This window comes from Tachypleus tridentatus, chromosome 4, assembly GCF_004210375.1.
Source record: "Tachypleus tridentatus isolate NWPU-2018 chromosome 4, ASM421037v1, whole genome shotgun sequence".
NCBI lineage: Eukaryota > Metazoa > Arthropoda > Merostomata > Xiphosura > Limulidae > Tachypleus > Tachypleus tridentatus.
The window spans coordinates 115,360,058-115,504,236 of NC_134828.1; the positions used below are offsets into that span (position 1 = coordinate 115,360,058).

Here is a 144,179-nt window from a genome sequence, read left to right on the forward strand (position 1 = left end):
CCTGAATCATGTATTATTCCTATACATAAGTTTCTAAAGTGTGGGAACTTATAAGACACTTAGTCTTACTTCTGCAGTAATAAATGTTCTAGAAAATGTGTGCTTAGGTTTTTAAAAATCTTTTGATGAGATTTCACGTAAAATCACATCAGTAGGGGATACGTAAAAACTAGTTCATTGGATTATAGGATGGATGTGAAAGAGAGAACATGAAAGTAAAGGACCATTAAACCATTGTTGACAGTATTGTGTTACAGAGGCCTTTGTTTTTTCATAATTAAAATATTTATAGGAGATTAATATAGTTTGTTATAGACATTGAACTTTTAAGTTCCAGTTTGGGAACCAACTTGTGGCCATGATTAAAGACATGTTCTAGCCCAGTGGTAGATAAGTCATTCAAGTCATCAGCTTATGATATATTAAGAGTTAATGTCCTCTCCATTACAAATTACTAGTTAGGCTTTCATTTGGTTTAATGTGTACAATTTTAGTCTCTATCTAAAGCCAGGTCTAGCTAAGTTGTTAACATTACCCACTGCAGATCAAAAGTTTGTCTTGTTTAAAAAAAAACTAAGCAGCAGTTTGGAGCATTGGATGCACAAGAGTAGTGGTCAAACCCAACTATTCAATCAGATGTACCCAAAATTTAACTGTATGTTAATCTCTGCCCACAATCCTCCTAGTTTATCATTTAAAAGTTAGAGATGGCTAACATGGATGATGCTTGAATAGTTTTGATTTGATAACTGAAAGCATTCCTTATAGATAAAAGGAACTGACTTATTAATTTCAGAGATCTAATTGGATAAGCCTTAAGTAGGTGAAACTGCAGCCCACAGCATCTTTTCAATTGAACCTTTGGTAAAAAGAAAAGACAGCTATAACATAATCATTTCTATACTCATTTTTTTCTCTCCCATCTTCTTGGGATATCAAAATTGCAGGTATTTCCTTGTATTCACTCTCGGTATTTGGTCTTCAGTTTATTTCTTTGATTTGTCTACCATGTGATCTTTTTAACTTTGATCCATCAGATTTCTGCTTTGTACACAATGTTTTGTCTTGCCTTGTGGGATTACTTTTCTGCACTAGTACTAGTTATTCTCCTGATTAAGAAGGATCACATCTTTTAATATCCTTTGACACTTCATCTATCATGCTGTGTTGCAAGATTCTAATCTTTTTATCATCTGACCTCAATACATACACATTTAACAAAAAATGCTTTGTTACCTGTCTTTGTAGGGAAAGTTTGCCAATGACAATTGATGGTTTTAGTATCTTGTTTTGCTTCTGGTAATTATTTCTGGGTGAAAATGTTTTGGTTTTTATTTATATTTTCTTAAAAGTTTAAGGTGGCCCAATGTTGATGGAAGCAAGGTGTATTTTAACTGACTGTTCTTGATGACTCTCATTCTAAACTTTTGTGAATCATCTATGGACATATGTTCCTTGGATTCATCATTCTTTGCATTGGTATATTGTTCATATTCAACTCTTCCAGTTCATGTTTAAATTTGGTTCTCATAGTTTCAAAACGTTTTCTACAACAAAAAGATACCAGTATTGTACAGTATTTCCAAATTTTTTAAGCTTTCATTTCTTTGTAGTGGCAAAGATAAAAGGAGATGGGAGCGTAATCTCAATCTTTCCAGTTTCATTTTTTATCCAGGTATTCCCCCTCTCCTAACAGGATCTTGAATATTAAATAGAATTAAGAAACTGGCCCTTTACATTTTTGGCCTGGTTTAGGCACTGTATGTTTTCACACAATAACAGTTCTTGTCATTACACGGATTATTAGATTTTCACTCACTCAGTAGTTTCCTCATAATGAATTGACCCACCCAGTTAGCCTTCTCTCCAAGATGGATTGTTCATAAGTCTAAATCTCAGATTTTGTAATCTCAATATCTTGTTCCCATGAAACTTTGCATGAACATTCTCCACCTTTGGTTTTGCAATTCTTGAAGTTTTGAGAGTGTATGGTTCTCTGTCTTCCAAACATACTTGCTGATTTGAGAATGACGGCTTCTCTTTACAAGATAATTTGAATGGATTGTGTTTACTCCCACTGACAGTGCTTTGTGAAGACTATCCTCAAGTTGATGGCTACTACTCTTCAGTGTGTTCAGGTGCAACTCATTCTTGAGTTACCCCCTTGTATCTTGCTTGTATATTCTCCAGATTTGGATCTTTTCATCAATGCTTCATTCACTCCAAGACTAGAATGACGTGTTGGAGAATTATCATCTTCAAGGATCTTAGGAGACATGGATGTTTCCCATGAATGTCAGGAGTTCTTGCCCTCACACACCATCAGTGCAGGACAGATGTCACAGAGATTTTCATATAAACATAAGATGAATAACATCAGTTTATCAAAATCAACATTTTAATACACTCCTGTCAAAGCAATATAAATTAGGATATAAAAACCTTGTAATGTGTCATTTTGAGTTTTACATATGAACATATAATTGTACTGTCTGCTCCTTAATTTATTTGACTCTTACCACGTTTTGCTACTAACAATAAGTGTCTTGTTTATTAGTGCTTACAAGAATTGGCATAGTTTGGTATAAAGCTATGATACAAACCTAAACAAAGCATTATACAGATTAGTCTTCTTGAATCTCCAGAAACTAATAGGTTTATTGAAATCAATAAAATAAGTGTTCAGTTTTACATTTGAGTGCACATATTGTATGACTAAAGGCTTTTAATTTCCTAATATGAAAACACAGATCACTTTATAAAAAAAACTAGGAAGAACTTTCTACTGTGTGGCTTTAGCATGGTAAAGTGAACAGTTATCTCTAAAACAACAATATATACTACATACCATAGTTTTTAACACTAAATAAAAACAAGTTTAAGGAATAAAAATTTTAATATGTCCTGTGACAAATATTAAAACAGAAAATTTAAAATCAACCTAAGACTAAACTCTCTAAATTACTTCAAGTTTCAAAATCAATAAATTTTTACTCTACACGTGTCTGTATCCAATATTAATCAATCAAACAGTACAACACAAATTGTGTAAGGTTTAATTCTCAGAAATGTGTATAAAAATGCAGTCATCAAGTTCATATATAAAAATATACTATAAATAGTTAGAACATTATTAATACAAAAGTTAAACTATTTGTTCTAGATCTGCAGTTACTAGCAAGATGTTATTCCCTTGCAGAACAACTCTTATAACACTGAGAAGTAACAAGATTCACAACCTGTCCTAAACATTAGAACTTGTGTGTGTTTTTTTCTTCCCATCAAAAACCTATGAAAATGCTACTGATACAAAAACTAAAATAATTTTATAATTTTTTTAAATTTTAAATACAGCAACTTAAAGTCTGAATGTAAAAATTTTACACAACTAATGCAAAGATTTTAAGGACATTTAATTTGTGTCTGTCAGTACTCAAAATTAAGGCAATCTACAAAAACTTACATGACCACAATGCCTTAGGTCACCTGTTGGGTACTCTATTACAATGTTCTTAACCCTTGTCTTCATTACTATTTAATTTATGCAAACTTTTTCAAGCTGTTCACTATATGCATCATAATCAAGAAGACTAAATCCAGGCATGTTTCAATTAATCAGAAAATAAAAAATATGAAAACTAAAGAATAAAAACAATATAAGCTAAAAATGTTCCTGTTTAACAGCATGCAGTTGATACATTACATGCAACCAAGTTACTATATTAATTTGAAAAACAAAATCAATATCAGTAGTAACAAATCATGCTGGAGTGTTTAATAACACTTGACAACAATGCAAGTTAGACAGAAGGAAGATCAGCTAATTTTCATCTGGAAAGAATACTTCATCCACAATGACATCATGCACATCCATCGGCACACTGTGTAGAAGTTGTTCAGCAAAAGCCAAGCCAATTGTGTAGGGTCTACCATGAGGGTCATGTAGACAACGATTTAGGTAACTATCATAATAACCACCACCACGTCCAATGCGACCGCCTCGTTTATCAAAAGCCAAGCCAGGAACCACAATCAGGTCAAGCCCACCTGAAGCAATCAAGGATCCATATTAACTCATATTATTAAACTGGCACAAGACTAATCCTACAAGTAATATAAACAATCCTGAAACAAAGGAATTTTGTCAGAATATACCTGACAAGGTTAATCAAACAAAACAATTAGAGTGCATGAGACAAAGCAAGTTAAAGTAGTTCCCATCTTTCTGCTTTTATCTCCCTATTTATCTGGAAAAACAACATCGTCAGCTATGATATCGTGTTCATCCATCGGGACACTGTGTAATATCTGCTCCTGAAAAGCTAACCCAACAAGATATGGGCGACCACTAGGATCATGTAAGCAGCGGTCAATATAGATATCGTAATAGCCCTGGCCACTTCCAATCCGTCCTCCTCGTCTGTCGAATGCCAAACCTGGGATGACCATAAAGTCTAGTCCACCTAAAAGTAATAAAAGACATGAAAACATCTCAGTAGTATTACCAACTGTGTGTCAGGGAGTGTACAATTACTTTCACTTCAATACACTAACCTGTTGTTCTTTAAACTTACTACAAGTCTCTCACATTATTGGTGATCACAGTTCAACATCCATTATGGCAGTAAACAACTGTGTACTTTGTGCTTGCTACAAATATCAGTTATGTATGTACTTCAAACTAATGATATCCATGTACAAACACAAGAGGCCTGCTACCAAACATATGGTAGACATATCAACAATACCTTTCTGAAAATGGAACTGTTGATTCATCCTTTAAAAAGTTCATCTTTTTAACACATTCCACTCTTCAATTAATTTCACTTTGAAACAGAAAAGTTTACTTGTCTTAGTTGTTTCCTCAACAATCAGTGAACAATAAACTAATACATGTACACAAAAACTGAAAACACCTTTCACTCCCACATCTCTGACATACTAATTAACACATTCATATCAGATCATATCCAAACCTGACTATGAAATAAAATACTTATTGAGTAAAATTTTCTAGCAGGTGAACTTGTACTTGATACACAAACATATCCATCCATTTCATCTTTGTAATAAACAAGACTAAAACTGTTTACTCAATCAGTTTAAGTTTGGTTTTACTGATTAGTATTAAAGTGTGGCCCTGTAGCTTAGTAATTCCTGATGTCATCCTGAAAATGGTCATCAGAGTGACCAATTACTCTGAGATTTTTAAAACTGCTATACCTGTACATCATCCAATTAATATTGAACAAAGTATTATAAAACATAAGTTGTAGAGATATAAACTGTTCTAGAAAAAACTCCATCCCTGAAGCTATAACTAACCTTAAAACAATTTTTAGAAAATACATACCTTGAACAATACACAAACAACCTTTATAAAATGTATGCAAACAAAACAAGCATTAAGAGGGGAAAAACCAAATGTGACCACATCTACTAGAACCACTGATGACAAAATTTACAAAGTAGTTGAGAAAAGTCCAAGACATCAATTAAAATGACAAAATCCAAAAGAAATTTTACTAAATGCCTTTCACAACACACTATATAATAATAATACAAAAATACACACTATATAATAATAATACCAATACAAAACAAAAAGTTCACCAATTTAAATGAATCAATATGTTTAGAAATATATATGTTGGGAACACAGACTTTTGTATAGCATACATGTAACTGAGAACACATTAGCTCACTAAACCAATTAATTTCAAATGTCTCTCGGTAGAACATATGAAAAAAAAAACAGCAGAAGTTTAACATGACTTTATTGTGATTATCTTTTCTAAAAGCAAAATTAAAAACACACACGCAAAAGAATCACTCAACAAAATCCTAAAACTGAGATAAAAGATACATTATTGTTATCAAAGAACATGAACTTACACTATGAAAGTATCTTGTACAAAATTTCAAATAAAAACAAAATTCTAGCTTCTTTCTAACTCAACATAATTTATGACACATCATCTCCCTCCACTACACTTTTAAGATGTAAATTTATCATCATTTACCTTTGGTTACCATATTGTTCTCACTTTACTGATCTTCTGACAGTTTCTGCAGAATCTATACAAGCTACAAAATGTTGTTGTTTTTTTAAATTAAAAGTTGTTAAACAATATATCATTAATAAAACACAGTCTGATACCATTCTTTACAAATGTGCCACTTATTCTGTTGTGGAATCTTGTGAAAGACAGAGACAAACATTCAAGCTAAAAAAGTACTTCATTTTGAACTTGCATTTGATTAGTGTTAAAATAAACAATTATGTTTCATGTGTTAAATGTTTCCAGCATTAATGCATTAAAAGACATTATAGTACTGAATGTAATACACAAGGTGAATGCTATACTGGAGAAAGCTTGTGATGTCAATTCCACTCTAAGGAACACCTTAAGACTAGTATAACAGAAAAGAGAATATAATGTTGTAGTTATACTGAATCCCTCCCTTGAATAATCAGTAGTATGTCTGAAGACATAAAATCCATGTATCAAATAGCCATGATTGGTACAGCACAGGTAGCTATTATATAGCTTTGTGCTTAGCATCGAAACAAACAGAAAAAACAAATGGCCCAGCATGGCCAGGTGGTTAAGGTACTCGATTTATAATCCAAGGGTCGCAGGTTCAAATCCCTATCACACCAAACATGATTGCCCTTTCAGCTGTGGGGATGTTATAATGTATTAGCCAATCCCACTTTTTGTTGGTAAAAGAGTAGCCCAAGAGTTGGCAGTGGGTGGTGATGACTAGCTGCCTTCCCTCTAGTCTTATAATGCTAAATTAGGGGCAGCTAGTGCAGGTAGCCCTCATGTAGCTTTGCAAAATTCAAAACAAACCAAACAGAAAAACAGTTTTTATTGAGAAATGTGAGTTAATCCTTTTGCAACAGGTGGGTCTAACTACAAGTCATGGTCCTTGGGGAATTTATTTTTAAAAGTTTAATATGTAAATTTACTATATATCAATAAAATTGGTATCAAAACAGTTTATATTTCAATTTTTAATATTGTGTATTTTCATTTTTTAATATTAAAGGATATGTATATGTAAAAAAGCTAAATATCACTATGTATGTGTCACATAGAACTTCATATCTTTTTCTTTGTTTTAAGCCTACTACTTATGTCTACAGTTGATCACTGGCAAGCTACTACTTATGTCTACAGTTGATCACTGGCAAGCTACTACTTATGTCTACAGTTGATCACTGGGAAGCTACTACTTATGTCTACAGTTGATCACTGGCAAGCTACTACTTATGTCTACAGTTGCTCACTGGCAAGCTACTACTTGTGTCTACAGTTGATCACTGACAAGCTACTATTTATGTCTACAGTTGATCACTGACAAGCTACTACTTATGTCTACAGTTGATCACTGGCAAGCTACTACTTATGTCTACAGTTGATCACTGGCAAGCTACTACTTATGTCTACAGTTGATCACTGGCAAGCTACTACTTATGTCTACAGTTGATCACTGGCAAGCTACTACTTATGTCTACAGTTGATCACTGGCAAGCTACTACTTATGTCTACAGTTGATCACTGACAAGCTACTATTTATGTCTACAGTTGATCACTGGCAAGCTACTACTTATGTCTACAGTTGATCACTGACAAGCTACTACTTATGTCTACAGTTGATCACTGACAAGCTGCTACTTATGTCTACAGTTGATCACTGACAAGCTGCTACTTATGTCTACAGTTGATCACTGGCAAGCTACTACTTATGTCTACAGTTGATCACTGGGAAGCTACTACTTATGTCTACAGTTGCTCACTGGCTAGCTACCACTTATGTCTACAGTTGATCACTGGCAAGCTACCACTTATGTCTACAGTTGATCACTGGCAAGCTACCACTTATGTCTACAGTTGATCACTGGCAAGCTGCCACTTATGTCTACAGTTGATCACTGGCAAGCTACTACTTATGTCTACAGTTGATCACTGGCAAGCTACTACTTATGTCTACAGTTGATCACTGGCAAGCTACTACTTATGTCTACAGTTGCTCACTGGCAAGCTACTACTTGTGTCTACAGTTGATCACTGACAAGCTACTATTTATGTCTACAGTTGATCACTGACAAGCTACTACTTATGTCTACAGTTGATCACTGGCAAGCTACTACTTGTGTCCACAGTTGATCACTGACAAGCTACTACTTGTGTCTACAGTTGATCACTGACAAGCTACTATTTATGTCTACAGTTGATCACTGGCAAGCTACTACTTGTGTCTACAGTTGATCACTGACAAGCTACTAGTGTCTACAGTTGATCACTGACAAGCTACTATTTATGTCTACAGTTGATCACTGGCAAGCTACTACTTATGTCTACAGTTGATCACTGACAAGCTGCTACTTATGTCTACAGTTGATCACTGACAAGCTGCTACTTATGTCTACAGTTGATCACTGGCAAGCTACTACTTATGTCTACAGTTGATCACTGGCAAGCTACTACTTATGTCTACAGTTGATCACTGACAAGCTACTACTTATGTCTACAGTTGATCACTGACAAGCTACTACTTATGTCTACAGTTAATCACTGGCAAGCCACTACTTGTGTCTACAGTTTATCACTGGCAAGCTACTACTTATGTCTACAGTTGATCACTGACAAGCTACTACTTATGTCTACAGTTGATCACTGGCAAGCTAGGATATAAATTTCGATCCTCCCATCACTGTGATTTGCTGAGAAATCAATGTATGTTGCAAAACAATGCCATTGTTTAGTTCCACCTACTTTTATTAAGGGTGCTTTTACAACCAACAGAGAGGACAAATTTTACTTCATGCTATATTCTGACAGTTGTCCGTAAAGATCTTGGAAGATAAAATAAAAATTTTAACAAGACTGTTCAATGGTGATGACCAAATTATTGCTTCAAACAAAAATTGTATTTGTAAACCCAAGCAAATTACAGATGTTTTGGATGTACTTATAAAAAGTAGTTGAATTATTATTTCTCTCTTTCTAAAATATACATCTGAAGCCTACAAAAGTTAAATTCCTTTACTGTCCCCTAGAAAAAAACAAAACAGGCTTAGCTGATTGGTTCTTTGTCTTGTAAAGAATAAAAACATTGATCAGTAATATCCAAAAATGAGAAGAACAGTTCTTATTCCATTTTACTGACCTTCTTCCAGTTGAATAGTAGCTGAGGAAATGGTCACTGAGGTCTACTTGTTATAGTTTACAATTAGCTGAGGTTTCACAACTTCAGCATCCCTTCTTACATTAATAAACTGTACTTCCCTTGCTGTAGAGATGTTACAACCAGTTCCAGTAGATGCGGATCTCTCGTTTGTCCATCCACTTCACCTCTGTTAGACGTGCACATTAATAAACTGTACTTCCCTTGCTGTATGGTTGTTATAACCAGTTCCAGCAGATGTAGATCTCTCATTTGTCCATCCACTTTACCTCTGTTAAGAGTTGCACATTAATAAATTGTACTTCCCTTGCTGTAGGGTTGTTAGAACCAGTTCCAGCAGATGTAGATCTCTCATATGTCCATCCACTTTACCTCTGTTAAGAGTTGCACATTAATAAACTGTACTTCCCTTGCTGTAGGGTTGTTAGAACCAGTTCCAGTAGATCTCTCGTTTGTCCATCCACTTCACCTCTATTAGACGTGCACATTAATAAACTGTACTTCCCTTGCTGTATGGTTTTTATAACCAGTTCCAGTAGATGTGGATTCTCGTTTGTCTATCCACTTCACCTCTGTAAGACTTACACATTTATAAACTGTACTTCCCTTACTGTAGGGTTGTTACAACCAGTTTCAGTGGATAGAGCAATTACTCTGAATTTGCAAGAAAACACTTCAGCAAATATAATCCAATACATAAAACATTCTGTTCAAAGCACAGGGGTCAAACAGCTATCTTTTTGCATGTGTTCTGTTACTTTCAAAGGTATTGTGTTTTGGTGATGTAATGTAAACAGTCTACTGAAACAAGTGGTAATTTATTGGTTTATTTTTAGCCAGGTTGTACTTTAGTTGTTGAGAGTAAAATAAAAACAGAAATTAAAGGAGAAATATTTAGCAATTCTTATAAAAGAAGTACTTTGAAACTTTGTAAATAATAATAATAATGAAAAGAGACACAGCTGCTTGTTTAATTTATAATTTTTAATATCTTTTCATCATACTTTTTGGATTTTATACAGACTGAAGACTCAAGTATATCATCAAAACTAAGATATTGTTTTATAGAAAATAAATATTTGAAATGTATTTATGATGTTTTAAAGTTTATACAAATGAAAATTGAGATTTTTGGGATGAAGAATAATACTTTTAATTGTAACAGGTAAATTACTTCCGTCTGAACTAGTAACAAAACAGACTCGATATATTCACAAACAAATCTTTAGAAAAATACTTCACTAAAATATTTTATATTTTGTACACAAAAGGCTTGTAATGTTTACTGAAGGTATACCAAATTTTATGAAGATGCACTTACTAATTTATAATTTAACACATATATATATACGAACTCACGTATATTACACTGAGCCAGCTGCAAAAGAGTTAACACATTTTAACAGTATTTTCACTATATCAAGTACCTGGATCACCTGAATAGCTCTCCTTATCAAAACTAAAAACCAGTCTTTCTTAATGACAAGAAACCCACTTGAAATTAAAATGTATCTCAAAACGGCTTGTATGGGTATTAACACTTTTACCAATAAAGCAGAGAACCACGTTTCAACCTTCCTAAGTCATATTCAGGTTAACAATGAGAGAGTTTGCAACCAGTCTAATAACAGAGATAAACACTGCTTCCTCTCATTTAGACTGTAGTTTATTTTTGTTATCATAAAATAGAATGCTAATTTAAAACATTACTTTATTCCAATTCTTTTATAATAAATACATATGTTTTGTTTTTTACTTTACTTTACAAATCTCTCACTAGATACTTGTTAACTTTGTTAACAAGTATCAGATCTAACTGTTGGACCTTCTGGTGTCTAAAGCCAGTGTATTTAAACTTGTCGTTGATAGTTTAAATTTTAGTTTTTAATTGTTCTGAGTCAGTAACCAAGTTCAACATGACCTGATGATTCAGAGCAAAAGTTAAGGTTTTAATGAGAAGATATAATTCACTAATCCTGTGTAGAATATATAGTCTATATTTTGTAAAATAAGTGGAAGACAGTAATTTTTTGGATGAAGGTGCTAATTCAAGGTGTTATTTGTTATTTAAGATACTTTGTTCTTAGAGTTAGAATATTCTTAAAATTAAACAGAGGTATGATATTTCGAGTCAATGAATTAACACAAGTTCTTAAATACTGATCCAAAGCCTTGTGGTATTTTTATTTTTCTTAACCAATCACTACGCTACATTTTCTTCACAATCTGATGATACTTTTGAGAACCAGAATTCCAAGATGACACAACTTAAAGAAAACTAATATTTACGTTTATCACTGTACTTGAATAGTACACAGAAAACTTTTTACATGTTCACCACTTACAGAATTTCCTGTTATTATTGCCAAAGTAAAAACTAATGACATGTACCTAATCCTATAGGCTTTTCAGTTCAACAGCAGTAGCAGTGCTTTATAACATATAGGCTGACAATGGTTGAGTATATAATCTAACTAATACTGTATATACTTAACAAATATCTTAAAACGTACCAGTAGCAAGAGCTTCCTCTCGATTATCAGTGTCAGCCGGCTGTCTGATATTCCACTTTGTCAGAGGAAGTGTGGACAAGTCTTCTAAAGAGTAGAGTTTCACCATATCCATGTGTTGGCTGTTTGAACTACAGTAACATTACAGTTTTATTCTGTTACTACCATGCTGCATGGTTAATCAATGGTAAAAAGGAACTTAACAAAACAAATGAAAAGCTAAGTTTATGAAAACTAAAATCATGTACACAGTTCACATTTCAAACACAAATGCTAAGATGTTTAAATGAAAATAATTAAATAGAATGACTAATTTACAAAAAAATCTATGTAAGTTATGCACACAACTCACTTAAATTACATGAAATGCATGTTATTAAAATGTACAAAACTAAGTTGTTTTCCAAAACTAGAAAGGGCAGTCTCTCCAGAGTTACTGTAGCCAATTGTTGGAGAGTCTGAATACAGCAAAACTATGCTACAAGAATCCACATGTCAACGAAACTGATGTGGCTATCACATGATGATTTACTGGTTCACTCAAACTGTTAAGTTACTGTGATGGTCAGGAAGAAATTTGATAGTTCTGGCTCCTTAGTACATTAAGTTCAGAGCATCAGTGTAAGCTGACAATTCCTGGTTGAAGAAACAGAGCAGATTTCTCATAAAAACAGGAACAGTATCACAATTGTCATTACAGATCTCTCTCTCTTACATTTATAGAAGAATTAACTTCAACACAGGTATTTTTGAAAGTAGTGTAGAAAAGCATGAACTAAATATACAGGTTTCAGAAAGCATGAGATATTTTACATCTGATGTGGACTACAGGTTTCAGTGAGGAAAGCATGAGATATTTTACATCTGATGTGGACAACTTAAGTGGGCTTTACAGACCTGCTTTGGTTGTACTACATTTGTTGTATTTTTTATCCCTTTTTGAACTCAAACTTTTGATTCTTTCCTTTCTCAGAGCCTTCCTGCCAATAACCCTCTTTATTTAACCTAGTTCTGTTGCATCGTACTTTACTAAAAGCTATGAAGCCATAATGTGTATTTAAAAACAGAAGTCACATTAGGGTCAAAGACTGAAAAAAATTAAAGTAATTTTTACAAAAACAATAAATAATATTCAGGGAATAATCTTTCTTTTTATTACCTTTACAATTGAAAATTAATAAATGTGTGCAATGTTATTTAACATTAGATATCAGAATAACAGTTTTACAACTACAAACTACATATCCAAATTTTCAGAAACTACTATCATTTATGACACTTTTGCATCTACTTTTTTTAAGACTTCATTTGAACCAAACAAATAATTTTCAAGGTAAATGTTATGGATTTTATACCAACATTATTACTATATCTTATCCTGAATACCTTTTGCAAAGAAGACTGAATGATGGTATTTGTGTGTATTAGTGTAGTATCCATGTGCCAGAAGAAAAACATCCACAAACAAAAGAAGCTGCTCCCTTGACAAGAAGATAAAATCACAAGACATAGGCATAATTAAACTGCTTCTATTTATACAAGCAGTTCAACAAATGTTTGTTGCTACAGTCCTTCCTTAGCACATAATGAGGAACCTCTTCTAGAGCTCCTTAGAATACAACTGTTTATTACTACAGTCCTTCCTTAACACATAATGAGGAACCTTTTCTGGAACTGCTTGGAATACAATTATTTATTGCTACAATCCTTTATTAACATGTAATGAGGAACCTCTTCTGGAACTGCTTGGAATACAATTATTTATTGCTGCAATCCTTCACTAATGAGTAATAAGGAACCTCTTCTGGAACTGCTTGGAATACAGCTGTTTATTATGTGGATGTTGTTCTTTATCTTGAATATTTACTTGCATCATCACCTTTTGCAGATAAACTACCTTTGACCTTTGACTATCCCATTGTGATCACATACTCAACTACTGCTCTGTAAACACTACAGTCACAGGTCAGCTTCAAAACTGACATCTGTGATACACATAAACAATTCAGAATAATTGGTATAAGCATGTTTTGAAAACAACAGTTTGTTCCGACTGAAACTGTATTTGAATTACTGATGCACAGAAAATAATCTTCAACATAAAATTGCTTACACTACTAACCTTATAAAAGTTCAGCATATCTTCTTTAGATTGTCCTACTACCGGTACTATCATACAAGTATGAACATCGGTACTATCATACAGGTATGAACATCACTACTATAATACTGGTATGAACATCACTACTTTCATACAGGTATGAACATCGGTACTATCATAGAAGTGTGAACATTGGTACTATAATAGAAGTATGAACATTGGTACTATCATACAGGTATGAACATCAGTACTATCATAGAAGTATGAACATTGGTACTATAATAAAAGTATGAACATCGGTACTATCATACAGGTATGAACATTAGTACTATCATACAGGTATGAACATCACTACTATCATACAGGTATGAACATCACTACTATCATACAGGTATGAACATCGATACTATCATAGAAGTATGAACATTGGTACTATAATAAAAGTATGAACATCGGTACTATCATACAGGTATGAACATTAGTACTATCATACAGGTATGAACATCACTACTATCATACAGGTATGAACATCGATACTATCATAGAAGTATGAACATTGGTACTATAATAAAAGTATGAACATTGGTACTATCATACAGGTATGAACATTAGTACTATCATACAGGTATGAACATCGGTACTATCATACAGGTATGAACATTAGTACTATCATACAGGTATGAACATCAGTACTATCATAGAAGTATGAACATTGGTACTATAATAAAAGTATGAACATCGGTACTATCATACAGGTATGAACATTAGTACTATCATAGAAGTATGAACATTGGTACTATAATAAAAGTATGAACATCGGTACTATCATACAGGTATGAACATTAGTACTATCATACAGGTATGAACATTAGTACTATCATACAGGTATGAACATCGGTACTATCATACAGGTATGAACATCACTACTATCATACAGGTATGAACATCGGTACTATCATAGAAGTATGAACATTGGTACTATAATAAAAGTATGAACATCGGTACTATCATACAGGTATGAACATTAGTACTATCATACAGGTATGAACATTGGTACTATCATACAGGTATGAACATTAGTACTATCATACAGGTATAAACATCAGTACTATCATACAGGTATGAACATCGGTACTATCATAAAGGTATGAACATCGATACTATCATACAGGTATGAACATCACTACTATCATACAGGTATGAACATCACTACTATCATACAGGTATGAACATTAGTACTATCACACAGGTATAAACATCAGTACTATCATACAGGTATGAACATCGGTACTATCATAAAGGTATGAACATCGGTACTATCATACAGGTATGAACATCACTACTATCATACAGGTATGAACATCAGTACTATCATAGAAGTATGAACATTGGTACTATAATAAAAGTATGAACATCGGTACTATCATACAGGTATGAACATTAGTACTATCATACAGGTATGAACATCGGTACTATCATACAGGTATGAACATTAGTACTATCATACAGGTATGAACATTGGTACTATAATAAAAGTATGAACATCGGTACTATCGTACAGGTATGAACATTAGTACTATCATACAGGTATGAACATTAGTACTATCATACAGGTATAAACATCAGTACTATCATACAGGTATGAACATTAATACTTACTCATATTTCGGTATAAAACATTCTTTTCCCATTTTAAAAATGAATTCCAAGATTCCATTTGTTTGAACCTCCTGATCTGTGTTTAAGTAGATGGAAATTCGATGGCTATTCTTGAAACGATCATAGTTAATCAACTGTTGAAAAAAGTAATTTTTGTTCTTTGAATGCAATCAAAATTTAATATTCTTTGCAAAACATAAAAGTCTGCAAAGTAAATTTGATTCTAAAATTATTTTTCACACAGCAAAAATCAACTAAGTTTAACATAACACGTAGACTTTATTGTTCTGTTCAACTAGCTTTTGTAACATAGTTGCCATTATCATGCCCCAATTTTGTTTTCACTCCTGATATACAGTAGAATTTACCTGTAAAGAAATTACTTTTAAAACTCTGAACTTACAATTATAATGTCATTCTACAATATATTTTAAAAGCATAAGAAATTTACCTCTGCTAACAAGTTACTTATAAGAACCAATACTAGCAGGTAATATAAAAATACTAATTTTCAATGCTGTAATAAATAATTTAAACTATTAGGTAAAATTAAAAGACTCACAGCTCAAATACATTGTTTTAAAAAATGTCCCACACTTTATTCCAATCACTAAGTTGATACACTTACCAACAATAAATTACTTCTAGATATTAAAATAATGTTAACTCATTTTGATAAGTACTTTATATTGGTTGTATTACTTGATCAAAAACAAGACTTATTTGGATAAACAAGGAGATAAACCACTGATCCTGTGAAAGTCACCTTTCCCTCATCAAAACAAATGAAACAAACTGAATTAAAAGTAGGTCTTTGCTTGTTAAATGCAAGTAGCTATTCGATAAACATTTCAAGTAATTGCAATTAATGGTATGAGCAGCAACATCACACAAACAATTAACACATCAGTATTTAAAAAAAAAATTCTTCAGCCCATTTTACAAATTTTTCAACCAAGGTTAAATTACTATTGCTTATCCTCCACTTTTAGAAATATTTCTTTCTATCCTCTGAAGAAATCAAACCAAACACAGTTTTATTCAAAATAATAAATGTTTAGAAACCATTATTAATATGTAGTTTTAATAAACATTCATGTGGCTAACTTTTAAATAAGAAATGTTACTTCCTGGTGTTCCATTTCAAGAATATAACATTAATTGCCAATACATATTCAATATATCACTTGGAGTTCCAGTTGGGCTCGGACACTAACCCATTCTATTTGCTTAGTTTATACCAGAAAATTAGATTATATAATAGATGAGATCAGTTTATATTGTTTCCTTTTATTTAATATTAATCAAATAGTTTTTATTTAAAGAGGGTCAAAAAGTATTCATTTTAGTTAAAATAACACAGATGATGCGAAATATTTCATATATTCGTCAAAATATAGTTGTATGATGATATATGATAATAATCAATAGTAATAATAGTTAATACCACTGCGATTTTAATAATATTAACAAAGTTAAGCGTGTTCAACGTTAATTTTGTATTTATTCTTCGTATTAAACTAGTACATGCATGAAAAGAGCTAGTTATCTGACAAAAGTTACAGCACTAATCTTATTACACAAGAATAGTAATACTACTACTAATTTCTCCATACGTAATCACGTGCGAACTTAACCTTGCCGGTTATTTAGGCTTAACTACCTCAGACAACAAACCTTGTCAGCAATTAGCTTTGATTGGCGAATTTTTTCGTCCTTCGACATAACCTTAAGTTTCTTTTTAACTTCGGCTCGTACAGCTTCTTTTGCCGCTCGAAGCGCAGCTGAAGCAGCAGAATTCATTGCAAACTTCTGTATGAAAGTTACACCTTTAAAACAATTCCGCTTCTTCCACGTGTAAAGCACACTATTCAACTCCTCTTAATCAAAATACGTTCCCACGAAAAACAAAAATATTCGAGATTACAAGTATTTATAACTTCAGACAAACAGACATCACATGACATGTGATGTAAACAGTATCCAACTCTGCCTCATGCACTGAGTTGTGATGCGTGAACAGCACTCAGATTCTCGATGAAACTTTGTAAGAATGAAGGGCAACTGCCTATTGTGGAGAGACAAATGTAGAGGACAACATTTCAAAAGTCTTGTATCAAAGAATACTCAGAATTTCATTCACCTCTTAAGAAGGATCGGTTTTGTTTGTTTTTAATTTTGCGCAAAGTTAGACATCCCTAATTTAGCAGTGACTACAGGGAAAGCAGCTAGTCATTACCACCCACCGCCAAATCTTGGGCTACTCTTTTACCAACAAATGGTGGGATTGACCATCACATTATAACGTCCCCACGGTTGAGAGGGCGAGCATGTTTGAAGTGACGGGGATTAAAACCCACGACTCTTATATCACAAATCGAGCGCTCTAAAACTTTGAATTAATCAATAATTTATTCTCTTAATAACACAGTTTCTGTATACAAGCTCCATGTATTTCAATAATCTGTCAACCTAATAATATATTTCTGCAAAAAATACGTGGTTATATTCTGGTGTTTTTTCGTTGTTTTTCTCATATTTCTGCGTATATAGTTCTCTCAGCGAAATTTGTTTACTTGCGTTGATAATGATAACTGTTTTAAAGTAACATGCAATATCATCACAGATGCTGTGATTTAACGCCTATTATACGTTACGCATATATTAATTTCTCAGTTCCTTAATGCCGATTTTTTAAAAAGTTCGAAACTTTTGCTGGAAATAGCAACTTAAAATGTATTCACTGCATGAAATCAATAAAAAAATTATCAACACAGAGGACTTGAAAATGGTAAGTTCTCTTTCGTGAAAAGTGTTATATTAGGCTAGTCAGTAAATGACTATACCATCTTGTTAAGTCAGTGATGTCGAGAAACCCACTTGTTGAGAAATTTATATGCAAAAACGGCTCGTTTGGGTCGAGAAAATATTTTACATAGAAGAGCAAACAACGTTTCGACCTTCTTCGGTCATCGTCAGGTTCACAAAGAAAGAGGTAACTGACCGGAAGCTGACCACATGTTTGAAAGGGGTTGTGTAACTGTGTGTCGAAATGTAGAGCGCGGTATTAGATATTTGAATATATAATTTTATTTATTTTATTATATTAATATAGGTATAAAGGCGTTCCTTTATATTGGTTTATTTTGGGTTTAAGTTGTTGTATAAGTAAGGCTTCTTTAATTTTGCGTTTGTTTATGTTTCTTTCTTTATTTAGTATTTGAGTGTTTTCTATGGTTATGTTGTGTTTATCTGACTTGCAGTGTTCGAAAACGAGTGAAGGTGACTTTTTATGTTCTTTGAATCTGGTTTCCATTTTTCTACTTGTTTCTCCAACATAGAAGTCGTGGCAGTTATCACATTGTATTTTATAAATAATGTTGGTGTGGTGTTTGTCAGTGTAGTTTTTACATAGTATAGACCTCAGTTTTGTGCCTGGTTTTTGAATAACTTTGATATCAACTGGAATGTCATATTTTGTTACTAATTTTTGCCAAATGTTAGTTATTTGTTTGCTGATGTCAGGAATATATGGTATACAGCAGTATATGGTTTTGTGATTTTTTAATTCGTGGGATATATTTACTTTTGTTGGTTGATTTTGCTTTCTGTCTAGGTGTGTGCATATAATATTATCTACGGTTTGTGGAGGAAACTTATTGGTGTTGGTGAAGTATTGTTTTATTTTGTCTAATTCATCGTTACTTTTATCTGGTGAGCATAGTTTTATGGCTGTGTTTATTTGGTTTCTTAGTATGTTGAGTTTTTGTTTTGTTTCATGAGCTGAGTCCCAAGGAATCTATAGTCCAGTATGGGTGATTTTTCGGTGGATTTCTGTTTTAAATTGTGTATCGGTTCTTGTAATTTTGAAGTTAAGAAATAATATTTGATTGCTTTCTTCTTGTTTACATGTGAAGTTAATGTTGGGATATATCGAGTTAATGTGATTGAAAAAATTAAGTGTGTGTTCTGTAGATCTGAATCCCACAACCGTGTCATCTACATATCTGTACCAGTATAGTGTTGGATGTGATGCTGTGTTAATTGGTTGTGTCATAAAAATATTGGCTAGAACTGGTGATATTGGGTTGCCCATGCTTAGGCCATTTGTTTGTGTATAGTCGTAATTGTTGAACACGAAGTTTGTCTTCATCTTGGTGAATTCTATGAGAGTTGCTAATTGGTTGCTGGGAATGTCTATAGATGGGTTAGGGTCTCGGATATAGAGTTCTAAGGCTATCTTGCAGGCTTCAGTGGTTGGAACTTCTGTAAAGAGGGATATAACATCGAAACTGGCCATTAAGGCTTTATGATTAAGTTGATTTAGATTAGACTTGAAATTAAAAGAGTCTTTGATGAATGAGCTGGCTGATGTTACATATTTGGAGAATGCCCATGCTATGTATTTACCAAGATTGTAATTAAACGATTCATATGTGGACATTATTGGTCGTAATGGACAATCTGGTTTATGAGGTTTGGGGATGCCGTATATTTGCGGTGTGTGTGAGTCGGTTTTACGTAGGTAGGAATAAAGTGTTTGTGAAATTGTGTTGGCTTTTTTCATTTGTAGTAGTAATTTGTTCAGTTGCGTCTCGTGTGTCTTTGTTGGATTTGTGTGTATTGGTTTAAATTTGTTCGTGTCTGATAGGATGTTATTCATTTTTTTGGATGTATTCATTCGTGTTCATTATGACTATAGCGTTACCTTTATCTGCTTTTAGAATTTTTATGTTTTTGTCTTGTTTTAGGTAAGGTTGTTTTTTAGTTTTCTGTTTTGTGAAATTATGTTGATGGTTTTGTGAGAAAATTCTTTGAAAAAATCGTTTAAGATGTTGTTTTTTAGGTGTTTCTGGAAAATATAAATTTGTAATTTTACCTGGAAAGTTTGGCTGTTGGATGTCAATAAAATTATCTAAGTTGTCTTCTTTCTGTTGGTTGTGTTTGGTTGTTTCCTTGTGTTTCTTCTCTGTAGAAAGTATCACAAGTCTTCTGGCTAGGTCTTCTAAACATGTTTTGATTTCCATGGTTGGAATGTACCTAGGTGCTATTGCGAGGTTGAGTCCTTTGTTAAGTAGATGTTTCTCGTCTGTGTTTAATTGACGGTCGGATCTGTTAATTATGAGGTTAGTCAACGGTTGAAAAACTAAGATGCAAACAACAGAAAAGACACCAAAACGACAAACCGTTGACTAACCTCATAATTAACAGATCCGACCGTCAATTAAACACAGACGAGAAACCTCACTAACCATGCTGGGCCAGGATGTTTTTTATTTGTTGTCATCAGTTTTTCGATGTTGAGCATTTAAACGTAAGTTCATAATTGTGTTGGTAATTTTGAACTCGAAGTTTTTCATAAAAACACTTAACAATCATTGTCTCTTATAAGTAGTTATATGCCAACTGTGTTTAAAGAAAACTTAGTTAAGATTTTACTTCATCCTGCATATAAGCTCTCGAACTTTGATGAATTATTACGTAAAGAGTTTTCGACATCAAAATTTATACGCAAAACTTTAATAAACAAATAACGTGTGAAGTTCCAACGCCCAGTCTGAATAAACCTTTCTATGTATCAGTATATACATATATTTTAAGTACATGTATTTTTAACGCGTTCTGTAGTTTGAAATGTTCTTATAGATTATCTGATAAAAAAATAATGTAAATTCCAGTTAACATAAGCACAATGTATTGACACATTTCTTCAGCAGATGTTTGCAACAACCTTTCAATATAAAATCCAAACATTAAAGTACGTTTAACTTACGTATAGTTATAGAAAAATTAGTTATCGTAAAAACTTGCGCCGTTTCTTCTTAATCAGTCAATAACAAATATGTAAATTTCGCTTACTAAATAGATCACAGATAACAGACAGACACAATAACTGTTTCTGAAGATAATCATTTCCTAAAGAGCGAACTATGCTGTTATTATGGAATAACCTACTAATACTTATGAATAAATAGTTACAGTTCTTACGTATTCTATAAGTTAAGAGGATTTACAGAAAACTCCTTAAACTATGTACTTCCGAACCTGCCTATTAGAAGGCCATTTGTAATTGTCTTTAATTAATATAGGATGTATTGCAGATACGTCAGATTAAAAACCATCCTCAAGATCTATGTCAATAATATCTATTTTATTAGAAATGAGTGGTAGGTTAAATTAATTGTCAATTATGTAAAACAAAAATTCCTATTAACAGCAAACGAAATGTATAATGTATACTGTATTTTACTGATGATCTTAGATAATTTTTCTTTATCTGAAAGAAGGTTTGGCACTGCCTGAGAGTAGGAGCACTTAACTCGCAAAGTGCATGTGGTGAGGTCGAATCCCATCACTTGAACATCTTTTCACGTTTCAATCTTGGAGTATTATAAAGTTCGGTCAATCCCACTATTCATTAGTAAGAGAAGATCAATAATTTCTTTCTCTCCGTCTGGTATAGCACTTCAAAATTTGGAAATTCTCGCACAGATAGCTCTTGAGTAACTTTGCGAGAAATTCCAAATAAAAACAAACAATCTAAGAGATCTCTTAAGTTGCTCTATCATGATATTAAAAATAAATCATCTTTAAAATTAGCCACAAATCTAGTAATTTGCTCTTACGACACTAATTTTAGCTTAAATATAAACATTGTTGCACGACACAACTTTTTAGTTTTGTTTCAATTTCTTTCTTGTAATTTCAAGCCGTTTAGTAGTAAGTGCCTGGCATGGCCAAGCCCGTAAGGCGTGCGACTCGTAATCCGAGGATCGCGGGTTCGCGCCCGCGTCGCGCTAAACATGCTCGCCCTCCCAGCCGTGGGGGCGTATAATGTGACGGTAAATCCCACTATTCGTTTTTAAAAATGTAGCCCAAGAGTTGGCGGTGGGTGGTGATGACTAGCTGCCTTCCCTCTAGTCTTACACTGCTAAATTAGGGACGGCTAGCACAGATAGCCCTCGAGTAGCTTTGTGCGAAATTCCAAAACAAACAAACAAACAAACAATGTTTCTTGATGGAATCTAATGGTGATAACTAACTAACTAACTTAGTAGTAAGTAATAAATATTTTAAATTTTACTCATTAATATGATTTTACAATATTCTTGTAAATTTTATTTAATATTATTTAATTCTTTCTTTAGCTTGGTTTTTGTTAAATAATCATAATAATAAATCACAAAATAATCTGAGAATATCAATTCCTCAGTTATTTATAGCGGCCTCTGTCGTTTTATTTTATGTAAAAACTCGGTTGTGGAGAATACAAAATTATGTCCAAAAAATGTCGGAGTCAGAGTTAAGAGTAAGTAAGGAGTAGAGAAATGAGTTAGATACTGTTAGTTCATAGATTAATATATATATATATGATTTTTTTTGAAATTGTAAAGGTTTCTTTAGATTGCAGAAATGTGATACACTTATTTATTAGCTAATAAAGTAACTGTAAAATTTTACTTAATTATTGATATAAAAATATAAATTACTACATTATAATTTGTAAATTTACCACTTAAAATATTGAAAGGTTTATTACACTGTTAAACACCTGTTTAATCTTATTACCCTGTTCGTAGTACAGATAAAAGTAGGTATAGATTTAATTAAGCTTACAGTTACACGAAGTTTAATCAAGTTCAGTACAACTTGCAAGTCGCAGTCACTAACCGAGTTAGTCGTTTGGTAACATTGACGGTGACTTGAATAAGTAACTAAGTTTGCAATAGTTACGTTACAACTCGTATAAATTAAACCATGTTATAACTACATAATTAAACTAAGGATTCTGAATTTTACGTGAATCTTTTTTTCTCTCTCTCTTTTCTAAAATCAAGTCGCTAATTTTTTAAAAAGTAGGTAAAATGCGTTATTCAAAAATGGTTTTAAAGTATTCAGATCGAAATAGAGTTTATTCAGGAAAAAGAAGAGAAATACTCAAATAAGGTACAGCTGACTACTCACTCAATCTGAAGAATAAGTAGAAGGGGAATCCAAAGAAAGTTTACTGTTCTAGTCCTTCCAACAATTTATAATGTTTTTCATGTAAAGACATTCATAAACATGAACCAAGTATTTTCAGGTGGGCACTCTCAGTCTTAAAAAAAAAAAGTTCTCATTAGGTTGCGATAAAGTATAGTAGTCTTTTTGACTATCAGTTTGGATTATCTTTCAATAAAAGAAAAAAAAACATTTGATTACTGCTTTCAGTTTAGAAACAAAATGTACAGTTAATTAAAATCTTTCAGAGGATAAAAACTGTGGTTTTGTCACAAGTTTATGCTGTGTTTTTATTGGTCAATTAAACAATAAGCAGAAAACAATTTACTTCACTAATTTGGTTACAGATGAACAACATATTTTAACATTTGATGTTTAAGTGTATTATTAGACAGTTAACTCTTGTCTTTTGAGTATAGAAAATTTAGTGAAGAAATGTTCTACTTTCATCAAAAGTTAATGTTGATGTTGACAGAGCTGGGTATGTGGCTGTGATGTACTTTGAAAATCTCCCTGCTGTAAGTTTTGGATTGTCTCTAGAGTGTTGTGGTATATATTAACTAATTTTGGTTGCAGAGTTATAGTTGTTACATCTTCCATAACCATAAGGGAAGACATTTCCTTGTGATCAAACTCAGTTCTGACCTGACTTTAGGATCCAGCACTCTTGTGTGCATCTATAGCTTTTTTTTTTATTTGTGGTGGATAGATTCCTTTCTTTTAGATTTTACCATTTTTCACTCAGGGCTACACAGAATTCATTAATGGTTCATCTTGTATAAGTAGGATCTTTAAATGACAATATTCCTAAAATTACACTTCTTCTGTTAGTACAGCATCTGTGCTCTGTTCCAAATTTGACTTTCATAATGTGGTTCATTTTATGTTGTGTAGCTTCAGCTGTTTCTGTACAGTTAAAACTGATACAAGCTTTATATCCAGGAACACATGCTGACATAAGTTTTGTTGCTGTTATTAAGTGAGAATGATTTCTTTAAAGTTTAGACATTGTTCTGTTCAGGGCATTCTCTATCTAAGACAGCCATTAGACCAGCCTATATGTGTATACACACACACTCAAAGAAACTAAACCAAAAATGTAGAAGCAATAACAGAGGATCTCACTACATTTCTAAGTTTAAAACACATAATACTGTACACTTGTTAAACTTGTAGGTGTATTTACACAAGGCACAAAATGTGATAACCAGTTTTACATGAAATATACTTGACATACAAGAGTTTACCAATACCTTCCAACATGCATGTCATTCATTGTCTCTTGTATATTCTATGTAGAATCGAATACCATGTTACTAACATCGGATCACTACTTATATTACCATAATGACTTTGCAAACACCAAAGCAATACTAGTGCTGTTTGAAACAGCAACATTAGAAACATCTGTTAATGTATTGACTGTAGACTTTCAGATCACATCTGAAGATTCATCGACATCCAGACATCCTTTTTTATTTTTTATTTCTGTTACAAGTTTCTAAAAGACTTTCAACAAGTACTGCTCATGTAGACTGTTACATTTTGGTATTGTTTAAGTTGCTGGATAATATTTCTTTACAAAGGTTCATCAGCTACTGTTAAACCAGCTATGGAAAGTGCTTCTCGAAATGAGTAAATTGAACTCTCACCTTTTGTCTCTATTTCTGCCTGACTTGCATGTGGCTGCACTGTTTTAAAACTTTTTTATTTAACAGTGTTTTATCTTAAAGGCATTCTTTGTACAAATGTTTATTTATCCTGTCATGTTGTTTCTCTTGTTTGTCAGTTGATATTTTTAATGTTTGGTATTTGACATGACAGATGCTTCTTTAGGTCCATCACATCATTGTCTTCCAAAAATATTTGAAGCTAGAATACTCTTTTACTTGATTAAAAGGTAATTTGGGTTTTCTGTCCATTATTAAAGAATTAATGTGTTATCACGGAAAGTATTATTCAAAAATAAAATATAAGATATATTGCACTACAACACTTAACCAGTGTTCATTTGTTTTCTTTCTTTCAGTCTCTCCAATGTTTCTATTCTTCTATATTTTCTGCCATTTTTCATATCTCTAATTTTTTTATCCCAGTATAATTTTTATTTTGTAGAGGAGATGCAGATATTAACTGTATTATGGAATTTCAAAACAAGTTTTCATTCACCGCCAATTTACATATTAACTATGGCATGTATACTGGGAACATACAACTCAGAAACAACATGTAAAACTATATTTCTCTGGTAATTGTAAAATCAAAAAAAGAATCCACATTTTTCTAACAAGTAAATTTGCCTTCACTAATTTCAGCTCTTTACTGTTGTGTTTGAATAACAGAAAACTGCAGGACTTTTAGGTACAGTCTTCTACCTGTTCTGGGATTAAAGCTAAATTTTGAAAAATCAAACAGGCAAACTTGTGAGGAAAGTATGATTAAACTGAGTAATACAAGAAAACCAGAATCCCTTGTACAACTGAAGTCCATGTGATCATTAGTTAGGTAAATTTCAACTTTGTTAAGCAGTAGACATTAACTGTTAAGCTTCAAGTTCAGTTGCTAATGTTAGTCGTGATCTTATATATAGATACATTTGTTTTTGTTAAAACTATGAAATGTTTAGCACTGTGAATCTTTGTAAAGTATTCCTTCTGCTTAAGTTGACAAGAAAGTTGGTTCTTGTTAGCTACTACTTATGATTAGCAAGAAAGAATGTTTGATCTGGAGAAGAAATTAGCTTATAAAGTGTGATGGAACATGAGCTTATTTGAAATATGATTATTTTGTGATGGTTACCTGATTATTTTGTGATGTTACCTGATTATTTTATGATGGTTACCTGTATGTAGAAGAAGTAGATAGATAAATTTTTATGCTAAGGAACTGAATTGGTTTTGATTCAACTAATAAATCATAAAACTAGCATTGTGTTTAAATAATTATTAGTGTTGTCTTTCAATGTTAAAAGGATATACATTAAAGCCCAGTCAGAACATGTCATTATAATAAATTAAACTTTGTAGCTGGGTGACTAACCCAGTTTATTAAAATATTCATTTACTTGTGAGCATTGTGTCATGTTAAATAATAGTTCTACTATGATACCATACCTCGACTTATATAATAATTTTACCTCTCTACTTGTTATGAACTTCCCACGTGTTAACATGTGGTATACAAGTTTCCACCAGTGGGAGTTTGACACACTTCTAGTGCAATTGTGTTAACATCTGGCATATGACTTTCCACTGTACTGTACACCACAATCCCTACTTCTTGATTTGGTCTGTGTGTGTAGTTTATTTTGCTTGGGAATGTTTCGGATTTAACCCTTTTGTCATGGGTCAAGACCCATGTCTTCACATTTGTTGACTTGTATTCAAAATTTTATTGAACTACTATTTTATGAATTTATGTCAATAAGTTTGGAATCAAATTGTAGATTATAATTCAAACTTTAGTATCACATACTAGTTAATTACTTAAAGTAAATATAAAAAATCACTAAATATAGATTTTAGCAAGTCATGTAGTATCATGAATGCAGCACTTTAAAATTAGATGTTTGTGACGTCAATATACTAAGTCTATAATTTTGTACAAATTAGAAACTCATATTACTAACATTAGCAAGCTAGAATATAAAATAAAAACCTTATATTTTTATTTTGCTGAGATATGGCTTATGTACTGAATCAAACACAGCAGCTCTGTTCAACCCTTTCCATTTTTAGAAACGGTCCCTTACATACACTTATTTCAATGACTTATGATGTGAATAACCAATCAACAACTTAGAATGACCCCTAGTGGTTCTCTCAGCCATTTTAATGTGTGAAAAGGCTACCACATTCTTTTGAACCAAGGTTTGAAGAAAGTAGTCTGCTTGAAGTTTCACATTTTTTAAAATCTAAATATATCTTAATAAGCTAAATAAATTATAATAAATTCTATGGTAACAGTATAGTTATTTATCTTTTTTTTTGGTTATTCAGCTGTATATATAAAACCAAAAAAAAATTTTGTTTGATTACCTCCATGTACAAAATTTTAAAAGGCTCAGCAACCATTGTCCAGCAGCAACTGAGTTCAAAGGTTGTAGGAAAAAGGTATAATTGTTTCCTGTATTTCTAAATAGTAGTAATCTATATACATATACAATGTATAATAACTGAAATGTGACTGTATATTTCAAAATACTAGTCAGTGATACTTTGGAGTATTCTAACTATTAAAGTCTTGTGTGAATAATTAATTAGTTGAATGTGATAATTAATTTCCACGAGTTGCCCATCTCTAATGGAGAGCATATATTAATGGATAAAAACCTTACGTAAATTTAGGTATCAGTTTTACAGCATAAATGAATTCGCAACTTGAATCATTATTCTGCACCACCTTAAATATTTACATATACCGTCATTATCATATTTTTACATTCCCAGTCACTGTCATATGTTAATGAACATTAACTTAAAGTGACTGTTGTACATTATAATGAACTTCATTTATACAATCAATGTTTTATGTTTATGTGAACTTTTGTTCGTGTGCTTCATTTTGGTGCACTGCTTTATGCATTCTGTTTCTAATGTGACAGATATGATATTTTATTAATTCATGATTAGAAATTCAATTGAAATAAAAATGTATTTAGCCATCTTTAGAACACATGTATTGACTGCTGTTTGTGTTGTTTATAGCAAATGGTCCTGAACTTCAGGGTGTCTGAGCTACAGGTGTTACTGGGATTTGCTGGAAGAAACAAGTCAGGCAAAAAACAAGAGCTACAGTACAGATCCCTGGAATTGTTAAAACTCAGGAGTACATCAATAAATATGAAAATCCAAGAACTTCATAAGTAAGAATGTTTAATAAACTCTTCATTGTACAAGTGATAGTTTGTTTTAACTAAGTTGCAAATATCAATGAATTGTGTGGTATTTGTTTATTACTGTTTATAGTATATACAGAATGTTTACATAAATACATTTATCATTTTTTAATAATGGATTTCAGTTATGCATTAATTAATTAGTGTTAGAAAGATTTTTCTATTATATTTTCACTATAAATCAGACTTGTTCACATTACTTTTTGTTATGCTCTGGTCAACAATTAGTTAAATCAAATTGTTAAGGTTATTTTGTTCTCATTTGGCTAGTCTTTTAATTATCATTATTCAAGTAACTGTGTCTGTAGGCTGGTTGTTAATCAAATCAGGGTTGTTTTTATTCTTTGGTTGCTGTGATTTGGTCAACCATTAACTCACAGTTGTACATTTTAATCTGTGTTTTGGAAGTATAGTAATTATTCTACCAACAGCTCAGATTTTCTAGACTTGTTATAAAACCAAGAATATTCCTAATCCATGTATATATCAACATCAGAAACATTATAAATATATTCAAAATTCCATTTTAATTTTTCTGTTGTCAGTCCTTGATATCATTGTTAAAACTCAATGGATAATGTCACCCAAACACATCAGGTATGCCCCATTTATCAGACAAGATCCATGTGCCAATTTCACACTAAACAGCAACTGAGGAAACTCAGTTAAGGGTTAGAAGTTGAGTACTTGAACCCATAATGCCTCATTTTCTATTGTCTTTCACTGTCTGCAGTTAACTTAAAAAAAACAAAAGTTTCTTAGTTTCTGTGGTATCTGTAATTAAAAGATGATTCATCCTCTGAGGTTGAGAACTGGAAACTCTTTGTGGCTGTTTCACTTCCCATGTAGCAAAAGGGACAATTTCTGTTTCTGTTTGCTCTTTATTCATCTGTACAACTAATGTGAACAATGTAAGGCTTCATTTTCTGTGTCAGTGCTACTAGGGTTATACCTGCTTTGTGAACCTTTAGATCATTTCTCTCATATGGATTAAGATATCTTAAATGCCCGTATATTTATTCAGCATGGTTCAAGGAAAATTGCTCATTTAACATAACCTGTGGACAATGAGGGACAGTTTATTTCTTTAATGCTGATCCTACACATTCATCCTTGGAAAAATAAACTCACCCTTTACTTTTCAGGAAATTATACAATTTCCTCTTAAACGCCTGTACCATGTTGGCCTTTATTACTGTTATGGTAATTAATTTCACAAGTCAATCACTCTGCTAGAAAAAAAAATTTTGAAGTAACACTAACCCAAAAATTATATATTTAAAATTTAGCTTAAATGAAAAATTTAACCTCTTTCCCAAATAACTCACTTTTGTCTTAACAGCTATTTTCTCAAAACCCCGTTTCCACTGAGGTCACCAGTTTATTAACATGATAACTTGACCATTAAAGCCAATATCAACATGAAATTCAGCATATTTGTTAATATTACAATCTTCCATGAATTTCATTTTTTAAGATTAAAAAATCTTTACCAATTGTTTTGTTATGGATCTAATTACCATTAATGAAGAAATTAATTAAATTTAACTGGTCTTAGCTCATTAACATTACAGAAAAGTTGCAGTCTTCAATTCAAGCAATGAAAATGTTCATAAAGAGCAAAATATCAATTTTCACAGATTTTAACATTCTTAAGTTATGGTGTTAAAACATTTATGTATTTCTTTTTATTCTGCCATATTAATTATGCACACAACAAATGTGACTGAATGTATACTTTCAGAGATTGTGATATGATACTTTTATTTTGTACTCAACAGGAAGGTTATGAGAATTGTTTAACAGTGTTTCCCCAACATGTAAATTTGCTGAGTTTTAAAGGTCAGTGCTACCTGAACTAGAGCTAAGCATATCTCTACAAATCGTAACTTAGATGATGAAGAACTCATATTTTAACAAATTTCACTTGGAAACATATTACAAATGTATAATATTTTCTTAAGTTTTATTATTATTAGGTACAAGTAATTTACTTAGATACAGGAATATAGGTCATTAAAATACTATAACTTTCGATACGGCTTGTAAAGTTTTGTAAACTTTTAGTAGAAATTAGAATGTGTACACAGAAAATCGAAATTTTATTCGGATATTCTTACCAAAGCTTTGTTTGTGAAAAGCCTGTTTCATGACTAGTGTGAGAGCAAAGTGATTTCATGTTATGTTCAAAAACTATTCTTCATCCATAAAATTTTAAATATTATTTGTATAATCTCTTAAAACTTCCTAAGTATGTTTCAAATGTTTGTTTTTGGTAAGACTCTATCGCTCCTCGCTAGTACAGCGGTATGTCTCTGGATTTACAACACTAAATTTATGGGTTCGATTCCCTTTAGTGGGCTCAGCAGATAGCCCACTGTGGCTTTGCTATAAAAAACAAACAAACAGTAAGACTATATGCTATTTTCCATTCCCTAACTATATTGTGTCTGTCATTTGACTAACTTTATAAATTATTAAAATTATTTTGTTTAAAACATAGAACAATAAATCAAGAAGTGAAGCAAACAATTATCTCTTCTTGGTATGACCTTTGAACTTGGTTGCTAAGCCTTTTAAAATTTCAACATGGAGAATATCAAAATTTTTTTACAGTTGAATAATCAAGAAGTCTTAAATAATTATTCTGATACCATAGAATTCCTTGTAATCTGTTAAGCATAGTAACTAATATGTGTTTAGGTTTAAAAAATATGAAGACATCTTATATTGAAGTATGTTTACAAAAATGGAAAGAGGTGAACAGGACCACGGTGTTTGATTCAGTACATAAACCATATCTCAGCAAGATGAATATGTATGAAGTTCTTATTTTATATTATAGCTTGTTATTATTGGTAATTTGTACAAAACTATAGACTTAGTATTTTGACATCACAAACATCTAATTAAACAGTGTTGTGTTCAAAATATCATGAGACTTACCAAAATCTATTTTTAGGTGTGTTCTTTTAATATTTACTTTTAAGAAATTAACTCTTGTATAATATTAAAGTTTGAATTATAATTTAAAATTTTATTTCAAACTTAGCAATATAAATGCATAAAATAGTAGTTCAATAAAAATTTGAATGCTAGTCAACAAATGTGATGACCTTTGACCATTGACAGAAAGGTTAAAGTTAGTGTTTTGTATAGATATACTGTAATTTTTTTGAGTTGTAATTGTGGTAAATATAGAAGGATTTTTCTTATGTTTGGTGTTGATTGTGGATTCCACTTTTGTCTTGATTTCTCTGATCAATAATTCTGGTCTGTTGTAATTTTAGTTTTATCCCAGCTTTTTTTGAGTGAATTTGAAGTCAATGGGAATCTTATATCAAGTTTTCTCCAAGTTTTGCTTATTTCTGAGCTGATATCAGAGATAAATGGAAAACTGCAGTGTAATTTACATTGTTCTTTGGTATAGTATTGTCAATGTTTTTGAAGTAGAGATTTGAGGTTTATTATTTAGTGGTTGTTTGAATATTTTTCCCCAATAATTGTTTGGAATTTATTGGTGACAATGAAGGAGTGCTTTATAAGGCTGATTTCTTCATCTGTGTAACAAACAGTTATCTTCTTTAGATTATGAGATCTGATACTCAGTTCAAAAATCACTCCCATATATCTCTACATCTACCGTAAATCCACATGAATCCAAACAAAAAATCAATATACTGGCAGATTTTATAAACATGGTTTCAAAACTACATTGTTCAGTCTTATAACCTGTAAGATAATTTTCCACCCGAGTAACTCACGTCCTTCCAGTAAATCAATATTCTTTAGAAGTAAAACACTATATATATAGTAAGTACCAAGAAAATCTTTAAACTGGTGCTTTGACTCGTACCTTCTTTACTGTAACAACTTCAGACCTTGTTGAAAGTGAGATATATAGTCATTTTAAAATTAAGTAAACTTTATTCTTTTCTAGATTTAATTGTAATTATTTGTTTCACTTCAGTCAGGTAAAATACTTAAAGAAAAAATCAAGTATTCATTCTTAAATAAGGAAACCAAAACTGTATAAAGACTCATCATCCAAACAATTCAGTTTGAGTAAGTTTAACATCAAACAACATACAGATTAGAATGGCATAAACTTCATTTGTAGAATAAAAGTTTTGATAGTTGTAAAGTTGTCTTAGGAAGTTTGAAAACCACCAAGAAATGAATAATAATAATAATAGTCTCTAAGTTTTAACAACTAAGTTTTATTAAATTCAATTTTCTCAACATAACAAGTATACATGGACAGAGCTTGTTTACTTTCATTTTTCACAAATGTTATTTATTTTACCAAATTTTAAACATTTGTGTACCCTCAGTTTTGTATTAATTTTAAGAATTTGTAAGTAAATGCCATTAGCTTAAGCTCTGACTTTAGTTAATGCAAATTGTATAACAGTTCCATGTGTAGTGTTGTCATTTGTTAGGTTACAATATTTAATATTAATTCACATTTTGCATCGCTGTTTTTTTGTATTTAACTTTTCATATTACTGTAATCGTTCTCATGTTATAATATCACTTATACAGTTTACATTTCATTAATGTCTTAGTGTCTAACTATTTCTTACAATTCAAGTGCCTGCTCTTTAAATGGACCATGTGTGTGTTTGGAATGATGAGTTGTGTAACATGGCTCATGTTATGTTTAGTAAAGTGTGTGTTTGGAATAATTGGAATGATGAGTTGTGTTACACGGCTCATGTTATGTTTAGTAAAGTGTGTGTTTGGAATAATTGGAATGATGAGTTGTGTTACATGGTTCATGTTATGTTTAGTAAAGTGTGTGTTTGGAATAATTGGAATGATGAGTTGTGTTACATGGCTCATGTTATGTTTAGTAAAGTGTGTATTTGGAATAATTGGAATGATGAGTTGTGTTACATGGTTCATGTTATGTTTAGTAAAGTGTGTGTTTGGAATAATTGGAATGATGAGTTGTGTTACATGGCTCATGTTATGTTTAGTAAAGTGTGTATTTGGAATAATTGGAATGATGAGTTGTGTAACACGGCTCATGTTATGTTTAGTAAAGTGTGTGTTTGGAATAATTGGAATGATGAGTTGTGTTACACGGCTCATGTTATGTTTAGTAAAGTGTGTGTTTGGAATAATTGGAATGATGAGTTGTGTTACATGGCTCATGTTATGTTTAGTAAAGTGTGTGTTTGGAATAATTGGAATGATGAGTTGTGTTACATGGCTCATGTTATGTTTAGTAAAGTGTGTGTTTGGAATAATTGGAATGATGAGTTGTGTTACACGGCTCATGTTATGTTTAGTAAAGTGTGTGTTTGGAATAATTGGAATGATGAGTTGTGTTACACGGCTCATGTTATGTTTAGTAAAGTGTGTGTTTGGAATAATTGGAATGATGAGTTGTGTTACACGGCTCATGTTATGTTTAGTAAAGTGTGTGTTTGGAATAATTGGAATGATGAGTTGTGTTACACGGCTCATGTTATGTTTAGTAAAGTGTGTGTTTGGAATAATTGGAATGATGAGTTGTGTAACACGGCTCATGTTATGTTTAGTAAAGTGTGTGTTTGGAATAATTGGAATGATGAGTTGTGTTACACGGCTCATGTTATGTTTAGTAAAGTGTGTGTTTGGAATAATTGGAATGATGAGTTGTGTAACACGGCTCATGTTATGTTTAGTAAAGTGTGTGTTTGGAATAATTGGAATGATGAGTTGTGTTACACGGCTCATGTTATGTTTAGTAAAGTGTGTGTTTGGAATAATTGGAATGATGAGTTGTGTTACACGGCTCATGTTATGTTTAGTAAAGTGTGTGTTTGGAATAATTGGAATGATGAGTTGTGTAACACGGCTCATGTTATGTTTAGTAAAGTGTGTGTTTGGAATAATTGGAATGATGAGTTGTGTAACACGGCTCATGTTATGTTTAGTAAAGTGTGTGTTTGGAATAATTGGAATGATGAGTTGTGTTACACGGCTCATGTTATGTTTAGTAAAGTGTGTGTTTGGAATAATTGGAATGATGAGTTGTGTTACACGGCTCATGTTATGTTTAGTAAAGTGTGTGTTTGGAATAATTGGAATGATGAGTTGTGTTACACGGCTCATGTTATGTTTAGTAAAGTGTGTGTTTGGAATAATTGGAATGATGAGTTGTGTTACACGGCTCATGTTATGTTTAGTAAAGTGTGTAATTGGAATGATGAGTTGTGTTACACGGCTCATGTTATGTTTAGTAAAGTGTGTGTTTGGAATAATTGGAATGATGAGTTGTGTTACACGGCTCATGTTATGTTTAGTAAAGTGTGTGTTTGGAATAATTGGAATGATGAGTTGTGTTACACGGCTCATGTTATGTTTAGTAAAGTGTGTGTTTGGAATAATTGGAATGATGAGTTGTGTTACACGGCTCATGTTATGTTTAGTAAAGTGTGTGTTTGGAATAATTGGAATGATGAGTTGTGTTACACGGCTCATGTTATGTTTAGTAAAGTGTGTGTTTGGAATAATTGGAATGATGAGTTGTGTTACACGGCTCATGTTATGTTTAGTAAAGTGTGTGTTTGGAATAATTGGAATGATGAGTTGTGTTACACGGCTCATGTTATGTTTAGTAAAGTGTGTGTTTGGAATAATTGGAATGATGAGTTGTGTTACACGGCTCATGTTATGTTTAGTAAAGTGTGTGTTTGGAATAATTGGAATGATGAGTTGTGTTACACGGCTCATGTTATGTTTAGTAAAGTGTGTGTTTGGAATAATTGGAATGATGAGTTGTGTTACACGGCTCATGTTATGTTTAGTAAAGTGTGTGTTTGGAATAATTGGAATGATGAGTTGTGTTACACGGCTCATGTTATGTTTAGTAAAGTGTGTGTTTGGAATAATTGGAATGATGAGTTGTGTTACACGGCTCATGTTATGTTTAGTAAAGTGTGTGTTTGGAATAATTGGAATGATGAGTTGTGTTACATGGCTCATGTTATGTTTAGTAAAGTGTGTGTTTGGAATAATTGGAATGATGAGTTGTGTTACATGGCTCATGTTATGTTTAGTAAAGTGTGTGTTTGGAATAATTGGAATGATGAGTTGTGTTACACGGCTCATGTTATGTTTAGTAAAGTGTGTGTTTGGAATAATTGGAATGATGAGTTGTGTTACACGGCTCATGTTATGTTTAGTAAAGTGTGTGTTTGGAATGATGATTGGGCTCATGTTATGTTTAGTAAAGTGTGTGTTTGGTTGGAATGATGCTTGTGTTTCATGTTATGTTTAGTAAAGTGTGTGTTTGGAATAATTGGAATGATGAGTTGTGTTACACGGCTCATGTTATGTTTAGTAAAGTGTGTGTTTGGAATAATTGGAATGATGAGTTGTGTTACACGGCTCATGTTATGTTTAGTAAAGTGTGTGTTTGGAATGTTTGGAATGAGATACGGCTCATGATGTTTAGTTGTGTTACGGCTCATGTTATGTTTAGTAAAGTGTGTGTTTGGAATAATTGGAATGATGAGTTGTGTTACACGGCTCATGTTATGTTTAGTAAAGTGTGTGTTTGGAATAATTGGAATGATGAGTTGTGTTACGGCTCATGTTATGTTTAGTAAAGTGTGTGTTTGGAATAATTGGAATGATAAGTTGTGTTACATGGCTCATGTTATGTTTGGTAAAGTGTGTGTTTGGAATAATTGGAATGATGAGTTGTGTTACACGGCTCATGTTATGTTTGGTAAAGTGTGTGTTTGGAATAATTGGAATGATGAGTTGTGTTACACGGCTCATGTTATGTTTGGTAAAGTGTGTGTTTGGAATAATTGGAATGATGAGTTGTGTTACACGGCTCATGTTATGTTTGGTAAAGTGTGTGTTTGGAATAATTGGAATGATGAGTTGTGTTACACGGCTCATGTTATGTTTAGTAAAGTGTGTGTTTGGAATAATTGGAATGATGAGTTGTGTTACACGGCTCATGTTTAGTAATTCTGTTTCTGTTATATTTAACTTTTTTAATTAGAGCAGTAGTTTTATTAATTGCATAATTTTGCATTTCGTTTAATTTACTATAATGTCTCATATTAATGCTTCCTGGTATTTTTATAAAGCTTACCTTGTGTGACAGTAATAGTAATCCAACATAAAACACCTGTACTATCATAGAAATTATCAAACCACATATGAAAAACAGAATCCAGAACTGCATAAGTAGTATAGTTAGCCCTCTTTCCTGCAGTTTGCAAGATCCCCATGGGCATTAATTAGGGGTGATACAATTCATTAATACTTGTCTTTTCATAATAAACATCAGTTTCTTTTTGTTGTATCATATATTCTCAAATACAGTTAAACAGGACAATGTGTTTTTATAATTTATTTTAAATTTTGAGCTTTTCTAAAGTTTCAGTGTTCAAACTGTTTAATGGACTTTCATTGGTAAGTAACTGTACAAAGGAAGATTATATGAAATTTTGTGTCACTTTTTTCAGGGCATAAAATGAGTGTTAGCTCATGAAGAACCATCTGGTTTTTATGTGTTTTATGAGTAAGTTACATCTTTAATGTTTCATTAACAATGTTAATTACAATGGTTAACACACATAGTGTATTTATTATTATAAAGGTCATTTTGTATTGTTTACTTAGTATTTAGAAGCAAGTCTAACTTAAATCCCTTAAACTGGTTGAAACTCTAGCTGTACTTGAAGTATGACTGTCAATATTCTAAGACAAACTTAGATCTCTTAATCTTTTAGATCAGTAGTTCTTAATCTGGATTCAATCGAACCCCAGGGGTTTGGTGAGTCAGTCTCAGGGGTTCAGCGAAGGTCAAGACACTAACACTGTGTGTGTCCATTCCGTTCACCACACTCGTATGATTTGTGACATCATGCTCCACTTGGCTGTCATTGGCTGCGGCTGATCACGTCACATCACTTGGCTTTAATATCTGTGCTGCAAGGAACTTGTGACTATAGTAATCGTGCGTCATTTGTGATTTTCTTCCTAATCTTTCAATCTCTTCATACTAACTATGTCGAGCAAAAACAGAAAGTGGTTGGATGAATATGTGTAATATGGATTCACGTGTATAATGGATCATGATGGGAGTCAGCATCCTCAGTGCATGATTGCAGTGCCAAGTTGACCAATTCTGGTCTAGCACCAGCAAAACTAAGAGAACACTCCCTAAATGTGCATGGAGATGGGAAATACAAGAACACAATGCTTGCTGAATTCAAGGTAAAGAGAACCAGGTTCAATGAAAAGGTTACTTTGCCTGTTCTCGAGTTTGTACCCATCGACAAACCGATCCTCACAGCATCGTACAAAGTTGTGTACTTGACCACAAAACAGGACAAACCACACACCATTAGTGAAACACACGTTAAACCAGCAGCATTGAAGATGATGAATATCATGCTGGGATAAGCTGATGAAAATAAGTTATCCCAAATTCCTCTTTCAAATGACACCATCAGCAGAGAATAGATGACATCTTGGCTCAAGTAGTTGCAGATCTGATTTCAATCCCAGCAAAATTCAGCCTTCAACTCGACGAGACCACCGACATTTCCAATCTAAGTCAGCTTGTTATATTCGTGCGCTATGTGAAGAATGACGAGATAAAAGAAGATTTTTTTATTTTGTAAACCTCTTACAACAACAACAACGTGAATAAACTTGTGGATGACTTCAGAGACAACGATCTTTCGTGTGATATGGTTTCTGCGGTTTGTTCAATTGGAGCTCCAGTCATGCTGGGATGAAACTTTGGTTTTGGTGTGCTGGTGAAGGCGATGCACCACATGTCATTGTAACACACTGTGTTCTGCACAGGCATGAGTTGGCAACAAAAACCTTGCCTTCAAAACTGGCAGAAGTATTAAAAATTGTAGTGGAATGTGTGAACTTTGTGTGAAATAGTGCCCTGAAGCACCGCATCTTCAAAGAGTCGTGTAATGAAATGAGCTCTGAATTCGAGGTACTTCTGTACCATTATAACGTTTGGTGGTTATCACGGGGAAGGGTGCTGAATCGTGTTTTTGCCATGTGTGTGGAATTAGCCCTGTTTTTGCAGATTGCTTCAAAACATCTGAGTTCATTCTCATTTTGACGTATATGGCTGATATCTTCAATGCTCTCAATCATCTTAATCAACAGATGCAGGGCAGTGGAGTCAACATCATCAAAGCAGAAGAAAACCAGAAGGCATTTCAAAAAAAGCTACCGTTTTGGAAACAACGAACAGAGAATGATAACTTTGCAAACTTTCCCCTGTTGGACGACTGTGTAAGTAAGATCGAAGATGTGTCTGAAATCAGAGACATTTCTGTACTTAGGGAGCTGAAACAAACAATTGCCATGCACTTAGATGAGTTCGCAAAGTCTCTCGACAGATACTTCCCCATTAGAGAGTTATATCCAGCATGGGTGACACAGCCGTTCACGTTTAGTGTTGCTTGTCTCTGAAAGGCAACAGCAAAAGTCACATTGATTTGCAGTAAATATTCATTGAGTTATGTTTTTGTTTTTGTGTGAAATTCATGTTTTGTTGGTTTTGTTCTTTGAACACGGTGATATTGTGTGCAACTGATGCATGGTTCATTTTGTGCACTAATAAAATATCTACTTATGTTTTGAATTTGAAAAAAACTTATATTTTATTTTTCCAATTACAAAGGGTTCACTGAATGCAAGTACGAAACTTCCGGGGTTCAGTACCTCCAACAAGGTTAAGAACTATTGGTCTGGTACAGTACCTCCAACAAGGTTAAGAACTACTGGTCTGGTACAGTACCTCCAACAAAGTTAAGAACCACTGATCTGGTACAGTACCTCCAACAAGGTTAAGAACTACCGGTCTGGTACAGTACCTCCAACAAGGTTAAGAACTACTGGTCTGGTACAGTACCTCCAACAAAGTTAAGAACCACTGATCTAGATGCTATAATGAGATTTTTTGACCATTTGGTGTGAAAAGCATATTTATCCAGTGATACAACAAACACTTTCTCATAGTGTGACAGTGAGGTTACTCATATATCATTAGTGCCATGTGTACGTACATCATGGAGAAGAAGTGGATTTATCCCATGATATCATGAAAAATAATGAAAATACTTGTGCATCCTTTAATTTCCCAACTTAGTATTATACCTGTGTTCACCACCAAGCATTTTGATGTGGAAAAAGTGCTAAACAAGTCAAATTCATTTGTTGATGAATAATTGAAACTTTTTAAGAACCAACCCAAAATGTAATTACACATTCAAAGGGTTGAACTGGCTCAAACTCTCAAGCTGTAATTATACTGTGGTTTACAATATCAAAACTACCCATCTGTTGGGGTATTCTAATCATTGTAAGTTTGTTTTATGACTTTATAAACCCCTAATAAAAATTTCTTTGTAAATCTTTATAAATAGATTAATATTTTTACTCTAATATGAGCAGGTACTTTACTGTGATCAGAAATTAATTATAATAAATGCATCAGGCCTTCTTTTCTAAAACACATTTTACGAAAACATGTAATGTGTCCCAGATTCAAAAGTCACGATAAACTATGGTGGTAGCCATAATGGGTAGTTTTATATTAATACAAAACATTGTATATTGTGAATTATGAAGTTTTGGTCTTTTTCATTGCTACATGTGGTTGCATGCAAATCTAAATACGGAAAGATGATATTCAGTCAACCATCATATTACAATGTTAAATACACTTGAGTAAAGTAGAAATATTATCTATGAAAATAATAAGAGATCTTTAATTCATTGGTATTGTACATGAAATGAACAGGGAAGAGGGAAGCCAAAGGCAGTAAAATAAAGTTGAAAAAAACAAGGTTATGGAAAATTGAAGATTATTGGATACAAAGCTATAGAAAGAGGAAGAAGATGTGTGACAATTCTGATGAGGATATTATAGAAAGAGAAGAAAATTAAAACTAGCCTTTTGAACATGATAGTGTTGTGTAGTTTAAACCTTTTTATCATTTTCATTAAATCAATACTACTAATATAAAGCAGGTATTTGTAACTTTAAAGAGTAGCATTTTCTTTATTTCTCTGTAGTAAAGGATTACTTAATACATGTGGTTTGCACCTAAATTTATTTACATATATAAATCACTATACACAAGTTTTTGTTGTTTTTTTCTTGAAAGGGCTAAGATATCTATTAGTTTGTAATATGGTTTAATGATCCTTTTACATGTTTTAGGTTGGAGATAAAAATGCCCAGCAGACAGTTGAATTATGTTTCTTGTGTAAAACAGTTTTTGTTTCTGTTTCCACAAACAGGCAAAGGTTTCCAGCAAATACCTCACTGATAACTTCCACCGATCCAGGCCATCTCTATGGTGTTCCACCATCACATTTGAAAGGACCTCGGGATTCAATACCAGGAAATCAATTAATCCCTGGCAGCAGCCTTCACCCTGTCTCAACCATTGATTACTCTTCCCCCAAACACAATGTGGCCAACATTCAAAGTGGGTATAATATGACCAAATACCCAGTACATCCTGATGTTTGTCTGAAACCTTTACCATTTTATGATGTTCTTGCTGAATTATTAAAGCCAAGCAGTTTGAGTGAGTACGTTATTTTAAACTTAGAATTGTTGTTTTAATTTTTTTTTTTGCAGTTGCCAATTTTGCTCAGTACTCTCATAAAAAGATTGCTCCATCGAACGTAGCCAGATGCATAACTCTTGGTTGATGTCTTTACCATGGTCCCATCCAAAAACAGCTCTGCATATGGAATAATTATCATCCATGTTTATTTTATTGGTTGTGGGCCAAATATTTTGTACCCTCTGTACACTAATTGGTTGAGAGTACTGGTCAGACTAGCTGTCAACGTGGGCATTTTGTGTATATCCTATTAAATATAGCATAATGCTTGAGGTTAGTAGTGCAATTGTCAGTATAAATGTTACCTTCATAAATGCTTCTCATGTTACATTATCTAATAATCAGAAATTTCTGAGAATCTTTAAAATTTGTAGTGAACTTTTCTACCGTATAAAACTATGATTAATATTAATAAACTTCAATATTAAAATTATTCGTGTACACAAATGACAGTGGAGTTCATTCATATGTCAGGTTGCTCAACCTAAAGATAGTTATTATCAGTTGTTATTTTTGGTGAACATTGTGGTAGTTGAATTGTGCATTTTCTGGACTGATGTTGTGATTCTTTTTTTAATTTTTATTTAATTTGTATTTTATTCAACACTTAAAATGAATCCTAGGTTATAAATTTCTTTCAAATTTATTATGCACAGAGAACTGAATACCCATTTTTGACAATAAATGGTCACAACATCGGTGAACAACCTTTGTGAACCTGATGATGACCAATGAAGGTCGAAACGTTGTTCACTCTTCTACATACAAAATTTTCTCAACCCAAACGAGCCGTTTTTACATATATATTTCTCTACAAGTGGGTTTTCTCTACATCACTGAATAAATGGTCACTGTTTATCAGTAAGAACTTTTTCATATTGAATGAAGTTTTACAAAAAATGCTTTCTTACAAATTATTTTTTACAAACATGTAACATAATATAAAATATAAAGACAAGATCTGTTTGTCCAGTTAGGTCATCCTATCAACTATACTATACTACACTTAATTAATAAAATCCAGCCAATATCATTTAAATATTTTTAAAATACCTTAAGTTCATTTAAATTAATTACATCTATTACATCTGAAGCCAACTCATTCTAAAGACCAACCACCCTGTTAGAAAAATAAAACTATCGTAGCTGAAGGTGACTTCTACCCTGTTTCCTCATCTTACAGTATTGATCATTAAGTATGAAAAATAATAATTTTTACATTTAAACCATTGCTATAAAAATATTTAACACCTTAATCATATCCTGTAAAGATTTGTATATCGTGAACACAAATAAAAGTTAATTTAAAATATAAGAAATATATTTTTTCTCTTCTTTGGCTTGTTTTTTCACTGTAGTTTTAGCACGAGTAATAAGATGCATTTTTGTTGCATGTTATAAAATTGTTTGTATAATTATTCCAAAATATAACTTGCATATGTTCTACACACACACAGTTCAGCATTCATGTATTGTTTTGAGTGCTATTATTTCACAGAAGTGACACTGATTAACCCTAAATCATCATTTTGTGATATAAAGATGAACTTGCAACAGACATGTCACAAAACTAGGACTAAACTTTAGTGTTTTTTTTAATAAGCAGTGCTTAATACAATATATGCAAAATATAAAAAAAATACTTTCTCTATACATTCTTATCGTGTAATACAAATAAATGGCAGTGAAAGAAAACCAATAATCTAACTTTTAATGGTATATAAGTTTTAAGTTCCCAATTTTATATGGCATTACTTTTATAAAATCCTGAATTTCCCTTGTATGAGAATTGTTACAGTTTCTATCTCGGCATCTCATTTTTAATTTATTTACCATCCCTCCGGAAAGATTAAAATTTAATGTAAATTACTGTTTATAATGACATTACTCAGGAAAAAAGTAATTTCTATGGCCTTCAGTCTTATTTAGTTACAGAGCCATCAAATAGAAGATCAAACCTCTACTTGCCACACCCACTCATCACATCGTCTCTTTCAAAAATTGTCAGTAACTCTCTCTGGCATTTATTACTGTGTCTTACAACCAATAGAAAGCCAAGGTTTAAATATATCAAATGACATATTACATTGTTTTCTCTGTAGACAATTGTTTGTTTTACTTTTAGTTCTAACTTTATTCTGACAAGTGACATTGGTGAGCTGAATTTTTAGTGGCTCTTGTTGTATAGCTAGAAGACCAGATAAGTTGAGATAGTCAGGGGTAGTTGTTTGATTTTTGCATGTAATTACTCACTGCTTTTTAATGCTGTAGAACCATTAGGATAAAAAGTAGGGATAAAAAAATGTGCCTTTCAAAATAAACATCAAAAATCAAATATTCAGGAAAGTACTTTGTTTTTCTTCTTTACTCTCTATTAGTATCATAAAATTAACTAAAAGGTAAAAATTAGAAATATTTTTGTTAGATTAGGTAAAATAAATAATAATATATTTTTTCATGACTGATGCTTGAAAGTAACTTATGAATTATTTAATTTGAGGGTAATGTGAACTACAGATTTGTCATGTGATTTATACTGAGGGTAATGTGAACTATAGATTTGTCATGTGATTTATACTGAGGGTAATGTGAACTATAGATTTGTCATGTGATTTATACTGAGGGTAATGTGAACTACAGATTTGTCAAATGATTTATACATTTTATGGCTGGAATACCAGTGACAGTTCAAAGGGCAATGAAACAAAAGTTTAGTATAAGCAGATGTATACTTTTAAAAGTTTAAAGCTACTTAGGATGAACTATTATAGTTTTATGTTACAATCTGAAGTCATTCTGGAAAGGAAAAAAGGTTTTTATAGTGGTTACAAGATCAGTCAAATCATGCATAATTACAGTAGAGAAAATATCAAATCATGCATAATTACAGTAGAGAAAATATCAAATCATGCATAGTTACAGTAGAGAAAATATCAAATCATGCATAGTTACAGTAGAGAAAATATCAAATCATGCATAGTTACAGTAGAGAAAATATCAAATCATGCATAGTTACAGTAGAGAAAATATCAAATCATGCATAGTTACAGTAGAAAAAATATCAAATCATGCATAGTTACAGTAGAGAAAATATCAAATCATGCATAGTTAAAGTAGAAAAAATATCAAATCATGCATAGTTACAGTAGAGAAAATATCAAATCATGCATAATTACAGTAGAGAAAATATCAAATCATGCATAGTTACAGTAGAGAAAATATCAAATCATGCATAGTTACAGTAGAGAAAATATCAAATCATGCATAGTTACAGTAGAGAAAATATCAAATCATGCATAGAAAATATCAAATCATGCATAGTTACAGTAGAGAAAATATCAAATCATGCATAGTTACAGTAGAGAAAATATCAAATCATGCATAGTTACAGTAGAGAAAATATCAAATCATGCATAGTTACAGTAGAGAAAATATCAAATCATGCATAATTACAGTAGAGAAAATATCAAATCATGCATAGTTACAGTAGAGAAAATATCAAATCATGCATAGTTACAGTAGAGAAAATATCAAATCATGCATAGTTACAGTAGAGAAAATATCAAAGTAAAAATATTTACTGAGAGAAAAGGAGTGAATTTTATTAAGATTACACAAATGAAATTTGAAATTGTTAAGGTGAAGTATTTTTTAACTTAAATTGCTGTGCACATGAAGCAGTCAACTTTTTGGCTCCATGTTGTCATGGAGAAATTTGTAGTGAAAGTACCTCAATAAAAATGTTGTGTGTTTTACAAATGACTCTTAATAATAACTGAAAGGCTGTGAAATTTTGTAAATATGTACAAAACTGATAAGATGTTATAGTTTGTAAAATTGTAATGTCAATTTGGGGTCACAAATATTTTGTGATTTTAGACAAATGTCAAAAGTAACAATGTAAGTGCTGAGACTTGAAACAAATTCATCCAGCACGATGTAGGTTTTCTTTATCATAATATATTTAATTTTTTTTAAAGTTTGAAAAGTTATGTAAAGTATGCAAGTTCAGACAATGTTATTTTTTTGACAAAGCATTAACTCACAGATTTCTTTCTGCTACAGCTGTCAGGAGATAATTAGTGTTCATGTTACTTGTTGATTTTCATTCAAAATATTTTTTTCTGTTTGACAAGCCAATATAAAGCATGAATTATTGGATTATTATTTCTGGCACGGAAGCAAACTAGGTCTCTTATCTTACCTCTGATATCTAGTATTTCTCAACAGTCAGGAGAAAGGAGGGTAGAGTCTCTCTCAGTTGACTGTCAATTATGTTATTCATAGTGAGATGGAGAAATATATTCAATTTAGTTGCATTCTCTTGTGTTTTCTAAAGCTGCTACTAAAGGTACTCCTGGACATCATGTTATTTTTCTTTTGGAAATTTGAGCATCACTGAAATCCCTCATGCATTTATAAGGTTAATGGATCATAAATATCATTACACTGAATCTTTCAGTTTCCTTTTTCATGATTATTCTATTAGATCTTGAGGTCATGTTAAAAAGCTATGGGCTCCTTTGTTGCCACTTCATCCAGAGATCCAACTATTCACAAATGCCTTGCTTCAGGGATGAGGCACATCTCTCACCAACCAGGAATTCCAATGTCTAAGCAAGAGAAAGAGGCTTCCACACACAATGTTTTAGACCTTCTTCCTCTTCAAAAAGTGACTTCTTGTGGTCTGTGCTTATTAAGTGGAAAATCATCAACTTACTCCAACAATTCTACTGTAGTATCTTACATTTTCCATCAAGGGGGCACTTGGTCCAGAGCTCTTTGTTTTCAATCCTTGAGCTCCTCTGGAACCACTCCTATCATATCACTCTACTATCTTGTCATGTTCCACAGGTGATAACTGCAATATCAAATCAACTGTTTTGACTCAAAGCTATTCTCTCAAAAGATGCAGCATTGTGAGTTTCTCTGTTGGATTTGCCCTTATTTTGAATCACTGATGTTTGAGTTAGCCACTCATTGGAACACCCAACTACTGACAGTTTAATCCCCAGTACTTCACTCTCAGGCTTTATCAATGGATGCATTCTGTCAGGAGGAAAGGAATTGCAATTTTAAGCCTTTCCTCCAATTCATATGTTACCCAAAGTACTAAGAATTTTTCCAACCCATTGTTGGATCCTGTTGATAGCAGCTACACCCTGGCTTTTGCTTCTGTGGTACCTCTTCCACTTCCTCTGTGGAGCCAGCCATGGTACATCTGGGTTTTTGTAGGTTCGAGCTTCATGCATGAAAGTTTTGCAGACCTTCACATGGAATCAGATTTTCAATTTTAATGTTGCCATGTATCTGTTTCAGTCTTTGCTTAGTCTTATAATGGACAATAGCAAACATGTTGACATTGTTTATTGACACGAGGTTCAACCCACTTTGGTCATAAGGACCAACTATAACTTGTTTTTGACTTGGCTCTTTGGCAGTATTTTTGCATCATTCACAGTTGTCCTTTATAAGGTAGCCTTATTGACTAATGCGTGATACTTGTGACAAAGTAATCTTTGAGTCCTCGGTACTCTCTGGATTCCTCAAGTTGCCTTGGGTTCTTTATCCCAAAGACCATTTCAGTTACCTAACTGGTATATTAAAGTGGTATTACATGCCTTTTCTCAACACCCCCAACATATGCCATGTATCATCTTTACCTGAAGGTTAATTCTTCATTGCTACAGACATTATTGGTTGAAGTGCTTTGTGCTGATTATACACAGGATAATTTATCATTCTACCTATGTTCTCGGACTGGTTCTTCTTCTTTATGATGCTGTTAGCTAAGTAAGTGGGATAAATCCTTTTCACTACTTTGTCTGATCACTATTTTACTTGGATGAATTAGTGAAAAGGATTTATCCCCCTCATTTGGCTAACAGCATCATAAAGAAGAAGAACCAGTCTGAAAACATAGGTAGAATGATAAAAGTAACTTTTCACTAATTAATCTGATCACTATTTCACTTGGATGACCAGTCATAATTTTTTTTTTATTTTTCCAATGAAGACTCTTAAAGGTTTTGTTGCCTTTAGAGATGCTAGACATAAACATTTTATTAATTGGGAACTTTCATTTCCCTTGGGTTTATCTTCAGTTATATGAATGATGATGATACAAAAGTGATACGTATGTCTTATTCTTGGCTTTCTTTGAAGGCAGGAAGACTTCTGCAAGTCATATCTAATCAGGTTCATCGTGTTTTTCTGTCTTTAGTAGACTGGTTGAATGGCCTGCTGGAGGACATTTACATGAAGGTGTGTGGATCTACCCCAGTACTCTTATCTCACATTATTTATATAACCTTGTATTATCTTCATCTGATAGTTTTCAGCTACTCTCTTTAGCTATCTTAACCACTTCTAGTAGTTTATATAGAGGGGTGAATATTTTTGTTGGTATGCTTGTCTCTTCTTTACCTTTCAGGGTCTTTTGGAACATTTTCACAGGATCCTACTCTGTGGTAAACTTTGTCCAGGAAGTTGTGTCTGGTTGGGGCTGGCCTATACTGATGGTCACTCTAATACAGTTCCACCCTTGATACAGGAACTAAGTTCAGGGTGAAAAGCATACCTGCTCTAGATATATTTCAGTTCTCCCACTAGGGTGTCACTCTTCTGTTGACACGCCCATGATCTATGCAGATACTTTCTGTGTGGATAATGTTCTTTCTGTCCTTTCACCTTATCAGTGGGGGATTCTAGCTATAAGAGGAAGTATGTATGCTTTGGAAGTTAGTACTTTCCTAAATTGAAAATATATATTCGATAATACTTACCTTTCTCACACTATTTTGTTCTTCCTTTCCACTAAGAACTGGTGTTAGATACTGCAGATTGAGTCAGTCTCTAAAAAGTCATTACATCATCTGAATTAGGTGCTTATATACTGTAACAGGATACAGAGCACATTGATGCAGGTAAAGAGTGTGACAAGACAAATATCATCTGGGGTGAGTAGGAACAAAACCAGACTGATGTTTAGACATCAAGGACAATCTGGTTGAGTAGGAACAAAACCAGACTGATGTTTAGACATCAAGGACAATCTGGGGTGAGTAGGAACAAAACCAGACTGATGTTTAGACATCAAGCACAATCTGGGGTGAGTAGGAACAAAACCAGACTGATGTTTAGACATCAAGGACAATCTGGGTGAGTAGGAACAAAACCAGACTGATGTTTAGACATCAAGGACAATCTGGGGTGAGTAGGAACAAAACCTGTTGAATAGTAGTTGTAGCATGAATGGATGTAAGTATTATTTGAAATACACTTTTGATTTAAGAAAATGTTAACTTTAAAATCTACAACAAAAGTAATAATTTTGAATTATTTTTTAGACATATTAAAGTTTATTACACATGATCTTGTTGTACTGATTTAAATGTTATATAGATTTGATACTTTTAACTTTCAGTATAGTGTGCATATCTTCACATAGTCATATTTTTAGTGAAGTATTTTTAATAAACTAAAATAAGGATTTGTCCATTAATTTATTGAGTTTCTGTTTTGAATGGTCTGTGTATAAAGTAATTTTCATGTTAAGATTAAAAATACATTTTATCTCAAAAATATTAAATTTTCTTTATGTAATCCCTAAAATGGCTTCAAGTTGTAATGTGAAACTACATTTAGTAACTAGCTTTATAACAGTATACTTCTATTTATAATTAAATTTTGTTGTTGTATTGCCCTTTGAGTTGTGTCTAACTGCTGTCTGTGTCTTTATAAGTTGTAAATCATTCTGACTCATGCAGCTCACATTACACTGTAAAATTAAATTGCCCATGTGCTGCTTGTGTGAAACAATTTTATTGTATTATTATTTATTTTAGCTAATTTAATCTTAACTTACCTAAAGAGATCCCTGTTTTTACATTTTAGTTTTCTAATAATAAATAACAAACATGAAAAACAAGAAATAAAGTACTATCTTTTTCTCTCTTGATTTTGATCATTGAGAACGTTTAAATCTATGTTTATAGTGATGGTAGTAATGCTCTAAATAATTTTATTTAATTAAATAAATTACAAAAAAACAGACTAATAACATGCAAAAAATCTACAATTTCCCCTAACTCTCACATTTTTTTCTGACTTTCTAACTGCGTGACAAGAACTGTTACAAATTCATCCAAGTTATTCATTAAGTTTCTCACTGGAACATTGCTTATACCCTGAGAGAAATTGACAGTTATCTATTGTGAACACAGTGTTACATAATTTGTCATTGATAGATGACAACCTTGACTTTTCATTGGTTTTATATGTATATATATATATCATTAAATGTATGAGAAAACTCTGAGCATATCCTGAAAAAGAAGATATAACAGGAAATGTTTGATTTTCTTTCAATAGTTCTGAAACTAAACAAAATTAAAGGCTATAAAAATTTTGATTTTCTGAACAATAACAATTTTATCATGGTTAATATACATTTTAATTTCTTATTCTTTCAATTAGTGGTGGCAAAAATAGAGAAGACAAGATTTCTAGAGAAAATACGAGTGGAATACCAAGGGAAATTGGGACTTTATTTAATATTTGTAGAATTAGGTACTTAAAACTTGTATACTATTAAGATATGTGTTGTTAGTTAAGATTTTGTGCTGTAATAAACACAAAGTAGTTTACTGGAATTTTGAATATAAGACACTAAAACTGTCTCTCGTAAAGGATACCCAGAGTGAAAGAAATACTTGGGTGCTCAAGTGCCAAGCTTTTAAAATTGCAAGTTAAATGATTTTATTTTGTGATTTTTAGTGCCCACAAAACCAGGGAGATTTCAAGAAGACAGCTTCACTTTTCATTTAACACCACAACAAGCCCATGATATAGCAATGTCAAGGTAAGTTCATGATATAGCAATGTCAAGGTAAGTTCATGATATAGCAATGTCAAGGTAAGTTCATGATATAGCAATGTCAAGGTAAGTTCATGATATAGCAATGTCAAGGTAAGTTCATGATATAGCAATGTCAAGGTAAGTTCATGATATAGCAATGTCAAGGTAAGTTCACGATATAGCAATGTCAAGGTAAGTTCACGATATAGCAATGTCAAGGTAAGTTCACGATATAGCAATGTCAAGGTAAGATCACGATATAGCAATGTCAAGGTAAGTTTATGATATAGCAACGTCAAGGTAGTTTTTATAACATCACTCCATGTCCAAAGTTAAGCAGGTTTATAAAAAAGCAAGAGGAAATCGTCTATAGCCGTGGCTATAATTGGATGAGAAAGGGAGCTATGAGATAAAGTTTTGTACTTGAAAAATATCTGGGAGCCATTCTATGGGCTGCTGTGCCATGGTTAAAAAATAAATGTTGTTAACTGTGTGGGTAACGAAGATAAGAATTAACTGGATCGGCTACCAAATTTGCAAGCTGTATGTATATCTTTTACTAGAAGATGAACCAGAATTCTTCACCAGATCTTAAAGTTTAAAACAAAAATGTATGAAGAAAATGATAAACTGCATGAACAATTTGATATGGATGTAAAAATTATAATTAAAATAATAAACAATAAAATAATAAATAATACAAGTTAAAATTGAAACAGATTATGGAAAAGTGAAATTCTGTAAGAAAGAAGACTGTTATTTTAGACCAGGAGGCTTTAGGGTTCCTAGGTTAATTTCCTTTATAATCATTGTCTTTTGAAATGTCTGTTGTAGCATGTTCCAGAATAAAATAATTCTCAATTTTGAACCTGTAATTGTCAAATTGCCTGTACATTTATCTGGATTCTGTAGTTTAATATGATTTAAACATTTGTGGGCTTCATTACAGGTCAATAAGTCTATGTCCAGTGTATAAACTACTGCACTTTATACAAATTACAGAATAAACAATACCTTCACCAGTGTATTGGAAGGATTGTCTTATGTTGAAGTTGGCATATTTCTCTTGTATACATGTGCTGCTGTTTCATATTGTTTAAGAGTGCTGTATACAGATATTTCTCATTGATTATGGTTGTATCACTAAACTATAATGGGTGGATTCTTGAAAATAGATTCATCAGTTGATTCTTCAGTAAGTATTATGTAAATGTCTTTGTTTTGATGTTAAGCACAAATGTTTGTTCTTGACAAGGTGAAAAATCTCAAGCATATGCTCTAGCTTTGGTGGTTGCATTGTGAATAAGAGAATCATGATAGTTTCTATTAAAGAAAAGTTTTTGTGTCTTTTGTTTTTGTTTGTGATCATTATGGTTACTAGATATCTTGCAAAGTTGAAGAAAGTGTTTGTGTGACCTTACATTTTTATTACCATACAAGTGAAAAGGTTCAAAGTAAATATGTGTGTGAATATGTTTCTTTATGACATATTATTGGTCAGATGTTATCTATCATGTTAATGTTGAAAGAAGGCAGTGTTGTCTGATAGAACTGTGGGAATTAATCCATGTGATAAATTACTTTAGTGATTACTTTGTTTTTTTTACTTCTTTGTAAATTACTATATAGTAATTTAAATTAATTTGGATATCTGAATTTTATCAAATAATTAATTTGGTGCATTGTCATAACATTATTCACACACCTCGTGATTTGAGGATCTCAGAACCTGTTCTCATTGCCATTGAACTCGCTTTCTCTGTTATTGTTATTTCAAAGCTATTAAGGCCATTGTCCCTATATCAGAAGAGGCCTCACCCACTGCCAAGTCTCTGAATACTTATGTGCAAAACAAAGAGTATATTTATTGTTATTTTTACATTGTCTTTTGTTCCTCATTTTTAACTGGTAACCATATTCATTAATGTTGTGTGAACAGATGCAAATAGGGGTTGGCAAAGATGGGATCCATTTGTATATCCCTAGTTATTCCTTAGATCTGTAGGTAGTAGTTACTTTTGAAAATGAAGACATTAAGTGTGAGTTCAACTTCTGTTAAAAAGTAAAATTATGTGTTTGAATGATTAAGAATGTTTCTGTGTTGAAACAGTCATGGTGCAAGATAGATTTGTTATAGGCATATTGTGATGTTCCTTTAAAATAGCAAGCTTCTCACCAGGATCCTACAACAAAGAATCCCAGAGAGATTTTTAAAGGGTCCCAAACTAATTTTCAAGAGTCTCATTGGTAGAATTTAATAACCTGAGAAAAACAAAACTTCAGTGTCAGTGAATAACCGTATTTACAACATAACCACATGTTTACCTTCTGCCAATGTCATGTTAATGTTCAGTTAAAAACTTTATTTACAGTTCATGCTGCATGTTGTTTTTCTTTGAGTGCAAAGTAGTTTTTATGATAAAATTAATTTAAAGTACTTTTCTTCGTCTGAAAATTTTCAAGTATTTTCAAAACTCCTAAAATCTTCTGAATAAATCTCAAATGTTTTTTGTTCTCTTTTCAGAAAAACTCTAATTTTTGTATTTTTGTATCATAAATCTGTAGGAGGTTGGTTTATTTGACCAACCTGGTTTGTTTATATATGTTTAAAAAAAATAAAACTAGTCTAATTTTGAATATAACTCTGTGAAAGGTTGTGGCATACACACTTTAACCTACCCACGGTGGAAGGTTTAATCATGTGGTACTGGTACTTTCACACTGTTTTATTTTAGTGCACTTTATTGTCATTCATTACAACTGTTATAAGTTGATGATGAACAGCTGTGTGTAAACTACATCCTGTTTAGTTTGTTATGGTGCAAAGTGCTTGTGCTTGTCTTGTTTATGAGGCATTTTGCAGTGCATATTTGGTACCTAGAGGGGTCAAATCTCATGCTCCCCAACAAATTCTTGTGCAAAGGACCCAGGAGTGTGTGTTAACTAGAAACTTGAATAGTTGAAGAATTCTTTTTCCTTATTATATTATGTCACTTCTCTAATAGTTTTGAGTTTGTACTGACTTTTTTAATAAAATGTATTTTGTGGCATGTGTTGACTTAAAGAAAATTTATATATATATGATTTTTTCGTAATAATTAGTGGAACATTGCACTGTTTGGTAAAATAACAATCATATAATTCTTATTGGTTTGGAAGCTGAAGTGAATTACTTTAATAACAATAGTTTAATTATTACTGGCTCAAAGATAAAAAATTGTTATAAACTCAATAATAGTGTGTACTAGTTGTCTGTTATATAAAGAAATAATTATAGATTAGACTGAATCAAAGCTTTGTAAGCTTATTGGTTTGGAAATGTTTCTGTGTTTTAAAATAATAATTCTTACATAGCAGCTAATTTTATTTTTATTTGCTTGTAAACCCAGAGAAAACATAATTCACAATTGTTTGTTTTTTTAATTTCTTTGTTTTGTGTGTTTAAAGGTATGGTGTTGAACTATGCGTAATTTATCCAGTTAAACAGTAGATATTGTTTTATGAGGTCGTTATTCATGTACTTTATCAGTTGCAAACTAGTCTTATCAGTTCTATCAGACTGTTTTGGTGAATTTAAATTTGTATATAATGATCTGGAAATCAGTTGTAATAGCTGTACACATTTATGTGGTAATGTAATAGAATGTTGCCAAGAGATGCTTGCTTGAGAAAGCTAATGATTGTGAATCAATGTAGAAATTTAATGTACTATGTAAAAATAAGGTTGCATTTACAAATATTAAAATCAGTGAAATTGTTTTTTTGTCCTAGACAAAGTTATTACTCTGGTTTACAGTTTTTAATTGTTTCTTTTTGGCCTATACAAAGTTATTACTCTGGTTTACAGTTTTTCATTGTTTATGTTTTTTTGTCCTAGACAAAGTTATTACTCTGGTTTACAGTTTTTCATTGTTTGTTTTTTTGTCCTAGACAAAGTTATTACTCTGGTTTACAGTTTTTCATTGTTTATGTTTTTTTGTCCTAGACAAAGTTATTACTCTGGTTTACAGTTTTTCATTGTTTATGTTTTTTGTCCTAGACAAAGTTATTACTCTGGTTTACAGTTTTTCATTGTTCCAACTACCATTAAATCTTTCTTTTTTATGCTATTTCTAGTTTCAAATGATAATTCTTTCTCAATTTGAATGTTGTATGAAACGTTACTTGCCAATTAGAGTTTGCTTAAAAATTATGTTATAAATAAAACTATATTTATGGTTTGAACAAGAATTAAGATGTATTCAATTGTAGAGGAAGCAAAGATTATGGAGTTCAAGTCCAGCTGCGGTTTTGTCTTCTTGAGACCAGCTGTGAACAGGAAGACAACTTCCCTCCTAGTATATGTGTTAGGGTCAACTGTAAAATGTGTCCTCTCCCGGTAAAGTACTGACACTTTTAGCTACATGTAAAACAGTTTTTAATCATTTTTAAAGTTGATACTCATGTTAATGCTAAGTTTTTATATGTTGAATGTAAAAACAAAAAAATTGATATTTGTGTAATGCAAGCTGTAAATAACTGTACTACAAACCATTTGGTTAAATATAGTAAAAGAAAATTCTTAATATGTTTTTTGACTTTGCTCACAAGCCTATGATAATAAAATCTATACAGTATATTAGAAACTGTTTTTGTAAATTAGAATATCTTAAAATTCATGAACAAATGTTTTATAACTAAAATGAAGGAAAACTAAATAAGCTGTTGGAACTGCTATCAAAATTAACAAGTAAAATAAAAATAATTAAATCATATATTAAATGATAAACAGATTAATGTACTTAAACAGTAAAGTGTAATAAGTTTCTAAATCTAAATTTCCAGAAAGACGATTTCATTACAGATGTAGAAACAGATTTGAATAAAAATAAGGATATTGATAAAGTTTATCACTAGAGTGGAATATAAAGAGTTAATAAGTAATTTTGAAGTCAATTGAAGATGCAGAGAACCTTAAAGTTGTTCCCATTACAAACATTGTAGGATACAAGTTATTAAATTCCATGTCCTGTTCTCAAACAAAAGGTCACGTCAGCTCATTTCTGTGTGCATGCTTTGTTGCTTGAGAATACAGTATAGGGGTGCCACTTAAATGTAAGCAGTGTTTTGTTGTTTTATCTTTTGTCAATAGTTTTTGACAGTGAAATACAATCAAAATAAATGTGAAATGTTTAGCAGTTTAAACTCTGAAGAAAAGTTCTTTTAAAACTTTGTGGTCAATAATAAAGAAAGAAAAAAATGGACACAGCTAATCTTCTTCCTGAAACCTCTTGTTGACATCTCTCCATGTCATGGCAACATGCAGCTCATCAACAGCAAACAAAATTAGATGCCTTAAAATTCAGAAATTTAGTGTGGTTTATGTGGAATTCAGCTTTGCATTGCTTATTTTCATATATTAAGGGCACTTTGCTATTAAAGTTTTCATAATATTTTAATTTTGACTCTATTTGTGGGAATATTAGGGTAAATTAACATTTTTCTGTGTTATATTGTAATTGTTTAATATACTGTTCCTGAAATCATGAAGGAGAGTAATGAAAGTGAATAGTTTTGTAATAATAATAATTACAAATATTGTTTTAATAGAACCCGATTCCTACCAACAAACCTGGAGTGGAACCAAAACGACCTAGTCGACCAGTAAATATTACAGGACTTTGTAGGTTGTGTCCAACTGTTGCCAATCATATTAGTGTGTCTTGGACATCAGAATATGGTCGGGTATGTTAGTAATTAATAAAAATTTTTAGTTTATAATTATACAATGTAGTAGTAATACAGTTTATTATACAGTGTAGTCGTAAGATAAATATTAAAATATTCTTTCTAATAGTATGTTTTATCTGAAATGTTCTGTGATATTTGAGTAGTTTTTTTTCTACATTTTGCAGTACCTTACTAGATGAAATGACAAATAATTGATCTATTTCTGAATGTTTTTCATGAGCCTGATGCTAAGTTTCTGTCATAGCAAGCTGAATTTTACTAGCACCTAGCTCCAGAGCCTAACACTAGTTTTTCTAATAACCTGAAAATTATTGAGATTTTATGGAGTTTGGGAGTTGAGGTCTGTTATTTGCTTTCAGCATGATTATTTGTTCAATTGGAAGTGTTTGTGTGGGTCAAAAAAGTGCAATCCTGATTTAAGTCATTAATTATTTTAAATACATGTACAGGTTTAGAAAATGCTTTTCTTCACTAAACTTCTATTTAACTGTGTGTATTCTAAAAAAGTGGTATGTTTTGTAAGAACTCTTTGATTAGATACAATTGTATTGAGCTGTTCTTCTGATCTATTGTTTTTAAATATTAAGTACGTGTGTTTACACCTCAAATATGCTTGTTTGTCGTATTTTTTTAAAGGGATATTCGGTAGCTGTTTATCTAGTAAGAAGATTGAGCTCTTCCAACTTACTTTCTCGCCTTAGAAGTTCAGGAATAAAAAATCCTGACCATACTAGAGCAATGAGTATGTGTTTGTCATTTTATTTATAATACAGAATTATTTTAATGTTTAGAAAGTTATCTACATTAACATTTATTTCAATACTGTCTTACTTCTTTTAGTAGCAAGTTTTGAGTTTGTTGCAATTTAGAATCTGTGAAGATTTGGTTGTTATTACCAAACTAAACCTTAAACTCATGACTCTGATAATATTATATTAATAATAAAAAATGAATTTTAAAAAGCAAACATTTATAACTCCTTGATGTTACTTCATGAATTTCTTTTATGATTAAAAATAAATATACTTAGTTCTACAATTATATATTTTTGTTCTAAGTCATATATCCTCTAGTTGTGTTCACCACTTCTTTATACATATATTAACATATTGAATTCCCAATTTAACCAAGTTATTATAGTTTTATGTGGTGTGTGTAATGACTGTTTTATGTGGTGTATGTAATGACTGTTTTGTGGAAATCTTTCAGTCAAAGAGAAGTTGCAGCATGACCCTGATTCAGAAATTGCTACTACCAGTTTAAGAGGATCTTTAATGTGTCCGGTAGGTGAACCTTAGTTTATATCTTTGAGGTGAACCTTAGTTTATATCTTTGTGTCCGGTAGGTGAACCTTAGTTTATATCTTTGTGTCCGGTAGGTGAACTACAGTTTATATCTTTGTGTCCGGTAGGTGAACTACAGTTTATATCTTTGTGTCCGGTAGGTGAACCTCAGTTTATATCTTTGTTTTGACTGTTATGTTTTTCACTGATCTTTTCTTAAGTTGTGATCATTCTGTTACAGTTGGGTAAAATGAGGATGCAGATTCCATGTAGAGTCACTACTTGTGTCCATGTGCAGTGTTTTGATGCATCATTGTACCTTCAAATGAATGAAAAGAAGCCGACGTGGATATGTCCAGTGTGTGATAAACCTGCCATTTTCTCAAACTTGGTGATTGATGGGTAGGTTTAAACTTTCTGTAGATTAAAATTAACAGTCAATATTCCCTGTTTTATAGAACAACTACAGTCAGCCTAATTGTAAAGCTTGGTATGTTGCTGTTTGTTTTCTGTATGTTGCAACATTTAAAAGTTATCAACAAGCTTTTCATGTGTAATGGAAGTGAAATTCTTTTGTGGTTTTTAAATTTTGCTTATGGTGGAACATTGGCAATATATGTGACCAAAAGGTAACATCAGACTTAGTATTTTTGTAGTATCTCATTGAAATACAGAAGTGAAATGACATGAATTTCAGGTCAGTGGGGTCAAGAACAAAACTGAACACTTGTATAACCAGCTCTTATGTACAAGAAACATTTTGAATATGCACATTAGATTGTTACAAAACTTATCTTAGTTTTACTACTCAGTTATAATTTCATGGAGATTATGATTCTATTTGAATAGTTTTGAGTTTTTTACAGTGTTACTCTATCTCTTACCAAAGTAATGTTTAAGTATCTTCTAACTAAGAATTGATAAGAGTTTTCTTGGTAAAGTATTGTTAAAACACTTGTAGTAAAATGCTCTTAATCTGTCTGTATCTAAGTGTTATTTAAATAACTTTTATCTAAATACTATTTAAACTGTGTTTTTAACAAAGTTTTGTTAGAATATCCAAACTTATAAATCGTATGGATCTACATATTTTAACCTTATATAAATGTGTGCACCTTACAAAGACATCAAATAACATAAATTTATGGTTTTAAAAACAGCCATATAAATTTCCATAAAAAATTACAATAACTAGATGTTACTGATAGTAAAACTGCATAATTGTTCAAAGATATATTAAACTACAATAAAACCAAAATGCACAATCTGAATAGAAATGTACAGTAGTTCAGCTGAACATTTATACACAAATCTTAAACATTAAAAAGGTATATTAGCCAACTATTGTTAAATGCTCTTCTCTCTCAGTGATAATGTTTTCTAACTCAGTAATGTTAAGATGTTATAGACAGTCTTACAATGGACTGTACACAGTTCTATTATACAGTTCACCAGTTTGCAAAATGTAGAGAAAATGGCAGTGGACATATACTTCTTTGACAAACTATTAGTGTTTGAATGGGTGCCAAAAATTTTAACAAGATGGGTAATTTGGGTGGGTATCCAGGTACCTCAAAATTGTTTTACCACTATGAACACAATACTTTCCAACACGTAGAAGGTAGAGTAATATGAACCATGATACCACACGATTTAAATTTACTGTATGTGTGTAGTTGTCTTCATTTTCCAACAAAAGCATATCTGAATGTCCCCTGCTGGTACAACGGTAAGTCTATGGATTTGCAATGCTGAAGTCGGGTTCGATTCCCCTCAGTGGACTCAGCAGATGGTCCGATGTGGCATTGCTATAAGAAACACGCACATCTAAAAGTAGTGGTGATATAAAGTTACGAATGTTTCAATGAAAAAGTAAAAGAAAACAGTAGATAATTATATGTGAAAGATAATGTAAACATGAAACAATAGGCTACTGCATGTGTTCTCACTTTTTACTTGGGACAAAAATGAGCCAGACTGAAAATTTAATCCAAATTCTCAATGTTTACATGAAAATTCTATTGCAAGCAGGGAAAAGGAAAATATCAATATCCTCAAACCACCACAGTTGGAAATTTCATCTTCCTGTAAAACTAAAATACCTACCACAGGATTTTTATTCTTTACTTGATACTGGAACTCAAACATTTCTCCATTTTATAACTTTTAGTAATGAGTACCAATTTAGTGGCTATCAAATTAATATCAAAGTATAAAGCTTCTAACTGTTTCTTTCAATAATAATAACTTATTGGCAACTGGTAACAAAACAAAGTAATATTTAACTTATTACCCTGGTTGTATGTACGTACGTTTAAATTATGAACATTACAGCATCTAAAACCATCTGTTGTTATAACACACAGTGGAGATTACAAGACTACTGAGAGCACCTGCACTATCATAAACCAGTACAGTTGATCGTCACAGCTAATCTTGGATACTCGGTAACAAATATTACATGATTTTACAATAAGATTAATGTGTGAACTTCTCATTTAAATTGCAGTGAAGCGAAACAACAAATTCACCACAATGATCACTGCAAACTCATACCTTGAATTATGATTAGCTACAGTTGAAACAAGTTATACAAAAACACAAACTTATATATTGATACAGTATTTACTATTACAGATCACTGTATTAACAACTGTTAGCTACAGTTGAAACAAGTTATACACAAACTTATATAATGATACAGTATTTACTATTACAGATCATGCTGTATTAACAACAGTTATCTACAGTTGAAACAAGTTATACAAAACACAAACTTGTATATTGATACAGTGTTTACTATTACAGATCACTGTATTAACAACTGTTAGCTACAGTTGAAACAAGTTATACACAAACTTATATAATGATACAGTATTTACTATTACAGATCATGCTGTATTAACAACAGTTAGCTACAGTTGAAACAAGTTATACAAAAACACAAACTTGTATATTGATACAGTGTTTACTATTACAGATCACTGTATTAACAACTGTTAGCTACAGTTGAAACAAGTTATACACAAACTTATATAATGATACAGTATTTACTATTACAGATCATGCTGTATTAACAACAGTTAGCTACAGTTGAAACAAGTTATACAAAAACACAAACTTATATATTGATACAGTATTTACTATTACAGATCACACTGTATTAACAACAGTTAGCTACAGTTGAAACAAGTTATACAAAAACACAAACTTATATATTGATACAGTATTTACTATTACAGATCACACTGTATTAACAACAGTTAGCTACAGTTGAAACAAGTTATACAAAAACACAAACTTATATATTGATACAGTATTTACTATTACAGATCACACTGTATTAACAACAGTTAGCTACAGTTGAAACAACTGATACAAAAACACAAACTTATATATTGATACAGTATTTACTATTACAGATCACACTGTATTGACAACAGTTAGCTACAGTTGAAACAAGTTATACAAAAACACAAACTTATATATTGATACAGTGTTTACTATTACAGATCACTGTATTAACAACTGTTAGCTACAGTTGAAACAAGTTATACACAAACTTATATAATGATACAGTATTTACTATTACAGATCATGCTGTATTAACAACAGTTAGCTACAGTTGAAACAAGTTATACAAAACACAAACTTATATATTGATACAGTATTTACTATTACAGATCACACTGTATTAACAACAGTTAGCTACAGTTGAAACAAGTTATACAAAAACACAAACTTATATATTGATACAGTATTTACTATTACAGATCACACTGTATTAACAACAGTTAGCTACAGTTGAAACAAGTTATACAAAAACACAAACTTATATATTGATACAGTATTTACTATTACAGATCACACTGTATTAACAACAGTTAGCTACAGTTGAAACAAGTTATACAAAAACACAAACTTATATATTGATACAGTATTTACTATTACAGATCACACTGTATTGACAACAGTTAGCTACAGTTGAAACAAGTTATACAAAAACACAAACTTATATATTGATACAGTGTTTACTATTACAGATCACTGTATTAACAACTGTTAGCTACAGTTGAAACAAGTTATACACAAACTTATATAATGATACAGTATTTACTATTACAGATCATGCTGTATTAACAACAGTTAGCTACAGTTGAAACAAGTTATACAAAAACACAAACTTATATATTGATACAGTATTTACTATTACAGATCACACTGTATTAACAACAGTTAGCTACAGTTGAAACAAGTTATACAAAAACACAAACTTATATATTGATACAGTATTTACTATTACAGATCACACTGTATTAACAACAGTTAGCTACAGTTGAAACAAGTTATACAAAAACACAAACTTATATATTGATACAGTATTTACTATTACAGATCACACTGTATTAACAACAGTTAGCTACAGTTGAAACAAGTTATACAAAAACACAAACTTATATATTGATACAGTATTTACTATTACAGATCACACTGTATTAACAACAGTTAGCTACAGTTGAAACAAGTTATACAAAAACACAAACTTATATATTGATACAGTATTTACTATTACAGATCACACTGTATTAACAACAGTTAGCTACAGTTGAAACAAGTTATACAAAAACACAAACTTATATATTGATACAGTATTTACTATTACAGATCACACTGTATTAACAACAGTTAGCTACAGTTGAAACAAGTTATACAAAAACACAAACTTGTATATTGATACAGTATTTACTATTACAGATCACACTGTATTAACAACAGTTAGCTACAGTTGAAACAAGTTATACAAAAACACAAACTTATATATTGATACAGTATTTACTATTACAGATCACACTGTATTAACAACAGTTAGCTACAGTTGAAACAACTGATACAAAAACACAAACTTATATATTGATACAGTATTTACTATTACAGATCACACTGTATTAACAACAGTTAGCTACAGTTGAAACAAGTTATACAAAAACACAAACTTATATATTGATACAGTATTTACTATTACAGATCACACTGTATTAACAACAGTTAGCTACAGTTGAAACAACTGGTACAAAAACACAAACTTATATATTGATACAGTATTTACTATTACAGATCACACTGTATTAACAACAGTTAGCTACAGTTGAAACAAGTTATACAAAAACACAAACTTATATATTGATACAGTATTTACTATTACAGATCACACTGTATTAACAACAGTTAGCTACAGTTGAAACAACTGGTACAAAAACACAAACTTATATATTGATACAGTATTTACTATTACAGATCACACTGTATTAACAACAGTTAGCTACAGTTGAAACAACTGATACAAAAACACAAACTTATATATTGATACAGTATTTACTATTACAGATCACATTGTATTAACAACTGTTAGCTACAGTTGAAACAAGTTATACAAAAACACAAACTTATATATTGATACAGTATTTACTATTACAGATCACACTGTATTAACAACAGTTAGCTACAGTTGAAACAAGTTATACACAAACACAAACTTATATATTGATACAGTATTTACTATTACAGATCACACTGTATTAACAACAGTTATCTACAGTTGAAACAACTGATACAAAAACACAAACTTGTATATTGATACAGTGTTTACTATTACAGATCACACTGTATTAACAACTGTTAGGTACAGTTGAAACAAGTTATACACAAACTTATATATTGATACAGTATTTACTATTACAGATCACACTGTATTAGCAGCAGTTAGCTACAGTTGAAACAAGTTATACAAAAACACAAACTTATATATTGATACAGTATTTACTATTACAGATCACACTGTATTAACAACAGTTAGCTACAGTTGAAACAAGTTATACACAAACACAAACATATATATTGATACAGTATTTACTATTACAGATCACACTGTATTAACAACAGTTAGCTACAGTTGAAACAAGTTATACAAAAACACAAACTTATATATTGATACAGTATTTACTATTACAGATCACACTGTATTAGCAGCAGTTAGCTACAGTTGAAACAAGTTATACAAAAACACAAACTTATATATTGATACAGTATTTACTATTACAGATCACACTGTATTAGCAGCAGTTAGCTACAGTTGAAACAAGTTATACAAAAACACAAACTTGTATATTGATACAGTATTTACTATTACAGATCACACTGTATTAACAACAGTTAGCTACAGTTGAAACAAGTTATACACAAACACAAACTTATATATTGATACAGTATTTACTATTACAGATCACACTGTATTAGCAGCAGTTAGCTACAGTTGAAACAAGTTATACAAAAACACAAACTTATATATTGATACAGTGTTTACTATTACAGATCACACTGTATTAACAATAGTTAGCTACAGTTGAAACAAGTTATACACAAACTTATATATTGATACAGTATTTACTATTACAGATCACTGTATTAACAACAGTTAGCTACAGTTGAAACAAGTTGTACACAAACTTATATATTGATACAGTATTTACTATTACAGATCACACTGTATTAGCTGCAGTTAGCTACAGTTGAAACAAGTTGTACACAAACTTATATATTGATACAGTATTTACTATTACAGATCACACTGTCAAAAGGTTGGAATGATAGTCCTTATTTCTGTTCTAGAATATTGATAGTAACAACAAACCAACTACATGTTGTGAATAAGCTGTTAATCATTTAATAAAGAAAAATGTTAAATAGCCTCTTCAAAACTTTCTACTTATTAAATTGATGGCATGTCCCCTGTTCATGATTTTCAATAGAATAGGTTAAAGCTACTATGGTATATGCAAATTTTGAGAATATAATGAATGTTTTTTTGTGTTTTTTTGTACACTTTTAAAGATCAGTGACTTACTAATCAGTATTTTGAGAAACCACAACAATTTAACCTGACTCTTTATCACTATGACGGCTTCCACTTTTGTCTTCACTCTCGAGTCTCTATCTCTATGACGGCTTCCACTTTTGTCTTCACTCTCGAGTCTCTATCTCTATGACGGCTTCCACTTTTGTCTTCACTCTCGAGTCTCTATCACTATGACGGCTTCCACTTTTGTCTTCACTCTCGAGTCTCTATCTCTATGACGGCTTCCACTTTTGTCTTCACTCTCTCGTGTGACTTTTTGTGCTCATTTCTGATTTTTATTTAGTATTTTCTTTATAAAATAATATTTTTATAAAATAATAATAATAATAAAATTATAAAGTAATAATAATAGTTTGTCTGCAGGTCTGTTTATATTACTTTAACTTTAAAAAATTGCATAACCTTTTTTAAAAACTGGGTAGTAAACTTGGAACTGGATAACAGTTGTGATGGGTGTGACACTCTCTTTTTAATAGTAATGTATCATACCCTTCTGTTTTAAACATTATAACTTCACAGTTATTCAGATATTGTAAAATTTGTAATAAATTACAATATTTTATCAGTAATGTTGAAATTCTGATACAAATATTAATAGTATCAACTTTAAATAAAATTAGTAAACTATTCTGTAACAAATATAAGAATGTATTAAATAAATATGAAGAAACAACAATTAAAGAAATTTAACTAAAAATTTCTGAACTATTTTTAGTTATGAATAAGGTCATTTAACAACTTGGCACTACTTTACGTGGATTTACACCTTGCTGGATATAAAGGGTTGTTTAGAGCATGGTAGTCACAGTAGACTTAATAAATTGTTGGTAGTTTGGAGCTATACTAGTTTGTTTAGATATCTGGATGGGATGCTTCATACTATTATAATTCATCTTCTGTTATATCAACTAATGCCTTTCTACCATAATTGGGGTTGGAATGCTAACTTCAGTAAGTAAGTTTCAGTTTACTTACACCCAGATGGAATTAGTTTATTTTTATCTCAATTAATTTTTTTTTTCTTTTCTTTGGAGAGTAGTCACCTTCCCACAACTGTCTGCAGGGAATGAAGAGTGGTACAGATGTTGTGGGCCTGAACACCCACGTACCACTCTCCTAATTTCTATATCTATTATTTCCATTGCTATTCCTTTACTACCTGTTTTTCTTTATGTTAGACTGGCAAATGAAGCTTAAGGTTGACAGACGGTGTATCCCCACCACAATGTGGGTCCTGCTTCAGTCACCTTCAAAACGTATTTTATATCCCACATTATAGCTTGTACCATGAGATATTTTCAATTAATGCAACGTTTTTTGTTTAATTTATGTTTGTTTTACCTTGTTTTTTATGTTGTAACAAACAAATTTTTATACATATTTTTAAAGTTATATGTAGTTGTTTGAAGTTACCTATACTGGGCAATGCTCGTTGTATGCTATCTTTATTATGTAAGTAATCCAGCTGTTTGATGACATGCTAGTTGACCATTAACTACTTGTGTTGTCATTTTATATTTCTTACAATAAGCAATACCCAAGACCTTAGTATCCACAGGAAATTTGAGTAATTTGTTTAATATACTCCATATCATTGATGTAAATCAAAATACAGTGAAGGTCTTAACACTGGACACTTGAGCTACTTACAACATAATACAGTTTGACTGAACTCTTATTTATAACAACCTTCTGCTCTCTTACATTCAGCCATTTTTTGTTTTCAAGAACTAACGTACCTTCCACACAGAGAGGTTTGTTTAACAAGTGTTTTTTTGTGGCATGCTACCACATGCTTTCTGAAGATTCAGATATATCTAATCTCTGTCTTTACTTATCTATATAAGCAGTAACCTTCACAAATAATTTTAAAATATTCTTAAGGAAAGGTTTCTTTCCCTAATGAAACCATGTTGATTATCCAAAAAAATTTTAAACTTCGATTAATGAATTTATAAACCATTTTTTTTATCATTTGTATCACATTTTCCCACCACCGATATAAGATTAAAAGACCTATAAATGCCTGGATAATTTGTATTGCCATCTAGAAAATTTTAGTCTTTTAATATCTACCTACTGCTCAAGGACTTGCAACAAAAACATTAGTAACTCACCGTAATTTTTTTCTTATGTAAATATTATGTGTTTTATGAATCTTATTATCCTTTTAAATGTTTTATCAACAAAAAGTAGAATGTATGAGATTGTAGTTATTATGTAATTAGAATGTGTTTCAACCAAAGCCTGTTGTTCTGTGTTCAGGTAGTTATTATGTAATTAGAATGTGTTTTAACCAAAGCTTATTGTTCTCTGTTCAAATAGTTATTATGTAATTAAAATGTGTTTCAACTAAAGCCTATTGTTCTGTGTTCAGGTAGTTATTATGTAATTAGAATGTGTTTCAACCAAAGCCTATTGTTCTGTGTTCAGGTAGTTATTATGTAATTAGAATGTATTTCAACCAAAGCTTATTGTTCTGTGTTCAGGTAGTTATTATGTAATTAGAATGTGTTTCAACCAAAGCCAATTGTTCTGTGTTCAGGTAGTTATTATGTAATTAGAATGTGTTTCAACCAAAGCTTATTGTTCTGTGTTCAGGTAGTTATTATGTAATTAGAATGTGTTTCAACCAAAGCCTATTGTTCTCTGTTCAAATAGTTATTATGTAATTAAAATGTGTTTCAACTAAAGCCTATTGTTCTGTGTTCAGGTAGTTATTATGTAATTAGAATGTGTTTCAACTAAAGCCTATTGTTCTGTGTTCAGGTAGTTATTATGTAATTAGAATGTATTTCAACCAAAGCTTATTGTTCTGTGTTCAGGTAGTTATTATGTAATTAGAATGTGTTTCAACCAAAGCCAATTGTTCTGTGTTCAGGTAGTTATTATGTAATTAGAATGTGTTTCAACCAAAGCCAATTATTCTGTGTTCAGGTAGTTATTATGTAATTAGAATGTGTTTCAACCAAAGCCTATTGTTCTGTGTTCAGGTAGTTATTATGTAATTAGAATGTGTTTCAACCAAATCCTATTGTTCTGTGTTCAGGTAGTTATTATGTAATTAGAATGTGTTTCAACCAAAGCCTATTGTTCTGTGTTCAGGTAGTTATTATGTAATTAGAATGTGTTTCAACCAAAGCCTATTGTTCTGTGTTTAGGCTCTTCACTGAAATCCTCAGTGAAGCTCCCATTGATTGCTATGAAGTTCAGTTTCATGAAAATGGAACTTGGACACCTGTGCTACCAAAGAAAGAAAACAAAGTTATTGGAAGCTCTGTAATCCAGAAGCCTTTACGTCATCCTTCAAGTGAGCTAACTGTTAGCTTTTCTAAATGAGAAATTATTTTATTACAGGATTCGTAATTCAGACTTATTAAGATTTGTGAAACTATGCTTGTGTAATTTCATCAGTTTTTTTGCTTCCTTGCAGTGTATGTTTCAGCTTTCATTTTTTTCAGTGAAACGAACATATTTTGTTATTTGTATGACTGAGGTTTTGAATTTCGTTTGAAAGGTTTTTTTTACAATCAGTATAAGTTTCCATGAATTAATATTGACAGTTCAGAAATGTTGATTAATTTGATTTGATGATTTATTGTTAAATAATATGAGAAAAAGATTTTATGCTAACACACCTGTTAACAAGAAATGAAGTGGATATATGGCTGTCTTGAGTTATTTATACTTATCATATTAATTTAAGCAGTTTTTAATGCATGAGAAAATGAATTAATGATTATCAGTGATGTCGAGAAAACCCACTTGTAGAGAAATATATTTGCAGAAACGACTCGTTTGGGTTGAGAAAATATTTTACATAGAAGAGCGAACAACGTTTCGACCTTCTTCGGTCATCGTCAGGTTCACAAAGAAAGAGGTAACTGATCGGAAGCTGACCACATGTTTGAAAGGGGTTGTGTAACTGAGTGTCGGAATGTAGAGGGCAGTGTTAGATGTTTGAATATACAATTTTATTTATTTTATTATATTAATATGGGTATAAAGGCGTTCTTTTGTATTGGTAGTCACCTTCACACGTTTTCGAACACTGCAAGTCAAATAAACATAACATAACCATAGAAAACACCCAGATACTAAATAAAGGAACAAGCATAAACAAATGCAAAATTAAAGAAGCCTTACTTATACAACCACTTAAACCCAAAATAAACCAATATGAAGGAACACTTTTATACCTATATTAAATATAATAAAATAAATGACATAAAATTATATATTCAAACATCTAACACCGCCCTCTACATTCTGACACTCAGTTACACAACCCCTTCCAAACATGTGGTCAGCTTCCGATCAGTTACCTCTTTCTTTGTGAACCTGACGATGGCCGAAGAAGGTCGAAACGTTGTTCGCTCTTCTATGTAAAATATTTTCTCAACCAAAACGAGCCGTTTTTGCATATATATTCTGAATTAATGATTAGTTTTTGAAGTGCTTAACCATATGTGTAAATATTTTAAGAAACATAAGTAATTAAGAGACTAATGCAAGGTTCACACAAGTAGTTTTATGGGCCAGTCCTGTAGCTCATTGTAAAATGTATTTTATATCAGAAGTTATCAGAAAAGCCCCTGAATTAAATAGTAAGGGTTACTTAACTCCTGGCCAGGTGTGTTGAGGCATGTGACTTATAATCTGAGGTTCATGGGTTCGCGTCCCCGTCGCACCAAACGTGCTCACCCTTTCAGCTGTGTGGGGGCATTATAATGTGACAATCAATCCCACTATTCATTGGTAACAGAATAGCCCAAGAGTTGGTGGTGGGTAGTGATGACTAGCTGCCTTCCCTCTAGTCTTACACTACTAAATTAGGGACGGCTAGCACAGATAGCCCTCGAGTAGCTTTTTACGAAATTCAAAAAACAAACAAACATACTTAACTCCTTCAGTATGGGCTTGGTCTCTCGGACTGACCTCGTAACTTTTTTGTGTTTGTTGTAGTTTTTATTCTATTACTTTTAAGTTTGTGAGCATATGTTCATGAAATTTGGCAGATTATCAGAAAACATTACAAGATCAAATTTTTTTAATTAAATCTTATGATTTCTTAATGTTTTTCTCGTACTTTTTTATCTTTGCCTATTGTCTATTGACGTGCAAAGCAATTTTCACTTGAAGAATAAAAATAATTTTATGTAACACACAAATTTCAAATTTCATGTGTGAAATCCTTGTAATGTCCACATAGTTTTATCAAACATTTCTTAAGAAAAAACTATATTTTGTTATTTCACTAACAGATCTCTGTATGGGTTCAGTCACTTTGACTAATCTCGTAACCACCATATAAAATTAGGAAATCAGTATGAATTATGGGTTTTCGTTCTAAAATGACAACAAATAATAAAACAAAAACATAAATGCTTAGAATAAATAGCATAAATCTTATGACATTATACAATTGTATAGATTTATTATTTGTATCATATAGTCCTTTCATCTATGCTTGGCTAACAGTACAGAAGTTACGATGAAGCAGTTCACATGCACTTGTGTTACCATATCTAATAATATAAGCTGACCTTTAGATCCTACAAAATGACCTGTCTTGGCTGTGCTTTAGGAGAGTAGCATTTGGTAAAATACAGTCACAATTCAATTATTATAAGTCTTATATGTATTTAGAGTATTACTGTTTACAAATAAATTATTAAACTTATTTTTCTTAAAACGTAGAACAGTCAATAAAGAAGTAAAGCACACAATTACATCTTCTTGCTACAAGTTTTACACTTCTTGCTACTGGTCTTAGCTTGCTAAGCCTTATAAAGTTTTGCATGTGGAGGATGTGAAATGAATAAGTTTTTTGGTTTTAGATGTACATGTGAATAATGAAAATGTTATCTAGTTTAATAACTAAGCTGTATTTGTGTTGGAAAAAATACGAACTCGCAAATAGACTAAAGATTCAACTTGCCAGTTTGGAGGTTTGTCTCGGTAGAAAAGAAAGATGCTGTTATATTTAAAAATAGTTGAGAAAATCAGTAAGAGTACATTTTGAGCTTACAAATGGCTATTTACATGTCATATATAGAAGTAAACATGTATTGGGGACCGTTTTAAAAAACGGAGAGAGGTGAAGAGGGGATCATTGTTTCTGATCCAATAAATCTAGTGATAGCTCAGCAAATAGAAAAGATCAAAGATTTTCATGTTATATTCTACTTTATCAGTATCAATCATTTGAATTCCTAATTTGTACAAAACTATAGACTTTATTTTGACATCACAAACATCTAATATGAGCCATTGTTGCATTCCACATGCCAAGTGGCACACAGAAATTGATGCTTCAGTGTGTTTGTTTCATATTAAATTTTAAACCAAGAATTTAAATACTGTATGATATGAAACTTTGAATTTTAATCTACAGTTTGATAACAAACTTGCAGATCAATCCACAAAATAATAGTTTAATTAAATATTGAATGCAAGTCAACAAATTTCATGTTGAAATGAAAGGAAACGAAAGATCAATATAATGAACAAAACACAAGTCAAACCATTTTATTCAGGACACTTTAATTTTATGTGAAATAAAATTCATTTACTTATCTCTAAAATGTGATATAACAGTAACTTTTTGTAATAAGTTTATGGGATGCTATGCCATGTCGCTCCCCATTACTACTGCATGTTAGCTTGTTGTCTAGAGAGATTACTAAAAGACCACTTGATAACAGAGCAATTGGAAATTTGGAATGTCTCATTGGAGTAGGGTATTTTGTCATTTAATTAAATTGTGCATGTCGCTTTCTTAGATGTTACTATAGATTGAAAGTGGTAAACAGGTATATACAAATATTTACTAAGTAACTAACTTATTAGACAAGGTACATTCCCTTTCGTCATGTGACATTTGTTATTTATGAATCTAATCAAAAAGTGTGGCTAAAAAAATGAAAAGTGAGCATGTATCTTACATTTTAATGGAATCAAAGTTCACGGCTAATCTGGTTGCTACTCATATAGTATTGATGAGAATTGTACGGCAAATATTGATTCATTAGTTTACCAGGCTGCATTTCTTCTTGAACTTGAGGTATAATGGTTGTTAAAACAAAATGCACAGCCTAGCAGTGTTTGTTCAATAACTGTGCTCTTGTGGCTTATATTTAAACCAAATTTGACATCTAATTGTAGGTTTTAAAGATCTATTAGTCTATGAAATTTTTTTAAAACATCCACAAAAGTTAAGTGTTTTATTATTCAAATAAAATTTCCATACTTTGGTTCAAGGAAAACAAAATTGGAGATTTTGTGTCTTGTATTTCTTAATGGATTACTTTGAAATTTGATACGTGAGGTAAGGATCTTGTTGTGCATATCCCATGAAAATGTGATTATTTGGATTACCAAACCAATCTTTAAAAGCTCACAATTTTAAGTTACATGTATATGGTGTAACTCCATGTTCACTAAAAGCAAGATACAAGGTAAACCTTAAAATAGATTCTAATTTGACATTTAGTGTTTGTTATACTTTTTTTTTTTTGCTCATAACTTAAATTGTGTTTGTTGTCTTATTAAAGTAGTTTTCGTAATTAGCCAGAAAACAGTGAACATTACCTATAACAAATGTGTCAAGACATTAGGAGAATTTAAAATGTATCATGGTTTTCTTAACAGAAAAATTCCAAAATTTATTATAAAATATAAATTTAAGTAACACTTCATAGTTAGCTGATGACCCACCTTCTGGCACAGCAACATATCTGTGGACTTGCACATGAGAAACTAGATTTTAATACTTGTGTGCTTAACTACAAACCTTAAGCTAGCTGATGGTACAATATATATAGTAGTTTGTGATTGAAGTTATTAATTCATTGAGTTTACTTACATGATGATAAACCTGTATTTTAAAAAATTGTGTAATTAACTTTGCAGCATCTTCAACAGACAAAAAGAAGACAAATGTGGAAGTTATTGACTTAACTCTTGAGAGTAGTAGTGACGATGAAGAGCTTTCTTCCCCCACATCTCAATCTACACATCCATTCCCTTTCTATCTCAATACTGGACAGTCTCCAACTTCATCAATCTCTGCTGGACCACCAGGGCCGATTGTTTCAATTCCATCTCCTGCATCTCCATCGTCATCCAACTCTTCTTTGCCTAGTGTCATCAACTGTCCTCTTCCTCCTGTTTCATCGTCTGGTTCCACTTCTTCTGTAACAAAACATTATAACAGCTCATTTCACTCGGTTGCTTCACCCGTAGACTCGTCTAATTCATCTTCATCCTCCTCGTCTGCAGTATCATCCACTGGGTGAGCTCAATATTTTTAAAATGTTTTTAAAAGTATACGAAGTGTATCTTTACTTTGGCATATGTGTGTATGTACATACTATACTCACATTAGAGTTAACATACCAGTCATACACGACTTAATGAATCTCAAATATCTTAACTCGTTTCTGATAAAAAAAAAAGTGGAAATCCTAGTTGTTTCAGTATGTTTATTCACACGTTTTCTTTTTCATTATTCATTCAGTTTTGTGTTGGGTTTTATTATAAAACTTTATATCAACATGAAACTAGGTAATAAAATAAAACACAAATCAGTGTTTTTTTAAAAAATATGTTTGCTGAAGAAAAGGTGCTCATTACTGTTACAATTTTATCATCAGTGGGAATCCAGCTCCAATTGTTGTATAGTCTTTAAAACTATCATAGTTATGTAAGAGTGGGAATCTATTCCAAACTGATGTAATTAAAAATATTATGGTTATCAGTAGTGGGAATCTTAACCCAGTTGATGTATAGTCTTAAAATATTGCAATTACAAATGGTTTTGATCTAGTCCCAGTTGATGTATTGTCTTAAGATATAGTTATCATTAGTGAAAATCAAGGCACTAATTGATGTATAATCTTTAAATAATTGGATTATTCCTTACCAAACTTTTTTACTCACTTTTGTTTAGTTTTTTTAATGTGTTATTATCTGTTAAGATTTGTACAAAAGTGTATGATTTTGTGTAAATTTTCCTTTAACATGGGAAATAAAAGTACATTTGAGAAGAACAAACAAAAGGGAAAATATTAGTCTTTGTTTTTCAATATTATATAATCTGTACGTTGACAATATATTGTTTCGAACAGCAGTTGTTATGAGGGGCATCTCTTCAAGGAATGTTGACTGCAAGCTGCTGTTGTAAATGTCACTTTACTGATGGAGATTGATGTGGTCCAGTTGTTGGTGTTCTGAACTCAAATCAAAATGTTTCAAGTCCAAGCTTGCTAAGAACACTTTGTTCTGCCCTTGAGCAAAACATTTTAGCCTACTAGCTATGCCCTTGGTAACAGCAGGTAGCTAGAAGTGGAGTGGTATCCTATTGAAAGGAAACATGTCAGCCACTTGTGTCACAGGGAAGTGAAGTTAAGCGACATCCGTGTCAAAGTTTTGAGATTTGACAAGGATTAACATATTGTACTGATGGTATGCTATTTTAACAGGGTCTTCTGTGTACAAATGCAGTTAAAAAGAAGTCTTAGCAAGACTCCATACTCTGTTTAACCTTGGTTTAAAAGAAGTCTTAGCAAGACTCCATACTCTGTTTAACCTTGGTTTTTTTTAACAAGTGCTCCAAACACATATCCTCAGCTCTGTATGCTATATAAATAGGTGTCTCTTTCACATACAGTCTTTAGATAACATGTTGCCCACAAATGTATTTTAAAAGTAAACCTTCACAAATTCAGTGCAAAATGGAAACTTGAAGATATTTTTTAAAATTAATGTTTATTAATGAATGTACTTGTATTGATTTCTTGATATGATAATTTGCAATTATATATCTATTTGTAAACGTAATGAAAATTTGTTAATACGGTTCTAATAAATATTGAAACAGCTCATTAAAACTATTGACTTGTTTATCTACAAGCAAAGTTTTGGAACAGTTGCTTCTTCCATTTCCTCACCTAAGGAAAATAATTTTATCCTTTTTTTAGAATTTTATACTGAAATTAAAATTCCAAACAAAACTTCAGTGAAAGTGACAAGTCACTTGTAACCATTTAGTTTTGTCATATAGTCATCTATTTTACTTTGTTGTTTAATTTTAAATATAAAATAATAAATCACCTGCAGAATTGTAGTTATTGTTGTTTTTTTTTATTTTTGTAGTGTTGCACATAAAAGTTCTGTGAAAATTGTTATTCTATCCTCAGATATTATTGTATGGGCACCTTGCTAACATAAAACAATGTTAACATAAGACCGTAAACAAACTGCTGTGAAAAATACTGTAGTTGTTTAGGTGCATTTACATATTTTAATATATTGTTTCATTATACATTGCCCCCAGTGGCTCAGTGGTATGTCTACAAACTAACACCTCTAAAAACTGGGTTTTGATACCCGTGGTGGGCATAGCACAGATAGCCTATTGTGACTTGTTTCAGTGCAAGGAACATATTAAAAAGAATGTTAATTTTATTTTTCCTGTCAAACTGTTGAGCCTTAAATACTAACATTAAAATGCAGATTGAATCAATGTGTAAGGTATGAAGTGAAGCCTGTGTGTATAATTATAATATGATAGTAGATATATGTGTGGATGAGAATCTTGTACAATCTATGAAGTGAAGCCTATGTGTATAATTATAATATGATAGTAGATATATGTGTGGATGAGAATCTTGTACAATCTATGAAGTGAAGCCTATGTGTATAATTATAATATGATAGTAGATATATGTGTGGATGAGAATCTTGTATAATCTATGAAGTGAAGCCTGTATGTATAATTATAATATGATAGTAGATATATGTGTGGATGAGAATCTTGTACAATCTATGAAGGGAAGCCTGTGTGTATAATTATAATATGATAGTAGATATATGTGTGGATGAGAATCTTGTATAATCTATGAAGTGAAGCCTATGTGTATAATTATAATATGATAGTAGATATATGTGTGGAAGAGAATCTTGTACAATCTATGAAGTGAAGCCTATGTGTATAATTATAATATGATAGTAGATATATGTGTGGATAAGAATCTTGTACAATCTATGAAGTGAAGCCTGTATGTATAATTATAATATGATAGTAGATATATGTGTGGATGAGAATCTTGTACAATCTATGAAGTGAAGCCTATGTGTATAATTATAATATGATAGTAGATATATGTGTGGATGAGAATCTTGTACAATCTATGAAGTGAAGCCTATGTGTATAATTATAATATGATAGTAGATATATGTGTGGATGAGAATCTTGTACAATCTATGAAGTGAAGCCTGTGTTTATAATTATAATATGATAGTAGATATATGTGTGGATAAGAATCTTGTACAATCTATGAAGTCTGTATGTATAATTATAATATGATAGTAGATATATGTGTGGATGAGAATCTTGTACAATCTATGAAGTGAAGCCTGTGTGTATAATTATAATATGATAGTAGATATATGTGTGGAAGAGAATCTTGTACTCAGCAACCTTTCTAACCCACTTGTGTTTCGTTGTTTTATAGTATTTAATAACTTGTATTCACAGGAACATCTATTAGCTGTTTATTTAATTAGACTCACATTTTTGCACCATTGTTTGTTTCTGTTTGCAACACTGATCAAATCCTGAATTCTAGCCACAGATATCCTTCTATTTGATCAGAGTGAACAGTCTGATTGGTCGTTCCCATGTTCCAGACATTCCCTCACATTGGTCATTCTGTGCTACAGTTAAATAGTACTTCTTGCTTGTCAAGGTTGGGACTTGTTTGTTAAATATTTCACTTGGTCATTGGAAAAATGTAAAGTCAGACCCATTTTTGGACTATCTGAACATTATCAAAAGATTACAACAGATCAAACATTGTTTTTAACTTTCATCCAGGAGGTACTGTTTTCCAACATTCCGACTATGGCTGTTCTACCAAGAGTTAATAAATGAATTTTTATGTTAATAATTATGGATATTTGTTTTTGTTTACATAGACAATGAATTCCTCGTGACTCATTATTTACTGTGCAGTCTGTAATAAGATAATTAGAACTGGTACTATTAAAGTATATATTTGATATACAAGTTTAATAAATGATTAGATAACTATCAGAGTAAGAGAGGTTTGCATTTTTACATATAATGTTGTCTTGGATTTTATTACATTGTTTGCAGTAAAAAATATTCAAGTTTATTTATCTCTAATGAAAGTTCTGAAGTTTGAATATCTTAAAAACTACTAACATCTACAAATTAACCAAACAAAATATTTGAAATAGTTAAGTTTTTTTGCAAAACATGCAAAAAATGTGAAAACACATCTTTTGAGTTTCATTAGAAATGCAGAGTAAAGGGCAGTAATTCTTTATTAAGTGCCAGAAAAGTGAATAAATTTGGTTAAAATGTATTGGATTTAACTTTGAATTTCAGAAATGGTACTGCATCACTTCCACCTGTTCCATCATCTCTGTGCCCCAGTGTACCCGTGATGGATACAACAACTCCTCCATATTATCCTCCAGTATCCAGCCCATACTCTGACTTATTAGTTCCTCATTCAAGTCATGTCAACTCTTATCCAAGTAAGCCATTTTGTAGTAAACTTAATTTAAAATAGTAAGTTTATCAGTTGAATCAGTGGTGTCAAACAATGTTTTCCATATTCATATTTCATTGTGGAAAATAAATTAACATTTTTGATATGACAAAAAAATTGTGTTTTTATAGATAAAGAGTGGTAGAGAAATACACATTAGTCTTTTCATGTATTTATTCATACAGTTAGTCATAGTTTTAAAAATGTGTCAGAAGTAAAGTAACAATTCGACACGGGTCAATAGCTGTTTCTCCACATTTAGGGAGTGGTGACTATGTTGTGGACTTTGAGGTAAACTTAACTTGCGTTTTCTGTGTTTTGTGTTTCAATTTTTGATAAATTTGTTACTTTGTTCTGGGTTGATTAGAATCTGTTTAGTAGACTCCCTTTTAGAGTGAAATCTGTTGAAATTTGATACTTTTTTGTGGAATACAATAACGTAAAAATATCTCTTATTATGCTATGAATGTTAAGTGAAATTTTTCAATATTTTTACAGATTTTTCTGACCTGTATACAATTCTGGATAGCTCTGAAAGTGATCGACAGGTAGAGTTTTAATATTATGTTTTTCTCTTTTGAATTTTAAGATGTATGACTGTTATCGCTGACTTTATCTGGTTTAATAACAACTTTTGAATTCTTTTTAAATTTAAAAAACATTTTTTGTGTAGTAATTAACTACTACCAAGGTTAGTGATGTATAAAAAAAACAGAAACTTGTGTGCATATCGTCTAACTACTGCCAAACTTAGAGGTGTAAAATCTGTTGTTGTAGTTGATTTCAGCTGAGACATGAGTTTGTTTTTCCTTTCTGTTTTATAAACAAACAGATATGTTGTGAAGGAACTGAATACAATACTTATATTTAATATATTGGACATTTTTATTATTTTAAAGAATTCATCTTCTTCCAAGAACCTTCCATGAAACGGGTGGAATGTGAGAAAAGTAGTTATGAGCCTTTATAAGTTTGTTGTAATAATGACAATACTCATTGTTTTTACTCACAAAGTTCTTTATTTGAATATATGGTTTGTTTCTATTTCGTGTAGTTTTATTTCAATAACTTTACATTAGTAAGGAAAGTTGTAATCTATTTTAAGGTTATGCACGTATCCATAGGTTTCTACAGTGGTCGTGATGAACTGTTTCGTTGCTCAACTATATCTTTCTGTTTGACTGTGTTTGCGTAACGTTCCTGCTCTTAACTTGTTGTTCATAAAATTATTGTAATGTAAATAAAATAGCTGTGAGAAGTTTATTAAATGACATATTTGGATAAAAGAATTTTTGGTGTGATGAGAAAATGTTCATTTTTCTCACCATAAACATTTTGTAAAATCATCTGTACCACTAAGGAAACCTTACAGTGACATTACAAGTCTTTGTTTTACTTTAGTATTGGGAATGAAGTAATTAAAAGTAACCCTAAAATCATCTGTTAACCCTTCTGTTAGACTTTCAGTGTAGCCTTTTTAAAGAGCTGCAGAACATGACTGATCAGTGAATGTACCTTTAAAAATGCCTGTCAATCAGAGAGCTGCGCTGACAAGAAATCACATTCTCATGATTGTTAACAAGATTATGTTTCTTCTTAAGGCTGGCTGTCATTTTAGTTCTATAAACACTTGTATAAACAGACTTCCAGCTATACACATGATTTTTATCATTTCTTCACTGTGTTCAGAACATTTTAAACTGTTACAAATGTTAGAATCATAAAGCCTATTGAAAACTTGACTTATAATGTGCATTCTGCTGACTGCTCAGACTTACTTTGTAGTGAGGGCTTTAAGATATCTGAAATCATTTTAATGTTTAATTGAATTTATTCTTTTAGACATTGTATGACATACTTGAACTTTACTAATTTTGAGAATCTTGTAACGTCTTGTTTATTCTGGCCAGTGATATTTTATAATGATTTCAATTACATAATTTTTCTAATGGAATTATGGGAATTATTCAAATCAGCAGCTTTAATCAATCACCATTTAGGGGATACAGGAAGTAAACTATTTGGTTGTGTTTTAGGAAACAAAGGAAGTTAAACTGTGTAGTTGTATTTTAGGAAACAAAGGAAGATAAACTGTGTAGTTGTATTTTAGGAAACAAAGGAAGTTAAACTGTGTAGTTGTATTTTAGGAAACAAAGGAAGTTAAACTGTGTAGTTGTATTTTAGGAAACAAAGGAAGTTAAACTGTTTAATCATGCTTTAGGAGACACAAAATTAAACTGTTTAGTTGTGTTTTAGGAAACAGATGAAGTTAAACTGTTTAGTCGTTTTTAAGAAACACTAAAAATTAAACTGTTTAGTCGTGTTTTAGGAGACACAAAGATAAACTGTTTAGTTATGCTTTAGGAGACACACAAAGATAAACTGTTTAGTTATGCTTTAGGAGACACACAAAGATAAACTGTTTAGTTGTGTTTTAGGAGACACAAGAAGTTAAACTGTTTAGTTGTGTTTTAGGAGACACAAGAAGTTAAACTGTTTAGTTGTGTTTTAGGAGACACAAGAAGTTAAACTTTAGTTGTGTTTTAGGAGACACAAGAAGTTAAACTGTTTAGTCGTGTTTTAGGAGACACACAAAGACAAACTGTTTAGTTATGCTTTAGGAGACACAAGAAGTTAAACTGTTTAGTTGTGTTTCAGGAAACAGGAAGTTAAACTGTTTTAGTTATGTTTTAGGAAGAACAAGGAGTTAAACTGTGTAGTCGTGTTTTAGGAGACACAGGAAGTAAACTAGTTAGTTTTTAATTTCTAACTTAATTATTCATTGTATTTCTTGAATATCTAACTGGATCACTTCTCTTAGGCACAATTATGAACATTGGGTTTTAGTTTAAAATAATATTTAGGTAATTAAATATTAGATATTTAGTACTGTACTAATAACTGTGATGGCATGTTTTAATTTTTGTTTGCAGTTCGACTCCCTGTTTCAACAGGTAAGTTTTTTGTAGCATGTAAATTACTTTTTATGGAAGATTTCTTTATTTTAAGGTAGTTAATGTTTGTTCCTGGCTGTATTTGTGTGAAATACTGCAGACAATTTGTGTTTCTTCAACTTTTTAACAATTTCTGCTATATTTTATGTCATAGCTTCATTTCTTTTTCTCATATGATTAATTAGTTAGTTAGTTATCACCATTAGATTCCATCAAGGAACATAGGGCCGCAATCGCTTGCGGATTCTTCAACAGGTATTTAAGTGAGTAGGTTGTTAGCCCACTGCACCGAGCCGTCCCTGATTTAGTAGTGTAAGACTAGAGGGAAGGCAGCTAGTCATCACCACCCACCGCCAACTCTTGGGCTACTCTTTTACCAACGAATAGTGGAATTGACCGTCACGTTATAATGCCCCTACGGCTGGGAGGGCAAGCATGTTTGGCGTGACGCAGGCGCGAACCCGCAACCCTCGGATTACGAGTCACACGCCTTACGCGCTTGGCCATGCCAGGCCCTCATATGATTAATATCCCATTATTTTAGTATAACTTCATTTTCCTCAATAGTCCCCTCAAACTGTATGAGCTATTGCAGATCTGTATTACATGTACATGTATGCCTGTTATGCTCTTGAATTATGTCTTTGTTGGTCATTTCTTGCATCTCCAATTTATTGGACTCCACATTCAATTATGTTTCAAACTGTTTTTGCTTTCCATTGGTTTCGAGTTGCTTATGTATTAATTGTGATTGTGTTGCAAATGCTATATGCATATCTCGTTTAATGCTTTCTGAAAACTTTTATATAGAAAATGTTGTTTGTCTGTGATTTTCTTCTGGCTTAACTATGGTACTCTTAATTTTCATTTCTTGTAAAATGTGATACATTCTTCTTGCTTCTTTTTAGTATCCTCTGTATCATTAGTTCTGGAGACTAAGTGGCTGTATTTACACTTGTAAGGTGGTTTGGTTGTTAGTCAAGGAACTGTATATACTAATATCTGTGGATGTCATATAAACAGCTGTGTATAAACATGAAAAATAAAAAACTTAATGTCTTCTCTTTTTGTTCTTACATTAGGTCATTGAGGACACTTAACCCTACTTTTATTATACTAATGGTAGTAATGTAATATGCATGTTTCATTTAATTGAATGATGAATCAAAGAACAAAGACTAATAACACACAAAAAGTAGACAATTACCCCTTACTTTAAAAAATTTTCTGACTTTCTAACTGTGACAAAAACCGTTACAAATGTATCTTGGCAAGTGATTGACTTTCCCAGTGGAACAAATGCTGGTATTCTGAGTGAAACTGATCATTTTCTGTCCAAAACAATGATAAACAATACATCATTTCATAAGTCTGGCATGGCGTTTGACTCGTAATCTGAGGGTCACGGGTTCGAATCCCTGTCTCACCAAACATGCTTGCCCTTTCAGCAGTGGGAGCATTATAATATGATGGTCAATCCCACTATTTGTTGGTAAAAAAGTAAGCCAAGAGTTGGCAGCGGTGGGTGGTGATGACTGGCTGCCTTACCTCTAGTCTTACACTGCTAAACTAGGGAAGGCTAGCACAGATAGCCCTTGTGTAGGTTTGTGCAAAATTAAAAAAAAAAGAAAAAAAAGTTAATATATTAAATTTTTGACTATCTATTGATTATAGGTAGTATATAATAACATTAGAACTATTAATTCATTCTTATAAAACATGTTTAAGGTGGGTGTGGCAGGAGGGGTCTGGTTTTGTATTTGGTAGCTTTGTAACCATACATAATTGAAGGTTATAAAATCTATGGTTTGTATGAACAAAGACGATTTTATAGTAAGTAATTTGCATTTAAATTCCTACTTCTTAAGAGGTCATAGAGAAGATAAAATGTGTCTCACTATGAGAAATTCAGGTGCTTTTAGTAATAATTAACTTAAAAACTTGTATGCTATTAAAATATGGGTTATCAGCTGAGGTGTTATGCTTTACTAATTTGTATAACATAAAGTTTAGTGTAATAAAGTTTGTCATGTACAGTGAAGGATACCTGTGATGAGAGGGTTAATATAGTACAGAACTTTCCAATGATGGTTTCCAAGTGTTTATGGCTCTAGTATAATCTGCATCATCCAGAACAGTATGAATAATAACTATAAAGTTGCTTCACTGAAAGTATACATGTGAAAAACCTGCCAAGATTATAGTTTCTTGATCAAAGCTTTCATGTTAATTTGTAAAGAACCATATTTTTGGAGAATATTCAAGAAAAAATAAACTTTCATGAAAGTTATACAAGATTTTTCTGCACAAACTAGTAAATGAAAAACAAAAATGTGGATCCCAAACAATTTTTTAATATTTTCTTTATATGTTTACCAGTGTATGCAAAAAATAAACTTATGAAATTTATTTGTCCAGTATTAATACATTACATCAACAGATAATTAAGTTTCTCCATCCTACAGATGCCCTCTTCTTCATCTGCAGTTGTAAGTAGGCCAAGAGGAACCCCTCCTGATGTAATTTCACTGGACTGACTGAGTCTGACCGTGATATGTCATTTGCAACTTACAGAAGCAAAGAACAAAAAAAGGAAACTCATTTTGGGAGAAAATACCTGCCCTCCCATATTTCATTATTGTAATCTATTTGCTTTTGTACATGGTGTTCCTAAACAGAAATTAACATGTATAAATATTTATAACCAACTACAGATTATGACTGATTTATCACACATTGTACCCATCAATGTCTTAATCACTCTTACAACTGAAATGCATCCGTAGTGTCATCCTCTGTGAATAAGCTTTGTTAGACGTACTTTATGTAATAATTTTTTGCAATGTTATAGCCCATATGCAGTTGTGGTTTTACCAGTTTTGGTACATATCCTGTGAGGTTTTTCATCATATTTTTAGCATCATAGTGTCTGTAGCTTTGCAATAAACCATCACTGAATACATCTGTTTACATCTTTTTAACTTCATATTACACACACATTTTCCTATGTGGAAGTTTTACAGTAAGGAAAAGTATATTTTATTAGTGAGACATTATGAAATCACTATTGGTTTCACATAGAGAAGTGATTGTATGCTATTCAATTATAAAAATTTCTGTGAGTTTTTGTATTTCATTTTTACAATGTGTAAAGGACAATGACAGTTTGATATACTCCTCACTTTCCTTGTTAGCCATTGATGGAAGTATTAACCCACATGTAACTAATACTAGAAAAATAAAAGTTTATGGTATAAAACTTTACAACTCTCTTCAAAAGTCAGAACAGTTTTCATGTGCAGAGCTAATATTGAATCCTTGGCCAAAATGTTTCAGATAAATTATAATTCTTATGGAAAATGTGAGAATATTTTGTAAGTTGAAACTATAAATTCTTGGAATACAATTTCCAAATTATTATTTTGTGTTTAACACAACCTGTACCTATAAAGAGCCCATCTTTTTTTATTGTATTATGTGTTGATCTGTTATATGCAGACATTGATGTGGTAGATACATAACGTAGTGAGTTAACGTTATGTCAGTCAGGAACTGTACTGTTACCGTTATAGCATTTGAAAATATATGTATCTTTAGGTAGAATCAAGTAACATGACTAAGTCATTACTATGGAATTTTTGTTTCAACATATCATTTTTGCACAAATATGGTACTTGTATAAAAGTTGTTTCTTTAGAAAGTTACTGTTTAGAAAAAAATGTGTATTCACAGTTAGGGAGGTAAAAAGTCTTCTTAATCTAGTTTTCATTCAAAGATTACTTTGAAATTAACAAGCATTCCCTGACACAACAGCAGGTAGTGGGGTATCTCATCAGATCCAAAAATTCAGAAGGCTTAGAATGAGAAAAGTGGTTCTGCTGGTGACCATGTTTATGTAATGTGTTCTTTGGTCTGAGTAGTTAAGGTTTTTCTGTCCTGTGGCTCTGCTGGTGACCATGTTTATGTAATGTGTTCTTTGGTCTGAGTAGTTAAGGTTTTTCTGTCCTGTTAATGTGTATCACTCTCATACTGTGTTCATATCATGTTAGTATTTCTCTATTATCCTGTTAATGTGTACCATCCTCACTCTGTGTTCTTACTGTGTTAGCACTTGTCTGTTATCCTGCTAATGTGTTACTACTTCTCTGTTATTCTGCTAATGTGTACCACCCTCATGCTGTTTTGGTACATCTATATTATTCTGTTAATTTGTACCACCCTCACGCTGTGTTAGTATTTGTGTTATTCTGTTAATGTGTGCCACCCTCATGCTGTGTTAATACTTCTCTGTTATCCCATTAATGTGTACCACCCTCACGCTGTGTTAGTACTTCTCTGTTATCTCATTAATGTGTACCACCCTCACGCTGTGTTAGTATTTGTGTTATTCTGTTAATGTGTACCACCCTCATGCTGTGTCAGTACTTCTCTGTTATCCTGTTAATGTGTACCACCCTCATTCTGTGTTAGTACTTCTCTGTTATCCTATTAATGTGTACCACCCTCACACTGTGTTAGTACTTCTCTGTTATCCTGTTAATGTGTACCACCCTCGCACTGTATTAGTACTTCTCTGTTATCCTGTTAATGTGTACCACCCTCGCACTGTGTTAGTACTTCTCTGTTCTTTACCCTTCCTTATAATACTGTTACATTCAGTTGCTTATCTGATCTTAATTTGTTCTGCTGTTTTTACCTCTGTTTGACAGAATGTTATTAGTTACATCCATAATTTGACAACTGATGTATCCAATATATATATCTCTTTGGACACTTGACAATACTTTCTCCTCTGATAGCTAAGTTTTTGAGCAACTGATGTTACCATCATGATTTTCTCCTCATCTGCTTGTAGCATGTTGGACATTTTCTTACTTTGCAGTTTGCATGTTAGTATTGAATCTAACAATGTCTCTGGCTAAAAACGAACAAACACTCAAAGCTTCCAGTTCAATGGTTCTTTACAGGTTTTACAAACAGTTTAAGAAATGTAACTGTTCCATAGATAACTTACTACAATGATGTCATGACCATTGTTTGAATTATGGTAAAAAATAGTCAAACTGTATTGACATAAAACAGTTTCGAGTTCTTTAGATGCTATCTAATTATAAATCAGCATACATCTCTTGATGTCTCTTAAAATAATGCATGCTCCAGTATATTTTCAGGAAACCAGGACTAAATGCCAAGTATACTACCTACAAAGTGTTTTGCCACTTCTGCTGTCAGTGAGTCAAGGATTGCTTGTTAATAGGTACTGATATAAACTGTTTATGTAAGTTAATTTAAATACTTATATGTTCCACACTGAACAGTTTTGTACATGTGTGATGTTACATTTCTTGTTGACCATTAGTTTTTTCCTTTTTCACTTATCATCATATTGTAAGCTGTTACATGGTTTTATTATTTACTAAAGCTATGGTTCAAGAATTGTGTAGTAATATTTTTGAAACTTTACAAAATGGTAAGGTACCAAGAAGTTGTTCTTACTTTGAAACTGTAGTTAGTAACTTGAGTTTTCAACTACTGTAATGAACTGTCAGTAAAAATTATAGTAAGAACTAATGATCAGTTGTTAAGAACTCTGATTGAAAAACAGTATTTAATAGTAATTTATGAACCCTCCCCACCATCATATCGAGTGCTGATTTTGTTGAATGAGTGATGTCACAGTGATAAGTCCAGCAAAGAACATTTTAATGCCTGAAAGTTATAGATTAGGCCCAGTCACACACTCAAAGTAGCTTTCTTCTTACAAGAGTTACTTTATCCACAACTGTTGTTCATTCTATATGTTCATCTAATGACACTTAGGTTACAGCTAAAGTTTACTGCAGTAAGATGGAAAGTTTTCAATCTTCTTTAGAATTGCGAAGATCAGGGTTTCAATTCCACTTGGCCTTGCTATAAGAAAAACAAACACTCTTTATAATTATAAATGCAACCCACTGTTCATTGGATAGAGGAAAGGAAATTCTAATGTAACCCATAATTCAATGGACAATATAATATGGATGCTAATCTAATCTATAGTTCAATAGACAATATAATATGGATCCTACTCTACTCTATAATTCAATAGACAATATAATACGGACGCTAATCTACTCTGTAATTCAATATACAATATAATATAGATGCTAATCTAATCTATAGTTCAATAGACAGTATAATATGGATGCTAATCTAATAACTTATAATTCAATATACAATATAATATGGATCCTAATCTACTCTATAGTTCAATAGACAATATAATATGGATGCTAATCTACTCTATAATTCAATAGACAATATAATATAGATGCTAATCTAATCTATAGTTCAATAGACAATATAAAATGGATGCTAATCTAATCTATAATTCAATAGACAATGTGGATGCTAATCTAATCTATAGTTCAATAGACAATATAATATGGATGCTAGTCTAATCTATAATTCAATGGACAATGTGGATGCTAATCTAATCTATAGTTCAATAGACAATATAATATGGATGCTAGTCTACTCTATAATTCAATAGATAGCATGGAAGGTGGATATAGTAAAAGAAATGTTCTCTACCATAATTTCTACCAGTCATTCTGTTATTTAATATTGTAATGATTGTTTAATTTCGTATATTTTTAATGACAGGTTAGATTAATTACTTTTTAAAAGGTTTTCTGTTTTGAAGTTACAGTTTCGTTATTTAAATACCTTTATTTGCAATACTATAGTGAGGTAAATATTTTCTGGTGTTTTAATGCCTGCAGTAATCAGATTACAAGCTAAGCCATGTTAATATAAGCAGAATTCTGAGGGAAGTTGGACAGTTAGTGTCACATAAGCCACGTGTGTGCAAATCTGGAAAAACTGAAACTTTGTCAGCAAAGTCCAGGAAAGTATCTTAATGTCTTGCTACACAAACTTGTTGTAGTATCTAATACAACCTTTCTTATGTTCAGTTTAATCTGTTTTATGTATTTTATGGTGTGTAAATGTTCAGTAATAGAGAGAAAATTTCGTTATGTAACGTTTTAAAAATAATTACTTGGAACGCCAATAGATATCGCAGAATTGCTATCTTTCAGTGTCGTAACCATAAATGTTTGTTTATAGAAGTATGTGGCCGTGGGCTAGCCCTGCCATAAAGTTCACAATATTGGAGCTTAAAAACCAGTTTGTATCTGTGTGACACCATAAAATATTACCTCTATTTAAGCTGTGGATGGATTATAAGTCACGTTTAATCAATTAACATGTGTTATTAGTGGTGGGGTACTGCTAGTTGGCTTCATTCTAGGTAATTCGTGGTTTAAAACTGAGGCAGTGGCAAATGGGCGAAGGTAGACCTTCCATAAACAAAAGTCCATGTTTACTTTAACAGAGGTCAGTTTAGAAAATAACTGTTTCATACAACGGTTTAGGTGCAAGGTTTTTAGTATTTCTTTTTGTATTCGTCAAATATAAATTAGTTTATAAAATTGTGGTAAAATAAGTTTGATTTGATTAAGCTTATGGTTATAAAATAACAGTTATTGTATATATTTCTTTATAAAAGTTCAAAACATGGTATTGAATGTAAATATTTTTGCTAGGGGTTTATGAAATATTTATCTTTTATCATTTCAAGTTTATTATATTATTTTGCAATTAAGAATTTGGTATCTGCTCTTCCCCCATTAGAATAATACCTAAAACTATATTCTGAGTATTAATTTCGTATCTACCTTTACAGAACATTAAAGTACCAATCCAATAAACCTTGGTTCAGGTAGCATACGTATGATAAAAGTTATTCATATTTTCTCATTATGATTGCAGATGCTCCCTAGTGTGCATAATTCAAAACAAACGAACACGTTACTGATATTGTTGAATGATTATTGTACATCAGTGTAATACAAAATTAGTAACTGCCAATAACTAAGAGAAAAGGCTGTAATATATTCAGTTACTACTGTAAATGTAGTTTCAGTGTTTTGGTTAAATATAAAGTAGATTCACAGTTATTTAAAATATTGTAATAATGTAATATTTTATTATTTACCATTGAATTCTGTTTTTATATCTTGTGTCTTAAGAAAACCTTATAAGGCAGGTTATTTTGAAAGATTTGGTTATTGTGTAATATTCGAAATAAAATTATTTACTATATACTTTTCTCCTCGATTTTACACTTATTACAACACAGCAGTTACTCACTTTATTGTAATAATGTTTACTGGTTTACACAACATAACCTATAACGTTGGTAGGGAGTGATTATAATTTTATATCCAATTTGTCATAGAAAATACAGCCGTTCTTAAACTTCTATTTTGTGAATGTTTTTCATACCCACATTCAATAAACATGGCGTCTGTTATTTTGTTGCAGTAATATTAGAAAGAATGAGAACAGAATGAAATATTGTCACACTTAATAGAAATAAACTATTATTACATCATTTTTAAGACGTTTGTTTTGTAACAATTTAATAAACATATGACCTTCAGGTACCCCTGTTTTGCGTATGCACAATACTCTGACTGGTCTCTTGATCGAGGGCCTGGCATGGCCTAGCGCGTTAAGGCGTGCGCTTCGTAATCTGAGGGTCGCGGGTTCGCGCCCGAGTCGCGCTAAACATGCTCGCCCTTTCAGCCGTGGGGGCGTTATAAAGTTACGGTCAATCCCACTATTCGTTGGTAAAAGAGTAGCCCAAGAGTTGGCTGTGGGTAGTAATGACTAGCTGCCTTCCCTCTAGTCTTACACTACTAAATTAGGGACGGCTAGCACAGATAGCCCTCGAGTAGCTTTGTGCGAAATTCAAAAAACAAACTGTTAGTGTTAAAATAGTATTCTTCAAATCAAAACAACTTTCTTAAAAAGAAACAAAAGGTTTTTATTTTACAATCGACGTAAAATGTCTCTATGTTCTTTTTAGTTTTTTCGACATCTAACCTCCTGTCTCTTGCACTTAAGGTGTTAATAAAAAATTAATAACAAACCTTAAATTATGATGTTACATTTACATTATAATGCGTGCTAGTTTTTTGGTGAAACGTAAGGGGGCCAATTCCCCTCTTACTCCCTTCTCGCGAGCGCCTATGAACAATTTGTCTTCAGTCTACCACGGTGAGCCAATACTTACTGACGTTTCAAAATTTATTAATGAAATGTACCAATCGTATTCCAGCAATTGGAAGCGACAATTGAATTCAATCCGCATATCTTTAATATTGCGATATTAATTATATGTTCATTTGTTTGTTTTGTTTTTCATACAAAAAATCAAACTATATTTCGGGAATTTTTGTTGATTATCGATGGCCATATTTTCATTAACCTTTATGCGTGAAATTTCGCAAAAGCTTTACATAGACGTGGAGGATATTTCTAAAGCGATGTTTCTCAAACAGACGAATTTATGTTTTTTTTGTAATATCACACTTTTGTTAGCCAAACATCTGTTGTGAAAAACAAAACAGTATTTTAAATATGTATACCAGAACGGATGGTATGAGTATTAACACTTTTACTCGTAAAGCAGAGGACAATGTTTCGACCTTCCCAGGTCATCTTAGGTTAACGAAGAGAGAGTTTGCAACTGACCATTGCCGGGCACATGTCTTTGGGACGAGAATATAAATAGGTACGAGATTATAGAGAACGTTGCAGTTAGATATTAGGTTATTAATTAGTATAGTTATAACCTATTATTACTAAAATATGGAGGCCCGGCATGGCCAGGTGGTTAGAGCGCTCGACTTGTAACCTGAGGGTCACAGGCTCAAATCTCCTTCACACCAAACACGCTCGCCCTTTCAGCCACGGGGGTGTTATTATGCGACAGCCAATCCTACTATTCGTTGGTAAAACAGTAGCCCAAGAACTGGCGGTGGGTGGTGATGACTAGCTGCCTTCCCTCTAGTCTTACACTGCTAAATTGGGGACTTCTAGCGTAGATACCCCTTGTGTAGGTTTGCGCGAAATTCAAGAAACAAACATAAAAACGAAAATATGTGAAATTACTTTGGCCCTAAAGCACTACAACAACAACATGAAATGAAAGTTAGGGATGGCGGAAGAGATTCTTATGCACCTGACCCTCCTGGGTATCAAAAATTTCCAACATACCCACACACATACACAATTCTGGCAGTTGTTTTGGAATAATATTAATATTTCTGAGGAAATATTAGTCCCAAGGGATGTTCGAAGACTAAACAGTCCTCCTTCAACCCAGCACTTGGTAGAAAGTAAGAATTTTGACTAACCGAATACCCATAAAGAAGAAGCGAAGCGAATATGCGAAAGCTCTGTCTCTTTACTTACCTAACTAAAGATCCTGCGTAATAAAGAGGTAAGTTTATCGTTTATAGCCATATAGGCTGCTTCTAATTCTGGTCGACAATATAAGCCGTTAAAACTATATGTAACTACTAACACAAATTATTCTTCTGTCGACCAAGTGGGTTGTTTGGGGTTATTCATTAAAGAGAATAATTCAAAGTTTAGTCTACTTAACAACAACAAATAGGTCAATATCTTCATATTTAACGATTAGATAGATATTCTAAAGGCCTAATATTCCGTAAGTTTGATAGTTCTACGGGCCTCCTAGCGATACGGTATGTCTACGGACTTAAAAGGTGGTGGGCAGTACACTGATAGTCTATTATGTAGCTTTATGCTTAAGTACAAACAAATAATTATTTCGAAGGTTCCTATAGATCTTAAAATATTTGATAAAATAGATTAAACAGAAAGAGGCAAGAGGTAGAATAAGATAGAAATGAAAATATGATTTTTTTAGGGGAGCACAAATGAAACGATGAAAATATATTTATTATATTAAGCAATTAAATAAATTTTTAAATAAAAGTAAAACGTTTATGTAATGTTGAAATAAAACCTATTTCTAGGTTGAGTCGTTTTATAAACAAGCTTTCGTTTCTTCAGTGAAAGTGTTTACTGGCTACAGTTAGTTTTATGTGACTGTTAGCGTTACTGTTCTATGAAATAAAAACGCTCTTAAAAACTTATAAACTAAATTATAAACTGTAACTGTAGGTCTGTAATAGAATGCTATAATTATGTCCTTCTACCTATCACAACGTGACAAACATGTTGATCACATTCGTATTGAAAGAAGACGTTATAAATAAACATTGAATAGGACGGTATGTATTCTTAAGAACACAATACTTAATTAATCAGGTGAAACACCATGTGAAGCAGAAACTATGTGTTCAGGTGCGATAACAACATGAAACCAAAATTAAATTTTCAGGTAGAATTACATTGATAAATTTCGTGGAAAGGTTATTTATATCAGACCTCCCATCTTTTTGTCTGTTCTTGTAAGACCGAATAACGGAACATGACTGCCACTCTTAAAACGCATTCAGAGCTCCAAAGTGCAGAGCACGATTTATTTAGGCGGTAATTGGATTTCAAATTCAGTGGCGTAGATCCTGGGGGGATGGGTGGAATACATCCCCCCTTCATTTTAGGTGGGGGTATGGTGCATACAATCATTCCCTCCCCCTACAGTTTGGTCTGTTGAATTGTTTTATTGCATCACAGGCCTACAAATTGTGTGTTTATTCTTGTGATTCTCGTGTTCTTACCAACTGAATTACATAATTAGGCCTAGATGTAAGCTTTTTCTGTAGCCGAAATGTACATCTTTAATATAGGCGTGCTTCTAAGCTTTTCGATCTAAGCGATAGTTCTTAAGTATTAGTCAGTAGGCCTAAGTATACATGCAAGTATCGTGGCAACAAGATTACTCTGTGACTGCATGTTTACAGCTTTCAGGTTCACGTAATCAGAGATTACTAATTTGCAAATTGAACAGTCCACATAAGTGGTTGCAAAAATTATTCTCCCCATCGGGTGTAAAAAATGTACGCCCCTGAGTATTATTAAGCAATTCCAGAGTATGTCAAGACACTACATTTTTATCTTAGATATTAACATATAGAACCCTCTTGCCCCTAAAATATTCTGTTTTGTGTGTGTGTGTTTTTTACGAACTCCTTGAAGACAGCAACTGATTATTAAGATATAAAGTAATTGCTGTTTAATTGTTGGAAAATAACGTCATTCTTGTGGATCTGTCATGGAGTGTAATGAATAATTCCGAATGACATGACCTCAGTGATACTGTTAAAGGATAGATCCACAATCCTACCATTAACAATTACGGCTCCATTTCTGAATGGACTTTTGAATCACCGTAGGAAATACATTGTTTTAACATCACACCATAATTATATGATTGTATACATAATTCATTTTCAAAGTGAAATAGTGGTTAAACACTTTAATATCTTCTTTTTAATCTTGCTTCATATTCCGTTCAATTTTGTTTTCACCAAATCTATATATACATTTTTTTTCTCAATTATCACGTGGTTTGCTTACATATGACGTTATGGTTAAAGAGTGAGTAACGCCTTCTTTGTAAGCCCTCTCCAGTGTCACAGCAAAATTTCTGCGGACTTACGACGCTATAAACCGGGTTTCGATGACCGTTGTAGGCAGAGAATATCTCGCCCATTGTGCAGCTTTGTGCTTAGCTTCAGATAAAAACAGGTTAAGACATTAATATTTTTTCCTTATCTCTACAAATTCCGATGTATTGCATAAAACTGTCGAAACACGTGAACTGATACTTAACGTTCTTTTATAAACAGAACTAAATAATTATATGAAATAACTTATGTTTCTAGTATCAACAGAGCTTCATGTGCGGTCCAGCAGATGGCTTATGAATATGTAGGTGACACGAATGATTGGTGGACTTCTTTAGACTTCGACCAAGTGAGTAAAAACCTTTATTTTCGTTATCTTAATCAGACGTAATTAATACTTAGTGCTGTTGCCTCTAGCAACAGAGAATCAGTAACAAATTCAATTAACGTAACTACTTCCGCGTGACACAGAGGAGACTGGTGTGATGAGCACAGTAGTTTCAGTTCCTATTCATCCGAATCAGAGCCACGAAGAGATCTTTATATTCTGGGACTGATTTAACTCTTGTCACAATAAAAAGTTTTATTTAATGGCGATGTTCGCTGTGGTCCTGAAGTTTAACTTGTTCTTTTTCACACTAAACTTTAGTTTCTAGGCTTGCAAATATAAAACAAACAAAACAACAACAAAAAAGACGGTAATTTCAATGATAGCGTGTTTCTGATAGCACTTTAGGTTACAGCGACATCTATTGTTGAATTCACTATTTAAAACGATCCTAAAATTTAATGAAGTTCGGATTGAATGTTTGTTTGTTTTTGAATTTCGCGCAAAGCTACACGAGGGCTATCTGTTTCTAGCCATCCCTAATTTAGCAGTGAAAGACTAGAAGGAAGGCAGCTAGTCATCACCACCCACCGCCAACTCTTGGGCTACTCTTTTACCAACGAATAGTGGGATTGACCGTTACATTATAATGTCCCCACGGCTGAAAGGCGCGAGCATGTTTGGTGTGATGGGGATTCGAACCCACGATCTTCAGATTACGAGTCGAACTCCTTAACCCACCTGGCCTCTCCTTTTTAATTTACGAGTAATGATTTCATTCAATACAAGGCCAGGTGGTTAAGGCACTCGACTCGTCATCTGAGGGTCGCGGGTTCGAATCCCGGTCGCACTAAACATGCTCGCCCTTTCAGCCGTGAGGGCGTTATAATGGTACGATCAATCCCCCTATTCGTTGGTAAAAGAGTACCCCAAGAGTTGGGAGTGGGTGGTGATGACTAGCTGCCTTCCTTCTAGTCTTACACTGCTAAATTAGGAACGCGAAATTAAACAAAAAAAAACAATTAAAAGAACAACTGTGCTGTTTGTTGTAAGTTCCAAGAAATTGTTTCAGTATTTGAATATAAATACCACCATAAGTGCATATAGTCTAATGTAGCTTAAATACCTGAAAGAACAGTTTGTAATTTAATGATCTTCATTCTAAATATGTTTTAGAATATGCAGAACCATAAATCAGACTGAAAGAGAAGCTGTTTCGGAATTGAGCTTCAAATCTTTATAGACCTGGCACCTCTTCTTGACTGTTACTTTTATTGAGTTTTCTAGTCTTTTTTAATTTTCCTTGTCAGGGTCATGCCCACGAATGTTACCTATGGCTGGTGAAGCTCTGTTATGGGATGACTTTTATTTTTTAGTTCGTTTTAGATGTGTTGTTATTGTTAATTTATGTGGTATTTGTGTTGTTTCTGTAATGTTTTATGAAATCTGATAATGTTTTTGTTTATTATGCACAGAGCTTCACAAATTGGTATCTGTGCTCTGCCCATCAAGGGTATCAAAACCTGATTTCGAGTAAGACCGCAGACATACCACTCTACCTCTGATAGACTCAAACTATAATTTGTAATTGTTTCAAAGATGGAATTTGTTTCAGTTTTAAGTATGTTGGTGGAATTTCTCTGATTTTTAGTTGTACATTTGAACTATTAGGTTGTTTTTAGATTTGTTTTGTTGACATCAGCATTCCTTGATTAAGTACCTGTGATCATTCTATTTATGTATATGTTGTTGCCTGTATGTTTTCTGCACGTGTGTATTAACTATATGTTGTTATCTGTATGGGTGTATTAACTGTATATTGTTATCTGTATGGGTGTATTGTGTTACGTTGTTGTCTGTCCAAGTATATTGACTGTATGTTGTTCTCTGTACGTGTGTATTAAACGTACGTTGTTGTCTGTACGCGTTCATTAAACGTACGTTGTTGTCTGTGATGGGATTCGAGCCCATGACCCACAGTTTCTTATTCTATTAAAATGATTATAGTCTTAAATAAATGTTCTGATTTGAAAGTCATATAGTGTTTATTCTGACTTGTGTTTATTACAAGTTTACTGCTCAATACATCAATCATCACGAAGTTTACTGTTTAATACACCAATCATCACGAAGTTTACTGTTTAATACACCAATCATCACGAAGTTTACTGTTTAATACACCAATCATCACGAAGTTTACTGTTTAATACACCAATCATCACGAAGTTCACTGTTTAATACACCAATCATCACGAAGTTTACTGCTCAATACACCAATCATCACGAAGTTTACTGCTCAATACACCAATCATCACGAAGTTTACTGCTCAATACACCAATCATCACGAAGTTTACCGTTTAATACACCAATCATCACGAAGTTTACTGCTCAATACACCAATCATCACGAAGTTTACTGCTCAATACACCAATCATCACGAAGTTTACTGCTCAATACACCAATCATCACGAAGTTTACTGCTCAATACACCAATCATCACGAAGTTTACTGCTCAATACACCAATCATCACGAAGTTTACTGTTTAATACACCAATCATCACGAAGTTTACTGTTTAATACACCAATCATCACGAAGTTTACTGCTCAATACACCAATCATCACGAAGTTTACTGCTCAATACACCAATCATCACGAAGTTTACTGCTCAATACACCAATCATCACGAAGTTTACTGCTCAATACACCAATCATCACGAAGTTTACTGCTCAATACACCAATCATCACGAAGTTTACTGCTCAATACACCAATCATCACGAAGTTTACTACTCAATACACCAACCATCACATTTAAGGTGGTACTTAACATAGGAACTTATTTCTGCTGCTTTGTCGGTTTTTTCATTTACACATAGATTGTTTTATTTTTTAAAAACTGATTCACTTAACCCAAATGAGTACCTCTACTTTTCTTTTTGAGAATTTCAACTAGATCTCTTCAACTAAACCCTTCAAACTTCTAAAACGTGTTTTTACGTTATATTTTGTCACCACGCTAAAATATTTGCTATGCGTATTTCTGCTATTACATCCTAGAGTGCTTCCTGTAAAGAAAAAAGTTCTACAACCACTTGATTATGAGAAAGAAAATAGTGCCAAGTTTCAAACGATACACTGACAATTTTGTCAACTTCAAACTTGAAAAACAAAGCACTGCATCCTACGCTTCCCGACATCAACTTCAAAACTATCTAAGCAGACAAACAATGAGTACAAAGCATAATGAAGTGATTTATTCATGGTGGAACACACTAAATATTTCGACAGAACAATTGTCTGGTTCTGTTGAACCATTTTGTATGTTTCACCACAAATAAATTACTTCATTACTTATAAATATTTCTTTGACTACTTAGTACTAGATATCCATGGCTGTTTCAGTTTAAGTTTATGTAACACAATGTGATATTTAGTTATTTTTAGAAGTGATACTTTATGGTAAATTTGTTTACGTAATTGTTTACAAATCGTAAATTAAGTAGTGCAATTGTTATGAATTAGCAGTTCCTTACAATAGAGAGATTATTGTGTCATGTTACAAAAACTTTGTCAGTTTCTTGTTGGTTTAATTGAGTATTTTTCAATTGAATATCTAGTATTGGATAGTGTGTTCCAGATGCATGATCATGAGTTTTCCAATAGTGTAGAGTAGCAATTTTAAAGTGAAATTATAACAGACTGTATTGTAATAACTGAGTAGAGAAAAATAATTCAGCTTATAAATTGTGTTTCAAAGTACATGAATCAGCCTGTGTGGGCTCTGATGAAAAAGAGAGAAATATTCAGTTTTGGATACAGCTTTGTTAACCAACAGTGTAATGAAAATCTGTATACATATTTCATTTGTTTTAAATATACTATTTTTAAACAAGTGAACTGTGTTACTGTTTGTTTATAATTGAAATTTATCTCCAACATGTCACAGACACCTACTGTAAAGAATCCAGCTTTAAAAACCTAACAGTTAGCTCAGTGTCTTTCCTTGTTCAAGTAAAAACATTAACTTTGCAATGCCTAGAAACAATTCACGTCAATCAGTTGTCACTCAGATGTATAAAAAACAATTGCACTTGCTGACCTTCCTTTGGCTTATTAATATCCACTTTCTTAAGTGTAAAACTCAAGAGCAAATCCACTCTCAGTATTAATACTAACTTTATTTTGACTTATGTTGAAAAAACATATAACTACATGATTTTATATAGAAACTTTATCATTCTTATAAACAAGTTCAACCACAGGTTTCAGAAAAAGCATTTTGCTTCATACATTACTCAAAGATTTTGAATTATAAGTTTGTCTCAGATATCCCTAAAAATGTAGAGCACATTACATTACAAGCTCTTGATATATGTGTAAAACATTACATAAAATGTATAACATTACATTACAAGCTCTTGTTATATATGTATAACCTACAGAAAATTAAAATTTTTAATCACTTTTCTTAGTGGTGGTAAACATTACTGATTCACTATCAGTCTTTAACCCTGAAATACAAGACCCTCCATTACCAGATTCTGTCCAGTTCCCCGAATCATCATCCTCTGCTGGCCATGACTTAATTTCAACATCATCTTCAGCAAAATTGGTATCTTCTGTGTCATCTATCAAACTCTCAACTTCAGTATCATCTGTTTGTAAAGACAACTCCAAGATAGTTCACTCAGTTATCAATTTTTGTATCATCTCTTGTAGAGAGAACCAGGCCATAAACTTTTATCTATAACTACATTAAACTTTCTACTTCTGTTTGAAAACCAAGAGCTATACAATAAATAGAAATGTTACAAATATATTTAGTTTATCTGGATTGATGAAAAACCTTTTATTAATGTTTCTCTCTCCAAGCAAGCCACAAGGATAAATAGGAACAGCTTAACTATTCTCAAAAGTTTAAAAAAAAAAGACTATAGAATATTACACATAACTGTTCATTCTCAAAATCAAATCTTACCACAACTTCCTGATGTATCTGATAATGTACCATCTACAGACTCGGACACTCTTTTTTGTGATGTACATATTGGTTCTAGTAGAGAAGGGGCTTTTGGGCGTTGTTTTCGTGGAGGATTCCAAAGATAACAATAGCAACAATGGAAACCTGAACATTGAAACAAACAACAAAAGGTATATTACACAGACAAGTTTTCTAAAGATCTAATAAATCATATTAAAACTTAAACATATTTTACCAATAATAGTATCAAATATAGAAGACTTTATTATCAATAAAATATTCCTTTTCAGGAACAAAAACTTGTATTTTATTTGTTTTGTCACTCCTTTCTCCCCTATTTAATAGTTTACACATTCTGTAAAAATCTCACTCTGATAAAAAGTGATATGTCATATGCCCTATAGAGGGAGAATCCCAGTCCCATCAGTATCATCACATGTATATCTGATAAAAAGTGATATGTCATATGCCCTATAGAGGGAGAATCCCAGTCCCACCAGTATCATCACATGTATATCTGATAAAAAGTGGTATGTCATATGCCCTATAGAGGGAGAATCCCAGTCCCATCAGTATCATCACATGTATTTCTTGTATACAAATCCCAGACCAACCAGACAAATTTTGTATGGTTACTGATTATAGAACTGTAATCATAGCTATAAAGGTGCCACAGGCAGGAGAGCATGTCACTAGACATCATAAGAGAAGTTAAAAGTACCAGTTAAGAAAGTGTGGGCTTTAGTTTAATTTTAAATAATATGTACAGTACTATATAGTCACATCATGTTCATTATAACCCCTTAAATTCTAAATGTAATAATTTTAAACTTGAATTTAAATAGCCTTTTGAATAAACAAAAACTTGAGTTAAAATAATATATAGTTGAGTAACCAACAATTTTCCAGGATTTAAGGTCTGATCTTAGCAATAATGGAATAAAATAAACCACTATTAACATTTTCCTTTTTTTACCAGTGAGTCTGCAAAGTTGAAATTATTTTCCACTTGCTAATACAGGCATTCCAAATCATATTTTCCACTTGCTAATACAGGCATTCCAAATCATATTTTCCACTTGCTAATACAGGCATTCCAAATCATATTTTCCACTTGCTAATACAGGCATTCCAAATCATATTTTCCACTTGCTAATACAGACATTCCAAATCATATTTTCTACTTGCTAATACAGACATTCCAAATCATATTTTCCACTTACTAATACAGGCATTCCAACTCATTATATGATTTACATATTTGAAATATTTACATAAAACCAAAGTGTTTTAAAAACTGTCACAATCTCTCTGTAGTTTTTTATTTGAAGAAGAAGCAATTTTGTTTGTTTGTTTTGAAACTTTGCACAAAGCTACTCGAGGGCTATCTGTACTAGCCATACTCGAGGGCTATCTGTACTAGCCATACACGAGGGCTATCTGTGCCAGCCATCCCTTATTTAGCAGTGCAAGACTAGAGAGAAGGCAGATAGTCATCACCACCTACTGCCAACTCTTGGGCTACTCTTTTACTAACGAATAATGGGACTGACCGTCACATTATATGCTCCCCATGGTTGAAAGGTCGAGCATGTTTGGTGCAATGGGGATTTGAACCTGCGACCCTCAGATTACGAGTCGAACACCTTAACCCACCTGCCCATGCTGGGCCAGAAGAAATTTTAGTAGATTGGTTATTATCTTTCGCTACCTATTGAAAATTACATAACCATTACATAACAGAGTATGATATTGTTGGTTTAGTCAGATTAGTAAATAAATACAAGTTCTTCACATTTGAAAATGCAGGAAACATCTATATAGCCCATACCAAGTAGCCCACAAAAGCTTTTTGTGGGCTCATGTTATGTCTCGGTTCTACGCTTACAAACATGGACAATAAAAGTTAATTTAATTTTTTTCTGTCAACAAAAGTTCCACTGGCAAAACTGAGACATGTTAACATTGTGCCACTGAGTTATACTGCAGCCTTGTGTTATGCAGAGATAGCCCTATACACTCAAGTTCTCCCTTCTAGTAATTAATATACAGTTTTTAAAACATTGGCCTAGTTGCTCAGTTACAAGTTTGATATAGTTACAGATGTATTACCGTTGTCTAGACCAATGAAAGTGTTAAAGTCACAGCACCCAAAAGGGTCACACAAAATTATAGGTGGGATTGTTCATGTTTATATCCAACATCTGACTGTATGGCTGATATCATGACAAATAACAACAGGACCAAAGTTTAAAGTCGGTTATTTTTCAAGCATCTGTATTGGTATTCATCAAAAATGAAGAGCTAGAAATGAGTTCTTGCACATGCCATTGTTGGAAGTGTATTATTGTCAAATTAACTTATTAGTACAATCATTTGTACACCTAAGTGCACCTCATACTGTTCTGTGAATTTGCAGAATATAATTTTATTTGTTTAATACTTCTGGTATTACATTTTTTAACTAGACCACACATATACAACACTGTAGGTTTGACATCTGAAAACATGTTTATACATAGTACTCATATAGTAAGGTTTGTAGCTTCTCTCTATTCCATTTAGTTAATTTACTATTCTACTTGTATTCTGCAAGTTATTGAACCAAATTTTAATTATTCACTTGTTTTGTTACTTAATATATAAATAACTATTAGTTATGTGCAGTTTTCTGTCACTAATCTACATATAAAACAGTATCGTGTTGAGATACCCTTCAAATGTTTCTACTGGTTTTTCTCACTCTTGTATTATACAAAGGTTTGTTCATAACTGTATCAGCTGACAATGAAGAGGCTCACCTTACAAAGGTACATCTATGAAAAGTTTTGCCATTTGATTTGATAATTAATTATGATAATAATGTAAGTCACTCCATTTATGGAAGGCTTTACCAAATGGAGTGAACATCTAACACTTCAATTCATCCAAAGCTTTATATATATATATAATAAAGGATTTGGACAAAACTGTTTACAACAGCTCAGAAAGTAAATGTGAGTTTGCATCATAAAAATTGAGAGGTTATTGAAACCAATTAAAAGGCCTATTTGTATCTTAGATGACACCTTGAATAATAGGTAATATCTGAACATAGTTTTATATATATATTTTAATAACTCTTCTAGAGGTGATGTTGGAAAAATAATTCCTTGTATGTAAAGTATATAAAGAGATAATTAAGCCTACCAGTATATTGGAACTCAGATAATTAAGCCTACCAGTATATTGGAACTCTTCACTCAAGGCCATTCCATTATGGGAGTTGCATCTTCTACACACAAGTGCATACCGATTAGTGGGTCCATCTCCTTCAAGGTAGTCCACAATACGTTCAACGGCAGTCCTCTGCTGGGGTAGGATAGGATAAGGAATTGAAGGTCCTGTGGAACACATGCCAAATACATTGTCAGAAAAACAAGTATTTGTTTAACACATTCTTACTTTACCCTGCAGAATGAAAGTAATTCTAAAAATAATAGGTTATTACTAGAATGAAAGTAATTCTAAAAATAATAGGTTATTAGTAGAATAAATGTAATTCTAAAAATAATAAGTTATTAGTAAAATGAAAGTAATTCTAAAAATAATAAGTTATTAGTAGAATGAAAGTAATTCTAAAAATAATAAGTTATTAGTAGAATGAAAGTAATTCTAAAAATAATAGGTTATCAGTAGAATAAATGTAATTCTAAAAATAATAAGTTATTAGTAGAATGAAAGTAATTCTAAAAATAATAAGTTATTAGTAGAATGAAAGTAATTCTAAAAATAATAGGTTATCAGTAGAATAAATGTAATTCTAAAAATAATAAGTTATTAGTAGAAAGAAAGTAATTCCTGCTCCCTAACTCATAAAATATTTTTTTATTATTATTTGACACACTGCCTTTTGTACTTCTCAGTTCAAGTTTCTCATTTAGCATGCATAGTGAAGGCAGAAACTCTCCTCCAACGTGAGCATGACACACACTCTTGGAACAGCTGGCTCCCTCTGTATTATATTTTGTGTATCTCACTTTCAACAGTAGCCACAATAGAAGTGGGGTGGAAGAGTTAGAAGTGTGTCTCTACTGGAAATCTGTTTTTGTGTAGGAAAATTAAAACTTCTGATAAATACATACCACATCTCACACAAACACTGGAATCTCACAATGAGGAACTAGTGTAACAAAGACGTAAAAGACTCCCTGTGGAAAGTGTCTAAAGGGAACCAAACAAGGGTGTTCAATGACTGAATGAAAGCACATGAAGGGGACCAGACCACTCCTGGAACAGGTACGCCCTTCGTCCTTGAAGAAGTGTCATGTAATAAACAGCATTAAAGACCAAATCAACACTGAAGCAAGACACTCCTCAACCCCAACTGAACAAATGAGGTTTCATGTCCTAAGTATTACAAGGTGGAAGACAGTGCCAAATATTCAGTTGAGTGTACACAATGTAACATGACCAAGGCAAGAGGACACTGAACAAAAGATATACACTAACTCCAACAGCAAAGTAACATCTGTAAAAAACTGGAATTACAATAAGGAAACAGCAACGACCAGACAAACTTCCACATCAACTGTAATAGGCAAAAAGGATATCAGATGAATTTGGGATTATGAGACAGTGATGTAAATCTTAACTCATCCATAAGAACAGGGATTACTCTTGTAGTTGGTATTACAAGCAAAAAGAACAAGATACACTCAACCTTAAGAGCAGGGAAGAAAACTTGTACCCAGAATTATGAGTATGATGTGGAACACCTGCCCAACCCTGGAAACAGGTTATCAGAAACCCTGCAACTAACATCACGAAAAGGACAAAGTCCCATGAGCTTAACTTAGGCATAGGGTATATTCATCCTACAACCATAATTATCAAGTCAGGAGGAATCTACTGGTTTCAAATGTAGGGTACTATCAACCTTACCTCATTAGTACGAGGAAAATGCATGCCTCATGATGGGCAATGTTCCACCACTAACCAACATCCAACCAATAACAACCAGATGAACCATCATCTCATTAGTATGAGGAAAATGCATGCCTCACGACGGACAATGTTCCACCACTAAACAACACTAAATAACAACCAGATAAACCATCATTTGAGGAATACCCATCAAAGATAATGTGCGACTGCTAAGAAAGAGTATCACAGCAACCAATAAAGTCAAAATCCCCATAATAGATAGTACCTCCCAAAATGGTAGCCAGAAAACGAGAGGAAAGGTCCTGGAAGACTAAATGTTCCAAATACCAAACAGAAAATGAATGATCCAAATATGTGGAGAAGTAAAGAAAATGCTCCAAGAGAACCAGAAGCAGGAACAAAGAATACCTCTCCAGAAACACATCATAATCATACTCTTCCAGAAGCAAACTGCTGTAGAGTGAAAACAGAAATGAGCTGGAAATCAGTCACCCTGCAAAATATTATACTAGTTGAAGAACGCTGATAGATATCCAGCAAAGGTCAGGACTACTCACAGAAATATGAAAAGATCTGAGGAAAACCTAATTGTAACAGTCTACAACAAAAAATATCTTTCCTCCTGAGGGCAACCTAAAGAAGATGGGAAGAGATGTGTGCATCTGATCATAATAGTGGACACAATACATATCTAGATATCAGTGCTACGATAGGATATGGATCTAGACACAGAAGTTTTACCAATGGTTTATTACCAAGTGTGATAGTCTTATCTATATCATTGTGTCAAGTTTGGTTCTGATTAATCATGAAATGTGGAAACATATTAGGAACAGATATGAAATGATAGATATATATGACCATGTATTTTTTTCCCAGACACACTTTGCTTTATCTAGTAGATATACTTAACATTGATTAAAAAAGTATTCAGAAATAACCATAATTTACTATTATAATTAAATTACTATGCATTTATTTATTGAAAAAGAATACTATTTAGAATTATTATAATCATAATTACAGAGATAACCAACCATACATTACGGTCATTATTACTTGTAACATAAAACTTACAAGTTACGTAAACACACCTAGTGTTTGTTCGTTTGTTTTGAATTTCATGCGAAGCTACTTGAGGGCTATCTGCACTAGCCGTCCCTAATTTAGCAGCGTAAGACTAGAGGGAATGCAGCTAGTCATCACCACCCACTGCCAATGTTTGGATTACTCTTTTACCAATGAATAGTGGAATTGACTGTCACATTATGACAATCCCATGCCTGAAAGGGTGTGCATGTTTGGTGTGACAGGGATTCAAACCTGCGACCCTTGGATTACGAGTCGAGAACCTTAACCACGCGGCCATGCTGAGCCAACAACTAGTGAACGCAGTACTTATTAATATCAAACTGAAAACCATCAAATATATCTAATCAACAAAGGAATTAATAATATTGAACTTACAAACTGTCTAAATATACCAAGAAAACAAAACATCATATAATATCTAACGAACAATCAACTGAAAATGAAGTAGCCAACAAATTACAGAGAAATATCCAATCTACAAAAGTCAGAATAATGATGACATGAAATAACTCCACAAATGAGGGCAAAGCCACACAATAGGCATCCAATCTGTGCCTATCATACATACAACAATTAAGTTTGTAGTAGTTAAAATATTTGCCATCAAGCAAATCACTGGGGAACTGGATGCAATAGACGGAAAGAAGCAAGTTAAATAAATGGATGAAGAGAAATGAAACAAACCTACAAAAGAACTGAAACATGCTTTGACCATCATGGAGAAGAAGGTCCAGGTCACATGGAGGAAGTGAACATTCAACAAACTAAGGCACTTACCACCCTCAGTAGACAATAGATGGGTGAGAAAAGTGTGTTCTCAAAAACAACACTAACCATTTTGGGAATCACAAAAAAATGGGAAATGCATAAAACACAAGAATGTGTGTGTGAGAATCTGAATATAGAATGAAAACACACACACTGGAGAAAAAAATCATGTGTAAACAGTACTGAAAATGGAAATTAAGTGAGAAAAAGGACTGACTCATATGGTGCCAATTGAGAAGGTGAGGTATACAAACTGTAATATAGAGGGTGCCACCTGCTCCAGGAATATGTGTTCTGAAGGTAACGGGTCATTGAAAGTATGTTAAATAAGCAACTTTATCTTGTCGGTCAAGCAAGAATAGAAAAAGTTAATAGGTTAGACAGAATGATGAAGACTGTAAAAAGTTGTTGTGTGAGAGGAGGTATGTATTGTATCTGAACTCAATGTTTAAGACTATCCAATAAGCCACCAAAGGGCAACTTCTATTTTACTAGCAGCAAAGTGTCGTCAAAGATAAAACATGGAGATATAAACTAAAAAGTTATTTGTCAGTTTGAGAAATTAATTCAATATAACAAACTCACTGAAAGTATGTCACTTAATAAATCAGAAAAAAACAAAAACTAAAATAATATAATTATTATAATGCATTTATTTAATGGTTGGGTACCTTTTGTGTTAAGATATTTTCAGCCACAAGCCCATGAAGCCCCAGGTGATTCACACATAAGCTTCAAAACTTGTAATAATAAAATGAAGAGAATAACCCCTACAATTGATATATTCTTATCCTTTCCTGAATTCTGTTATTTTACTCATATTTACAGTTTTAATTTCCTCATTCATCTGGAGCTAACAGTTAATGAAGCTTCAAACACTTTAAAATTAGGTCATATAAATTATTTATATTAAGAAAAACATGAGTTCAAATAGAGAAACGTTTGTAACATTATACTACGTTACATTTGTAACATTATACTGCGTTACATTTGTAACATTATACTACATTACATTTGTAACATTATACTGCATTACATTTGTAACATTATACTACGTTACATTTGTAACATTATACTACGTTACATTTGTAACATTATACTACGTAACATTATACTACATTACATTTTATACATTACATTTGTAACATTATATTACATTACATTTGTAACATTATACTACATTACATTTGTAACATTATGCTACATTACATTTGTACATTTGTAACATTATATTACATTAGATTTGTAAAATTATACTACATTACATTTGTAACATTATACATTTGTAACATTATACTGTTAGATTTGTAAAATTATACTACATTACATTTGTAACATTATACTACGTTACACTTGTAACATTATATTACATTACATTTGTAACATTATACTACATTACATTTGTAACATTATGCTACGTTACATTTGTAACATTATACTGCATTAGATTTGTAAAATTATACTACATTACACTTGTAACATTATACTACGTTACACTTGTAACATTATATTACATTACATTTGTAACATTATACTACATTACATTTGTAACATTATACTACATTACATTTGTAACATTATGCTACGTTACATTTGTAACATTATACTGCGTTAGATTTGTAAAATTATACTACATTACATTTGTAACATTATACTACGTTACATTTGTAACATTATACTACGTTACACTTGTAACATTATATTACATTACATTTGTAACATTATACTACGTTACATTTGTAACATTATACTACGTTACATTTGTAACATTATACTATATTACATGTAACATTATACTATACATTTTAATGTATTGCCTCTTATCCGTAGAATGTCCATTTTATCTGATATTTTTTGTGATAATGTTATCATATTCCTTCATAAGTGTAAAATCATATACTATGTTTTAACCAAGGATTCAAATATTCTGTATCAAGTTTAACTGAGCCTCCTTAGTGTTTAACCCTTTTCTAAATCATACTGATTTTAGATAAAGTTTTATGTAAAAATTTAGTCCAACATGCTTTTAAGTATTTTAGAAAACACTGATAATAATAAATTTATAATTTACCCTTGTTACCTTTTTCTGTACATTGGAATTACTAGTTTTCAGGAGGTACTCTGGATGTTCCTGTTGTGATAGTTAAAATATTCATATATAGCTCTATGGAATAATATATATAGTCTTTTGTTATTTTTATTGAAATTACGCCCTCTCTTGGACTTTTCTGACTTTTTAAGTCATAATTACAATTTTATCTTCCTCATTTCATGTGGGAAATAAAAACGTGAAAGTTAGCATTTCATTTTCTTGAAACTATATTTCCTATAGATACAGATCTCACACAGAATAGCATGATCCTCTGCTGATGAGACCTGTATGAGCTAACTTTCACTTAAGTATTATGTGTTAAATGTGAACTATGCTAGAGCATGATAACACCATCATACAACAACAGCCCTCCACCAACAGGAGGGTAACAAACATTTTTGTGCAGTAACTCTCATTAAGCCCCTGTATTTAAAATAACTTCATTCTTAAATGACATAAGAAGAAGGTGTAACAAATGAATAGGTGGGAAGTGAGCACCTTTCAGAGATAGGTAGGAAGGAGTAAAGTGAGCACCTTCCAGAGATAGGTAGAATAGGTGGGAAGTGAGCACCTTCCAGAGATAGGTAGAATAGGTGGGAAGTGTGCACCTTCCAGAGATAAATTTTCAGCTGAGGAAACTTTTAAATTCCAGGATATTACTTTGCTTCAACTCATGCCTAAGGTCCCACAATGAAGTGTTGGAGGAGTTTCTCTTTACAAAGTGTTCACAAGGAGAGCTCATAGGGTGTGACATCCTGTGGCAGAAGCTACATTGGGGAACACCTCATCTTGTCCAGGGCTCAGCAAGAAACAGAGACACAGACAAAAGAGTCTTACACCCACCACTTCTCTCTAAACATAATTAGTCAGGTATTTTTAGCCAATGTTCTTTGATTCTTACAATTTTTTACTTTATGAAACACATTCTTAGGACTAATTTGTCTTTCCTCTAGTATTATAATCCATGCTGATTTCTTTCTTCAATTACTTTACACATGCTTCATCCCACTCATTCTTTTGTACTGACTTGCAGCCATTCATTTCCTTTTCTAGATTCCCATTTTTTGGAATCTCTTTTGCCTGCTTGGAGATTGGACATCTTGTTCTTTATGTTGCTTTTATGATTCTATATTTTTAGTATTTTTTCTCACCACTCTTCTGTGTTTCCTTTCCTCCCTCCATCCTTTTGTTTCAGGCACTTTCTTGTACTCTAAACATTTTTTGGAGGGCTTTGTTTCATTTTCTTTACCATCTTAGCCTCTATTACGTCTTTCACATGGTCCTTCACAAACTGATTCCTCTGCTGTTTGGTTGGAATATGCTCCTCACTAATATGCAAATGATCTCAGTTGGGCTCCATTTTTCATTCAGAAGTCTTTGGTGGGGTTCAGGTTTCATTGAAGACTCAGGCTGAAGTAGCCCACTATCAGTCCTTATTCTCTTCTCTGATTTCTTGTCTTTGTCAGCCTTGTCCTTTGATTGGAACAATCTACTTGCATCCTTCTTGTTCCAGTTTCCAGGCTTTCTTCTTCTTCCCATTCTCCTAGTAGATGAAGCATGGTTCATTTGCTCATTCCTCTGGTAACTATATTTTCAGGTCAGGCTCTGAAGGTGTCCAAGTGTTAACTGCCTCTGGTCTCTGTTTTCTACCGACAGAAGGATTTTTTTTATGTTTTCATCCACATTCTCCTCTACCCTCTCATCTACTTTTTTTTTTCCAACCCAATCTATCTTTGGTGTCTTTTGGAATTGGTCTTGAATATTTCAGTAAAACATGCCATTGAGAGAATATATTCCTCTTCTCTGGGTCTTTTACTATCACTTCTTACAGTTCCCTTAGTAAACCTTGGAATGGTTTCCAGTTACCAACCTATTGTTTCTCAACTAGTTTCAGATCATTCCACAGTTCTGGAGAATTTTCTCCTCACTACTGGTCTTTTTCACTCATATATAGGTTACCACAGTTCCATTGTCAGATGCCTTTCTATATATCCCAATAATCAGTATTCCAGACATTTTTTTTATGTTTCATCCAAAGGAATCAAATCTTTCAGTTATCTACTCTTAACTTTGGTGTGCCATCAAACTCTTATGGCTTCTTTCAAGTCATGAAGCCTTTATTTGTTGCCATTATGGACTGAGGCTGGTTTTAAATTTCTGCACTGACAGCTGGCTTCTACTTGCCCATTTTTTGGTAGATATTCTTCTCTCTAATGTCCCTTCTTCTGCAAGAGGCTGCTTGTTTGTGATTACATGTCAAGCTTTCTAAATCTTTTCTCGTGCCTATACAGTATTTAGTACACCTGGGCATTTTCTTCAAGTCTCACATCAGTCAGGCTCAGCCTTCACATCCTTGCCTGTGGCTATGGAATGTATGATCCCCAGAGTTTCACTTCTTATTTTCATTGTATACAAGAGGTTCTTTTGGTACTGGAGACTGGCTTCCTTGGAATCTACTCATTCCCTTGGGTCACATGCATATGTAGCTCCTCAGGAGAACTTGCAAGACCAGAACAATCTTTCTCAACATCAATTTTCCTTAATTTTGAACCTCTCTTTTTCTCTTTTTGAGAAATTAAGTTGGTGGATAGGCAATGCCAACTCCATAATAGGTGTTCTTTTTCAACTCCCCATCTGGATATCTATCTCTTCATAATTACCTCCCTCCTTGGTTTGGGCATATCTTTGAATGACTACATGATTTCTGACATTCAGACACAGGAGTTCAGTTCATTCCACATCACTGTACCAAACATTCTTACTGTTCATTGGGCATGTTCCCATTTCCTACTCCAATATTTTCATGGCTGTTTTTTCATGTTAGCTTACAAGGGAACATTTTCTGCATGATGTTTTGCATTTCAATATTGGCCCTTCTCCTCTGGAATCATTCCTATTAAGTTTGTCTCATAGTTTGTCATGTTCTAGGGGCTGGAAGCCTGTGGTGGATCACAGACTGTGTTCTACTCCTATCATATTCTCTCCACCTTCAGATTTCCTGTTGCGTTTGTTCTCACTTGGCCACACACAACTTCACAGATGCATTTTCCACTCTTCTGAATTGCAAGCTTACTCTATTCTGGTCCTCAGTTCTTCATCTTTTAGGTTTGGTTGTTTATGCTCTCATTCAAGACTGATCTCACCTTTTTCTACATGTCTATCCTTCAACTTGACTCATTCCTCAGATCCCTGCTTTGATACATACAAAATATTCTTTGTTGTGTCCTTTTTGTGGTGCCTCTTGGGCCAGTTCAGCCATGATTTTCTCTATTTCATTATTAAGCATACCATGTAACAAGGGTTTACCTATTATGACTCTCAAAGTGTTTAATATATCTTCACAAAATTTGACATGCTTTCTGTAAACATTAAGTGTTTTGTAGACAAATAATCTGTATATTTAATATATTTTATATTTTATCTGTTATTTGCTCTACTATAACTCTACAAAGTTGGTTGATTTGATCAAGTTTACAATCACCATAAAAAAAAGTTAGAAATTAATTTTTAATTAATTAATTAATTAAATTACTCTTTTTACTCTTGACACTAAAGGTGGTCAGAGGTTATGTTTTCACCCATGTGTGTATGTGCATTTGTTTAACTTTTACATTGGTCTTGACAAATACCATTCATCTCCCAGGCTTGTTACAGAGATATTAAACATTTCATATCATTTAGCTGATACCAATTTATTTCTTTATTTTTCAACCATATCTTAGTCAAAATTAATACATCTACTTTGTTAAGTAATCTATGTTATTAAATCAATCTGCTTAAATCTATCTTTAATACTATATATATGTAAAATCAGCTCATTTAGATTGAGAAAATATTTTACATAGAAGAGCGAACAACATTTCGACCTTCTTTGGTCATCGTCAGGTTCACAAAGAAAGAAAGAGGTAACTGACCAGAAGCTGACCACATGTTTGGAAGGGGTTGTGTAACTGAGTGTCGGAATGTAGAGGGCAGTGTTAGATGTTTGAATATATAATTTTACATCATTTATTGTATTATATTTAATATAGGTATAAAGGTGTTCCTTTGTATTGGTTTATTTTGGGCTTGAGTTGTTGCATAAGTAAGGCTTCTTTAATTTTGCGTTTGTTTACGTTTGTTTCTTTATTTAATATTTGAGTGTTTTCTATAATTATGCTGTGTTTATTTGACTTGCAGTGTTCGAAAACGTGTGAAGGTGACTTTTTATGTTCTTTGAATCTGGTTTCCATTTTTCTACTTGTTTCTCCAATATAGAAGTCGTGGCAGTTATCACAATGTATTTTATAAATAATGTTGGTGTGGTGTTTGTCAGTGTAATTTCTTTATAGTATAGACCTCAGTTTTGTGCCTGGTTTTTGAATACATTTGGTATTAACTGGAATGTCATATTTTTGTTACTAGCTTTTGCCAAATGTTGGTTATTTTTCTGCTGATGTCAGGAATATATGGTATGCAGCAGTATATGGTTTTGTGATTTTTTAATTCGTGGGATATATTTACTTTTGTTGGTTGATTTTGCTTTTTGTCTAGGTGTGTGATATAATATTATCTACGGTTTGTGGAGGAAACTTATTGGTGTTGATGAAGCATTGTTTTATTTTGTCTAATTCGTCGTTAATTTTATCCGGTGAGCATAGTTTTATGGCTGTGTTTATTTGGTTTCTTAGTATGTTGAGTTTTTGTTTTGTTTCATGTGCTGAGTCCCAAGGAATGTATAGTCCAGTATGGGTGATTTTTCGGTGGATTTCTGTTTTAAATTGTGTATCGGTTCTTGTAATTTTGAGTTAAGAAATGATATTTGATTGCTTCCTTCTTGTTCACATGTGAAGTTAATGTTGGGATATATCGAGTTAATGTGATTGAAAAAATTAAGTGTGTGTTCCGTAGATCTGAATCCCACAACCGTGTCATCTACATATCTGTACCAGTATAGTGGTGGATGTGATGCTGTGTTAATTGGTTGTGTCATAAAAATATTGGCTAGAACTGGTGATATTGGGTTGCCCATGCTTAGGCCATTTGTTTGTGTATATTTGTGATTGTTGAACACGAAGTTTGTCTTCATCGTGTTGAATTCTATGAGAGTTGCTGGGAATGTCTATAGATGGGTTAGGGTCTCGGATATAGAGTTCTAAGGCTATCTTGCAGGCTTCAGTGGTTGGAACTTCTGTAAAGAGGGATATAACATCAAAACTGGCCATTAAGGCTTTATAATTAAGTTGATTTAGATTAGACTTTAAATTAAAAGTCTTTGATGAATGAGCTGGCTGATGTTACATATTTGGAGAATGCCCATGCTTTCTACAGAAAACGAAAACAAGGAAACAACCAAAAACAACCAACAGAAAGAAGACAACTTAGACAATTTTATTGACATCCAACAGCCAAACTTCCCAGGTAAAATTAAAAATATATATTTTCCAGAAACACCTAAAAACAACATCTTAAACATTTTTTTCAAAGAATTTTCTCACAAAACCATCAACATAATTTCACAAAACAGAAAGCTAAAAAACAATCTTAAAAAACTCTCAGTTTCTATGACCATGTCAATTAATGACATGTACAACTAATACAAATCTCTATGAACTTTTGTATCAGAAAATTTTTATCATTAGTGATTTTAGTTTACTAAACCATCACCACTGAAAAGTTAAATTGAATTTTAATAAATTATTTGGAAGAACACAAACATTATACAATGAAATCTTGATTTGTGCAATTTGAATCTCACATAATTATCATAAAAGTGTTTATGGCATAATTAACTTACTGTTTTAAATGCTCACACTAGTCTAAAAGCAATCTATGATAGAAGTTACTAAACATTTGAATCAGTCCATGGCTAATTTATATTTTATATATTACGAAACAAACAATTAAAGACGTTGAAATACTCTTTAACATTTGATAATAATTTATTGCCAATCGTAAACTTATTATACCAAGTTCAGCCTTTAAAATAGTTCAATAGAATTTCAAACATTTATGTCAATACTCTCGTAAAGAAAACTGTTAATAATAAACTTACAAATATGTGAGGAGTTTTGGTCTTGTGATCATATTACTTTAATTATAATTTTTTTATATTATCATGAGACTAATTACCAGCATTTCTTTGTAAAGGAATTATATATCAATTTCACCAGCCTATCAAGAACATAAGACACCTTCCAGAGAGTAACTAGCAGGATAAATCTAAAGAGAAAAAATAAACTACAATTTTTTTAAATTCCCAATTTATATCTTATTTTTTTTGCCAACAAATTCTGTGGTGGTATGATGATGGTAATATTACACACAATGACCAATTCTCTCTCTCTCATTCAATTTCCAGGATAACCAATCTTTGTTAGTTTCTTAACAAGTAACAGCCTAGAAATTTCTTATTCAGGTACTGAATACAGCAAAATATGTAAAGCCATTGTACTCACTCCACTGTCCATTCTGATGAGGCAGATTTATAAAGCTAGAGTATGGGCTACACGTTTGCACAGCAGGGTGACTAGGCCTAACAGCACTTAATCTTATAGGAGAGACTGTGGAAATTCCTCTTGATGCAGCTGACCTCTGACGCAACTCTAAAAACCAAAGTTGAGAATAAACTAATTTTCTAAAAAATACCATATAAAATCCACTGTAACTTTATTTGAAAATCAATATATGTAACATTCATGTAAAAACATATTTACATTAATATCAACATTCTAAATCCATAACAATCTACATCAGTATATGACTTTTACTTTTTCTATTAGCTTTTCTCAAGGACTTATGTTTCTTAAGTAAAAATATATACAATATTAAATATATAATTAATTATTCTTGTTACACAATGGTAGTATTAGGCCTATTGTATACATTTTTAACCCTACTTCTTTATTTAGTCTCTTACCATTTTTCAAGAAGAAAACTGTAGAACAATACTTCAGCCATACCATGAACACTATATCCATACAAATAGGGCGAACATTGTGTAGCTGAAAAACTATTACATGCTCTTATTGAAAAACTCTAACTGTTCTAAATTAAACTTATTCCTATAATATTTTAAATGAAACAGTCCCTTTCTATATAAATACATGCATTCATTTATGTTTTTCAATAAACAATTTCTATAATATGGATATGGCACACTTAACATGGTTGAAACAATATCACATGCTTGTCTTTATGAAGAAGTTAAATGAACAGACAATACAAAGAATGTTGTTCAACAACAACAATAGGCCATATACAATACCTTATGACAAATATATTTAATTATAACAATGCTTTTTCAGCTTATAAAATGCCTTTCATGGTATAACAATATTAATATTACTTTACACATACCCATCTCTGTGGGTTGTAATCCTTTTCGTCTAGAAGCAGGAACTTTTTCCTCACTTTTCTGCAACAAATTGGAAAGTTCTTGTTCACTGAGCACTGAAGACAATGAAATACATACTTTTCATACACTGAGAAACATCTTTTACATTACATACCAAAATACTGTTACAAGTTAACATATTGGAGAATGCTCTCTTATACACTGAGTACAGAAATAAACAAAAGCAAGCATTCTCACATTAAGAGAACAACGAACTAGAGAAACAAGGCCAAGTAAGAAATTACAAGATAAATTATTCATGGACCCAAACTGCTTGGCTAAGGACAGTGCCCAACTCATTATCATCTTAACACAGTCACAGTAACAGTTCAATAAATACTTCAATTTGATAAAGTAAAGATGCATTACTAACTATAATTGTAAATTACTCTGAAAGACAATTTGATAAACATTTTTTGATGTTAACAGTGAAAAATGATTCCTTTCACCACAGTTATGAAGGATTGGTTGTTACAGCTAGTAACTTATGTTGAATAATGAGGTAAAGTGATGATTTAAAGGGTGATTTTTACCATTTCCTTAATTCATACAGTAATGGGTGAATTAATGAAGTTATTATTGACAGATGTGTGATGATCAAGATAACAATAGCAGTAACCACAGGAAGAATCATCTATTCTATGTCCATTGTACCAAACCTATATTGGAGAATTAACAATTACAATAGTTCAGTTTACTTTGTGTTTTCACAAAATTTGGAAATCTTTTATTAAACATGAAAAGTTTAAATGTTTTAAAACAAAAATGTTTGTCCTAAACCTTTATCTGAAAATTTACTAAAGCCAGTCCAGATGAGATACTTACTTTATCTGAAAATTTACTAAAGCCAGTCTAGATGAGATACTTACTTTGAATTTAAAGCTTCCACATTTCATTTGCTTAAATTCTAGAAACTCCAAAATGAATCAAAACTCCATTTTCCTTTAACATTGCATATTTTATCTGTAATTTCTCTGCACAAACCGCATACTTCATTTCAGTGTCTTTAGAGATATCACTTAAGTGTAATGAAAATGGTGACTGAAAAACATGAAATAAATTTATAAGCATAGTTCTTTACTTTTCAGTAGTGACCATGAAGTTACTTACATTCACAATTTAAACTTTTGTTCTTTTTAAACAAGTTTTCTGTATTGTTTTTATTTAGCTGTACAAAGCAACAATCCCCTTAATAAACCACAACTTGGACCCTTACACTGTTTCTGGAAAACCATAACACTTGATATGAAAAGTGCACAGACAAGCCAAGCTCTCAGTAAAACAATAAACTTGAAGGGAAATTTACTTTATGGCTAAGCAGTATTGATAGTATAAATAATTAATACAATTTACTTTATGGTTTAGCAGTATTGATAGTATAAGTAATTAATACAGTTTACTTTATGACTTAGCAGTATTGATGGTATAAGTAATTAATACAATTTACTTTATGACTTAGCAGTATTGATAGTATAAGTAATTAATACAACTTACTTTATGACTTAGCAGTATTGATAGTATAAGTAACTAATACAATTTACTTTATGACTTAGCAGTATTGATAGTATAAGTAATTAATACAGTTTACTTTATGACTTAGCAGTATTGATAGTATAAGTAATTAATAAAATTTACTTTATGGCTTAGCAGTATTGATAGTATAAGTAATTAATACAATTTACTTTATGACTTAGCAGTATTGATAGTATAAGTAATTAATACAATTTACTTTATGACTTAGCAGTATTGATAGTATAAGTAATTAATACAATTTACTTTATGACTTAGCAGTATTGATAGCATAAGTAATTAATACAATTTACTTTATGACTTAGTAGTATTGATAGTATAAGTAATTAATACAATTTACTTTATGACTTAGCAGTATTGATAGTATAAGTAATTAATACAATTTACTTTATGACTTAGCAGTATTGATAGTATAAGTAATTAATACAATTTACTTTATGACTTAGCAGTATTGATAGTATAAGTAATTAATACAATTTACTTTATGACTTAGCAGTATTGATAGTATAAGTAATTAATACAATTTACTTTATGACTTAGCAGTATTGATAGTATAAGTAATTAATACAATTTACTTTATGACTTAGCAGTATTGATGGTATAAGTAATTAATACAAAACAAAGAGGATAAAGGGGTATCCAAAATAACCTAATATAAGCATTTAAGATATAAAATATTTGTTTCCAAAATTAAGAAATTGAAATTCACATTACAATAAAGTTGAACAATAAACTATGTTATGATGCTACTGACACGTATTATTGGTAAAGATATAAAAATAGGTCATGAGATGGGATGTGTGTAAGTTTTTTACATGAATTTATAATTATAGAATAAAGCCAGCCTGCAAAGTAGAAATCTATAATTCAGTGTACAAGTATTTTGTTAAATATAATGAGTGTGTGTGTTTTCATTTAACAAATCCAATTTTGGGCTATCTGCTGAGTCCACCAAGGGGAATCAAACCCCTTCAAATACAATGACATTTTAATTGCCATATATATACACTGCAATATTTTATCAGTAATGTTGAAATACTGATACAAATATTAATAGTTAACTGATTTAATAAAAACTTTAAATAAAATTATTAAACTATTCTGTAACAAACATACAAATGTATAAATAAATATGAAGAAACAACAATTAAAGAAATCTAACTAAAAATTTCTAATAATTGTATTTAGTTATGAATAAGGTCATTTAACAACTTGGCACTACTTTATATGGATGTACACCTTGCCACATAGAGCAGGATAGTCACAGTAGACTTAATGAGTGGTGACTGAGTGCTGTACTAGTTTGTTTAGATAATTGTTTCATACCATTATAATTCGTCTTCTGTTCTAACAATTAGTGCCTTTCTACCATAATGGGAGCTGGAATGCTAACTTCAATAGGTAAGTTTATTTAACTTACTTACTCCCAAATAGTAGCACCTTATTTTTTAATTAAATTTTTCTTTCTTCTTCACTTTGAAGAGCAGTCACCTCCCTACAACTGTCTGCAGGCAGTGAAGGGTCATACAAATGTGAGTTGTTGTGGGCCTGAGCACCCACATTTCACTCTCCTAATTTCTATTTCTGTATCTACTATTTCTGTTACTATTCCTTTACTTTATATTTCTTCATACGAGACTGGTAAATGGAGATTACGACTGATAGATGGTGTATCCCAACCACAATGTAGATCCTACTTCTGCAGTCACCTCCAAAACCTAGGGTACATTTTATGTCACCTTTATAGCTTGTATCCTGGGATCCTTTCAAATAGATCAGCATGTTTTTATTGTTTTAATTTTATTTTTTTTCAGCTTGTTTTCAGTTATAATATATATATTATCATTATTTACTAATACATTCTTCAGTTTTATTTTTGTTGAAAAATATAGTAATAAATACAAAAATATTCACAAAAAGCCATGATGACCAGACACTTCAGATGTTATAAAATTCATGTATACTCAAGAGATGTAGATGCTAACCCTCATGTTAAACCTTGATGAAAAGAATGAATTTTTATATTTTTCAAATAGCCATTTCAGGAAACAAAATATCATCACTCATTATAATATAACATTACAAAACCAATGTAAATACCTGGCTTCTTTAAAAAGGTTAAAATAGATTTTAAAATTCATTTCTTTTTAGCACAATAAATTTAGTAAACTCACAACTGTGTCTTTTCTCACTATAAAATTGACAAGTAACCTTCATATTTACATGGTCCAGTACCTCCTTCATCAATCAGCTATAAACGTGTACTTAAAATAGACAGGTGCAAGAAAATAAGTGGCTTCGAAGGGATAAAAAGACAGGAGAGATTTCTCTGGTAGATTTGCTAAATATATATATGTATTGATAGTTCAGCAAATCAAGAAGTGGGAGATTCTTATTTTATATCTTAGCTTGTCAACATGTGAAGTTTGTTTTTTTAAATTTGTTATACTCTACTTACTTTTTTTAATAACAGAAGTAATATGTGGAAATTCTAAAAGTTATAGTGCAGACATGTCATGTGACGTACAATACAGAATGTTGAGTGCGTTTGTTAATACTTTATTTTGAATTAAGAAATAAAATCTCACACAGTATTAAAATTAGATTTATAACTTTAGTTTTGATGACAAGTTTATTCATACAAATTGATACCAAAGTAGTGTAATGCAAGTCTGTAAGAAAGTAATGACATGCAAGTCTTAACCCTACCTGTGAAAACAGGGTTAACCAAGAACTCATAAAGTTAGCCTTCAGTTATCAATAGATTTTACACTGTTAATCAATGTATGACCTGTAAAAGAACCAGTATGCTCCATTGTGGAACTAAAACTGGGAAATTATATGATAACTGTAAGTAATTTTATCAAGAAAACCTGTTGTTAGACCACATTATTCAGTTAGCACACATGATATCTGAAGTTAGCCTTAATTTATGTCCTTCATCTGTGCAGTTTCTTAAGGAAATTAGCAATGAACTTTATAGAACATAATTAATAATTTGTAAGAAAATAAACAATTGAGTAAAAGTCACTTAAAGAAGTTTCAAGGTTAAATAACAAATAGTGCAAGTGCTATTTTTTATAAACTTGTTTAAAGTTTGTTTTGTTCTAAAAATTCTGAATCCATCTCATTGATTCTAACATAAATTTCCTTGAGTTCACAAACCATGTAACTTATCATGTGCTATATATTCCTGTATTTCATATAAATGTCCCGATTTCAAATACTACAGAGCTTCACACCATAAAGAAACATGTCAGATATTAAAACAAAATTTAGTGTATGCACAAAGTACTGAAGACAACAAGCAGTTTAAAACATCACAGAATGTTGTATACATTGCAAAAAGAAAAGATTTCAAATTTGAAAGAGCATTCTGGTATGCGAGATGTAGGTATTGAAGTTAATACAAACTATCTAAAGAAATGTTATGAATATAAACTTGTGTAGCAAGAATTAATGAAATAAAATAATTTGTGTTGACAAAGTTTTCAGGTAGTTTTGATGTCTTTATTCATTACAAAAACAACATAAATAGAACACTCTTAGAAGAACAAGTAATATTAACCTTATAAATGAGTATTTATACTAAATTTTGTAATCTTTCTAGCCTGGAAATAATATTTTTTTTAACATTAGGTTTTTTGTGTTTTACAAACACTAAGACATTTTACAAACACTGTAAGACATTTTTAGTACAAAGTTCAATTAAAATTAAAACTTTTAACTTTTTAAGTTCCTAAATTCAAAACATTTAGAACTTTTTAACACTAAGTATAAATACTCTACTTTATAAAACATACCATCTGTTTTTGTGAAATTTCTGGGTCAAATTTCTGTAACAATGTTTTTGCAACTTTGAAGGTTTCAGTTTCCTTTACATCATTCAAAATCTGCTTCTTTTTCCTTCTTAATTCTTCTAATGTATTTTCATATTCGTCAATAGTGACAAGGAAATACCAGTGAAGGCTTTGCTTTAGAATCCAAACTCTAATAAGAGAGAATATGTGGAATACACTCTAGCTAAACATTTAAAAAATCAGTGAACAAAGGAAACTTCTTGACGTTAGATTCCTCCAGTAATTTACAAAAGTTAACGTATTCCTAACTTATCTCTGATGGATACTGATCCCACTCAGCTCTTCACTGCTCTCTGTAACTTGAAAATTCTTGTTCACCACTGTCCCTAATACTTCCACCTACCCTCACACACATTCACATTATACATATGCATATGATCATACAACAACCCTCCACCAATAGAACTGTAACACAACACAAATAATCACTAATGGTCTCTCTTCCATGCAAAAGTGGAAATCACAGCTGAGCTGTCCAATAAGGAAACACCAACAGAAGCTATCACAGAGTGATCTGAATAATGGAAAGGACCCAGGAAGTAGACAGCTGGGAGGTTAGACCTACAAGTGTAGACCTGTCCAATCTTGAATAAGAGCATCCACTACTCTAGACAAAGAATGTGGAACAGAAGACCAAAATTGTGAAACTGAGATGATTGGCAAACGTATACAATCTTTAGAACATACCTGTGGGTCCAGTGATAAATGGAATGTGATAAATGATCTGTGATGTGATTAAAGGCACCTGGAATACGACAAGCCAACAAAAAAAATTTGATGGCTGAAGCCCCAATACACAAGGTCTAGTGTCTGAAAACATAGGTCTTTTTTAATGAGTACTCCCTTGTCTGGAGATACACAAGACAAAAATCAAGTTGTCCAGAGTAACTAGGAGGACATGGCATACTGATACATGAATTCAACTGATCCCCAAAACAAGTTGTCCAGAGTAACTAGGAGGACATGGCATACTGATACATGAATTCAACTGATCCCCAAAACAAGTTGTCCAGAGTAACTAGGAGGACATGGCATACTGATACATGAATTCAACTGATCCCCAAAACAAGTTGTCCAGAGTAACTAGGAGGTCAATGCATACTGATACATGAATTCAACTGATCCCCAAAACAAGTTGTCCAGAGTAACTAGGAGGTCAAGGCATACAATCCATGAATTCAACTGATCCCCAAAACAAGTTGTCCAGAGTAACTAGGAGGTCAAGGCATACTGATACATGAATTCAACTGATCCCCAAAACAAGTTGTCCAGAGTAACTAGGAGGTCAAGGCATACTGATACATGAATTCAACTGATCCCCAAAACAAGTTGTCCAGAGTAACTAGGAGGTCAAGGCATACTGATACATGAATTCAATTGATCCCCAAAACAAGTTGTCCAGAGTAACTAGGAGGTCAAGGCATACTGATACATGAATTCAATTGATCCCCAAAACAAGTTGTCCAGAGTAACTAGGAGGTCAAGGCATACTGATACATGAATTCAACTGATCCCCAAAACAAGTTGTCCAGAGTAACTAGGAGGTCAAGGCATACTGATACATGAATTCAACTGATCCCCAAAACAAGTTGTCCAGAGTAACTAGGAGGTCAAGGCATACTGATACATGAATTCAATTGATCCCCAAAACAAGTTGTCCAGAGTAACTAGGAGGTCAAGGCATACTGATACATGAATTCAACTGATCCCCAAAACAAGTTGTCCAGAGTAACTAGGAGGTCAAGGCATACTGATACATGAATTCAACTGATCCCAAAAACAAGTTGTCCAGAGTAACTAGGAGGTCAAGGCATACTGATACATGAATTCAACTGATCCCCAAAACACGTTGTCCAGAGTAACTAGGAGGTCAAGGCATACTGATACATGAATTCAACTGATCCCCAAAACAACTTATGTAAACTCCAATATTCAGACTTTTTGTTGTTTGTTGTCAAGTACAAAGGTACACAAAGGGCTATCTAAGTTCTGCCAACAAAAGTACTGAAATGCAAGTTCTAGCAGTATAAGTCTGCAGGCATACCACTGTACCACTGACGGGCCAATACACATGAAGGGAGGGAGGAAAGACTAAATACTGACCCAGTGGCTTGTCACTGAGAAGGACAGAACTTGAATCATAGAAAATGGAAGAGAAGGATAAAATACAACATACCTGATTCAATACGTCTACAAATAAGGAAGGAAACCTGATGATGGAGAGGCATTGACATGAGATGAAAACAGGATGTCCACATCCTAATCATAAAGTTTAGGAAAACCTTTGAGTGGTATTCGAGACAATCATTAGGTAACTCATAATACTAAATAAAAGTAGTCAACTTCTTGTGAACCACAACTTCATGAGTAGGTCAAGTTTGATCAGATAACACAAAGTGACCAGTAAATCAGTTGAAGTAAATACAGCTGCTGTGGTGATTGCCATACAATTGCAAATTTTGAGAGTATAGCCTGCAAAGCAGAAAGGGAAAGGAAAAACAAAAGTTTTTTTATTTAAATCAATTTCACAAGTCTGTAAAAATTAGAAAATAATGGTAGAGAGAAAAATACATGGCCAAATAATAAGCAGTAAATTTGATTAATTAAGTAAAAATGCAGTTTGAAAACACAAGTGAAAACATGTTCTGACAGACAGACTGCCTGTCAAGAAGTGACAATAGGAGTTGTGTTCCACTTCTATTAGTGAGGAATAACTGCAGAATTATTTATATGATAATAAGCTGATATCTCATATGAATACATATGAATATAAATATCAAGGCTTGAGGCAAGTGAACATTTGTGGATATAAAAGTGGTATAATTTACAAAAGCTATCTGAGAGCAAATAACATATTGTGCTGGAATAATATAATTCATATTTTAAACAAATAGAATCACAAAGCCTGTTCTCTTTCAAGAATATATTGTTGTTAAGATGAGATCACAAATACGTTTTTTATATTACAGTTGTAATATTAGAAGTTGGTACTGAGGGAAAATGTTTTATATTATGTAGTATGCCTTTAACTTTCAAAACTATAATTATGTTCCTAATTTCTCATTGTAGAATCTGCTGCAGTAATACTTGAAATAATAGAGTATTCACAATTCAACTGTTCAAAGTTTGTTACATTTATAAATTTAAGTAAGCAACAACAGACTTAACAACAATTCAACTGTTCAAAGTTTGTTAAATTTATAAATTTAAGTAAGCAGCAACAGATCTAGCAATTCAACTGTTTGAAGTTTGTTACGCTTATAAATTTAAGTAAGCAACAACAGATCTAACAATTCAAATGTTTGAAGTTTGTTACACTTATAAATTTAAGTAAGCAGCAACAGATCTAACAATTCAACTGTTTGAAGTTTGTTACACTTATAAATTTAAGTAAGCAACAACAGATCTAACAATTCAAATGTTTGAAGTTTGTTACACTTATAAATTTAAGTAAGCAACAACAGATCTAACAATTCAAATGTTTGAAGTTTATAAAATTTACAATTATGTGTAAAAAACACATCCATAAACTCTACCATTAAATCTTGTTGAAGTTTGTTAAACTGATAAACAACAACAGATTTAACAAAACGTGAAAAGACTTGCCAACCAGAGTAATTCAACTGTTGAAATTATTTTTTATGTTTAGGAAATAACAGAAGGTATTTTATTAACATTTTAATATTAACTGAGAATACTCAAATGAATTTGTATGTTGATTTAAGAAATGAAAGAAAGTTTCATTATATAACTAATTACATGTATTAATTAACAGATTTTGATGTCAAGAATTTAAATATCAATTCTTTAACTGTATTTAATATGTGTAACCAAAACAAAAAGTGTGCAAAGCATAAAGAGGGAAACATTTCACTCTGTAGCAGTTGCATCAGCACACACTGTTTCAAAATTTATGTAGAATACCTTAACATTAAAATGATTAATCCTATTTCTAAAGTATCAGATAAACGTTTCATAGAGCCACACAGTTGACACTTATAGGAGTTTCAGTGCACTAGCCTGCAACTTAATGAATTTTATGTTATTTAAAAAATGTTACACAACTTATAGTTGATAGTTTACACATGACTTAAACAAAATTGGTGTTTTGACCTTACATATTAAAATGAAGAAAACATTTAACTGTTACTTACAGAAGAGGAAAGACAAATAGGGGTAAAGAATGTAGGATCCCATCCAGCAACGCACTGGGAAAATACCAGAAATAGAAAAGAACAGCAACTATTGCATACACGAAGACAGAATAAAGGATTAGAGATCCGTTGAGATGCTTCCGTGTTTGCTCTGTAGTCCTTTTGTACTCTAAAGTTCTGTTGATGTCCTGAAAGAGACTCAAGCACGTTACTGATGTATAGAATAAATCTCATTAAAGTATAGTATCACCAGAAGTACATGTTCAAAACCTCTGTAAACATAACTTCTCCTCTTTCACTGCTTGCATATAAACAGCTTAACCGTGTACCCATATAAACGCAACCTAAAACTGGAATTTTTTAGAAGGGCTTCCTAAGCGTCAGTAGACACTTGCCTACATAAGTAAATATGGAACAAAGGTCAACTAAAAAGCATATATACAGACAGCTATATCATAGGGTCGGTAAAGTCTATATGCAGAATTGGCCACAGTACTCACTAGACATAATACAGATATGCATGATAAAAATCAACAATGACAGAGAGCTTTACTTTAAAAAAATGGTTCCTGCTAACTTTCATTTGTTTTTCTACCCAACAAGGCAAGAAACTATTGCTGAGATACCAAACCAGAAAGTGACTAATCTATCTTGTTTCAGTCATCTATACCTACTTTAATATCAGTTTAATTGTACATCCACTTTATTTGTTTCTGGGCAGTACACAATGTCAATGGTTACTCATAACACGTAGTATTAATTTACAAAAATCATAACACTCGCACAAAGAATGTTATCATTACCCCTTGAAGTGCACGTCCTACCTTTATCCACGCCAGTGGCTCAGCAGTAAGTTTTATAGCTTATAGTGATGATAACCAGGTTTCAATATCTGTAATGAGCACAGTGAAAATAGCCCTTCGTGTAATTATGCACTTAGGAACAAATAATCTAACATTGTTTATTTGGGCAAGTTGCATTTTTACATACAAACTACTTCTGAGTACATGACATGCACTTGTCGACATTTCTCTTGTCTACATGACATGACATTATTAGTGTAGTAAACAATGTCAGGGGTGTCCCAACAAGACATGTCAGGGGTAAAATGAGTTTGGGGATAAAGAAACATGAAAAAAAACAAATATTTTAAATATTGTGTTCATTTAGAAGTTTTAAGTTTTGTTTGTTTGGTTGGTTTGTTTTGAATTTCGCACAAACCTACACTAGGGCTATCTACACTAGACGTTCCTAATTTAGCAGTGTAAGACTAAAGAGAAGGCAGCTAGTCATCACCACCCACTGCCAACTCTTGGGCTACTCTTTTACCAACAAATAGTGGGATTGACCATCAAATTATAATGCCCAAATGGTTGAAAGGGCAAGAATGTTTGGTGTGACAGAAATTTGAAACCATGACCCTCAGATTATGAGTTGAATGCCCTATCCACCTGGCCATGATGGCCAAAATCTTAAGTACGTAGTGAAACCAATCAGTAATGACATAGATGAATGTAACATGTAGAATACTCAATGCTTTGTACATTATACAACCGGTGTCTTTAGGAAGTCAATTCCAAAACTGTGTATGAAGCAAATGAATAAAAAACATTCAACATTAAATTTTATTATCCACATTCATATAATACACTAATTTTATTATCCACATTCATATAATACACTAATTTTTAGTAATGGGAAAAACAAGATAAACCAAGTTATAAAAATAATTTTATTTATGTGTAAAATGATGAAAGGATGGCATACTCGATTTTTAATATTACTGCAGTTGGAAGTTATATATTCCTGACTGTTGGTATGCAGTTTATCATAATATTTTGGTCATGTAATGTACTGCCTAGAATTAGATACAAAAGAAAACCAAGTTGAGTCAAAACATGTCTTGATTAGTCCAGACTCTCACTCCAATGTCAGTTAAATTATAATTTACAGTGTTACATTAAGTTTTAATACTGAAAGTCACAAAGGAATGATCTACAGTTACAACAGAAAGTGTTCGTACCCCTGTGTCGTGAGTAGTTTTTTCCTTATAACTTAAAAAGTATCATGATTAGGATGATGAAAGTATAGTATATTACAAATATTATATTAACACACATCTACATTAATTTTTATATAAATTGAACGACAAATAACCAAACATAGGAGGGGCAGAAAGTGTTCATGTGTCTGCTTTAATGGTCAGTTGTGTAGCCTTTCAGGTGAATTACTTGGCACAATCTCTCCTCATAGCCTTCCATGATTGTTTGACAGTACTCGACTGGTATTTTCTTCCATTTTTCTTTTCAGAAGGCCTCCACCTCTTGCAAGTTTTTCGGATGACGCTGATGAACCCTGGTCTTCAACTCATGCCAAACGTTTTCAGTTGGGTTGAGATCAGGTGACTGCAATGGCCATTTCAGAATGCTTATATCATTCCTCTGCAACCAGGATTGCACATATTTTGATGTGTGCTTTGGGGCTTTGTTGTGCTGGAAGATCCAATGACGCCCAAGCCGCAAGTTTTGAGCATAATTCTTGATATAAGAAGATATAAGATATAAGTGCCTAATATATCAACGTACTCTTCTTTTTTCATGATTCCGTTAACACGGTGAAGGCTGCCTACACCAGAAGAGCTGAAGGAACCCCTTAGCATGATCGAGCCACCTCTGTGTTTAACTGTAGGAACTGTGTTCTTTGGAAGATTTTGTTCCTCCTTCTTACAGAAAATACTGCGAACATCTTTGTGGCTGAAAAGCTTGATTTTAGTCTCATCTGACCAAAGAATACTCTTCCAATAGGTAAAGGGTTTATCTACATGCTTTCTAGCATACCTCAATCATGCTTCTAAATGAACAGGCTTTAAATATGGAGTTCTATGAGAACAGCATGCTTTGAACCCAGAAGAGCATGACATGTTCATAACTGTAGACGTGCTTACTTCAACCCTCGTCTCCCTTACCAGTTTCTGTATGTCATTATGTGTTAAACGAGGGTTCCTACCAACGTCTCTGAGAACCTTCCTCTTGGTTCTCTCTGGAAATTTGGTGAGGTGTCTGGAACGAGGAAGGTTAGCAGTTGATCCTGTAAGCTTAAACTTGGCAATTATGCTTTGAACAGTAGATTTTGGCACATTAAGTTGTGTAGCAATACCGGAAAGAGACACACAAGACTTATATTTTACAATAATTCGTTTGTTTTTTTTTTAAATCACTGGACAGTTGTTTCCTGTTCGCCATGATGACCAAGCAGATAATGACGGAGACGGCGCTAAATTGCCGGAAGTACATTTTTTGCTGGCTAAATTCCAATAATTATGAACCCAGTGTCTAGTTCTGGAATGGTATAATGTAGTTTATTCGCCAAACTAAACAAAATTTTTACGGGAATATCAGTTTTTTCACACGTTCTGAAATGTACAAACACTTTCTGCTCCTCCTATTTTTGGTTATTTGTTTATAAACAGTTTATTTGTCATTTAATTTACATAAAAATTTATGTAGATGTGTGTTAGTATAATATTTATAATGTATTATAAGTCTATTAGCCTAATCATGATACTTTTTAAATTATGAGCAAAAAACTACTCCAGACGCAGGGGTACGAACACTTTCTGTTGTAACTGTGTGTATTTGTCTCATTCCAATATTCTTGTTTGCATTCTTATCAGCCCTGCCAACCCTACATCATCTTACATTTTCAAATATTTTTTTTACTTACATAATAATTAATTAAGGTTTTATAAAGTACATTAGTACTATAACTGAATTTCTCATTGTTAAGTCAAATCATACCTTTTCCAGTTTCACTAGTATCTCTTCAGTTGAAGGTTTTTTCTAATAAAAATTAACAAATAATTAATTTTGCTTGTATTTGTTTTAAACATGAATATTACACATTTTAAGAAGGATTAGATTCTTACAGGCTTTCATAATTAGATAATGTCTTGTTGTTACAATGATGTCAAATAAACAAACATAATAAGTGATAACACAATACATTAACAAATTCAACTGTCATGCTTTAACTGGAAACATGCATCTAGAATACATGTATGCTTATGTATGCACACAACAAAAGTTACAACATTAAAAAACAGGAAATAGTCTTATAAGTTTTTAAAAATATGGTTCATGGTTTGTTTACAGTTTGACAAAAAAAATGCAAACATTTAAATTTGTAATAATTACTTTACATTTGATGAGTTAATTCTAGTATTTTGATAAATATTAATAGTATCAAGTACAACAGGAAAACATAAATAGATCATTAGTACATTATACTATGTAACAAAATGTTTACTTTTCCTTGTTCCTGGGCAGAAAGTGTTATTTCCCAATTCCTTATGCCTAAATTAAATGGAAAAGACCCATTTTTCCCTTCAAACTTTGCTTTTGTGACCCAGGAGAGTAGAACAAAAACATGATGGGAAACTATACTTGGAGGCTGATACATGAAAGTGATTTACATTACAATCACAAATCTCAAAAAACTACTCACTTCTAAACATATTTGTTCATTTTTGTATAACTTTAGTATAAATACATGTAAATCTTGATTCGTATGTTGTTTTATTCAGACCTTGTGTAAATGAAAATGTGCAAATTTGCCTGTTTTTACATAGAAAATAGATTAATTTCTAAATTTCATTATCCAGGTCACAAAAGCAAAGTTTGAAGGGAATAATGGCCATTTTCTGTACTTTTACAACATAAGCGATTAAGAAATAACACATACTATCCAGGAACAAAATATGTGTTAAACAGTGTTATCTATCTAAAGACGTATTACCCTTTGTTCAAATGTCTATTAAAACATCAACGTACACCTTGAAAACAGTTACAGTGTTTGCCTTTTCTCACCTTGAATCTGGTAAAAAATGCTCCCATTTTGTTTCCAGGGTATAAAATGTCTGTTCCAGAGTTGTTTAACTCTGAACTCCACCAGACTGATCAACATATACTGCTGTCTTTACAAAAAAGAAATTACTTACATTAAAATATTTCTTGTAGCTATACAGCATAAGTCAGTGTTAATCAGTACATTTATGTACCTCTATAATATTTTTCAATATAAGCTAGTTCTAGACTATTAGTTATGAAGTTTTTTAGCAGTCTTTATTCTCTCCACAAAGTCAACATTCTATCTTTGGATTTAAAAACCTCTAGAGAGCTGTAATACTGCTGTCTGCATAAGAGTGGTAAAAACCATGGTATAAAAAATGATATATGTAACTTTATCTTAATTCACTGATCTCACATCATACATGTACTTTTCACTAGAGCTTTCTCAAACATAAGTGTAATATATATTATTTTACATCACATAGCATAATTGATGTTCATAGGTAATCATCAACTCATTACCACATTTTTAACAATTACCGTATGAATATACTTTAAAGGTTTTAAGAATACCAGGAATTAATGTGTGTTATACACTATGATGCAATATGGTAAAGCCATTAGACAGACCTGTCATATAGTCATTACACATATTACTGTAGATAAGTGCCACAGAACATGATAAAGCAAAGACAGAACTGACACACAGTGACTCCTCAAGATGAATATGAAATCACATCTAAGAAAAACACTAAATTAATCTGACATATGATTGTTACACAAATTACTGGTAGAGAACATAAGAGAGCTAACAGATAGATCTAATGCAAGTCTTGGTATTGGGTAGTAAAGCCTTCTCAGCACTGGATATGGTATATACAATGTTCTTGACATACTACACTCTGTCTTCACCCATGATGCCTTACTGGATATGGTATATACAATGTTCTTGACATACTACACTCTGTCTTCACCCATGATGCCTTACTGGATATGGTATATACAATGTTCTTGACATATTACACTCTGTCTTCACCCATGATGCCTTACTAGATTTGGTATATACAATGTTCTTGACATATTACACTCTGTCTTCACCCATGATGCCTTACTGGATATGGTATATACAATGTTCTTGACATACTACACTCTGTCTTCACCCATGATGCCTTACTGGATATGGTATATACAATGTTCTTGACATATTACACTCTGTCTTCACCCATGATGCCTTACTAGATATGGTATATACAATGTTCTTGACATACTACACTCTGTCTTCACCCATGATGCCTTACTGGATATGGTATATACAATGTTCTTGACATATTACACTCTGTCTTCACCCATGATGCCTTACTGGATATGGTATATACAATGTTCTTGACATATTACACTCTGTCTTCACCCATGATGCCTTACTAGATTTGGTATATACAATGTTCTTGACATATTACACTCTGTCTTCACCCATGATGCCTTACTGGATATGGTATATACAATGTTCTTGACATATTACACTCTGTCTTCACCCATGATGCCTTACTAGATATGGTATATACAATGTTCTTGACATACTACACTCTGTCTTCACCCATGATGCCTTACTGGATATGGTATATACAATGTTCTTGACATATTACACTCTGTCTTCACCCATGATGCCTTACTGGATATGGTATATACAATGTTCTTGACATATTACACTCTGTCTTCACCCATGATGCCTTACTAGATTTGGTATATACAATGTTCTTGACATATTACACTCTGTCTTCACCCATGATGCCTTACTGGATATGGTATATACAATGTTCTTGACATATTACACTCTGTCTTCACCCATGATGCCTTACTGGATATGGTATATACAATGTTCTTGACATATTACACTCTGTCTTCACCAATGATGCCTTACTGGATATGGTATATACAATGTTCTTGACATATTACACTCTGTCTTCACCCATGATGCCTTACAAATACTCTCATTACGCAAGTTACTGCAAAGAAATACAAGAGTCATACAGTCTCTTCAGAATTAAATAATTTTTCATTATTTACACAATTAATTCCAATATTTTGTAGTCAAATGCGTATTATAAAAACTATTAAGCATATTGTACCTAAACAAAGAAACATGCAATATTGCAATTTAGATCTGACTCACGACAAATAAATTAAGAAATACATTATGTTAACTGATGAAAGAGGCTTAATATATAGATAATAAATAAAGGAAACACAGAGTGATTCACAATAATGTTAAATCACAAAATAAAAGTTACATATCATAGCTTAATAAAAATGCACACTAACTAGCCACTTTGTTTAATACTTTTGTAGCAGCTGAAATAATTACTAATATTACTCTTCCATAACTAGTCTAAATATCTTTAATGAGATACATTCAAGTAAGTTTTGTACAGGTATTTTGCATGTTGTTATGTCATTCCTATTAACCCATTCACTGCTGATTTGCAGTTGAATGTGAATACTGTATACAACGTACAACTCGCAAAAATTTTGCAAGAATTTAACACACTGACTTCTGATTTATCAATAAGGATATTTCAGGACATAAAAGTTTGTTTAGTACAGATATTATTATCTAGTTTATTTTGTGAATAAATATTTTATAACTGTTGAGTTTTTTTATTATAAGAGAGTTAATAGCAGAAGACTGTTGAAAGTTGTGTTTGTAATTCACTGATGTTGAGAATATAATGAGTGGACAAATTGGTAAATTTTTAAATACTATGAAACAGCAGAAGAAAGTGGAGTTAGAGGAAAACTAATAGTTTTAATAGAAACAAAAATATAGTTTATTCCATGAAAGAGTATTCTAAATAAACTGAATCAGATTGAGTAAACTTTGACAAAAAGAACAAAAAAACCCGAAGTACAAGGACCATAGACTCACAGGATGAACAGTATATATATAGGATTGTGGTAACTCAATGACAATGTAAGTGAATTACACACAGAATACTTGTGTCATAGGAATACAGAAAGGTAGATCAGCTTGTCAATTGAAATTCCTAAATAAATGAATACGCCTTAGTGGACTTTTGACAAGAAGAAGAGAACTATATATTTAATGTTTACAATGTACCTCTCATCTCTATATTGTAAAGATTTTGCTGTACATACTTCTGACTAGTTTGAAAACAAGTAGTGAGTGTGCTGGAGGTTTATTTTTCAATTTATCACTAACAAGTCACAGACATCTACTGTAGAAGAACCCTAAACCCAACAACACTATATATTTATACTATAAAAAATACAAGTAAAAGCCTTTAACATGTGACAATTGGTGGACACAGTCTTTAATTAACATGTACAGTCCACCTCTGGCAGTTGAATGTGAGTATTCTGTACACAATGTAAAGCTTGTAAAAATTCTGAACATGTTTAAATATTCTGCACCCATAGGGTGAACTGGGTGTAGAAAGGTCAGAAACCTTGTAGTCATTCAGCAATAGTTAGAAGCTTGTGTTATGTTGGCCTCATTTCCATTCCTTATAAACTCTGGATAAAACAACTGAAGGGCTCAGACTTAGTACTACTTATCAAGCAGTGAAGTGACAAAAGCACATCAGAAATTGGTAAATTAATGCAGAATCTGATATTTGTATTGTCACTTACGAGCGTAGGACAGTTGGTTGTATTGTTGTTATAAACCTTAAGCACATGTAGCCAACATGTAGTGCACAGAGCTCAAAAGTAAAAAATACCTCAGGCTTTGCATAATACAAGGACTGCAGGCTATCAAAGAGTGTTATGTGTTAGCATACTCATTTAAATGTAGTTTTACTAGTTGCATTCATGTTAAGACACTGAGCAATAATACAAGGACTGCAGGCTATCAAAGAGTGTTATGTGTTAGCGTACTCATTTAAATGTAGTTTTACCAGATACATTCATGTTAAGACACTGAGCAATAGTGCACTGGTCAAATGAAAAACTGACCATTTGACATAGCTGATCTTCTGCCCTAAAGTGTAAAAGGTAATTAGTATTTACTGATAGTTACTGGTTACTTACCCAAGTTGAATGAAGTTCATCCATGATGATAGAGAAAGCAGTCCATCACATGCAGTAGCTTAACAATTCACATCACAGTTTTGTTCATTTGATGAAAGTCAACATGGACCAAGGAGATAACTTAAATAGCCAGTTGTATATAAACTTGTTTTGTTATGGCTGAATCTCCTGTACAGATTCTTAAGCATGTGCTTACTACTTTTGTTAACCTTGATCAAATAGATTGGGATGAGCATCTAATATTTGTTATGATGGCATAGTGCACAAGTGAACAACAGACTGGCTGTTTTCCTTAATCATCTCCTTCAGTATTTGACTGCCCATTAGATCTCCTGTCCAATGGAGGTCATGAACTGGACAATTAAGTTAAAGTCTGCTGCAGATCTCCATGGCTTAGCATGTAAATCTGCTCCCTCTGTCCAGGTCTCAAGATAGCAGTCCCAAGGTATGTGTTTAAGCACACAGTGTTTACAGTGTTGCATCTGCATGGTTGGTTTTCTTCAAATGACCAAAAAGGCCACAGTGACTAGTTCTTAAGCAGTAAATGATTGTAGCATTCTCTCTGTCCAAGAATTTGAATGAATCTTGCTGTGGGTTTTCATTTCCTTGAATCTCTGATTCATCAAACCTCATGATCTTTGGATACGAAGCACAGCTTCAGGTGGCTCTTCACCCACTACAAAAGTGGTGCAGTATCCGTAAGACTATTTGGAATGGATCCTTGTACAGTTTGAATGACTAGATTGGTTCATTTAGTGAACTGTGTGTTACAGCACACAAATGTACAACTTTTCAGTTAACAAAAATTTTAACTCGTAATAGTTGGATGTGATTGGATGATTTGGTGGGAAATATTCAGGACACATTGAGATATAAAACATATTGTGTCCCAATGTTTCACAAATCACTGATATAGGTAAAATACATGGATTTCAATACACTAACACTTAGGATAACATTTCTAAGATCAAAGAGGTGGCTGGTCAATCTGCCATGAATAAAACACAGCACATGGATCCAACTAAATTTTCCCTAGTTAAGTAGTGACTGACTTGTTATGTTGTTTAAACTTCCACTAAGAGGTGAACTTCTAACCTATCACACATTGAATGGAAGTGTCCAATTCTACATGTTAATATAGCCATGAATCTTTTGAATTGCCTAACATATGTTACACTCATAACAGGATTATAGTGAACTGTTGAACAGACTGGAAAGTTTCAGCCTGATACATAAGAAATACACATCACTTCTATAAAGTAACTTGGTAACCAACATCACCACTATAAGTCTTTTTTATCAAATGCTGGAAAAAATCTTTAGCATCCTAAAAGAATTGATACCATGATCTTCTCATCAGAGGGTTGTGACTTGAATTTGGGTGCTTCCACTGCAAACTTTGCATTTTTTTTCTCTAGATCAAAGTGGAAAACCCAAATTTAATTCACAGTTATGAATATATTTAAATCTTTGGAGTAGCCATTGACTTTCAACAACTCAGATCCATTTCTTCTCAGGTGACAACATGTTTGGAACCCAAATGCCATTACATTTACTAATGTTCAAACTGTTACTCAAAATGATGCCTAAATTTTTATCAATTCTCACTTCTTATATTAACTCCATGATGGTATTTCTTCTAATTAGAACATACCTGGGAAATGATGCTACAAAAGGCAGAATTAGACCTAGCAGTTTCCAAAAAGAGGTGTGGAAAGGCATGACATAATCAGACAAAAGAAAAAGGCTATCAAAATCTTCATTGTCACAAACAGGTTCAGGAGGAAATCAAACACTATTTGGAGAAGAAGACAGACTCAGATAATGCCCACTCCTGATAAATAAAGGCCAAGTCAAGTTCCCTCTACCTGAAGCCTGAGTAATTGTGGTATAACATCCAAAGTGATGAGGGTCAGTATTCATCATAAGAAAAGATGATATTACAAAAGTTTTTGAAAGAAGAAAGAACTAAAGTAAGTTTGCAGAGAAAACTATAAAACAATAGTGTAAAAATAATCCTTCCACTTCATATGATATAAATAAATAAATAAAAATATATGAACAGAACAACATGTCTTGACTGTCAGACAAGAAGTGGAAGTTTGGTGGAACTGAACAGAGAGAGTCATATGCACAAAATCGATGTGCCACACTCCTATTGGTGGAGGTTGTTACATTATGATTTACATGTAAGATGCAACTGAACCACATTAATCATGGGGTACAAAGGCGATCAAGGCTTGTGGCATGTGATTAACTTTTGCATACAGAAGGCAGCACAGAACAATAACAGCTATATCTGTGAAATGAGATAAGATACCATATCAGAAATTATTTAATGTAGTCTTGTGAAACTTTGTACAAAAAAAACCATGGAACACTACAATTGCATTAAATTACATACATGATACATTTTCATGCAAAACAGTTTATAATTTTTAAAAAGTAACTTAATCCTATATTAGGTGAATAGAATTGATTAATGAGCTCAACTACAAATTAGTTAAGTAACCTTAACAGTACAACTCTACTAGTTTATATGTAAATATTCCATCATGACATCTAAACATCCCACAGGCTTGCCAATAAGATTCTCTTCCATAAAGTTTTAATTAACACAAATAAATCCCAAAACAAGATGGTTATAATTACCACAATGAAATATTGCTAAATTCTTTAGACTTTTGTAAGCTTGTGATTCTTTGTTCTTAGGTCTACTAAATTATAAGTTATTAATAATCAGATATTTACAAAAGTTGCACTTTTATATTTTAGTAAGTGACAGCTAACTTACAAAAACATTTAGAGTAAAATACTAAAAGCAAAATTGTAATTTTGATGAAATATTTTTGTTAAACATATTGAAAAGTATGCTTGCTTTAACAAGGGCAACAAAGAGCTTTTTGGTGCACCTGTGTCATCCCATCCACTAAACATTTGAAGAAAAATTAATCTTAGGGCCTACCCTCATCATTTTTATATTTATCAAGTTTTCCCTAAACTATGACTAATGTAATGCATCCAACACATTTGAGGGCAACTTATCCCAAAGGCCAAACACCCCTGTTAGAAAAATAAAACAATCTTAACTGAAGTTGATTCTTATACTAACAAAATTCACAGCCATGTCCTCTAATCCTACAAAGCTGTATTTGACTGCACACAGTTAATTAGGGTGAAGAAGTGCTAACATATCAGACCAATAAAAACTTAGAAACCTATGTGATTATTATCTTTTATTGTGGAAGTATTAATATTATGGTTACTTTTAGCAGCTAAAATACATAAGTACCTAATTAAATAACATTATACAGTATCAGATATTAAATATTTAAAATCATAATTAAATGTTTCCAATGGTTTTATTGACAGAAGAAAATACTGGTAATTTTACAAACTAGCGGTTCATGTTATCTGCTAATATAAATCAACAAGATTTGCATAATGCAAATTAATAGACCAATAATAATACATACTTAACCCAATAAACAATAAAAAATCAATCTTACCCTTTATTTCTCAAGATATCACAAACTATCCATTTTAATTATTGTAAGGCACCATCTTCCATTAAAGTTACTAGTACAAATGCCACCTTATGATTTATGCTAGTAATTACCAGCTGTATTATCCACACTTCATTGCAAAAAATGAAAATACTTCAAAAAAGCATTTATTTTCTGGGAAATATTGTTTGTATTGTATTGTGTTCCTTTTTATATATTACAAGTATTATCCTTTATTAAAAAATAATAGTTTTTTAAAAACTCAATATTTTAGTAGTACATTTAAAAAAATACATCAATAGATATAATCAAATCCTCAGATATAGTTCAAGAGAAAATTGTGATTTTGTTGGGAGATGAGTACTTTTTGTTAAAATTGGTTTCTGTTACAAAAAAAAAAAAATGGTTGTTACAGATACCAGATATTTTTCCATATGTAACTATCTTGAATACACAATGTAAAATTTATTACGGATTTTTGTTTGTGGTTTCATCCAATAGATGACACTCCTGCATTTGAGATCTTGTATTTCAACACAACAGAGTGCACCACTGTATTTATTATTTCAATCATATATATATATATATATAATGGCCACGTTATTGCTCCATCATAGTAAGATTGGAAACTCGTTATATATAAAATAATCATCAAGTTACTGAAATTAGACTGCCTTAACTGAAGCCCACAGCTTTTTCTACTTACTGCTTTCATAAATTAGCAAAAACAAATTAAGAAACTACATTCTATTGATCCACTGAATAATACTGTACCTTTCATCAAGGTTTCTTCTACAACTTCTGTTCATAAGTTCTGAAATCTTAAAACCTATATCCACACGATAACCTTTCCAGCCCTAAAATTATCCTTTTAACCCTCCAAGAAATCAATATCCCTTCTTACACAAGAGGAAAACTATTTACAGTATTCCAAATGCAGCCTAAATAGTGATGTGTATAAATATATAATAACCTATTTTAACTTCTAATCATAAGGCCTGAAAATATTTATCTACCACCATCCCTCTCTTCAGTCAAGTTACTGATTGGATTCTACCTGTTTTAAATATGTGATTCAAATTATAAATGTACTTACTATAACTACAACTAAAAGTTATTTGTCAAATACTTATCTTGCTTATCAACTGATCAAACTCATTCCCTGCTACCTCAACATCCTCAGTACAGCTAGAAATAACTAATAGTTTAGTGTCATCTGCAACTCCACTATTAGAGAAAGACAACAGGAAGGCTGGTGGTACCTATTAGAGAGTTCACATAATAACTGTACTATAGTACTGGACTCCACTGAAGAAGGAAAAAAACTTTCATTAAATATAGTTTAAACTAAATTTCTATGTAGTAATATTTAGAACATAAGATTATCTGATTTTTAAAAATATTCAACAATAAGTTTGGTTATTATTTTCATTGTATTATGAACTGATTGAGGGAGCTCAGAGCTATCAAATAATAGGAATTAATGAAAGTTAATATTTTCCTACATCAAAATTAATTTCCAGTGGATACGTACCTCCACTAACACAATACCTTTTCCTGCCTTTTATATCCACAAATTTTCACTCACCACTAGCTTTAATACTCCCAATATATCATGTTTCAACATGAGGTAGTTGCATGATAGCATGAAATTAGCATATGACAAATCTCCATCAACAGGAGCATGATATGACTCTTAGCACAACTAACTCCTTCTGTGCAGCTCAGTTAAAAATAACTTCAAAAGTAAGCAACAGAGAGTGGTCAGAAAGAGTGGGAGGTGTTAAAAATGTAAGAGTCTATCAGAAATACACTGTCATTTTAGGAAAACTTTAACATCTGATATAACTTGCTCTATTTACAGTTAAAAGAAATACACCATTAAAATCTAGTCCTAAAATGGCTCTACATATGTTTCATGTTTATCACACCATGATAAAACTAAGGACAAGGTTAGGGCTCATTCTAAAACACTGAAATTAAACTATCAATTTCAGTATGTAATTCTACTTTAAATTCCACCTGATTTAACAACTTAGTGTTATTCCAGTCCATAAAATAAGATATTTCTGCCACATGTTCTGCTAACACAGATTCATTTACTTTTTATTTTACTACCACATATGTATTTCCTATGATCCTGCATTTTAATTTTCTACATTTTTGGTCAACATACAATCAACCACAGATTCTAGGGCTTTTATAAATCTCACATTTATCAAGTTCTTCTTTTCTAACTTTTGTAGTAATGAAACTAAGAAAGTGTTATGTTACAGTATATTTATTTTTCATTGTATTACCTAGATAATTCATAGATAAGCCTTGAACACATGGTAAACAAACTGTCACATTAGATACCTTATATTTTCCCTCTAACCTTGTACATGTTAACGTTCTTAATTTATTAATATGTTTATGATGCACACAGAATACCTAGAATCTCACTCTGATCTGGTGGAGTGACTGATGTAACAGTACCTAGATGAATCCCACTCAAATAGCACCCAAAGGAAGCTCATGGAATGTGAGGATAAAACATATATAAGGCACAACCATGGGAAACTACACCACTTACGAGCCAGGTATACTCTTTGACAGTGAAAATTATGTGTTATAATAAAAACAGAAACACGAGTTCATCTACACATCTGCACACGTTAAGTATTTGCACTATTACTTTTGATGCAGCATGTGTATTCTCACAAAATTTGATAAGACTTTTAATAAACATTACAAGTATTTTGTATACAAAAAAATAAGAATGAAATATTTTACTAAAGATTTGTTTGTGAAATAGTTTGTTACAAGTCTGAGTGCAAAGTGATTTGATGTTATGATTAAAAAACTATTCTTTGTTGCAAAACACTCAAGTATTATTTACCTAATCTCTAGAACCTCTTAAACAGATTTAAAACATTTGTTTTCACTAAGACTTTATATTTTATGTTATTTTCTATACTCTGACTATGTGGGGGCTCTGTTACTTGACCAACCTTGTAACCATCATAAAAAAATTAGAAAATAACTATAAATTGTTGTTTTTCTGTGCTAGAATGACTACATATTATAACAAGAAAATGCAAATGTTTAGTCTACTTTAAGTCTCATAATGCTGCATATGAACATATATATTTATTATTTTTTTATTATACTGACCTTCCAGTCATGACTACCAAACATTACATAACTTGCATTGAGAAGGTGCACATACACTCAGGTCACATATCCAGTAATATAAAAGTGACCTTTAGTCTTCCCTGTCTTGGCTGTGTTTTAGTGGACTAGTATTTTGTAATATACAGTCACATTTCAATTATTATACATTATATATACGTATATAATTATTACTACTTAGAAATAAATTATTAAATTATTTTTTAAATATAGAACAATGAATCAAGATGAAAAGCAAACAATTATCTATCCCTGCTACAACTTTTGTGATCAGTTGTTGCTGGACATTGGTTGCTAAGCCTTTTAAAACTTTGTACATGGAGAATATCAAACAAAATTTTTTTCAGGTTTTATGTATACAGCTGAATAACCAAAAAAAAATGACAAGTAACTATGCTGGTACCATACAATTCTTTTATAATTTATTAAGTTTAGTGACTGAGATGTATTGATATTTAACAAAATATAAAACATTGAACAGACTAAAGACACAACTTACCTCCTTGAAAAGTTGGAATGAAAGAATGTGGTAACCTTTTCACAGATTAAAATGGCTGAGAAAACCACTCTTGAGATATTCTAAGCTGCTGATTGGTTATTCACATGTCATATACTATAGTAAGAGTACATAAGAGACCATTTCAAACAAATGTAAAGAGTTGAACAGAGTCAATGTGTTTGATTCATAAGCCTTATCTGGTTAAAATAAACAGATACTAAGTTCTTATTTTATATTCTAGCTTGTCAATATTAGTAAGTTGAGTTCCTAATTTGTATGAAATGATAGACTTAGTATATTGACATCACAAACATCTAATTTTAAACAGTGCTGCATTCAACACATCATGTGACTCCATTAAAGTCTATATTTACATTTATATTAAAAATCAACTGATAAGTAATATTAAAGTTGGAATTATAATTTACAATTTCATTCCAAACTTATTGACATAAATAAATAAAATAGTAGTATAATAAACTTTTGAATGCGAGTCAACAAACATGGCCTTTGACCTCTGACCCACTGCAAAAGGGTTAATAGGGAAATTGTCCAGTCCATAACAAGGGAGCATCTGGAATATTATTCAAGTCCACAGTGGAAGAAGTGTCTATACACCATCTACAATAACAGAACACCACCAACCAACCCTTAAAACCAAGTGATATTAATCACAAACAGGAAGAAACATCCATGATCCACCATCCCAATGGATAGAAGCTGGGAGGTGGTGAGGACTCCTGTATTCCATTGGAAGAAGAGGGAAAAAAATGTGTTGGAGAGTCTGAAGGAACACAGTACCAGACATAGTGCAATGAGTGACCATGAAAACCTATTCTGAAAAGCAGACCTTGCCTGATTCAGTCAAACATAGGTAAGGAAAAGATGAGCAGTAATCTTCTTCTATGTTATTTATATTAGTCCATGAGTGTATGGTCTAAACCTAGGAAAAACCTACAAGTGCTCTTGCAGAACATCCCATCTCTAGAGTGGGCTTTACTGATCTAATGGTTGTACAGTACAGGTTTAAGAAAAAGAACACCTCTTCAGGCACTAGGTGAGATTTGTATGTGCAAGAAGTGGTAACAGAAGGTAGACAATAACCTGCCAAACAGGATACAGCCACACAATTGGGAAAATATGAAATAAATGCATGAGAAGTGTTCCACATACTAACATAAACTATACACTCTAATGGATCACAGAATCAGGCATGGTAAAGGGGAGAAAATGGATGATATGAGACTTGGAATAGACAATCATCATCAGGAGAAAGGGAAGAGAAAGCCAGAAAAATAATCTGGTGAATCCAATCTGTAAGGGTAATAGAAGAAGTATCATATGAAAGGGAATGGTACCATTGAATAACTGGGAACAGGAACCATGGAAGAAAGCAGTACAAGTTGCCTAACATCAGAGTGTCAGGACTGGACATAAGAGGTGATCCAAGTTAGAACAATAATAAAGGTGAGAAAAGAAAGGGAGGGAAGACAAAAACACTCTCATGTGTGCAAAAAAAGACAAATCTAAGTAGAGAATGACAAAAGTCCTGTGAAATAACATGCAAGAGGTATAAAGAGTAAACAAACCCAAACACTGACATTCACGTGCCAAAACGAAGAGGAAAAGGGTCTGTAAGGAGAGATGACATAGGCTTAAAGAAAGAAAACGTAAGAGCACGGATGACAACAGTGTGTTTTCAAGGAGGGAAGGATGTAAGGGGCAACAAAGGCAAAAGGAACAACAACAGTAGGGTGAGAACTGGAGAAGTGAAGAAACAACAACAGTAGGGTGAGAACTGAAGAAGTGAAGAAACAACGACAGAGTGTGAGAACTGAAGAAGTGAAGAAACAACGACAGTAGGGTGAGAACTGGAGAAGTGAAGGAACAACGACAGTAGGGTGAGAACTGGAGAAGTGAAGGAACAACGACAGTAGGGTGAGAACTGGAGAAGTGAAGGAATAACAACAGTAGGGTGAGAACTAAATAAGTGAAGACGTGGTAAAAACTTGAGAAACAGAAAGTGGCTGACAAAACTACATGATCACCAGCAACCATGGATAATGAACACCTCTTCTTGAAAAACAGGTAAGAAAGTAGGATGAGGCAGAGTATGAGGACTATGACAAGAAAGCCAACAGCAATTTACACACCACTTACATTAGTAAACTGACAGGGAGCAAGAATAAGTCATGGAAGCAACCCACAGGGAAGTTGTGGTTTGTACAACTGAAAGGACATGAAAAAGAAGAAGGATGGATGGATAAGCATAATGTCCCCTCCTCAATTCTGACTGAGGGCACTGACAGCTACAGCCAAAAGATGTGGAATGGTAGGCCAAAACCTGGGAAGTTTGGAATTCAGACGAGTGGTGAATGCATCAAGTTCTGATGACTCCACTGGTAATCCAGCCATCTGAACACTTGTCATTTGTAGGTCATGGGGAGAATTTTGTTAGGCTGCAATAAATAGTCAGCATCGAGATTCAGAGCACCTGATATATAACAAATGGCACACCAACATTGAAGTGTGATGGCTGTGGGCCTACTACATGATGTCCAATATATGGAAACAATAAAGGCTCAAACAAATGTAATGGTGGAAACCAGAGCTTCTAGAATGGAGAAGCTGACCAAAGGCCTCAACCACCCAACAAAAAATGTTGTGAGCCAAAGTCATTCCAAACAGAAGAGCCCAGAACTGATAAATGCAACTGTGATGGGCAAAACAAAGAAAATGATGAAGAGATGGTAATATGGAGGTAAACATCCAATACATCCAACTTCATTTAACAAAGACCAAAAGAAAACCCATCAAAAAGTTTGAGCAGATTCCATGGTGAATTGAAGAAGGTAAAGGAAACAGTTCAAGGAAGCAAAATCACAGACAGGAAACTAATACCTGATCTTTATGGGGGCTACAAATAAACAGGAATAGAAATCAGATTACAAATAATCCTCCTATTCTATAACACCCTTGTGAAGAAATCTTGATCTAACTTGAAATGACACAAGCTGGAAATGAAGATCCAAAGGAGAGGAAGGATATGGGATGAAGAGACATAAAGGAGAAAAAGTGAGAAGAACAAGATCCTCAGAATGAATCCACAGAACCCAAGAGTCTGTGGTGAAGGAATCTCAAATGGTGGCAAACATGATTTCATACACATATCTGGAGTTTTGGAATAAAATTTTGTCACAACCATACTTAATAAATAATATTATATTCTCAACAGGTTTAAAACTGTATTTACAGTCATAATAGCAAGCCTATTTATAATTTATTAACACTTATTCCAGCTAAAATTTTAATTATAGTCAAGCAAGTGACCCTTCAGGCTACAAAACAGAATAAGATAAGATGTCGTCTTCATGTCAAAGTTTAAAATATTTTGTCCAAGAGTTATGTCTTTCATTACGTGCACTACACATTTTGGTTTTATTCAAATTTCTCAAAATGCTGGGTAATTTTTCTGAGAAGGAATAGAGAATACAGAAGAAATCATTCAAAAACATTTAGTTTTCCACAAGGTTCACGTGAACCTGACGATGACCGAAGAAGGTCGAAACATTGTTCGCTCTTCTATGTAAAAAATATTTTCTCAACCCAAACGAGCCGTTTTTGCATATATATTGAAGATGAAGCTTTTTCAGAAAGTTTTCTAGCATGTTATATGTGGTTTGACAGTAATATTCTATTTAAGGTCAAATTAATTTGTGTATTTTTTAAAGTACTGTCCAGTGAGCAGCCTGTTATTATTGTGATGTCATTAATGCATGGTTGATTGAAGACTGAACTTTTTGGACATGTTGCCTCCATATCAGAAGGACATTAAAGGTGATGCTGATGAATTTGATGTTATTGCTTAGGTTGACAAGGAAGTTGCTTAGCTTTAGCTACATTCTTTACGGTTTCTGTGCTTTTTCTTAATTTCTCATAGAAGGCAATTGCTTGTGTTTTAGTGAGGTTTAATATGACTCACCATTTATTTTACAAATCAATGATTAGATCTAAAGATTTTTAGCTCAGTCTGCAGCAATTAGATGGTTTCTAGATATGCTAAAGACAGCAATGTTACCAGCATATTAAGAGTGGTATGTGTATGTTAGGTTCAGGAATAGACTGTCGTTCATACACAAGGTGTGAATGATGGGTAAAAGAACTGAACCTTGAGGCACTTATGCACAGATCTTAAAAGGTTTGGATAAAATGTTAGTTAATTTTAACTTGAGCTATTGTAAGAAAGTCTGATATCCATTTATTGAAGTATAGTTTATATTAAGATTATTTAGTTCAAATATGTTGGCATCGTGCCAAACACTATCAAAAGCTTTCTTAACATAAAAAAAAATGCCAATGGTGGCATTATTGTTGTTGTACATTGATTCAGTCAGTCTAGTAAGACGGTCATTTATTTGTCTGTGCACATTGATTCAGTCAGTCTAGTAACATGGTCATTTATTTGTCTGTGCACATTGATTCAGTCAGTCTAGTAACATGGTCATTTATTTGTCTGTGCACATTGATTCAGTCAGTCTAGTAAGATGGTCAATTATTTGTCTGTTTTTCTTGGTTCTTTTTTTCCATTAGTTTGTTTCTCAGGATGGCTGGTATGGGTATTACCACTTTCATAATAAAGCAGAGAACAACATTTCAGCCTAAGGTCATCTTATTCTCTACTTTATCTTTAACCCAACAGCTTTCTCATTTGGGTTAAAAACTATCTGGATTTGTTCCGTTAGACTGAGACTTGGGGATTACTGTAATTATTGCTTTTTGTTAAGAGTCAGTCTGAAGTGAAAGACTGATTACGTTTGTTAGGTGGGCTAGAAGGAGGTCTGATTCTTTTTTAAGATTATATTCCTGATTCCATCACGACTGTGAGCCGAGTTTTTATATTGTCTTTTAATTCAGTAAAGGATAAATGTTTAATGATTGGCCTTGTTTATTTTAATTAAGGGTATCCTGTGTATTATCTAAGGTGCTGTTGAAAGAAAATAGAGTGTAAAAAATTCAATATGTGAGTTAATAAATTTATTCATATGATCATGATGGTAGATGCTGAAGTTAGGATAATTTTTGTTACTGAATGTTGTTTCATTATAATTAGCAAGTAGTCTGGCTTTATCTGATTCTGATTTTGCAGTAAATCCACTGTATTTTACCTCAGGGAAAAGAGAGTCATTATTCTTTTATGTTGTTCATGTTTTTAATTTTT

The 144,179-nt window shown here is 32.2% G+C and overlaps 4 protein-coding genes across 11 annotated transcripts in view; 2 read left to right on the forward strand and 2 right to left on the reverse strand.

The window, feature by feature from the left end:
• Positions 1-2,633: 2,633 nt before the first annotated feature.
• LOC143249920 (5-formyltetrahydrofolate cyclo-ligase-like) lies at positions 2,634-17,562 on the reverse strand. Of its 2 annotated transcripts, none has more exons than XM_076500531.1 (4): positions 17,146-17,562; positions 15,469-15,602; positions 11,712-11,839; positions 2,634-4,463 (listed from the first exon to the last, which is right to left on the reverse strand). In XM_076500531.1, the coding sequence occupies exons 1-4, from the start codon at positions 17,269-17,271 to the stop codon at positions 4,240-4,242; spliced, it is 612 nt and encodes a 203-aa protein (XP_076356646.1). In that variant the 5' UTR covers positions 17,272-17,562; the 3' UTR covers positions 2,634-4,239. The 2 variants fall into 2 exon arrangements, with proteins under 2 accessions (XP_076356646.1, XP_076356645.1); XM_076500530.1 differs by having other exon boundaries at positions 2,634-4,047; positions 17,146-17,549.
• A 5,136-nt stretch (positions 17,563-22,698) lies between these two features.
• Positions 22,699-87,473, forward strand: LOC143249922 (E3 SUMO-protein ligase PIAS2-like). 4 transcript variants are annotated; one of them, XM_076500536.1, is made up of 16 exons: positions 22,759-22,777; positions 25,812-25,974; positions 28,176-28,333; positions 40,667-40,959; positions 49,780-49,864; positions 54,113-54,239; positions 55,451-55,585; positions 56,228-56,333; positions 56,801-56,874; positions 57,116-57,276; positions 66,949-67,097; positions 71,702-72,083; positions 76,206-76,357; positions 76,870-76,919; positions 79,305-79,325; positions 81,791-87,473. In XM_076500536.1, exons 3-16 carry the CDS (start codon positions 28,179-28,181, stop codon positions 81,860-81,862), a joined length of 1,962 nt encoding a protein of 653 aa, XP_076356651.1. In that variant the 5' UTR covers positions 22,759-22,777; positions 25,812-25,974; positions 28,176-28,178; the 3' UTR covers positions 81,863-87,473. The 4 variants fall into 4 exon arrangements, with proteins under 4 accessions (XP_076356648.1, XP_076356649.1, XP_076356650.1 ...); XM_076500533.1 differs by lacking the exon at positions 25,812-25,974 and having other exon boundaries at positions 22,699-22,777; XM_076500534.1 differs by lacking the exon at positions 25,812-25,974 and having other exon boundaries at positions 22,699-22,777; positions 71,714-72,083.
• A 4,289-nt stretch (positions 87,474-91,762) lies between these two features.
• Positions 91,763-144,179, forward strand: part of LOC143249924 (uncharacterized) — a 57,076-nt gene continuing 4,659 nt past the window's right edge. Inside the window, exons 1-4 of one of the 4 annotated variants that reach the window (XR_013028040.1) lie at positions 91,763-91,901; positions 92,039-92,129; positions 116,233-116,275; positions 137,717-137,870. Coding sequence is in view for 3 of the 4 variants with exons in the window: in XM_076500539.1 (XP_076356654.1) it covers positions 91,834-91,901; positions 92,039-92,129; positions 116,233-116,275; positions 117,107-117,210 (306 nt within the window). In the remaining variant the exon portion in view is untranslated. Of the gene's footprint in view, positions 91,902-92,038; positions 92,130-116,232; positions 116,276-117,106; positions 118,365-133,429; positions 135,754-137,716; positions 138,292-144,179 lie in introns of those variants that run through there. The other 3 variants (XM_076500541.1, XM_076500540.1, XM_076500539.1) reach the window with 3 other exon arrangements.
• Positions 96,373-127,934, reverse strand: LOC143249923 (endoplasmic reticulum junction formation protein lunapark-A-like). The gene is made up of 9 exons (XM_076500538.1): positions 127,754-127,934; positions 126,686-126,727; positions 122,889-123,076; positions 118,678-118,864; positions 113,308-113,365; positions 112,407-112,553; positions 100,313-100,474; positions 97,089-97,235; positions 96,373-96,765 (listed from the first exon to the last, which is right to left on the reverse strand). Exons 1-9 carry the CDS (start codon positions 127,778-127,780, stop codon positions 96,566-96,568), a joined length of 1,158 nt encoding a protein of 385 aa, XP_076356653.1. The 5' UTR covers positions 127,781-127,934; the 3' UTR covers positions 96,373-96,565.

What these genes read in the sequence shown, in the direction of transcription:
- LOC143249920 (XM_076500530.1), bottom strand. Translation starts at nt 17,271, where the DNA reads ATGAATTCTGCTGCTTCAGCTGCGCTTCGAGCGGCAAAAGAAGCTGTA. An exon ending in CAAAGCTAATTGCTGACAAG is followed by an intron (nt 15,603 to 17,145) that starts GTTTGTTGTCTG and finishes TTTTTTCAACAG; the next exon opens with TTGATTAACTATGATCGTTT. An exon ending in AGAGGAAGCTCTTGCTACTG is followed by an intron (nt 4,048 to 11,711) that starts GTACGTTTTAAG and finishes TGATTGCTTCAG; the next exon opens with GTGGGCTTGACCTGATTGTG.
- LOC143249922 (XM_076500533.1), top strand. Translation starts at nt 22,757, where the DNA reads ATGTCGGAGTCAGAGTTAAGA. An exon ending in GGACATCAGAATATGGTCGG is followed by an intron (nt 55,586 to 56,227) that starts GTATGTTAGTAA and finishes ATTTTTTTAAAG; the next exon opens with GGATATTCGGTAGCTGTTTA. An exon ending in GAGGATCTTTAATGTGTCCG is followed by an intron (nt 56,875 to 57,115) that starts GTAGGTGAACCT and finishes ATTCTGTTACAG; the next exon opens with TTGGGTAAAATGAGGATGCA.
- LOC143249923 (XM_076500538.1), bottom strand. Translation starts at nt 127,780, where the DNA reads ATGGGAGCATTTTTTACCAGATTCAAG. An exon ending in CTATTTGTCTTTCCTCTTCT is followed by an intron (nt 118,865 to 122,888) that starts GTAAGTAACAGT and finishes CTCTCTTATTAG; the next exon opens with AGTTTGGATTCTAAAGCAAA. An exon ending in TCATCAGAATGGACAGTGGA is followed by an intron (nt 100,475 to 112,406) that starts GTGAGTACAATG and finishes TGTGTTCCACAG; the next exon opens with GACCTTCAATTCCTTATCCT.